Below are 121,896 nucleotides of genomic sequence, written 5' to 3'. Positions count from 1 at the left end.
CTTCGCACTATCCTTTCACTCCACCGAAAATTCACATGAGAAACTATCAATCTTTGCTAGAAGAGACAATTTTTGACGGTGCTAGGCTATTCAAATGCAATGACGTTTATATAAGGTCTGGGCCAAAGGGCTTATTGGTATTAGTGAAATGTGCAAATGTTTAGTGGTGTTCGTATTTTATTGCAATGTTTATCTTTCTTATTTATCTGTTCTCAGTATGTTGGCAGTGACGTATTTCTATCTGTTCTGAGATGTTCAGCAATGTTTACAACATTTTTGTTTCTAACACCAGCAAGCTGCCTGTTGGCCCAGACCTTATATAAATGTCATTGCTTCAAATGGACCTTCGCTTTTTGGGAATTTCGGACTAAGCACAACGTCCCATTTACATGAGTTATTGCCATTGTATTTCCGTTTGTTTAATACTCAAACATCTGCCTGACGACGGTTATGTAAACATTTCATAAACTATGTTACTGTGGTAATTATTTGTGTTCTTTTACCTCTTTCCTTGTGTCTGTGTACAGTATTTATCGCAAAAAAGAACCTACATCGCCTATATTTGGTTTGAATAACTGGTTTCACATACTTTCTAAAAGTCTTACAAGTTTCACAAACTGTCTATTAATGTAAACTACGGGTATTGTGTTGGTTGTTGTTTCATGTTTCTGTCGCTATATGTGGCAATTTTTTCTCATTTAATGGTATTTTTGTTGTATTTATTTGGTTTTTTGACTAGATTTATTTCTTGTACGCGTTTCCGAGCATGCGAGCCGGTACTAGGAATACATATTTACAGTCACGTAAATATGGCAAAGTGCTTTCACTTAGAGCTAGCGTATCTACGCGAGTACTTCAGTTTTGGTATCATTCGTCACTGGTTGTTGACATTACATCTAGCATCTATGCACCTGACTTTTTTGCTTAAAATTAGAACTTAATCAAATGATCTAAAATTTTACCATTAGAAGGAAAACAAATTTGGAAGCGTCCGAAAAAACATCACTACAAAACTTTATTTTGCTTTTTAGTTGGTAGACTTTCCGATAGATTCCATTCCTAATTGTTTAAACAACTAAGGTTATGGCCGAAATCAATGACTAGATTTGTTTGTTTGTTTGTTTCTTTCTTTGGTTCGCGTCTGTAGGATACTACATTGTGCGAGGCGACTAGTGTTATTCAGTGTAACGCAAAACGACCCAAGGCGGCGTACACTTCGGCGCGTTTCTCATCGATCGCTACGTGCATTGCTGGACTGTACGGATCGAACTGCAAGATTCGCTTTTTTCTCCGGTAGATTCCTTCCTTACGCATCAATGCACATGCTAGCAGCTCCTGGAATAGAATAAGAAATTAACAACATTGCTAACTGTTGCGTTACTCCCTCAACCATACATCATTGATGGGGAACTTGAGAAATTTAAGAATACTACGTAGCGTTCCTTCCACATTCTCCACTAGGTCATCGTAGAAGACTAGTTTTACTTCTCCGGTGAAGTTTTTCGCCCAGGACAGGTTAGTCTGCTCCCAGGCCCACAGCTTGTTCTTGACGAATTGCGTCCAATCTGGAGTGATAACGAAAATGACAAACACTTGAACAAATCCTTCCGACACACGAAAAAGTGTACTTACACCGCCCTTTGGTCCGACGGTATCGGTCTGGCGAGGCAAATCCGACGTGACCACCACTTTGGCGGTTGAACTCAGCTAGAATGGCTTTCTCAGGGTCTCGGATGAGCAAAATCACTTTACTATATGGGGCCCACGCTTGTGGACCCCATTCGTGCGTTTTCACTACCAGAACCTGCAATACGGTAAAGGTTATTGAGATGTCGTACATTCGATGAATACAAATACGGCAGACTAAGATGGGCTGAATATGTAGCCGAAGTTAAACTGCAAGAGATTGACATCCACCTGCGTTTATTGAAAGATAGTTCAAGGATGAATTTTCAAAACCACGAATCTGCTATTGTAAACAGAAATTCAATCGTCAATTTGTCAAAACTCCTAACTAACAGGTAAACTAACTCACCATCATTTTAGGGAAACCTTGGGTGAATATATCAAAATATTTTTTTTTTTAATTTCATTTTCTTGACTTACACACTTAAATCATGGTGACCAGAAAGTCCTGGTTTATAATTTCCCGATATTTTCCGGAATTTTGGAAATGTTCCGGTTGTGCGATATAGATTTTTTTTTTCCTTGATTTGTTTTCCGTCGATCTTGTTTTCCGTGCTGAGCACCAATGCTACCGAAGCCAGGGAGGCAGCTCCCACACCTGGACCCTACCTATCGATCCATCATCAACTCATGAACCGGGCACCAACGGCTTTACTTCCCATACGAAGGAAGGTGTGATCAGAGATGTGTTGGTTTTGAACCCAGGCCTGCTGGGTCGAGTGGTAATCACGCTTACCACTACAGCACCGGCGCCACTATGCGATATGCATTTAAATGAAACATAAAATCGAATGCGATTGAGCCGAAGAAATAGATTAAATGGGTCATTGCTAAGCCAGCAGCATTTTTCCTGGATCTTGAATTTGGTTTTGCGGTTCATTGTTTGTCTATGTTATATTAGTTTATTTGAAAATTCGCTCAAAACTCTGTACAGGAATATTCTCAAGCATTTCATTTACAATCATTTTCCATCACACAGTTCAGATTGGATTAAATTTGAATTTCTCTCTGGGAATCCCTCGAGAATTTCTTCATAACAGTCCAGAAATTCTCTGCAGAATATTGCAAAGAATTCATGAAATTCATCTTTAGATTCTCATCGAATTTTATAGTTATTTTCATCCAAATTCGACTGAAGTCGCCTTGAAATTCCCATGCAATCTACCTTATAATTGTCTTTACATTTTACTCAGAATAATTTTTGAGTTCTTCTCTTTATTCTTCCGGAAATCCTCGTGGAATTCTCTTAAAATTATCAAAAAACTCTTTTTGAGATGCCCTTGAAATTATCCTCGTCATCCCGTTAAAAATCTTCGGAATTATCCGAAACCTTGGTACCTGCCACCTATCCTGGAATCCTCTTCACAATTTTCAAGGAATTTTCCATTAAAATTTTACTTTGAACTCCCACAATTGACTTCGCGTTCTACTCAAAATTTTCGTAAAGTTCTTCCCAAAACTCACTTGGAAATTTTCTATTAAATACTTGTTAAATGATATCATTTGAATTCATTCTAAAATGCCGTCCAAGTGAAGTGCCCTCAAATATATTCTCGTTTTTTTTAGCTGAATCTCGACTAATTTTTCACTGATAGGGGAAATGAATGTAATGTCGGCCTAAATGCCTCCAATTTGGGTCCATACATAAATTCAGCAATCGACTAAATTTTCAATAGCGACCAAAAATATCCATTAGTACTGTCCCAATAACGCGTTCATCTAGATAAAATTGATAAATAGCAGATTTTTAGCGCTGGCCCAATAATAGATCCATAGGACAACATTAGAGTCATTTCCCGTTCCCCTACCCAGAAAAATAAAATGCCGAGCTGTGACAATCTTGGCAATACAAATTAAGTGTGTAGACTTAAAAACAAAAGTATCCGTATAACAAATATTGTTCCTTACAAAAGCGCTATCTTTTACATGTGTTAGATTTTGAAAATGCTCAAATATTTTCGTTAATATTTAGAAATATTTGATAATATTCTCAAATATATCTAAGTAGTCTTGCCTCTTGGGGGAAAATACGATTTTGGAAGGTATACACACTTAATCTAGCTCGGTAAAATCTTCAACAGCCGATTACCTCGGCATTTACTTTTACTGATATCTCTGCAAAATATCTGTTTGTTAGCTGATATCTCAGCAACATGTTATTTGTTAGTTGAGGCTCGACAATTGTTTTACTGAATCTCAGCAAAATAAATTGCAGAACTACTCGGCTGTTGGAGTCTCGGCGAATAAAAATTAAGTGCGTAGGTTAAGCCGGATCTCCACTTTGGGGGAAATAGGGCACCCGACCAACCATTTCGTTAAATTTCTTTAATTTTCGATATATCGATCTTCAAAGACATTCATATGAAAAATCGATAGCGATCGTCACCATTTAATGAATAAATGTAAAGATACTAAAAGCCTGATCGTGAATCATTTATAAACATCTTTATCAAAATGTTGCTACTAATCGTTACCAGCACGCTATTTCGAGGCTACTCAGTGACTGGGTAGATCGCACTCATTTGTGTATGCTGTATAGAGTTGTCAAAAACACAACTAACATTTTCAGCTTTGTAAGCCAACTTTTCCAGCGTTGTGCTGTAAAGTAGCTGAAAAGAAGCTGCAGATACAGCTACAAGCAAAAGCTAGCAAAATAGTTTTGGAGAGCGTTTACTCAACTTTCTCACAACCATTATTCAATTTGTCAGTCGCACTGAATAACATCAGCCAATAAACGCTAATGTCACTTCTATACACACACTACCCAACTTTCAACTTGTAGCTGCAAAACAAAGCTAACAAAGTGAATATATTACTCATTTGATGGCTTCTACACAACCAACCACTCTTGCTGAATAACATAAACATCAAAAGTGCTTTTTCAACAACTAAACAACCTGTACTCAGCTTATAAACTGTGTTAGAGCGAATTCGGAAGCATTTTCACAGTCAACTAGGTTTATTTTTAGACGTGTGCAGTATTACAGCTTTTACTCTGCTCTTTTATAAGAAGAAAATTGATTCATGTGTACTATTATAAAGCCTCTACTCAGCGATTTTGTTGTAGAAGAGAATGTTGATTTGTTTACATAAGTTCAAAGTGTTGGCGTAGCACAGTTGGTAGTATCAAGGTTTGCCAATGAGGTCGTCTCGAGTTCGATTCTAGGTTCCGGTGCAGGGTAAATAATTTGGTGATGATTTGTAACTAATTTCGATTAATTTGATTAACAGCAAAATAAACTCAATAAATTCCTTCATAAAAAGCGTAAACAGTATTTAACTCGGCTTCAAGAGAAAGCTTGCGTAGTGATTATTGGATAACCGAGAAAAGGTTGAATAAGCGCCTTTCAAGTTCACACACAACTAAACAGCAGGATAACAGCTGTATAGAAGCGTTAATGGATATGCAATAAGAGCTTCTCCCGACCGTTCCAACAGCCATAAGTAGCTGACTAAGTTCGCCAAATTTGCTTGTATAGAGGTTGAGTAAAGGTTTCCTCATATCGTATAACGTTTAAATACAGGCAGTCTGTGGTTTAATCGTTGTTGTGGCTGATTCTCCATATTTTGGTTTCATTTAATGATATCTAATTGAAAAAACTACTTGGTCACAATTTAGATCACCATTTGAGGACAACTATAATTTAAAAAATTAAATTAATAAATTAAAGGGTGTATTAAGACTGAGAAATCCATTAAACAAAGCAATTCAATTTTGCTTTCAGAGGGTCACAATTAGCTATTTTAGCTGTAATGAGTAATTGTCTTGAGTGAGTACTATTCCTTATAGCTAATCGCGTATTGTGCCACTCTGGAATCAAAATTTACAGGTTTTATGTGTCATACACAAACTTTACCTCTTCTTCTTGAATCTTACATATTAAAATTATTATTGTAATATCTGATAGTTTCATGATTTCGAAAAGCAGTATTTTAGCTGTAATGAGTATGTTCAGGCCTGGATGTTAGTTTATGGTTTTTTTTATTGTGTTGAGGAAAAATGCTATACAAGGAGCTAAACTGCGGTAGAAACTCCGAATCAAACCCAATTTTTAATATAAAAAAACATTATGCAATGGCATTCGTTAAAACCATTAATAAAAGTATTGATTGAAGCTTGATTGTCAAGTCCCATCCCGGGTTTACACCAGTGTCTGTTTTTATCAATTACCATCACCATAAGCAATGACTAGCGCTTCAACCCAGTGTAGATTAAAGCACTATTGAAAAAGTATGCACGACTGTCATCACAAAAATGAAAAAAAGTTGTTCCAATCTAGCAACATTTAACAATCGTCTATTGAAGAAACGACTTGTTGGCCATTTTATTCAACTGCATGCTTAATAGTACTTGTACTATTTTTAATAATAACTTCTGTTCAGGCTTTGTTCACACAAATCTGGAGAATTTATTCAACCACAACACTGAACTACTGGTGTTGTATAAGGTAAGTCGAGAAGCTTTTATTCGACTTATATGAGTTGTAACAGAGTTTATACGATAAAATTTTTGATTATTCAGCGTTTATTAGACATCACTGCTTCCTTAAAACAGTGATGCTCTGTTTACGCTTGATTCTCAAGTGAAGTAACGTTTAATTAGACATTATTATACATTTATTAAACGATTATAAAACTGTGGGAAAATTAACCCTAAAAATAAGAAGGACGGGAACAGGGGGGAAGGATGTGTTTCTTAAGTGTATTGCATTTCATTATTTCTGAAGTGGCTCGCACCACTCAGATATTAGAAAATGTATTATATAATTATACATGTCGTTGTATGGGATTCGAACCTTCCGATCACCAGCCGCTTGCCTTGTCATCTGAGCTATCCTAGAATTCATCATATGGGCAATTCAATAATCAATAAAAGCTTGCATGATAGTAAATATCTATCAGCACTCCCGATCGCAAATCTAGCTCCTTGAAGGCCCTGTGGGAATGATTAATTCATTCATCGTTGTTTTAAATGAGACCAATGTTGCCTCTTCATTATCGTGAGTCATGTGATCGATGATTACTATTTAAATTAATTATGTTCTACACAAATAAAAAAAGGGTTGAGCTTGGGACTGAACTCACGACCTTCTTATTGGAAAGCGGAAACGATAACCACTACTCTACTTATTTCGCTTTGTTGTAAGACTGAATCAGTGTTTTCGAATAATTAATCTAATACGTCGTTTATAAAGCATTTACAAATCATGTGATTACAACATGGACGCATAGTGGTATAAGAGCTATTATGCTAACTGTATTCACCTTTATTCAGCAATATTGTAAAGTAATGCAATGAAATCTAATAAAGGGGCTGGAGAACATTTATTAGACGTCTAATAAAGCATGTAATTAAATCAATTGAAAACAGTCCGCATCGTGCTCTCTTGCCGTGCGGATCTATTTGCTTTTTGCTGAAGGAAGTGTTACTACTACCTAAAGCTACAACAAATTTAAACAGCACTTTTCAGTGCTCAACCTGTAAAATTTCTACCTTGTTCAACTTTATTCCTCTTCGATCCTTGTTTGGACCCTACCCGAGGTAATCCTTCTTGGATATCGATTTGGAAAATTCCTCTTCGATCCTTCAGATTCTTATAGTAATCTGCTTGGAAGTCGATTTGGATAAAAATTTACTGCCGCCATGGCGCCTAAACGCAAAAGAAAGGGGCAAACTCTTGACCCCCCTTCTGATGAAATTAATTTGAGCAATCAATTTGATTTGCTCACGGATGATGAGAATGATCCATCATCCAAGAAAAATTCTAGTAAACTTTCCCGGCTTAATGCCAAGAAGGAAAAGATTCCCCCTATTGTGATAACCACTTCCGATTTCCATGCTCTTCGCATGGAACTTTTGAACTTCGTGAATGTTAAGTTTTCTCTACAAATTGGACGTCGGGGTGAATGCCGTGTATTGGCTGAAACCTTGGACGGATTTAAATGTCTTCTCAAGTATCTTACTGAGAAGAAGCACAATTTTTTTACTTACGACACCAAAACTGAACGTGTGTTCAAGGTTGTCATGAAAGGGGCCCAGTGGTGAATCCCTGGATCAGATCAAAGATGAACTGGCAAAATTACTTGGAGTTGTGCCACTCCAAGTAATCAAAATGAAAATGAAATTCCGTCCTGGCGATTCGCGCAACGGGATTTCTAATGATTTTTATTTAGTTCACTTCAAGTCTAGTGAGCTAAACAACCTTAAGGCCTTGGAAAAAGCTAGCCTTATGCTCCATGTCCGAGTGAAGTGGGAACACTTCAGGAAGACTGGAGGAAATTTCCAAAACCTCACTCAGTGCCGTAAGTGCCAGGGTTGGGGTCACGGAACTAAAAATTGCTACATGCCAGCTAAATGCATGAATTGTGGTGATTCCTCTCACGCAAAGGACGACTGTCCTGTGAAGGAAGATCCTAAGAAATTTAAATGTTCAAATTGTGGTGAAAACCACAAATCCAATTTTTGGGAATGTAAGACTCGCAAAGCGATCCTACAATCTCGTTCTAACCGTCAGGTAGGAAACGGTCCACGTTTCCGACCAGGTACAAATTCCTCTGCTGTTAACAACGGTCAGCGAGGAACAAATACTACATTCGTACCCGTAGGTACAAATATCACCCCTGCTTCAAATTTTTCATCTGTACCTACTCCCCTCGCTGCTAACAATGTTCAGCGAGTTAATGGAGCTACCTATGCTGCTATTGCACCGGGTAGAAATCAAAATACTAACCAAAGTAATTCTAACGGAAATTTTGACAATTTTGACTTAGGAAGCATTACTGCACCTAAAATGGAATTTTTACAGAAATCATTAATTGACATGATTTCTGATATGCTTAAATCTAACTCCATGTTTGATGCTATTCAAACTGGAGTAAAATTTGCAAATAATATTGTCATGACTTTAAAATTCAGTAATGGATTTTAAAGCATTAAATATTTTAAATTGGAATGCTCGATCTCTTAAAGATAATGAAGACGAGCTATTTAACTTTTTGAGAGTTCATAACGTGCATATTGCCGTTATAACTGAAACGTTCCTTAAACCTGACCATAAGGTTAAGAAGGACGCAAATTACTTGATTTATAGAAATGATCGTCTTGATGGACCCTGTGGTGGCGTTGCCATCATTATTCATAGACGAATCAAACATAAAATTCTTTCTTCATTTGAAACCAAAGTTTTTGAAACTTTGGGAGTTTCTGTTGAAACAAAATTTGGACAACTTACGTTTATAGCTGCCTATTTGCCATTCCAATGCGTAGGCCAGAAAAAGAATTTTCTCAAGGGTGACCTCCAGAAACTTACCCGTCATAGGTCTAAATTCTTCATTATTTGTGATTTTAATGCAAAACACCGCTCATGGAATAATGCTCAAAGCAATTCCAATGGTAATATTCTGTTTGATGATTGTTCTGCAGGTTATTACACTATTCAATATCCAAACAGCCCAACATGCTTTTCTTCAGCAAGAAATTCCTCAACTATTGATTTGGTCTTAACTGATTCATGTCAACTTTGTAGCCAATTGGTAACTCATGCTGACTTCGGTTCTGATCAACTTCCAGTAACTTTTGAAGTATCCCAAGAAATAATTTGTAATCCCAACAGCTCTACTTTCAATTACCATAGAGCTGATTGGGAGCAGTATCGAACATTTATGGAATATAACTTCGATCCAAACATTCCTTTGCAAACCAAAGAAGAAATTAATTATGCTCTTGAATCTCTGACTACTTCTATCGTTGCAGCAAGAGCTGCCTCAGTACCAAAATGTGAGGTTAAATTCGATTCAATTATAATAAACGACGATCTTCAGCTCTTGATCCGTCTTAAAAATGTCCGTAGGAGACAATATCAAAGAACACGCGATCCTGCCATGAAGGTTATCTGGCGGGATTTGCAAAAACAAATTAAAAAGCGATTCTCTGCCCTGAGGAACAAAACTTTTGAAAATAATATTTCTAAATTAGACCCGAGTTCCAAACCCTTTTGGAAACTCACAAAAATTTTGAAAAAACCTCAAAAGCCTATTCCAGCGCTTAAAGAAGGTGGTAAAATTTTGATCACAAATTTGGAAAAAGCTCAGAAACTTGCTAAGCAATTCGAGAGTTCCCATAATTTCAGTTTGGGTCTTACTAGTCCTATTGAGAATCAGGTTGCTGGGGATTTTCTGAATATTTTCTCTCGGGAAAATATTTTTGATGATTCCTGGGGGACTGATTTGGACGAAGTAAGGTGTATAACTAAAAAGTTTCAAAATATGAAAGCTCCAGGTGATGATGGAATTTTCTATATCCTCATCAAAAAACTCCCAGAGAGTACCTTGTCTTTCTTGGTAAAATTATTTAACAGATGTTTCCATTTGGCATACTTTCCTGATAAATGGAAAAATGCAAAAGTTGTTCCAATTTTGAAGCCGGATAAAAATCCAGCTGAAGCTTCTAGCTACCGTCCAATAAGTTTGCTTTCTTCAATAAGTAAACTTTTTGAAAAGATAATTTTGAATAGAATGATGCTTCACATCAATACGAACTCAATTTTTGCAGATGAGCAGTTTGGATTTCGCCATGGGCATTCAACTACTCATCAACTCTTAAGAGTTACCAATTTAATTCGTTCAAACAAATCGGAAGGCCACTCAACTGGAGTTGCTCTTCTAGACATAGAAAAAGCATTCGACAGTGTTTGGCATGAAGGTTTGATTGCTAAATTGAAAAAGTTTAATTTTCCACTTTATATTATGAAATTAGTTCAAAATTATTTAACTGACAGAACTCTGCAGGTAAATTATCAAAATTCCAAATCTAATCGACTACCTGTTAGAGCAGGAGTTCCTCAGGGTAGCATTCTTGGGCCTATTTTGTATAACATTTTCACTTCGGACCTCCCTGATTTGCGTCAGGGTTGCCACAAATCTTTGTTCGCTGATGACACAGGCATTTCAGCTAAAGGAAGAAGTCTTCGTGTTATTTGCAGCAGACTGCAGAAAAGTTTAGATATTTTCTCTTCTTATTTACAAAAATGGAAGATTTCTCCCAACGCTTCCAAAACTCAACTTATAATATTTCCACATAAGCCTAGAGCTTCGTTTTTGAAACCTAGTAGTAGTCACATAGTCACTATGAACGGAGTTCCAATTTCCTGGTCAAACCAAGTGAAATATCTTGGATTAATACTTGACCAAAAATTAACTTTTAAAGATCACATTGAGGGCATTCAAGCTAAATGTAACAAATAAATTAAATGTTTGTATCCTCTTATAACAGGAAATCCAAACTTTGCCTGACGAATAAACTTCTAATATTTAAACAAGTTTTTAGACCGGCCATGCTTTACGCTGTGCCAATATGGTCTTGTTGTTGCACTACCAGGAAAAAAGCACTTCAAAGGATTCAGAACAAAGTTCTGAAAATGATTTTGAAGTTGCCTCCCTGGTACAGTACTACCGAGGTACATAGAATTTCGAATGTTGAGACTTTAGAACAAATGTCTAACACAATAATGAATAATTTCAGGCAAAAATCGTTGCAATCCTCAATTGCAACGATTAATTCCCTTTATACATAGATAAGATTTAGTTTTAGTTTTTAGTTTTAAGATATCAATTGTTATACTGACATGCAGGTTAAAAAACCTGTTTAAAATACTTAATTGCCAAGACATGAACAATGTAAAAACACTTAGATATATATCATAACAATTAAGGCTGGTACGTTACTGCAGTAACTGGAGCACCTAGGTTAAAAATGAAATGTTATTTATTTTGAATTTGGAACAAATAAAGAGTTAAAAAAAAAATCAATTGAAAACAGTCGAATGAATGTGTCAATGTATGTACAAATTACACTTATTCAGTTTGTTATTAGATCGAACTTCTGGCGTTGAATTGGGAAGACATTTAACAGTTTTACAGCTTTTAATAAGTAAATTAATCAGATTAAATGTGCATCTATCGATCTCAATGAGCTTTTTTCAGCACATAATTTGACATCCTGTTTTATTCAGCATTGTACACTGTTATACAGCATTTATTCAATGTGTATGCTTATTTGTGACTTTGAATTGTTTGTTGGGACGTCCATACTCTTACTTGGCTGTGTTCCATTTGGTGAATTTTCACTTAAATTCGACAAATGGAAAATTTTCAAATAAACCTACTATTTCACCAGACTTATTTCTGACAGACAGGGAATCAATTTACAGCGGCGCCAGTGGTGTAGTGGTCAGCGTGATTACCTCTCACGCCAGCAGGCCTGGGTTCAATCCCATTCGGCGCCGTCGGGATGTTCTGAGGCATAACATCTCTGATCAAGGGAAGTAAAGGCGTTGGTCCCCGGTTCATGAGGTGATGGGTCGATAGGTAAGGTCCAGGTGTGAGAGCTGCCTCCCTGGCGTCGGTAGCATTGGTGCTCAGCACGGAAGACAAGATATAGAAGAGTCGGTAAAGTAGAAGTCGATAAAGTGGAATATTGTAGAATATTGAACTATGGTGGGCAAAGCTATTGATATCACCATATGAGACACATAGAATCCAAGTGTGTCACAATTCAAATCCATAGTGTTCAGGCATGGTTCATAGCATAAGATTCACACATGAAATGGATGTGTTTCACAATAAGCGCAAAATTAAGTGTGAGACACATGATGATGGCGTGTGGAATTTTTTGAGTGTACTTCGTGCCCTACCCTTTTTAGTTTGAGAAAACTCTTTTTTTTGCATAACAATGCTGTTTAAACTTACTAATACTTACCGATGAATTAGCAACATTTTCTGCCGGAAACCCACTCTTCAGTAGGCCGTAATCTTTGTACACGCTTCCGGTGAACATTCCTGCAAGTAATATATTATTAGAAAATTACTGTCGGATTTCAATGCATTGACCGACAACAAATTCGCTTACCCGTAGACTGCTGCAACAGGTACCGCAGCCACGTGTTTCCGCTTCCGGGAAACGACACCAGCGCCGTTAGTTCCCGTTTGTTGGAAGACTTCTGGTGCCCATCGTTGACTATCCTATCACTAGTTGCTATCTTATTGGTATTAAATTTGTTGCTGTTACTATTAGGCCATTGCGAAGACGAATGAAAGTCGGCCGCCGTGGCCGACCGTTTGGAGCTATGATCGATGACATCGTTGTGCCGTTGCGGTTGGTCATGCTGGATTTGCTGGAACTGTTTCACAAAATGGCCGGGAAAGGTCTGCAGCAGCTTGTAGACCTTTGGCGGCGGTGGAGGGCTGTCCATGTAGCGGAGCTCGGTGCACCATTGAAGGGGTGGTTTCTTGCCTAGCAGTCCGATGTCTCGGCTCCGGAGGGTTTCGAACTCGCCGTATCCTCGGCCATGGTTACGCTTCTGCTGCGGGCTCTGAAGGCTGACAAACGACAGGAACAGAATACCGCCGATGTACACCAGGATGGTACCGGCCAACCCAAAGAGTCGCCAACCTCGCAGTGCCATGGCAGGGCATTTTACAGAAGCTGAAATGAGGAAAATTGAAAAATGAATTTTTCATCCGATTCGATTTGACCTGCCCGCACATTTCATATTTGCATTTCTCCGAAGTGGCTTACATTTAATATTTCAATGGTCTAGCTATATTCTGCCTGCCTGCTCTAATCCCTTCGGGGTGATTAATTTTTTTCTACCGTTTCTACCGTCATCGTACGTCTGCAGACTAAATGGATTTATAACGCCAATCAAGACCAAACGGCTGGTAATTAGATTTGACTCTCATGTGCTAACGGAGACACGTATTTAGTGAGGTACGCAAGGAAACTAGATATTTTGGCGTGGTTTACCTATCGGGTGGATGACGATGAATCGACTGAGCGTCCAAGTCATGCCGGTGCTGGTTGTAGTGTTTGTTATTTGAATGGAATTGGACGATTCATTCGTGACGCAGCGATTGTAAACGGTTTATACTGATATGTACGGTATCGTTTTCAGTCATTCAAGTGCTGATCGTCCCATAAATGCTATTACTAGGTTTCTCTACACGCTAGCTTGAATGTACCTATTAATGGGTAAAAAAATATCCATTTTGAAGAAAAGTCGCTTAACTCTTTGATGAGTAAATGTTTTACCCATTAATGAGTATCTGTTTCCTATTAATGAGTAACTATTACCTCATTAATGAGTAGCAGTTACTTATGAAGGGTAAAAAAAAAGATTTATCAATGAGTTAAGCCACTTTTTATCTAAATGGGTATTTTTTACCTATTAATGGGTACTTTCAAGTTAGTGTGTATATGAAATCCACACAAAGATACTAATTGTAGGTAGCACTAAGGGGACGAGATAAGAACACACCTTTTAGATTTGACTGGCTCGTATTGGAAACCACAGTATTGCATCTTAAGTGAAATGAGCTTTTGGATAAAGTATTGTATATTTGTGGCCTAATACGACAGACACGTCAAGAAACGGGTTTTGTAGTCAAATTATTAACGAAGAGAAAGTCGAAGAAGTAGATCAATGTTATTTAGGACCTTATGCATTGTTTGGGTTGGATTGTCTAATTAATTATATGATTTGAGTAGTAGCTATACTGAAGATCCGAGAGATGTCGCCCCTTCAACGGTAGGAAAATCATTTTTGCAGTATGGAGAATATCAGAAAATCCACGATTTGTGACTAAACATGCTTTCACAGAAGGAAACAAATAAACGAGTGTTTACCTTATCACCATAGTAATGTACTCGTGCAATTTTTGAGCATCTAAAACTGCCCATAAAGACGATAATGAATAAAAACTGAAAATTTTCATGCATTTCCAAATGGTTTCCTACCATTCCCTTACATTCGAAGTGACTGGCCCTCTGGATGTGGATGATGTCAAAAACACCAAAACATTATTAATTCACAGAGAACAGACGTTCAAGTTCGGTCAGAAACTTGTGTAAAATAAGTGGGAACGTCACCGTTACGTGGTGTTAGCATCTCCTGATTTTCTCTATAAATTTTCAACTTTCGACCAATTTGGCGCTAGTATCGATAAATTTTCTGTTGAAAATTGCCACTTGGCGCTACTAGCACTTAGTGTCTAGTGTAATTTGTGCAACGCCAGCGCCATCATGTTGTCAAAGAGGGTTTTTAAGTGAAGAAGTCGCCGTTAGTGGCGCTTAAGTCGAATAGGAATCTTTACGCAAGTTTTTAGAGAAATCTTGTTCGAGCCTCCATGTCTGTTCTCTGTGGCGAAACTGCACCAGTGCATGCGACACCTAGGTTTGAAATCCAAAACCAGAAAAGTGATGATGTACTAAAAAAATTCCATACGATTTGACAGGTAGCAAAACGTCATTATCATTTTCACATCATTTCCATCTGCTGGTCGATCGTAATGTAAATTCACAGACAAACAGACATAACACATTGAATATTTCTCACTGTAAAACATCGTCGCTAAAACATTACCGCCATCTGTTGAGTACACTGTGGTGGGCACTACGCTGAACAGATGGCGGTAGTGTGTAAACGTCAAACGCAAGGGAATTGACTATGCGCGCCACAGCTGGCGGTACTACCAACTACGATACTTTTAAATTGTCCGTTAAATACTTGTTCGATGAACAACTTGCGAGAGTTATGTCTGTTTGTCTGTGGTAAATTCATCAATATTGATACCCGTTGGTTGGAATTGAACAATAAATAAATTCGCTATAAATAACCAGTGCGCAAAACAGTCAGATTCAATGAGTCATTTTCATATGAATAGGAATTGCCATCCGGCTTATCATTCACTGCCTCGTAAGGGTTGATGCATATATTATGTCACGCTCTAAGGGGGAGGGGGGAGGGTCTAAGATTTTGTGACAAGCAATGCATTAGGTATAGGAAAAACGTCACGATAGGGGGGGGGGGGGTAATTTTTTGCTCGATTTAGCGTGACATAATTAATGCATGGCCCCTAAGAGTCTAATGGTGGTAAGCTCCAACCGGTATTATCCTCGGATTAAATCCCGATCGAGAATGTCCGGCTGCTTTGATGTCGACATCATAGTGAATCAACGCGACTTTAAGCAAATATTTTGCAGATCATCCAAACAGGGACGGTATCAACAGTTAATCCGAGTTGGAGCTTACCGCCATAAATGATTGAAAAGTAAACGAATCACTGACAGCCGAGCACTCAGTCAGTAGTTCAGTCAGCATGTTTATTCTTCCGTGATGGTACCCAATTCTTGTTAAGAATGACTGAGCGCACATTTTACATTTTTCAGAGCAATGAATTGAATAGTGCAGTCAATAATTTTATGCTCTGTAATTAACATAGATGATCCTGGGCTCGGTCATCGCCATTACCCTTTTCCTGGTGCGGAGGAACGGGGTGTCGCGGAACTTACCGATCTCGTTCAGAATCATAAGAGCATATCTACAGTTAATGATTATTACAGTGCTGTAAAAGCAATAGCCACTGAGAAATGTTAATCTAGCCGAATGATTAACAAAAGAGTAAATCGATGAAGAGAATAGATCAGCGCAGATAGGCCCTTATGATTCTGAACGTTAGATATTTTCGTGTGCGTGGATAGCATCATCCTGGTAGTAGTCAGAAGCAGTGTGAAGGTCCTCCGAAGGAAGCTCAATGTGACCACGAACGCAATCCTATGTTGGACCAGCTCTGTAGGCTTCTAACGATCGATGGAAAAGTGTGCCTGTCCACCCAAGTTGCCTGGACCACCACCTCACCATTAGCGATCATTTAAACGAAATAAAAAAAAACAGAGCTGCAGGTCTTGTTCTCTCTACCCCAAGTATTTGAATTTTCGGGCAGGATTTCCCGGGATTCGCGAATCCTGGGAACATACATTTCGTTTCCTGGGATTCCGGAGTTTCCCGGGAACTTTTATATTTATTCAAAGATTACTTTAGATTCAGCTGAACTAAATTTTCTCTACTGAAATTTCTGATTACTGTGTGATGCCCAGCTAAGCCGTTTCATTTCGGCGTCCAACTTGTTGAATTAATTTTCCTTCAGATGTCACTTCTGTTCTCAATGATGACATCTATCAGAAATTACACATACATTTAGTCCCCTTAATTGTTAACAGAGGGCAGTGCGGTCGAAACATGTATGGTATCTCTATATCCGGAGTAATTTGAGATTTGGGCGTAATTGCTTTTGTTAACAAACAGGTCAATCGCCGATTTCTCGTGAACAAACCTCAATCTCGTAAACAAGCTATGCCAAATGAAAAAAAGAATAATTCATTCACCTCATAGTGTTATTAGTTTTCGAAATTGAGCTTTCATTCGCGAGAAATCGGCGATTGACGTGTTTGTTTACAAATGCAATTACGCCTAAATCGCAAATCACTCCGGATATACGGCCATTCCATAGCAAAACGATATTGACCAATGCATGGAATGAACAACACCATTGGGTAGGGTAAATTCTATACCCTTCTTGGTTTGCGTGGGTGTTCACCGGTTCGCGTGAAGAGGGCCTAACAAGTTGTTTGCAAAAGTTGATAGGCCCTTTTCTAAAGTTACGTGAGCATTATTCATGTGTTCAATTTTCGTAAGCACGGTACCGCTCAAACGTCAAACTTTATCGTGAGTTCACTCCGTGCATTGGTCAACAGTGGTTTCCAGAATTTCGTAAAATTTTGTAGTTTTGTTCCTCCTCGCAAAATATTAGACCCGTATTTTTTTTTTTCATTAGGGTGACCATTTCCATGTTAAGTTGATTCAAAAAACATTTTTCTTTAAATTTTTTCCAAAATGATTTTTTTTTTAATTCGTATCTTTTGAACCAATATTTTGTAGTCTGTGAGAGGGAAATCACATCATCAAAATACATGGCATGTTGAGGGATTGAGCTCGTGAGAGCGAATTTTCTCTCTCAAATTTGAAGTTCTTGGCTCTCTTGGGACTAGTAGTAAAGCGGGTAAACCTGTAGGGGGAAAAATATTTTTTTTTAATTGTAGCTTGTTTAACAATAATTTCGGGATATAACTGAACGACAATATCGATGAGTGATTTTTAAGCTGTCGTTCACTTTTCAATTCATATATGGAGACTTTTATTACATCCTACCAGCGGAAGAGAGCCATCTCTGTGAAAAATGACCTGACGATATGATTCATTGAACGTCTAGAAAATTGATCAGTATCTCACTTTTTTCTGTTTGCATACTAGTCAACTTCCAAATCGGAGGTGTATTAAATTCAATGTACTGAATCGTATTATGTCATGGAAACAGTGATTAAGAAAAACACTTACGATGAATGTTCGACTGGTCCGATTTCAGCCTAAATTTGACAGATCTTCTATACAAGGAAAGCCATTAAAATTAATCCGTATTAAAGCATCAATCCATAACACAATAGTTGACTCATCAACTGAACATTCAATTCTAATTCTACATTGCATTATACTATTCCTTTAACTTCTGCAAATACTACTGTATCCATTGGACCAAACCGAAGACAAAATATCAAGAAGAGTGGCAACTCTCCCAGTTTCAAATCTAAATGTTCCGAACGAATTTGATAGCATACCCAAGTAACGCAAAGTTCCGCCTTCAACGATTAAAATCACTTTCAAGTTCCATAAAGTTCAAATAAAGTTCCAACCAAACCTTCAAGTTCCATAAAGTTCAAATAAAGTTCCAACCAAACCTTCAAGTTCCATAAAGTTCAAAAAAAGTTCCGACAGAACTTTCAAGTTCCATAAAGTTCAAATAAAGTTCCGACAGAACTTTCAAGCTCAATAAAGTTCCGACAGAACTTTCAAGTTCCATAAAGTTCAAAAAAAATTGCGACAGAATTTTCAAGCCACATGAAGCAATCCACACAAGTCTTTATTAGTAACAAAATTTAATGTACGTAAATATGAAATGATCAGTGGCCCGAATAAATCATAATTTTTATATTCATGCAGTGCACCATCATTCTATCCAAACATAAAAAAATAAAGAGTGATTTCCTGGATTCGAACCCGTGTATTCGGCATGCGATCTACGATTGCTAATCACTTCGCCACAAGAGTGTTGGAATACCATGGGGACAAACACCAATTTAAAATTCATCAAGGTGTTGTGTTTCATATTCAAGTCAGTCAGCTGGCACTGAAAACTCCAACAGTAGGCGGGACAACAGCTCACTTTAATATATCTCAGATGACGTAGTGGTTTGGTGCTGGGGCTCTCACGCAAAAGGACTGGGCTTAATTCTTCAAACAGCTCCAATTCTACTACTAATACTGATAAATCAATACACATTAATATCTGTCTTTAGAAATAACATTCATAAAAGTGCGAACAAAATTTAGAATTGGTGTAGAGGACAAAAACCTTTTTTAATTTATTTTCTAAAAGTTCCGTTCAAGTTCCGCCAGAAGCTGCTTAGAATGCTCTTCAACTATGGTACCGGAACATTCAAGTTCTTATAACGACTTAAAAATGAGGCTGCTTAAAATTCTATAGACCACCTTCAACCAAGCTGCTTAAGCCACAAATATCCTTTTATCAGAACTTTTGGTTACTTGGGTAGATTTCAACCTCAGAAGCTGAGGTTGCAGAAAATGTAGCCAATCTCCATCAGGTTCCTAACATCTTTCCAGAAGAATCCTCATTGGGAAACCTGGGAAGGATCCTTCCTCTCCTTCAAGTTACCAACCCATCAGCCTTCTCTCAGGGTTATCCAAGCTGTTTGAAAGGACAGTCTATCATCGGCTACTAACATCTGCCGAAGATCTCAACTTGTTACTCTAGGAACAGTTTGGCTCCGGAAAGGTCGTTCGACCGTCCACCAGCTGACTCGAGTGACAAACATTCTCCGACGGAACAAGTCTGTTTCGAAAACTTCTGCCATGGCATTGTTAGACGTTGAAAAAGCATTCGACAATGTCTGGCACGATGCCCTGGTCTATAAATTGTACGGTCTTTCAATCTTCCTCGTGAAGACCATCCAAAGTTATCTAGCGGACAGGATGTTCTGAGTATATCTAAATGGAATTTCATCGGTTGCATTCAACTTTGGTGCCGAGGTTTCACATGGAAGCATCCTTGGCCCCATTGAATTCAACCTGATCACCTCCGACATGCCGGCTCTCCATGATGGTGGATCGCTGTCTCTGTTCGAGGATGACACATCTATCGTATACAAGGGTAGGGTGATCGGAGATCTGACTGCCAAACTTCAGAGAGGACTGGACGTCCGTATAAACGCGACAAAGACTCAGGTCGCTGTACCCGCTTATCAACAGGAGATCCACCCTATCCCTGAAAAACAAGCTTGCTGTCTACAAGTAAATAATCCTTCCCGTCATAGAGTACGGGTTGCCAATCTTGGAGAGTTGCGCAAAATCTCATCACGTCAAACTACAAAGGATCCAGGACAAGATCCTGAGGATTACTCTCAAAAGTTCACCGTGGACTAGAAATTCTGAGATCCACCTACTGGCTGGTCTTCAGACCTTGGCGCTACGGAGAACTGCTACCATTGAAAGTTTCAGAGATTGCTGCATGCGATCCGATTAACAGATCATTAGGCTTCTGGCACGTTAGGTTAAGCAACTTGGTTAAGTAGGTAGAATTACAAATTTTCTAATTAAAATCAACAATCATGCTTTCCTTAAAAGCAAAATGTAAACTATTACAATGTAAAACTAAAATCAAACAATAACTTGTTACAGACATAAGATGAGGAGCTTTCGGGCTAAATCAATTCAAATGTATGTAAAATAAATAAATAAAATATCGTTTGCTGTTTATCAGTAAAGCTTTTCTGTAGCTGATCATGATCCAGCAAACCGTTTTACTGATAAGGAAAACAAAAATTTGGTGTGTAGACAAAAAAAATCATATTGCTGGACCTCGCTGTATGAAATTGTGTTTACACTCCTGATGGTGGTAAGCTCCAACCGGTATTATCCTCGGATTAAATCCTGATCACGAATGTCAAACTGCTATGGTGTCGATGTTAATCAATACGACCGTTAACAAACATTTGGCACATCCTTCAATCAGGACCGGTATGAAATATTGATCCGAGTTGGAGCTTACCGCCATGAGAGGGAAAGCGAATTGGCGTTGACGGCGACTCTGTAGCTCTTTACTCCTATGAGAAAATCCATAAGCAAACGTCAGACTGTGCGTGAAACATGGCGGACTTTGTACTATCCTTTCACTCCACCGAAAATTTCCATAAGAAACTGTCTAAATTTGCTGCAAGAGCAAATTTTTCGACGGTGCCGTCAACGCCAATTACAGGTTATTTGCACTGCTGCCATCTTTCCCGTTAGTGTTTATTTCAATCTGTTGTGACTTTTTTAAATGGACCGGTAAAATGTTTAAAATGGTCATTTATGTTTTATTTAATCAGTTTTTGATATTTATATGGCAGTATCATAGAGGTAACTCTAAGACTAGAAGGTCCCGAAGAAACGTGCTCAACTTTTTGGCTCAGCTCTGGTACTGTCTTCGGTCTTAAGCTAATCGATGTACCCCTCAAAACATAGGAAAATCCATGGAGGGGTTCATGGATTTTCCTATGTTTTTTTATCTGTCAAACTTTCATAGCGAATCAAAACAAACATAGTGTAGTACTAGAATTTCGACTAAAATGGGGTAAGTTAAACGATTTTCTAGTCAAGTAGTGAGTCAATTTAAAATCGTTAGTTTCCATCGGTTGGTAGTATAGTATGTAGTACTACTAGGAACTATCCATCTTTCGGGGCCCTCCCCGAAGATATTTAATTCGCCTCCGGAACTCATCGGACTTGTCCATCCTCGAATTTAATCAGTATCTGTTTATTACTAGATCTTTTTACACTGATTGTCGTATCTTTTAACAATGGTTCACCGTCAAGAAAGTAGGTACCTACCAGGGACAGTTCAAATTAAATTTCCCGCAATCGCAAGAATCACTTACGAATTTCTAGATGGTTTCGGTTTCAATCCAGATCAAAATTTATATTAGCAAATTCCTCGTGAGCAATGGTTTACCACCATCAAGCACCAGTGGTGGAGAGTGTCCTCAAGCTTAGCATTCTACGGGGGCACCAAGATGGTAATAAAAACCAAATTTATTCTTATATTGATTGAGCCAACCAAGCCCGGGGCGTCTTCAATCGCAGTCGAGGGCCCTTAATTAAAGCATTCCTTGTATAATTCGTGGGTTACATCGCGAATCAAATTAGATTTCCTCCAGGGAAGGAGAAATTTGATGAAATTGACCTTCGTGTATGGGTGCGTGCTCTACCGCGGGGTGACTAGGGCAATATAAGTAAGCGTCTATAAAACACCAGAAAGGCCAATTAACAACGCACGAAAAATATTCAAAGCTCGAATTAATTATGCCAAGCACCAGCGGAAATTTACCTGCACTTGAGTACACAAGTTAAACGGCCTATGCTGGGATACATAAAAGAGTACTTAAATAGGATTTTTCGTATATTTTGCGGAAGAATATGTACTGCGAAAGAAAGTTGTATTTCCTTTTGGCTTAACTACTTGTACAAATAAAAATCTTAAGTTTTAATCCGTTCAAAGATAGTTTCGATGGGCTGAAAACCAATAACATGTTTGAAATCCATAGGGGACGACGGGGTAAGACGGCCACCCTTTAGATTAGATTTTTTTCTTTGGTTTGTTTTCCGTCGATCTTGTCTTCCGTGCTGAGCACCAATGCTACTGACGCCAGGGAGGCAGCTCCCAAACCTGGACCCTACCTATCGACCCATCTACTCATGAACGGGGGACCAACGGCGGAACCGACTGGGATTGAACACAGGCCTGCTGGGGTGAGAGGTAATCACGCTTACCACTACATCATTGGCGCCTGAGATTAGAATTAACTTTACTAATTAATGATGCAGAGTTCTTTGCTAAAGCAAAGTTGATGTTGTAAAAACATTCTACCTTGAAAACAAGAGAACCATCAACATAAACAACAAAAACAAACATTGTGTTTACGGCATTTATTGCTTTAGAACATTTATCATGTAAAAGTAACGCTACAATTAAGAAAACGCGAGTCTGTTCCATTTACTTACAGCACAAACGAAGTGACAGACGACTTACTGGCGAAGAAATCAATTAAAATAATGTGGTTCGCTGTAATAGAATTTTCTTAGAAGCTTGTGCCATCATCCACCAGATGGGATACTAATTTTGTTTTGGTTTTGCACGAAGTTGATTTTGTGTACAATGATTCTTTGACAGTGTGCAAAGAGTGTATATCATTTTGTCATTTTTTTATGCATTCCAGTTTTGAGTAGAGTGAAAGAGATAGAACCAAAACATTCTAGTACATTTGGTGAAAATGCTAGTCGCTACTTGATAGCAAACTACTCATAATGGGAGGAGTCTTTGTAGCTTTTATACCACTTGGTTGCACATCGTTCTGCTTTAACCTGAAAAGATATAAAAGAGCGTTGCTGTATGGCATTAGCTCATTTTCGCTTCGGACGGCGTGGTTAACAGCAATAGCAGCAGTAGGAAGGTGGTGGCTAGTCCACTCCTTCACACCCAACAAGCAACAATTGACTGGTCGTGGCAAAGGAGGAAAAGGTCTGGTTAATGAGGTACCAAGCGTCATCGCAAAGTTCTTCAAGATATCCACCATACCAACAATTAATACGAACCTAACGATTTTAAATTGGCTCACTACTTGACTAGCCTATTGGTCCCAAGCAAACGATTAACGTATCCCATTCCAGTCGAAATTCTAGTACTACTCAATGTTTGTTTTGATTAGCTATGAAAGTTTGATAGATAAAATGAGGGGTTAGTGGATTTTCCTATGTTTCGAGGAGTGAACCGATTAGCTTGGGACCAAAGAGAGTACCAGAGCTGAGCCAAAAAGTTGAGCACGTTATTTCGGGACCTTCTAGTCTTAGAGTTACCTCTATGACCATACGTCGTCTGGCTCGCCGTGGCGGTGTCAAACGTATCTCCGGTCTGATCTACGAGGTGTGCTGAAGGTGTTCCTGGAAAATGAGGTCCGTGATGCTGTCCCTACACTAAACTAGGGTTACCATGTGGTATCCTAAAGGAGGCCATGTCCTCCTTTTTCAATAATTTTTCTACATCCTCCTTTTGCCCGAAAATGTCCTCCTTTTTAATCCTTGCATTTTTTTTTCCAGTAACATATTCATAAAATTGTTTTCAAAGAGCGTTGTTTGCAGAGCTTATTTGTTTAACCTCATCTTATCTAGCAAATGCCATTCGATGGTGGAAATAGGAGTATACTACAGCTTTCAACCCCCCTACATTTAGGCTGCGATTCATTTGGTGAATTTTCACTTAAATTTGACAGATGGAAAATTTTCAAATAAACTTGCTTATTTCAGACAGACCAGGAATCAATTTTGACAAAAAAAATCTCGAAAGTCGGACGATCAACAACAGAGGGATCTTCAAACATTATAATTTAGTTTTCGAAGTATCAGTGAAAATTCATCAATTAACTAACTGGTGTATTTTTTCTCAAATACATATGTCATTTACTGCAAATATTCGTCACGCACCCTGTACATACTATGCATTATTTCAATTATGTTTTAGTCGGGTTTTAATCTGGGGGACTTGCTATCAAATCAGCCTACTGATCATTCTTGTATGAAATTGGTTTCAAACGTAAACAAACCCTGTAGGTTTGGAACCAGCTATGCGAGGTAGGCGACGATTGTTCGTTCCCCCCTTGGTTTTAATCTCTTCTTTTGACAAAGTGACAGCTAATGCCTTCACAGTGTATCGCGTCATTCGATTGAAGGGGCCATTTTTTGCGTAATTTGTTCTGTGTGGTTTTTCTGAGCATAATTTTCGTGTTCTTAGATACCGACAGGGTGTGTAGAAGTTTAATTGTGAAAGTATTTCTGATGATTCTATGCGATATGAAATAATGTCATTGATGAAGAAAAGCATTGCAAATTTGCGGCGTTCTTTGAGTGTTTGTAAGTTGATGAGCATGCAGCGTGCTTCATATGATGGAAGAGGAAATGCGGTCCAATTCAATTTGCGAAGGGCATATAAAAGGAATTGTTTTTGGACGGATTCTATGCGTTCCTCGTGTACGGCTATGTACGGATTCCATAGTAAGTTACAGTATTCCAGAATAGGTCTTACGTATGCAATATATAATAATTTAATAGTGTACGGGTCTTGAAAATTACAGCTGAACCTCTTAATGAAGCCCAAAATACTATTTGCTTTCGTTATGATTGTATTATAATGTTCTACAAAAGTGAGGATTACACCTAGGTCTCTTACAATTTTAAATTTTTCTATTTTTTGGTTGCCTAAAAATATTTCAAAAATAGGTGTTTCTATTTTTTTTTTGCTAAATACAATTGCGTTGCATTTTTTTTACATTGAGTTGGAGTAGACATTTACTCCAAGAGTTGAATAAGTTGGTTTCATTCTGGAATTTTTCTGTGTCGCTAGAATTACTTATTTCCATGACGTATGCATATATAAGTACTTTTATTTTTTAAAGTATGCAGGAAATTTCGTATACGTACAAAATAAAAAGAATTGGACCTAAATAAGAACCCTGGGGCACTACAGCAAGTGTTGCCGCAAGAAGAAGACGACGACGAAGCAACCGAGAAGCAACCAGCAGTCATCGAGACAAGAGGGAAGGAATGATAAAACGGTACATTCGATCAACTGGAGCGACGCTGGTAAGTTGTTAGGCTTAGATCAGGTAGACGATGCATGCGCGGTAGAACATAACAGAATTGTTGTAAATTCTTATAGAGTGAGTTCCAATACTGTGAGTGGTCGCTTTGAGGGATCCCGGCCATGGAGAAAGGTTTTCCGGATCAATGATGAGACTGTTCAGTTCAAGCTGGATACAGGTTCCGATGTAAATTATATTCCCGTTCAGATTGTTAAAAAACTTCGCCTTCCCATTGATGATTTCCATGATGCTCTGATTCTCGATTACAGTTCGAATAAAATAAAAATACATGGAAAGGTAGAGCTGGTCTGCGTTGATTCTTCCAGTAATCGTACGTATGGTGCTTCGTTCCTCGTCGTCGATCATACGTTTGAACCTTTGCTTGGTTTACAGTCTTGTATTGAGTTTGGGTTAATCAAGCGTCTTAGTGCGGTAGAAGGTCGTTCGGAGTTTCCTAATGAAAGTCAACCATTCGTAGAATGTTTTCGTGACATTTTTGAGGGATTGGGTAAATTTCCTGGAAAATCTTCAATCGTTTTGAAAGAGAACTCTGTTCCGTCGTTGCATTATCGAAAGTGTATCCCGTTGGCACTTCATGATCGATTGAAGTTGGAACTGAGCCGTTTGAAAGAGGAAGGTGTGATTTCTCCTGTTGATTACCCAACTGATTGGGTAAGTAATATGCAGTTGGTTGAAAAATCAAACGGTAAATTACGCATTTGCACCCAAAACCTCTAAACAAATGTATTAAACGTGAACATTTTCTCATTCCTACTCAAGAAGATTTGTTTAGTCGTTTATCCGGGAAACAAGTCTTTTCTGTTGTTGACTTGAGTAGTGGGTTCTGGCAAATGGAATTGGATCGCAAAAGTTTGGATTTGACAACATTCATGACGCCATTTGGGCGATACCGATGAAATCGTGTTCCATTTGGTTTGAATAATGCGCCTGAAATGTTTCAGCGAAGGATGGTGCAAATTTTTGGCGATATCCCAGGTGTTGTAGTTTATTTCGACGATGTGTTGATTGCAGGTAAGGATGAAAACGAGCATGACAGAGCCTTAGCTCAGGTCATTGAGCGAGCTCGTGGCCATAACATTAAGTTCAATGTTGATAAGTTACAATATCGTCAAAATAAGGTAACGTTTATGGGAAGTATTATTGGCTGTGGGGAAATGCATCCTGTAGATAAGGATATTAGGGCAATTACACTTATGCCTAAACCTTCGTGTATTGCAGATGGGCCTTTTCAAGTATCTTGCCAAATACATCCCTAACTTATCGAAACGAACAATCAACTTGCGTAAACTAACTCACCATGGTGCTAAATGGGAGTGGAATACCGAACATGAGATGGAGCTGAAAGATTTGCTCTCGTCCATCAGTTCTACACCAACGCTAGCAATCTATGATCCAAGTAAGCCTTGCATTGTTCAGACAGATAGTTCAAAGGATGGGCTTGGATGTGTTTTGTTGCAAGATCACGGGCCTGTAGCATATGCCTCACGAACTCTGATCAATTGTGAGCAAAAATGGGCCCAGATTGAAAAAGAGCTCCTTGCTGTCGTTTTCGCTTGTCAACGGTTCCACCATTTCTTGTATGGGCGAGAGTTTACAGTTCAGTCGGATCATAAACCTCTCGAAACGCTCATTAAGCGAGATATTGACGATGTTACTCCTCGATTGCAGCGTATGTTTTTGATTCTGCTGAAATATCCTGGACTGTCGATCTTGTATACCCCCGGGAAAAGCGTGCCTGTCGCTGATTGTCTTTCTCGAGCTCCATTACCCGAAGTCGATGAGTTAAATGCAGAACTTGAAAGTGTTGTACATTCTTTGACTAGGAATGCCTGTATGTCCAAGGAAAATTATGATCGATATTTGCAAACTCTTGCTTCAGATGAACGTTACATGCGTATTGTGAAGTATGTTGAACATGGTTGGCCTTCATTTCACAAGCTCGATGATCTTAGTCAGCTTTTTTACAAGTAAAGGGTGTCCACGATGAAATTGCCACACACAAAATTGATTCGCAAAATTCGAGTTTTCATCCGATTGCCATCAAATTTTCAGGGATTGAGAAATAACTATTAAACTTCATTTTACCATTTTACTCGTATTTTATAGTCCATACGCAAATGCCCGCACCTTGGCCTTAACCCCGGCCATAAGATTCTGCACAACCTGTGAATCAACCGTTTTTTGCATGTAAACCCATACTTTCTTCAGTTCCTCGACTGTCTTCACTACCTTAGGTCGTTTAAGAAGGTGCTGCTTCATAATCGCCCAGTACTTCTCGATGGAGCGGAGCTCCGGAGTGTTGAGAGGGTTGAACATTTTCGGCACGAAATTGACCTTATTGTCCGCATACCACTTCAGCACGTCCTTGGAGTAGTTGCATGAGGCCAAATCCGGCCAGAAGATTGTTGGGACGTTGTGGGCCTTCAGGAGAGGAAGCAGCCGCTTCTGGAGGCACTCTTTTATGTACACCTGTCCGTTCATCGTGTCCTGGGTCACGAAAGGTGCACTCCGCTTCCCGCACGTGCAGATGGCTTGCCAAACCAGGAATTTCTTCGCAAATTTGGACATCTTCTGAGTGCGGACATGCTCCGGAACGCTGAACTTATCCTTGGCCGTGAAAAACAGGTTGCCGGGGATCTGTTTGAAGTCGGCCTTCACATATGTTTCGTCGTCCATGATGCAGCATTCAACTTTCGTCAGCATGTTGAGGTACAACTTCCTGGCACGGGTTTTGGCGGACTTGTTCTGATTCTCGTCGCGATTAGGGGCCTTTTGTACCTTGAACGTTCGAAGCCCAGCCATAGTTTTGGCCTTCTGGACAAAACTTCGGCTTAGGTGCAGCTTCTTAGCCAAATCCCTAACGGAGGCGTTCGGATTTCGGTTGAAGGCCCCAACTACGCGGTTGTGATTTTTGGTGTTGTACGGAATACTTTTTCCTTCACTTCTGGGCTTCCGATCGGTGGTCAACCGTTCCTCGAACCGCTTAATCACTCGCGACACCGTGGAATTCGCGATTCCCAACGTTTTAGCGATGGAACGATGCGAGAGATCCTTGTTCTCGTGATGAATGCGCAAGATTTTATCACGCACGAGCTGTTCTTTCGACTCCATTTCCGCGAGTTTTGATCACAGGACTTTAAAACTGGCAGGATGTAAATAATGCACTATGAACTAAATCCACCAAAATTTTCATTAAATTCTACCCAACGGTTAAAAAGTTAGAGCAATTTCATAGTGTGGCAATTTTATCGTGGACACCCTTTATCGTGAGGAGCTTCATTACGAAAATCGTTTGTGATTCAAAAATCATCGTTTGGTTGTTTGAGCTGATTTGTAAATGGCTACACGCCCCACACCTGGGGATCGAAAAAACGCTCGCCAAGGCTAGAATTCACTTTTTCTGGCCTGGAATGACAAATGACTTGACGGAAATTGTTTCTTCGTGTACGACATGTGAAAAATTTCGGCGTAACAACTGCAAAGAGCCATTGACACAAGACAAATTCCCAGAATATCCTTTCCAAAGAGTTTCGACCGATATCTAAAGGGTGATGCGGTCAAAATTTGGTCAATATCAACTTGACGTATTTCTTTCAATTTTGCATTTAAAAAACCTGAACACCCTTCATTTTGAAGGTGTGTGTGTGTAGAATGTTGCTCCTATTTTGATTTTGGAATTCACTCTTCAGTTGTCAAAATGCCGTCCAAGCAAGAAGAGCAGCGTATCAAAATTTTGCTCGCGCATCGCGAAAATCCGGGCTACTCGCACGCAAAGTTGGCAAAATCGCTAAAAGTTGCCAAATCAACCGTTACAAATGTAATTAAAGTGTTTGGGGAACGTTTGTCGACAGCCAGGAAGTCTGGATAGGGGGGAAATCGAAAACCGGAAGCCGCTGAGACGACAAAGAGAGTTGCCGGTAGTTTCAAGCGAAACCCTAACCTCTCTCTCCGAGATGCCGCAAATAAGCTGGGTGTATCGTCTACAACCGTGCATCGAGCCAAAAAACGAGCCGGACTATCGACTTACAAGAAGGTAGTGACTCCAAATCGCGATGATAAACAAAATACGACGGCCAAAGCGCGATCCCGGAGGCTGTACACGACGATGCTGACGAAGTTTGACTGCGTGGTAATGGACGACGAAACCTACGTCAAAGCCGACTACAAGCAGCTTCCGGGACAGGAGTTTTATACGGCAAAAGGAAGGGGAAAGGTAGCAGATGTTTTCAAGCACATGAAACTGTCAAAGTTCGCAAAGAAATATCTGGTTTGGCAAGCTATCTGTACCTGTGGCTTGAAAAGCAGCATTTTCATAGCTTCCGGGACTGTCAACCAAGAAATTTACGTGAAAGAGTGTTTGAATAAACGTCTGCTGCCTTTCCTGAAGAAACACGGTTGTTCCGTACTGTTTTGGCCGGATTTGGCATCTTGCCATTACGGTAAAAAGGCCATGGAGTGGTACGCCGCCAACAACGTGCAGGTGGTTCCCAAGGACAAGAACCCTCCCAACACGCCAGAGCTCCGCCCAATTGAGAAATACTGGGCTATTGTCAAGCGGAACCTAAAGAAGACCAAAAAAACTGCTAAGGGCGAGCAGCAGTTCAAGGCAAACTGGCTTTCTGCGGCGAAGAAGGTGGACAAGGTGGCTGTACAAAATCTGATGGCAGGGGTCAAGCGTAAGGCCCGGCAATTCGGATTTGGAAAAGCGGAAGCCTAACTGAATATTTTTCCTGAATTTTATACTAATTGAACTTGAAAAAGAAATTTAATTTGATTTTTTAAATAAACGATTTCACCGATTTACACGCGTTTTCCCTTGACCAAATTTTGACCGTATCACCCTTTACGAGTATGGCGGCCATGACTGGTTGGTGGTAATAGATGCTTATTCTGGGTTTATTTGCTCTGATCGGTTGCAAGACAAGACCATGTCCAGTGTGTGTAAGTTGTTCGAAAAATTCTTTAACTGTTATGGATATCCGACCGTGGTTCGTAGTGACAATGTGCCGTTTAACTCCCTTGAATGCGAAATGTATGCCAACAGGAATAACATTAGATTTGAGTTCTCTAGTCCTCGTTATCCGCAAAGCAATGGTCTTGCTGAGAAGGCAGTCGCTATAGCTAAAAACTTACTGAAGAGATGTTATGAAGTTGGGGAAGTTGATCAGTTCCAGTATCGTCTGCTTGAGTATAACACCACACCCGTCGCTAGCATGAAACTTTCACCCAATCAGTTGTTTTTTGGAAGGCAGATCAAAACACGTTTGCCAATGGATGAATCGCTTCTTATTCGCGATTCACTTGATGAACGTATTGTTCGTGATAGAATAGATAAGAAGCGAAATTCTCAAAAGCAATATTATGATCGGTCCGCCAAGCAACTCCCACTAGTGAAAGTTGGTGATCGAGTTCTTTTTAAGAAAAGTTCCAACGAATGGCACTATGGACAGATTGTACGTGATGTTAATGGTGGATCTTGTGTGGTTAAAGATAACTTTAGAAACCACTTCCGTCGAAATCGTAGATTTAAGACCCAAACTACGAATAACGGATTCAATAGCAGTGATTTACTTGTAGAAGACGATTCACTGAAACATCAACATATCATTGTTCCGAGACCATCAGATCATCTCCAGACTCTCAGTTCAAAAGAAAGTTCCTCTCAAGGTTCTTCGGTTGAGGGAATGGATAGTTGTCATTCTTCTAATGGTTCCGGTATGATGAATGGAACGGCACTCGCACGTGAAGACTTAGATAGCTCATTGGACTCCCCTCAACAAGCTCTCCAAGATTCTCTACCTTGTCATCATTCTTCTCAAGATACTTCGTCCCCTGTTGTATGTCCTCGTGTAACGCGTAGTGGTCGTTCAGTGGTTCCTCCAAAACGTTATGGTGAATGGGTAGTTTAGTAGCTCACTAACCCCGAGTAGACCGCGGGTAAACGGTCCATAAATTCTAACAATAGGCTAAGACTCAACAAAACAAAAAGAAAGCGTGTAATAATATGATACTTTTATAAACCTATTCCATGATCTCACTTTTATATAAACCTTGACACTGCCATGCATTTGTCTTAGGGGCAGCATAATAAACATCAGATAGCTAGCATAGGTAGACAGCGTCATTCTCGTTCAGCCGCGCAGTTACTTTTATGTTGTACACCAATTCGGACGTTGAATAAATACATTCTCTTAACAGTCATAAGTATGAATTCGTGATATGGAGGCCCGGGGGATCGACCCGAGAATCCGGAACATCCATAAAAGCAGTCAGATTCATAAAACTAGGGTCTGCATTTCAAAGAAGCTCTTGTTTCCGGTATTATACGTAAGATAATCAAGGCATCCCAAATGGTGATGGTGCACAGGTAAATTTGGAATTCCCTTACTACACAGCGTTAGTGTACATATGAACTTCCTGTATCTATAAGCTATATCTTGAAATCCTCACCATCTACGAAGTCAGGACATCTACGTGAAGTCCACACACCAGATAATTATGAACTAATCAGCCCACAAGACATTGATCACCTGAACAACTTTCCAAAAGACGGAAACTTTCTAAATAGTTAAGATCTCATGATATATTTTATATAGCACATTAGCCCCGCTTAGTGAGAAAATTCTGTACTAGTGCTTTCTAACCAATCCACTTTGACCTACTGTGCAATTTTTCCCAATACAGTAACCTTTTATATGACCAGGATCATGTGAAATTCCATGTGACCGTCTTACCCCTAAGGATGGCCAACCTTACCCCGCATGATTTTTTCTTTCATTATTTAGTCTTTTTTGGTTCGTGAAATTATAATGAAATTTTCTGAAATTCAATATCAGATCAATATTCACTTAATTTATCGTGGAAATTTTATACAGTTTTGGTTAAATTTTACTTCAAGATTAGGGTTGCCGTCTTACCCCGTCGTCCGCTACAAGAATTATGCCAAGAGTCAAGGATGAAAGCAATTGAACACCACCGGCTTGGTTAGCTCTCTTTTGAGAACCGGTTTCTACCTCACTGTTAAATTCTTAGAAGGTGAGCGTAGCTCAAAACACTTCCAAATTGTTTTGCAAATTAGTTGCGAAATAGGGGAAATTGCTCTAATGTTGGCGTATGGATCTAAAAGTTGGGCCCATCGATAAAAATTTCCTGTTATTATTTTTTTTTCTTAGAACGATGCGTCATCCGGGCAATGCAAATGGAAATTTTTTATTGCTGTTGAAAAATTGCCAAAAACTGCTTTCCTTTGAAATTTTAATTCCACTATTAGGAACACCTAAACCGACATTAGGGACATTAACCCTACTTATTTCAAATTTCTCACCACCCATAGTTCGTGGAAACCATCAAAGATATCGAGCCGACGATGACGACGATGGTGATATACCTACAAAATCCCCCATTACCGCGGTTACGCTCCGTGAAGTTATGTGGCTGCCGAAAACAAGCTCGAAAAAAAAAAATCCTCCACGAATTTTGGCGCCTCTACCAAACAGGACAAACACCATGCAGACACCAGATCCGCCTTATAGCTGCTGCCAAAAGCCGACGAGACGGTGAAGAAAGCATGAAATGAATTATGAACTAACAAGAACCATTACATAAAAAACTATCATTTGTATTCGGCTGGAGATCTTTCCGACTGTCCGGTTGGCGTGAATGATTGTAATTTCGCGTGGGAAAATGGTTTCATATCCGGTAAACATACCCATAGGCCAACGCCAGAGAGCCTTCGGCGAAGCGATGATGCGATGATGATGGAAATGTTGCTTATATGTAGTGGGCGATGGGGTAAGACACTCTTTAGATTATTGAAACAATAAACTCTGGAAAAAAATGATGCAGAGCTCCTTGCATAGTTGGTGTTGTAAAATAGGGGAAACATCAAAATAAATAACAAAAACAAACATTATGTATAGCGGCGGCCTGCATGTGATAATTTGTGTTTACGGAGTTTAATGTTTTAAAGCTATTATCATTTATCATTTATCATATAAAACTATAAGATTATTTTACAGATTTCTGTAAAACAATTTTACAGTTTTCCTGTATTTTTTTACAGATATCTGTGAAAAATTCACAGATATTTGTGAAAAATTACAGGACATCTGCGAAACTGTTTACCGAACGTTCAGCTGTTTAGATTTCGGTAAAATTTAACAGATTTCTGTAAAAATTTCTAAGTCTGTAACTAACATCAATGTACTCACAGAAAAAAATAAAAAGTTTTCCTAAAATTTTGCGAGGGGGCGACTCTTTCTAAGCATTAGGAAATATTTCGCTTTCCTGTTGTGAGATGCGTAGATAGAAAGAAGATTGATGGAAATTTTGAAGATTTCTTGCAGAAAATTGGAGAGCGATGCAAGATGAAAAAATACTTCTCGTAGATTGATTCGATGACGTGAAATTTTCTGATCGTCTAAAATTGAGATTTGGATGTGTCGCACCCCCAGAAATTTGGGGTTATTACAGAAGCTGTTGCAGTTTGAATTGAATTGGGGTAAGACGGCCACCTTTGGTTGGGATGTGCTGTGCCACAAGGTTGGAACTGAATGCAGTAAATAACAATAGTTCGTTTCTGGAAAATTATCAGGCGTTTATCGAAATCATTTGTGAGCTGTTTGCAGAATTTTGTGGCAATAACGACATGGTAATCGGGGGCTCGCTCTTCCCCCATCGGCCAGTGCACAAAGTCACGTGGGTTTCCCGTGATGGACATACCGAAAATCAGATCGACCACATCTGCATCAGCCGAAAATGGAGACGGAACCTTCTTAATGTTCGGAATAAACGCAGCGCCGACATCGCGTCTGACCATCACCTTCTAATCGGTGAAATCCGCCTACGCATGGCGCAGATCCAGCGACGGGAGGAGAGACTCGGGCGGCGGTTCAACACACGCCGACTTGAAGATCCAGCGGTAAAAAGGTCCAGAAGGTGGCAGCGTAGAAGAACAATGGACGGCCATCAAGAATGCCTTTATAGAAACAAGCGAGAACAACTTGGGTGAGCTGCGCACCCAGAGGAAAGAGTGGATCACAGATGAAACCTGGCGGAAGATTGAGGAGTGTAGAGAAGCAAAAGCCGCGATAGAGCGGGCGAGAACCAGAGGAACCAAGAACGAAGCCCGTCAACGGTACTCGGCTCTAGAGAAGGAAGTCAAGCGCTCTTGCAGACGGGACAAGCGAGCGTGGGTGAACTCTCTGGTCGACGAAGGGGAGAAAGCCGCAAACACTGGCGATATACGCCTCCTCTACGATATCTCACGACGCCTGAGTGGAGTAAGGATGAACTCGAGGATGCCAGTGAAGGACACGACTGGACAATTGCTTACCGACCCCACTGACCAGCTGAAACGCTGGTTTGAGCACATCGAACAACTTCTTCAAGTTTCGACGGCCAACCAGCCATCAACATCTCGGCATGATCCGCCTAGGGTGCGGCGCATCACTCGCGTCAATTCCGAGGCCCCATCACTGCAGGAGATTGAAGCAGCTATCGGAAGCATGAAATCCAACAAGGCTCCAGGGGTCGATCGCATATCAGCAGAGATGCTCAAAGCTGACCCCATGCTATCCGCACAAATGTTGCATCAAATATTCTGTAATATCTGGGACACCGCGACTTTTCCGGCCGACTGGATGCAGGGCATCTTAGTAAAGGTCCCAAAGAAGGGGGATCTGACTGTGTGCGACAATTGGCGAGGCATCATGTTACTGTGTATTGTTCTCAAAGTTCTGTGCAAAGTTATCCTGAATCGGATACAGGAGAAGATCGATGCGACTCTCCGACGGCAACAGGCAGGATTCCGTGCCGGAAGATCTTGTGTGGACCATATTGTCACGCTCCGCATCATTCTGGAGCAGGTCAATGAATTCCAAGAGTCCCTTTATTTCATATTCATTGACTACGAACAAGCTTTCGACCGTCTCAATCACGAGAATCTGTGGGGCGCCCTGAGACGCAAGGGAGTCCCGGATAAAATCGTCAACCTCATCTAAGTGCAGTATGAGGCTTTCACGTGCAGAGTTCTGCATAACGGAGCCTTGTCCGACCCTATCCGAGTAGTTGCGGGTGTGACACAAGGATGTATACTATCACCGCTACTGTTTCTCATCGTAATCGACGAGATCATGGTAGGTGCAATTGGAGCATCTCAACGATTTCAATTTGGCTGATGATGTTGCTCCACTAGCACAACGGCGCTCTGATATGCAGAGTAAGCTCAAGGACCTAGCCGAACGCTCCTCTGCGGCAGGTCTCACCATCAACGTCAACAAGACCAAATCGTTGGATATCAACACGGGCAACCCTTCCAACTTTACGGTAGCGGGACAAGCAATGGAGAAGGCCGAAAGTTTCCAATATCTTGGCAGCCAACTAGCGTTGGACGGCGGGACCAAGAGCGACATAGGTGCACGAATCAAGAAGGCTAGGGCTGCCTTTGCGAGTTTACGAAACGTATGGTGATCCAACCAGATAAGTCAACGCACCAAAATCCGAATTTTCAACTCGAACGTGAAATCTGTGTTGTTATACGCCAGCGAGACGTGGTGTGTATCAGCGGAGAACACTCAAAAGTTGCAGGTCTTCATCAACCCATGCCTGCGGTATATAATTCGTGCCTGGTGGCCTCACAACTGGATCTCGCATGCCGAGCTACATCGTCGATGTCATCAAAAGCCGATAGCAACAGAAATTCGAGAGCGAAAGTGGAAGTGGGTCGGCCACACACTTCGAGGAGGCGGAAACGAAATCTGCAAGCAAGCGCTGGATTGGAATCTGGCAGGACATCGCAGCCAGGGCTGGCAAATGTCATTTTCAATGAAAGATCTCACGTGATATTTATAGAGATACTTCTGTCACTATCATTGGATAAGAAAACGATGATAGAGATTTTCTTCAAAATCTCATCGAATTTTTTGTCATGACAGAACGTGACAGTGTTGTGATCATCGTAATTACTAGCTCATTTAATGCTATTAAAGTTATTTGTACTGAGGAAATCTTAATAATATATTCACTCTACTGATTACATACGGTTGTTTGCTTAAACTCATCTAAATGAGTTAGAAATTTATATGTTAAAACCGCATAAGAATAATTCTCATGAGTGCTTGATCATTGAAAAATGACAAGAAAGCTAATGATAGGTAGTTTCCTCTCGTGATAGTGAGAGGACCTTTTTTCTCATCGTCACATGACGGCCGTGATATTTACCAGCTCTGATCGCAGCAGAGGCAGACCCAGGGGCTCATGGCGGTGGAGCCTCAATAAGGAAATTAAGCAAGTCGATAGAAATCCGACCTGGGCTCAGATGGTGCACAGGTAATTTTGAGATTCTCTCACTATGTGGTGCTTGTGTTTATGTGAACTTCCTGTATCTTTAAATTATATCTTAAAATCCTCACCATCTACGTGGTCAGGTCCAGGCTTGGAAATGCGTAAAGCTCGATTCAAAGTAAATTTGGACGCATTCAAGTGATCATAACTCAAGAATTAAACAACATACACGGTTGATCAAATCGTCAAACAAAAGCGTATTTATTCAGCTTTCAAACCATATATAACAAGCTATTACATTTCACCGTTTCGAACGAACTGTCGCACTTTACTTGTGATCGATGCCATCATGATCTGCACAGTCGCTGGTGACACTGTACCGGCGAACTTATTCCACTTTAAACGCATTTGTCACTTGTTTACCGCATCCTCAAATTTTTCGCTTGACAATTGCCGAATATTTTACGATCGGTCTGAACTCAGGGCAATTCGGAGGATTAATCTCTTTGGCGATGAAATTAACATTGTTTGCAGCATGCCATTCTAGTACCTCCTTAGAGTAGTGGCAGCTGGCTAGATCCGGCCAAAACATAACGTTGGTCTTGTGTTCCCGAATGAAGGGTAAAATCCGCTTTTTCAGACACTCTTTAATGTAAACCTTCGATGTCATTGTGTGAGATGTGATGAAAACCTTGGTTTTAAGGCCACAACTGAAGATTCCTTGCCAAATAATTAGTTTCCGAGCAAACTGATCAGCAAAAACAAATTTATACCTGAAAGAGACATCCCCACGACCAGTTGCCAGGTAAAATTTTCGTCCGGGGATTTGTTTATAATCCATTTTGACATATGTTTCGTCATCCATTAAAATACAGCCATCAAATTTCGTCAAAGCTCGTTCGTATAGTAATCGTGCTCGCTTTTTGGGCACTCAATTTTGTTTCAGGGAGCGATTCAGATGTTTACTGACACAAAAAAGACTTATATCCTTCTCTTGAAAGGATGTTACGCACGGTGGAAAAGTTGGAATCGTATTTCTTTGCCAAATCACGTATGGAGACACCTGGGTTGCTTTTCACGTACCTCAACACCTTTCTCCTCATCTCTTTGTTCCTAGTGCCACTTTTATGATAGATGCGCTGTGCTCTATCCACACTCAGAGTATCCTTGTAACGTTTGATTACAAGACTCACCGTTGACTTTGGGAATTTTAACACTTTAGCTATTTTTAGGCAGACCACGAAGGGTTATCTAGATGTTTGTGCACAATTAATTTTCTTTTCTCAAGTTCCATGATCCGTAATTTCGGGATGCGTCGATCAATCGAGAAAAACTATTCACCATTTTTTTTGTCAATTAAACATCAACAAATGCCTGTCAAACGTTTTTTGTTCCAACCACCAGGGGTACGGTGGTGTATTCAACCGTGCGTCCAGATTTACTTTGAATCGAGCTTTTATTACAGCTAAAATGGTACTTATCGAAATTATGTAACTATGAGATATTACATTTGCGCCGCTTAGTGAGAAAAGTATGTACTGTTGCTTTCTAACCAATCCGCTTTGACCTACTGTGCAATTTTCCCCAAGGCAGTAACCTTGTGGTAACCAGGATCATGTGATATTCCTTGTGGCCGTCTTATCCCTAGGAGTGGCTAACCTTACCCCGCATTATTGTTTTCTTTCATTATTTAGTCTTTTTAATTCGAGATAAAATTTCATCACATGATTTCCTAAAAATCAATTTAATTAGGGAAAGTACTCTAAAGATCAATATTCACTAAATTTATCGGAGAAATTTTATACAGTTTTGGATAAATTTAACTTCATGCTTAAGGTGGCCGTCTTACCCCGTCATCCTCTAGGTAGTTGGAAGTTATTTTCTGCCAACGCGTTACGGCATTGGCATTGGCTCAATCACACCTGGCGCCGCCTTGAAAGGAGTTTTCTTTTTCTCCGCCGGAAGTATCTTACAACCACAACGAAGAAGCAACGCAGGTATTATTTTGCATTTCAAGGACCCTCGGGCTATTCGAGGATGGTCGGTAGCATGCAAAAGAATATTTCACCTCGGTGGATTGTCCGTTTTATATACTTTTTGCCACATTACTTTGAGTGGTCTTTTTTTCTCTCTCAAGGAAAATATTCTAGGATTGCAATTAAAGGAATAAATGCATAGAGCAGCCATTTGTTTTAATTTAATTTTCCATGCCGTGTTGCACAGCGATTTATTTTAATAAGAAATATCAATGAATTTATTGTGACGGTACATTGATACTGATGGTTTAAAACACAAGTGAATTCTTCCAGAATTAAGTTGAGATAATTCTGTAAACAAATGTAATGTTGCATTGAAATACTTTAAATCATGTTAAATTTAAATGTTCCCTCATGTCTCACCGTTGAACCATTCTGAAATGCCATACCGTAGTGGTTATATCACATCATTGATAATAATGCCACTTTTTTTTCTATCCGGATAATTTTCCAATTTTAGATTGGATAATGGATAATGCATAGGGATAATTTTGATGCCTGAGCAGCTCAGTGCTGCACGACCTAATCAAAGTCTCCCTGCGATCAAAGACACCCCGTTCTACAGTAACTTTTTTTTTAACAACCGTTGAAAAATCAGAATCCTTCAGGTGATATTAATCAATGAAATCTAGACTAACATTTGAAAAGGGCGGAACTCCAAAATTACCATATCCAGAAAATCGCTTCCGAATTTTGATGACCTAAAAATTAATCCTATTTCACGACTTTCCATTTTCTGGATGATTTTATAAGCTTGACATATAGTTAATAGTGTAATCTATCATCATGCATCCTAAAAACTCAAAAAAAGTTTTCTTTGTCGTGAAATTGAGAAGAAAACATCATACGCCCTGATAATTTCTTACATGTTGTTACCCCCCAGATCTTCCATCCTTTGAACTGCCAACACTGGTGATACGCCGTGGAAGTACACCATCGGGATTTTTTGTTTGTTGTTGCGCCTTGGTTCTTCGTTCGCAAATTTTGTGAGAGTGGAATTACGCCCGGAGATTTTTTGGTCTTCTTTTTGTTCGTTGTTTACACGTGAAATATCAATCGGATGCATTTCAAATGAATCGGGCGTGACTAGATACTACAGAATCAATACGTTTGGCATATTAAAACAATATAATTCGTTGTTCTGGTGCAAGGCGTAACAACCAGTTGCATCATCGAGTTGAAAGTTGGAAATACGCCATGTAAGAAGAAACGTTTTTGATGATATGAAGTGATATTTTATTCTACTTTTTCGTGTTAATCGAGTAGTTTGTGAATTGTTCTCTCAATATGAGCCAAAATATGGTTTGTTTACATGTTGGCTCTTCCGCCCCTTTCAAATGTTAATCTAGAAATATACTTTTTCCGTCAGTTTCATCGTGGGAAGGCCACAAAAACTGTGCGCTAGAACCAGAGGCTACTACAGGAAAAATGAATGTCACGATTATGATCAATGATAGGTAAACGAATGTCAACAATACGGATTGATAGAAAAATTGCTGCTGAGATGACACTCACTATGAAGAAGAATGTAAACAGCACGACTGATTGAGTGGAGCGTTGTGAGTGACTAACTTTCATCGTCAACTGTCAAAAGCAACTAGCTACGTTGCTTGAGTAGAGGCTGGCGCACAATGGACGAGTGCACCGATGGATTTGAGTTCACTAACTCGAGAAAAAGTGACATAAGCTGCGGGCAATGTTAACTAATCATGAACACTAAATGTTCATTATTCATTATTCATGAACATTTAGTGTTCATGATTAGTAAACATTGCCCGCAGCTTGTGTCACTTTTTCTCGAGTGAGTGAACTCAAATTCATCGGTGCACTCGTCCATGTATAAGTTTCCGGGTTTTTTTTTGACAAATAATGCATGGGCTAACTGTCAAAAAACCTGAAAACTTATCCATTGTACGCCAGCCTTAAGCGTACGATTAGAGAGTGATAAAATAAAAAGGGTGACTATGATCAATCATTTCGTGACTTCTACAGTGACAGTTTTCAAGACTGCCTGCTGGAAACGAACCAACCCAGGGCTAAAAGACTAGCAGGTTCCGAAGAAACGTGCTCAACTTTTTGGCTCAGCTCTGGTACTATCTTCGGTCCCAAGCTAATCGATGCACCCCTCGAAACACAGCAAAATCCACGAGCCCCTCATTTTATCTGTCAAACTTTCATAGCGAATCAAAACAAACATTGTGTAGTACTAGAATTTTGACTAGAATGGGGTACGTTAATCGATTTGCTTGGGACCAATAGGCTAGTCAAGTAGTGAGCCAATTTAAAATCGTTAGTTTCCACCGGCTAATAGTCTCCTTAATAAAAATATTTAAAAAAATATTTAGCCTGGAACTGCTATGTTAGTTCTAACGCGCCTGAAAAACTGTGACGTAGGGAAAATGGATGTAATGTCGGCCTTTTTTTTAACTCTTTATTTGGTTCAAATTTAAAATAAATTACATTTCATTTTAGCCTAGGTACTCCAGTTACTACAGTAACTTACCCGCCTGAATTGTTATGATATATATCTAAGTGTTTTTACATTGTTCCTGCCTTGCCAATTCAGTATTTTAAACAGGTTAACCTGCATGTCAGTATAACAATTGAAATCTTAAAACTAACAACTAAAACTAATTCTTATCTAAGTATAAAGGGAATTGAAAATTGCAACGATTTTTGCCTGAAATTATTAATTATTTTGTTGGACATTTGTTCTAAAGCCTCAACATTCGTAATTCTATTTACCTCGGTAGTACCAACAATCAATACGAAACTAACGATTTTAAATTGGCTCACCACTTTAGTAGCCTATTGGTCCCAAGCAAACGATTAACGTACCCTATTCTAGTTGAAATTCTATTACTACACTATGTTTGTTTTGATTCGCTATGAAAGTTTGACAGATAACATCAGGGGTGTGTGGATTCATGCAGAACATGCAGGGGTGAGTGAAATAGCTTGGGACTGCTTGGGACCGTTGTTCTGGTACTGAGTGAGCCAAAAATAATAATGATTTTCTTCGGGACCCAGTGGCCTTAGAGTTACCTCTATGGTAGTACTGTACCAGGGAGGCAACTTCAAAATCATCTTCAGAACTTTGTTCTGAATCCTTTGAAGTGCTTTTTTCCTGGTAGTGCAACAACTAGACCATATTGGCACAGCGTAAAGCATGGCCGGTCTAAAAACTTGTTTAAATATTAGAAGTTTATTCGTCAGGCAAAGTTTCGATTTCCTGTTTATAAGAGGATACAAACATTTTATATATTTTTTACATTTGGCTTGAATGCCCTCAATGTGATCTTTAAAAGTTAATTTTTGGTCAAGTATTAATCCAAGATATTTCACTTGGTTTGACCAGGAAATTGGAACCCCGTTCATAGTGACTATGTGACTACTACTAGGTTTCAAAAAGGAAGCTCTAGGCGTATGTGGAAATATTATAAGTTGAGTTTTGGAAGCGTTGGGAGAAATCTTCCATTTTTGTAAATAAGAAGAGAAAATATCTAAACTTTTCTGCAGTCTGCTGCAAATATCACGAAGACTTCTTCCTTCAGCGGAAATGCCTGTGTCATCAACGAACAAAGATTTGTGGCAACCCTGAGGCAAATCAGGGAGGTCCGAAGTGAAAATATTATACAATATAGGCCCAAGAATGCTACCCTGAGGAACTCCTGCTCTAACAGGTAATCTATAAGATTTGGAATTTTGATAATTTACCTGCAGAGTTCTGTCACTTAAATAATTTTGAACTAATTTCATAATTTAGAGTGGAAAATTAAACTTAAGCAATCAAACCTTCATGTCAAACACTGTCGAATACTTTTTCTATGTCTAGAAGAGCAACTCCAGTTGAGCAACCTTTAGATTTATTTGGACGAATTAAATTGGTAACTCTTAAGAGTTGATGAGTAGTTGAATGCCCATGGCGAAATCCAAACTGCTTACCTGCAAAAATTGAGTTCGTATTGATGTGAAGCATCATTCTATTTAAAATGATCTTTTCAAAAAGTTTAATTATTGAAGAAAGCAAACTCATTGGACGGTAGCTAGAAGCTTCAGCTGGATTTTTATCCGGCTTCGAAATTGGAACAACTTTTGCATTGTTCCATTTATGCCATATGGAAACATCTGTTAAATAATTTTACCAAGAAAGACAAGGTACTCTCTGGAAGTTTTTTAATGAGGATATAGAAAATTCCATCATCACCTGGAGCTTTCATATTTTGAAACTTTTTAGTTATAGACCTTACTTCGTCCAAATCAGTCCCCCAGGAATCATCAAAAATATTTTCCCGAGAGAAAATATTCAGATAATCCCAAGCAGCCTGATTCTCAATAGGACTAGTAAGACCCAAACTGAAATTATGGGAACTCTCGAATTGCTTAGCAAGTTTCTGAGCTTTTTCCAAATTTGTGATCAAAATTTTACCACCTTCTTTAAGGGCTGGAATAGGCTTTTGAGGTTTTTTTTCAAAATTTTGTGAGTTTCCAAAAGGGTTTGGAACTCGGGTCTAATTTAGAAACATTATTTTCAAAAGTTTTGTTCCTCAGGGCAGAGAATCGCTTTTTAATTTGTTTTTGCAAATCCCGCCAGATAACTTTCATGGCAGGATCGCGTGTTCTTTGATATTGTCTCCTACGGACATTTTTAAGACGGATCAAGAGCTGAAGATCATCGTCTATTATAATTGAATCGAATTTAACCTCGCATTTTGGTACTGAGGCAGCTCTTGCTTCAACTATAGAAGTAGTCAGAAATTCAAGAGCATAATTAATTTTATCTTTGGTTTGCAAAGGAATGTTTGGATCGAAGTTATATTCCATAAATGTTCGATACTGCTCCCAATCAGCTCTATGGTAATTGAAAGTAGAGCTGTTGGGATTACAAATTATTTCTTGGGATATTTCAAAAGTTACTGGAAGGTGATCAGAACCGAATTCAGCATGGGTAAACAATTGGCTACAAAGTTGACATGAATCAGTTAAGACCAAATTTCTTGCTGAATAAAAAGCATGGTGGGCTGTTTGGATATTGAATAGTGTAATAACCTGCAGAACAATCATCAAACAGAATATTACCATTGGAATTGCTTTGAGCATTATTCCATGAGCGGTGTTTTGCATTAAAATCACCAATAATGAAGAATTTAGACCTATGACGGGTAAGTTTCTGGAGGTCACCCTTGAGAAAATTCTTTTGCTGGCCTACGCATTGGAATGGCAAATAGGCAGCTATAAACGTAAGTTGTCCAAATTTTGTTTCAACAGAAACACCCAAAGTTTCGAAAACTTTGGTTTCAAATGAAGAAAATTTTTTATGTTTGATTCGTCTATGAACAATGATGGCAACGCCACCACAGGGTCCATCAAGACTATCATTTCTATAAATTAAATAATATGAGTCCTTCTTAACCTTATGGTCAGGTTTAAGGAACGTTTCAGTTATAACGGCAATATGTACGTTATGAACTCTCAAAAAGTTAAATAGCTCGTCTTCATTATCTTTAAGAGATCGAGCATTCCAATTTAAAATGTTTAATGCTTTAAAATCCATTACTGAATTTTAAAGTCATGACAATATTATTAGAAAATTTAACTCCAGTTTGAATAGCATCAAACATGGAGTTAGATTTAAGCATATCAGAAATCATGTCAATTAATGAATTCTGTAAAAATTCCATTTTAGGGGCAGTAATGCTTCCTAAGTCAAAATTTTTCCAAATTTCCTTTAGAATTACGTTGGTTTGTATTTTGATTTCCACCCGCTGCAATAGCAGCATAGGTAGCTCCATTAACTCGTTGAACATTGTTAGCAGCGAGGGGAGTAGGTACAGATGAAACATTTGAAGCAGGGGTGATATTTGTACGTACGGGTACGAATGTAGAATTTGTTCCTCGCTGACCGTTGTTAACATCAGAGGAATTTGTACCTGGTCGGGAACGTGGAGCGTTTCCTACCTGTCACTTAGAACGAGATTGTAGGATCGCTTTGCGAGACTTACATTCCCAAAAATTGGATTTGTGGTTTTCACCACAATTTGAACATTTAAATTTCTTAGGATCTTCCTTCACAGGACAGTCGTCCTTTGCGTGAGAGGAATCACCACAATTCATGCATTTAGCTGACATGTAGCAATTTTTAGTTCCGTGACCCCATTCCTGGCACTTACGGCACTGAGTGAGGTTTTGGACATTTCCTCCAGTCTTCCTGAAGTGTTCCCCCTTCACTCGGACATGGAGCATAAGGCTAGCTTTTACCAAAGCCTTAAGGTTGTTTAGCTCACTAGACTTGAAGTGAAGTAAATAAAAATCATTAGAAATCCCGTTGCGCGAATCGCCAGGACGGGATTTCATTTTCATTTTGATTACTTGGAGTGGCACAACTCCAAGTAATTTTGCCAGTTCATCTTTGATCTGATCCAGGGATTCCCCACTGGGCAGTCCTTTCATGACAACCTTGAACACACGTTCAGTTTTGGTGTCGTAAGTAAAAAAAATTGTGCTGCTTCTCAGTAAGATACTTGAGAAGACGTTTGAATACGTCCAAGATTTCAGCCAATACACGGCATTCACCAATTTGTAGTGAAAACTTAACTTTCACGAAGTTCAAAAGTTCCATGCGTTATCATGGTTATCACAATAGGGAGAATATTTTCCTTCTTGGCATTAAGCCGGGAAATTTTACTAGAATTTTTCTTCGATGATGGATCATTCTCATCATCCGTGAGCAAATCAAGTTGAAGGGGGATCAAGAGTTTGCCCTTTTCTTTTGCACTTAGGCGCCATGGCGGCAGTAAATTTTTATCCAAAAAGACTTCCAAGCAGATTACTATAAGAATCTGAAGGATCGAAGAGGAATTTTCCAAATCGATATCCAAGATGGATTACCTCGGGTAGGGTCCAAACAAAGATCGAAGAGGAATAAGAGTTGAACAAGGTAAAAATTTTACAGGTTGAGCACTGAAAAGTGCTGTTTAAATTTGTTGTAGCTTTAGGTAGTAGTAACGTTTTCTTCAGCAAAAAGCAAATAGATCCGCACGGCAAGAGAGCACGATGCGGAATGTTGTGAAATCAATGTGATTTTGATTTACCTTTCCCAAAGCCTTTTTTGGGTGTTCATTGAGATGTATGCCCATGCTTCACCTATTTCGATTGTCCATCTCGAGTGGTACATTTCCATCTTGTTGGAAATACGCACATATGTTTCCTATCCACAAAAAGGGCAGCAAACGGGATGTGGACAATTATCGTGGAATTACGTCGTTGAGTGCAGTTTCGAAGTTATTCGAGTTAGTCATCATGGAGCCTCTACTCTCTCATTGTAAGCAGTATCTAAGTGGTGATCAACACGGCTTCACTTCCGGTCGTTCTACTTCCACAAATCTGCTGTGTTTGACATCGTATCTTACGGAAAGCATGGCAGAGAGGACTCAAACAGACGTCATATACACCGACTTGTCAGCTGCCTTCCATAAGCTAAACCATGCCATCGCGATTGCCAAGTTGCATAGACTTGGGGTCAGCGGCAACCTCTTGCGATGGTTTCGTTCATATCTCACTGATCGGCAACTGATGGTTGCCATTGGTGACAACCGGTCCAATATCTATCTAGCTACGTCAGGAATACCTCAAGGAAGTCACCTGGGACCTTTGATTTTCTTACTCTACTTCAATGACGTGAACTTGGTCATCGAAGGCCCACGACTATCGTATGCAGACGATCTTAAAATCTACACAGTTCGAAAAAGTAGTGTAAATTTCTGTTCAATATAATGCACATAAATGGAGCGTCACATATCATATACGTTTACATTATATATACATTATATAAACAATGTAAACAACATTGTTTGCAAAATGCTCGGTTATGTGAGATGAAATACAAGTTTACGTGAATGAATGTTTACATCACAATTAAAATTCAGAATTTTTATCTGTGTACCTACGAATCCGCTCGATTGATGACTGTCACTTCCTTCAACGTCAGTTCGAAGCCTTTGCCAGCTGGTGTAATTTGAACCGAATGGTGGTTAACCCCACTAAGCGTTCAGTGATCACTTTTACTCGGAAGAAAGAACCAATCACATTTGAATACAAACTTATCGGCACTGTAATCGACCGTGTGAACCATGTGAAAGATCTGGGTGTTATTCTGGATTCTCAACTTACGTACAAGCAGCACATCTCGTACGTTGTCGACAAGGCGTCTAGGACATTGGGATTTATCTTCAGGATAGCAAAGAATTTCTCCGATATCTACTGTTTGAAGTCACTGTACTGTTCCTTGGTGCGATCCATTCTGGAATATTGTTCTGTGGTCTGGAGTCCAAACTACAACAATGGTGCTGAGAGAGTTGAGTCCGTTCGAAACCGTTTTCTTCGATTCGCTCTCTGGAAGCTGCCTTAGAGAGACCCATTTCATCTGCCCAGCTATGAAAGTCGTTGCCAGCTGATTGATCTGGAGCCTCTCCGAACTAGAAGAGACACCTCTACGGCCCTGTTCATTGCGGACACTTTACAAGGTAGAATTGATTGCAGTGCAATCTTGGGGCAAGTCAACATTAACGTCCAACCCCGTGCGCTACGTAACAACGTTATGCTGAGATTGCCACTTCAGCGCACAAACTATGGCATGAACGGTGCAATAGGTGGGCTGCAACGAGTGTTCAATCGAGTCTCGGGCATCTTCGATTCCATATGCCTCGACAGCTGCTACGAAGATACTTCTCATCGTTCTTTTCTGGCACAGTTAACCGTGAATGATTGTGTGTTTTATTTATGTATTTTATTCTTAGTTTTTTTTTTTTTTATTTACCTATATAAGTTACTTAAATCATCATTGGGGCTTTATACAGCCTGTTGATGCAGACAAATAAATTAAATTATAGAACAAAAGCGGAACTTCGGTACAGAAAGTGTCATTTGCAAACACTAGCGCACCTAGCGGTAGAAGGCATCTTCTGCCTGCAGTTAAGATAGGCAGCATGCTATATTAGTGTGAGTGCACATAGAAAGCCCGTGTGGAACGCTACCACCATGCTTGGAATGCACAGCACTGCTTGTTGAGTAGAAAAACGAACCACTTTTTGATTCATCGATTTGTTTGCACTTCTCCTTCTGTTCTATGAATCTGGCCAAAATTCACCGAAACACTTTTCGCCAACACCTGGCACAATTGCATTGATTAACGTAGATAAAATGACGGTGAAAATTAATTGCGCTCCTTTGAGGTGCTTTACAGCGGGGGTTATTGTTTACCGAGTTGTTATTGTGGATAAGCGCACGATGTTACTTCGGTCTTTCCAGCACGTATTACCTAGGTTCACATAGAGTGAAATTTATTCCTGGAATACCGATATGAAACAAACAACCCAGGGCTCAGCCCGTAAGTTGAAAAGCGGCACCATTCTTGGAAACAATCAGATATTGAGATCAGACCATTCTGCAGTCAGGCCGTGTATATTGACTCTTGAACCTACCCTGAGCCTTGAACTTTTGTAAACTTACAGTGAAAGTACTTCGGTATCAAATATCTTATTTTTATTTCTTCCCGTTGGCAATAATGTTGGAATCCCAAGTAGATTAGGAACATCGTGAAGGGCCCTTGCCTTTATCCGGTCGACCGGTCGAACTACAGGGATATTGATTTTCGTTTAATGATGCTCGTCTTTTCGGTCAGCACTGCATGGCTTAGAAGGGCACGAGTATTATGAGCTTTGCGGGCAACTTTTGCTCCAAGTGATATCTATACTTCGGTACAAGTATTTTTTTTTTTAGCTTACTTATTTCTTTTCGTCAGTTTACGGGGGAAAAGTTTCACTTGCCTCCTCGTTCCAAAGTATTTACATAATCAAACTCCAGGGACAGGACCAAAATTGTGTCCGCATAAAAAGCAAACATTAGCTCCAATTATACTATCGTGACCATAAATCAGACTCTGCTTGCTTAATACAGCCGGGGCTTCCCGATCCGCCATTTGTACAGGGCGTGCCTCTGCAGCTGTATTTCCGATTTAGAAAAGGAAGGCGCTGCTTAACATTCCCGTCAAATTTATTGGTTATATTAAAGCGTTTTTGAATTGCAGGCTGCCGGAGGAAAAACGGTGGGGGTGGCGTATTTCAATGTAAGCGACACCTGGGAGAGGCAGTGCAATGGGACATATTTTATGGGACTAAGCTGCCCCATTGAATAAGTTCCGGCTCACTTCGGATGCTTCTGGTTGGTAGGTTTGCTTGTGAGGCAGTTTTTTTTTAAATAAAATTAATGCGCTCAGCAATAATGGGTTGGCGTGTAGGAACGTGCCTTTTTTAATTTTTCAATAAGAAGATTTTCAATTCGGAGAAAAGTGACCCCATTGGTTTGTTCCATTTAAAGGAAAATCATGGGGCGTATTTTGTTTGCTTGAATATTGGTCATCCGGGTCTTGTAGGAGGAATTTGTAATCACAGTTTCGTTGCTGTGCTTTATGCATTCTAGGACTTTGATCTCTACACTCGTTAGTAGATATGATTGGTATTCATTCGATACATTTGTTTTGTTGGTGGTTTGTGTTTGCTAATTGACTTTTCTGCTGCTTTTAATCACAGCCATAGCATTTATGCTATCTTGGATGAGGATTTTTTTTCTGATTGGACGGTTTCTGGGAAACACAATCAACAACACAAATCACAAAAGTAAGTAACTGTGGGCTGAAAGGCTATGCATAACTGTAGAAGCGCTCAAAAAACACTACAGTGATAGCAGGTATAAGTTCCAACTAGCATGAAGGAGCATATCAATAAGTTAAGGTTGTTATAGATCCGACTGTGATCGATCTTAATAAAATCAAAATTGTTATTTGGGTTCCCAAGCATCCATCAAGTCCGCTAATACAAAAAGTTTAATACAATACTGGTATAAGACTAATACTAAAATTAAGAGCCATACAACAACATTATATCAACAATCAATACGAAACTAACGATTTTAAATTGTCTCACTACTTGACTAGCCTATTGGTCCCAAGCAAATCGATTAACGTACCCCATTCTAGTCGAAATTCTACTACTACACAATGTTTGTTTTGATTCGCTATGGAAAATTGACAGATAAAATGAGGTATTAGTGGATTTTCGAGGGGTGAATCGATTAGCTTGGGACCGAAGAGAGTACCAGAGCTGAGCCAAAAAGTTGAGCACGTTATTTCGGGACCTTCTAGTCTTAGAGTTACCTCTATGATTAAATTGCATAAAGTGCCCTAATCGGGCTTGGTGGTTACTTGGGGAGTCAGTTAAGTCTGTGATTTTTTTCCTTGATTTGTTTTCCGTCGATCTGCACCAATGCTACCGACGCCAGGGAGGCAGCTCCCACACCTGGACCCTACCTATCGACCCATCAACTCATGAACCGGAGACCAACGGCTTTACTTCCCTTCCGAAGGAAGGCGTGATCAGAGTATTATGCCTCAGAATATCCCGGCGACGTCGACTGGGATTGAACCCGGGCCTGCTGGGGTGAGAGGTAATCACGCTTACCACTACACCACCGGCGCCGCTTGTTAACCCTGTAATGGTAACCTTAAATCATGCTTCAGTTTGGAAATCTGGTGATATCTTGAGCGAAGTTGATCAGAACGTCAAGGGCGGTTGGGTAGTAGACAGATAAATTCGGAATTCTGTCGCTAGGCAGCGCAACTGAGCATCTCATATGCACAGATTCTTAATTGCAGTATCTCAAGATCCTGATTACTTCGACAGAAGACGTCTTCGGTAAAGTTGATCAGGAGGCCAAAATCTGGGAGGTGGACAGATCAACCCAGAATTCTCCCAGTAGGAGGCACTATCCGAGCAAAGGAGGATTTCAAATTAAAATCAAAATTTGCTGTTATGATGTAACTTATTTTGAATACTTCAGTTAATATCATTTTCGCTGACTTAACGGTTAACACAGCAAAAATGAGAGCAAATCAAACGGAAAACCTAATCCTGCTTTCAAAGAAATCAATTGGATCACCCTGATTATTTAGACGGGTGATGTCTTGGGCAAAGTTAATCAGGAGGCCATAGACTACTGAGAGGTTCAAAGATCTATTCAGAATTTTACCATTAGGTGGTGCTAGTGAGCATGCAAATATTTGGTACTGTTGTATCGCCAGCTCCTGATTATATAGACGGGTGATATCTTCGGCAAAGTCGATCAGGTGGCCAAAGACTGCTGGGAGGTGGACTGATCCATCCGGAATTCTGAAACTACAGTCACCCTAGTATTATGGGCTAGCTGGTCAGTCTGCGTGTTAATCAAATGGAAGTAGCCCATAATTCAGGGTGGCCCATAATTCTGGGGTGACTGTATATAGCGCTAGTAAGTATGCAAATATTCAGAACTGAGTCGGTAAAGGCGCAGCTACAAAGCAAGACCATGTTGGAGGTGGCTGGGTTTGATTCCTGGTCCGGTTAAGGATTTTTTCGGGTTATAAAATTTCTTGACTTTCCTAGACATACAGTATGATTGTACTTGCCACACCTACTAGTGGTACAATTACACTAATGGTACAAGCATCGAAAGCTCTCAATTAATAACTATGGAAGTGCATCTAAAACGCTTAGTTGAGAGCATGCAATAAGCTTATATGCTATGTGCAATAAGATTGAAATCTGAATAAGAAGAAGAAGATTTTTTCGGCAAAGTTGATCAGGTGGTCAAGCATTGGCGTAGCTAGAAAATTTTACTGGAGGATTTAATTGATCTCAAACTTAAGAAAATTTAAATGCTGGATAATTCTCAGAGTTAGATAATTCCATGAATTTTGTACCTTAGATTAGATTTTCTATATTTAACCATTAATTAAATCTCAGACAAAGGTACCAAACAATGAATTTATAATTTTCAAAATTTCTGACTTTGAAATATGGCAATGGGCACATGGAATAAATTTCATACTTAGTCAACACATAGTGCAGTTCAACCACAAACGAAGTGACAGACGGAGCGGCTCGAAAACTTTGGTGACTAACCTGCTATTTCAATTTTTCAGTGTACCACATGGCAACACCACTACTACTAGATTGTACCACATGGCAACACTACTACTGGATTGTACTAGCATTTTCATCAAATGTATAAGAATGATGTTTTGGTTCTATCTCTTTCACTCTACTCAAAACTGAAATGCATAAAAAAATGACAAAATGATACGCACTCTTTGCACACTGTCAAAGAATCATTGTACACAAAATCAACTTTGTTCAAATCAAAACAAAAAAACTAACCCATCTAGTGGATGATGGCACAAGCTTCCAAGAAAATTCTATTACAGTGAACCACATTATTTCAATGGATTTCTTCGCCAGTTAGTCGTCTGTCACTTCGTTTGTGGTTCAACTCTCCTTTTTCTCTTTCTCTTACCAAAGATAAGAGACACGCTCCCGTATTTGAGAGCAGCACAAGTATGTTTTGCACCACTCTGAGTTAATAGCCTATCCCTGTACAAAACTCTCTTAAGTTTTACCAAATCTCCTCACGAATGTTCTCTGAATTTATTGCAAATTCCATATTTTTACCATCCCTTTTTTTTATTCTATGAAGATCTGGAAAGACCCCCACAATCTACACATATTCTTGAACATCTGCAAAGCTAGATAATTCTGGAGGGGGTCTGGCCCTCTTGGCACCCCCACTAGCTACGCCTATGTGGTCAAGGGCTGCTAGGAAGTAGACGTATCAATTCTGAATTTTCTCTGCGGTAGTGAGCATCCCACATGCAAATATTATGTACTTCTTCATCTAAATATCTTGATTATTTAGACGGGTGATGGTTTCGACAAAGTTGATCACAAGGTCTGGGTGGTGAACAGATTATTTTAGAAAATGAGTAAACAGAAATTTGTTGATAATATATTTGAAGTTTCTACTTTTTGCAAAGCTACCGGTTGATCTGATGGTCTTCCGGTAGGTTCGGAATAAAGCGTGGTGACCAGAGTGTAACATTATTGACTGCTTAGGCCGAGTGTAAAAGCATTGCACTATTCAATTACTTGCTCTATCACAACTGTTGGTACACAACAGTAGAAGAAGAGGCAATGAAAGAGCCAAAAAATCTATTCGGTCACTCACGAACATGTGGCTCACACCATTTTGCCTTTGTTCACACTCACACAAAGATTTGGGACCATCACGGAAGGATAAACGTGCTGACTGAGCTACCGACTGAGTGCTAAAGAAGAAAAAAAAATGCAATAGACAAAAATGATCACCAAAAATTCATTATAAGTCGGATATTTTGGAAACTCTCAGGGAATAAATAAACACATATAAGCTATGTTTTGGCAAAGTTCAATCTCCTCTCCTAGCCTAATGCCCGCACCTTGGACTTAACGCTACCCATCAAATCCTGTGCAACACTTGTGCCATCTTTCTTACACACTTTCATCCACTCTTTCTTCAAATCCTTGTTGTTTTTGAAGACCTTCCCTGTTTTCCTTGTTGCCCTTCATAATCGGTCAGAATTTTGCTATTGGGCGAAGTTCTGGCGAGTTTGGTGGATTTGCCTCCTTCGGCACAAAAACAACATCGTTGACTTCGTACCACTCCATCACCGGTTTCACGTAATGGCTCAATGCCAGATCTGACCAAAACAGAGTGTCATCTTCGTGGGACCGGAGGATGGACAGCAGGCGCTTCTGGGGGCATTCTTATTTATAAATTTGAGCGTTTATGGTGCCTGTCGTTATGTACGGTTTGCTGAATATGCCGCACCCACAGATCGCCTGCCATACTAATTACTTCTTGATAAATTTGTCGACCATCTTCTTCCGGAACATCCAGGCGGGACTTGCCGACGAAAAACTCCAGGCCGGGGATCTGCTTGGCGTCCGATTTAATGTACGTCTCGTCGTCCATTACGATGCATTTCTGTTGCACCAACCACTCGCGATACAGTTTCCTAACGCGGGATTTGGCCACCGTATTATCAACAATCAATACGAAACTAATGATTTTAAATTGGCTCACTACTTGACTAGCCTATTGGTCCCAAGCAAACGATTAACGTACCCCATTCTAGTCGAAATTCTACTACTACACAATGTTTGTTTTGATTCGCTATAGAGATTGCTGACGTTTATCGTTCGCACACTACGTCACGTATACGTATACGCAAAATGTTTTCATCGGGAAAAAAAACTTCATAGCGGAAAATTTTCCCGATGAAAACAAATCACTGACACAATCATACTTTAGCAATCTCTATGAAAGTTTGACAGATAAAATGAGGGGTTAGTGGATTTTCCCATGTTTCGAGGGGTGAATCGATTAGCTTGGGACCGAGGAGAGTACCAGAGCTAAGCCAAAATGTTGAGCACGTTATTTCGGGACCTTCTTGCCTTAGAGTAACCTCTATGGTATTATGTTTATCGGTTCGGTTAGGCGCTTTCCTTCAAGGTAAGGACATGAAGTGCGGACCCCTTTCTTCATCATTGGATGAACCAGACGGAAGATTTGACTTTCTTGGCCACGTCCCGAATCGAAAGGTTCGGATTGCACTTGAAGTAATCCCTCACCTTCCTTGCGTTCACGGGGTCGGTCGTCTTCGCTTTTATTCCGCTGCCCGTTCGCCGCTGGGTCGTCTGGGTCTCCTTGAACGATTTTACAACACGGGACATGGTCGAATTGTCGATTCCAAACTGTTTCGCGATGCACCTGTGGGACTGGTCTGGATTTTCCACGATCGCTCCCATATTGTTTGTCGTAGCACTTATTGCTTGGAAGCCATCTCGATAATCATATACCATTGACTTGCATGCTCACTATCTCTAACTGCTGGGAGAATTCCGCATTGATCTGATTATCTCCCAGCAGCTCTTGAACTCCTGATAAACTTTGTAGGAAACATCATCCTTTTAAATAATCTGGATCTTTAGATACAGCAGTACCTACAGAATATTTGTTTGCTCAATACAGCCATAGAGGTAACTCTAAGACCACTGGGTCCCGAAGAAAATCATTATTATTTTTGGCTCACTCAGTACCAGAACAACGGTCCCAAGCAGTCCCAAGCTATTTCACTCACCCCTGCATGTTCTGCATGAATCTACACACCCCTGATGTTATCTGTCAAAATTTCATAGCGAATCAAAACAAACATAGTGTAGTAATAGAATTTCAACTAGAATAGGGTACGTTAATCGTTTGCTTGGGACCAATAGGCTACTAAAGTGGTGAGCCAATTTAAAATCGTTAGTTTCGTATTGATTGTTGATACAGCCGCCTTGTGGCAGAATTCCGGATTGATCTGTCAACCACCCAATAGCCCTTCACCTCCTTATCGACTTTGTCGAATACATCTGCCTTCCATATAATCATAATCTGCAAGTGTAGCAGCACAGAATATTTGTATGCAAACTTGCGCCGTTTAGCAGCAGAATTCCGAATTGACATGTCCACTAGACTGATGCAAAATTTAAAATTTTCGCTCCACAGTGCTCAATCGGTTTCAAATCAGGTCCTTAAATATTAGCCTCCCTAAATATAAACTCATTTGGCAAGAAACTGACTTGGCACAAACTATTCAAAGTTTATATGGAAATTACTATGTGAAAACCAAACTTTTTGTTCATTGTCTGCTTCCCATTTTCCACATTGCTTTTTCGAAAATTGCTATAACTATTCTTACGGGAAATTTTCTAAGCTACAACTTTCCCCAATATCGTTTAGCCAAATGTCAAATTAAATTGTTATTAACTGTTTGAGAGATTGATAATCTTATGGCATGATCAAGCAGCTGTTCTGTTGGCAACACTGTATTGTGCAGTGGGACATAGTAGCCATGATATTTGTGCTCTATTCTTCGCACCAGAAACACCAATGTTGCCTGCTGAACAGTTGAATGAGCATAATCATAAGACATCAGTGACTTGAATCATTGATAACTTTTGTTCCTTACATTTGATTGAAAAGTGGTTTTCAACAAAGTTGTAGCTGAGAAAATTTGCTACAAACACTGCTATCATTTTTAAAAGCATAGTGATGTGGTGAATTGTTAGATAGATATGAACAAAAACATTATGTTTCCCATAGTAATTCCTATTTAAACTTGAAATGGTTTGTGCCAAGTCAGTTTCTTACTAAAGTAGTTCGAATTTTAGGAGGCTGAGCAGGACCCAGTTTGAAACCGTTTAAGCATTGTGGAGCGAAAATTTCAAATTTTGCATCAGTCTAATGTCCACCTCCCGGTAGTGTTTTTACTCTTGATCAACTTGCCGGAAACATCACCCGTCGAAATAATCAGGATCTTGAGATACCGCAGTACAGAATATGCGCGTGGGGGATGCTCACTAGCACTGCACCTAGAGGAATAATTTCAAAATATATGCCCATCACCAAGCAGTCCTTGACCTCTTGACCAACATTGCCGAAGACTTCATCCTTCTAAATAATCATGATCTTGACATATAGCATTTTATACTATTTGCATGGTGAGGGGTGCATACGCACTCCAGGTTTCCAGCTACGTAAAGTCCGACTTTAAGACTCAAAGTATGCCATGAATTGAATACCAATTCAGCTTATAAGGGAAATGGCTCTAATGTTGGCCTATGGATCTAAGATTGGGCCCATCGCTAAAAATCTGCTATGGATCAATTTTATCTAGATGAACGCGGAGGCGGAATTCTGAATTGTATAATATCAAATATCCCAAGCAACACACGTGTTATATAACAGTTTATATAACCTTTATATAACTGAATTTGGTTGTAAAGAAGTTTACTCAACATAATTGCATGAAAATGTGTTACTTGGGATATTATATTAGCAATATGATCCACTCTTTCGCTTAGCTGGCGAACCGAATTTTAAGCGATGAAAGCAACCCTGAAGATGATAGGTTAAGGTAATGCCGAAGCCAACATTTCCCCTATAAACATTTTCATCGACACGCTTCGTTTAGGAATAGCATATTAAAAAAGGGAATTTCCTGAAGTAAAAGAACCAAACACGAGTTCGCTTTTAGCTGTCGACACCAAGAGGGGGGGAGGTGGCTGACAAATACGAATAATCGTCGCCTACCTCGCATAACTGGTTCCAAACGTAAACAAGCCATAAGAAACCTACAGGGTTTGTTTACGTTTGGAACCAATTTCATCAGAGGCGTCGCGTGCCTCATTTGTTTACCTGTGCACCAAGCTTTGTTCGTTATAGTATTCCACCACGTATTAGTTTTTGTTTTATTTTTCAATGCTCCATGAATTCAAGGGACACATTCTCCACTACTATATTACCCAACTAACAATTTTGGTTTTATGAGGGTTCTGTAGACTACGATTTAGGTTTGTAGAATGCTATAAAACCTCTATAAAACTTGAAATTTTACTTGGGTAATCAATACCTAACGTAACATTTGAAGGGCCTATCATCTTGTATAAACAAAACTTGTATGGCCCTTTTCGCGCTAACCGAAGTAGGAGGAATTGCATAACTTAACTAATTCCAGCTGAACATTGTATTAGGTTCTAAGTAATATTGAACGATTCTCTTCGTCGACTTTCTATTTCGTTAATAACTTGAGCACATAACCATTTCTTGTTGTGTTTGTCGTATTAGATGCTAGATAAAATCTTCTTTTATCGATCGGTGTGCTGAACATACATGGGAATGTCTTTATATGGCCGTGGAGATACAAAGAGAAAGTCGACGGAGATAATCTGTCAGTGTTACTTAGGACCTAATGCAATGTTCAGCTTGAATTCTCGTTTTTATCACAAGGCTAACTCTCTCGACTGAAGTGTAATAAAGAATATCCGTCAAACAGTTCCGAAAACATTTTTTGAAACAAAACAGTGTCAAAATCTAGAAAAAATTCATAGTCATCAATTCATAGTTGAATTAATCATTAATTCATAGTTGAATTAATCAACTCTTTATTCATCAGAACAACACTATCAGACTAAACCAGGGGAAGCTCATAAGGTTCAATTTACTTTGATGCTTTTTGGAAAATTTCAAAAGCAGTTTTTTTTCCGACGCATTATTTCAGATTGCAAAAAGCTCGCACTATTCGATTCCTTTTGATATTTTACACAAAATGACGCGAGATTTTGCAATCTAAAATAATGCGTCGAAAAAAACTGCTTTTGAATTTTTAAAAAATGCATCAAAGTAAATTGAACCATAAGTTTTGATAGCCACACCGGCGCAACTATCGGTAATTGAGAGATTCACAACTGACAAGAGAGTGAGAGCGGCTTTTGCGCTCTCTTTCTCCATTACTCTCTTTGTCTGCAATCAGAAATCCAAGTGCACAGCGAGAAATGCACACTTTGGGCACCCATACATCACAAATGTTCTTATAATTTAAACTCACACATTCAAACCGGTCTGCAAGTATAGCTTTCAGTAGTCACGCTACAAACGGCAGCAACACGGAAACAGCAGTCTGGTACGCTTTGGACGTTATCATATATGATAACGTCCAAAGCGTACCAGACTGCTGTTTCCGTGTTGCTGCCGTTTGTAGCGTGACTACTGAAAGCTTCAATTACAACCAGTGGTGCAAACCGCCATGTATTGCGGAAATTTTTTGGTATGTTTCAAGAGGTGATAGAAGGTCTGCTTGGCTTACATCAAGCATTTGGCCATTCACAAACCTGCCACTCGCCACCCAAAAGAACTCGCTTTTAGGTGCACTATTTAACGAGTTTTGTCATGGTAGTGATATCGACATGCTTAGAAATCAATGCATTAGGGATTAGGCAGACCATCCCAACTGAATTTAACCCTTTTTGAAGCAACCCAAGGTCGAAGATTTAATTGAACCACACTATAAAATAGTGTATTCATACTCACTTGTGGTCTGGAGTAAAGAAGTACAGCTATAATGTGACCATAAAATCTATAAAAATCTAAACGCATTTTTTTAAATTATTTACATCTGTGTCGTGCACAGGTTGCACATGTGGACGCGACGCCACTGAATTTCATACAAGAATGATCAGTAGGCTGATTTGACAGCACGTCCCACCCCAGGTCGACACAAGTCTGTTTTTCGATAGCAACTCATAGACGAGTACACGGATGGATTTGAGTTCACTCACTCGACAAAAAGTGACACAACAGCGAGGCCCTGTTTACTAAAAATGAACACATGAATAAAACTTGCGAAACATTTGAAATGGGCCTATCAACTTTTGTACACCCAACCGGTGGATGTAAGATTCGCTTACAATTATGTGGGATTCATCATCAGAGGATGTAAGTGGAGACCGCATGAACCGAGGATGCGATATACCTAGCTGCGGTCCGATGTAAGAAAATTGGAGACCGAAAAATGTGGAGTGTATTAGTGAGTGAAATTAATTATGTCGAAAAAATAGAAAAAGGTTGCCGCCGCCTGGACTCGAACCACGGACGTTGCGACTATCAGACCTGTGCTTTCTCCACTGCACTCTTCATGCTTCTGAATATGGGCAGCCTAAAAGCAAACATGAAGCGCTCATTTTCTCGCATGCTCGACTTCGTATGCTTTTCCTGCTGGAGAGATTCAAGATAAGTGTGTGCGTCGTTCTACAATGTTCTACAATGTGCGTCGTTCTACAAGCTTACTGGTATAGTCGAAAGCGTAGATGCAACACGAAATAAAAATGCTCGACTTCGTATGCTTTTTCTGCTGGAGATATTCGAGATAAGTGTGTGCGTCGTTCTACAATGTGCGTCGTTCTACAAGCTTACTGGTACAGTCGAAAGCGTAGATGGAACACGAAATAAAAAAGACAAAAAACCATTACATCGCCTGCATGGTCAATTTCTAACATTCATTGCGATGTTCATGAACAGAGGATGATAGGAAACGGAACTAACATTCATTGTAATAGATTTTTGGTTTGCGTGTACATATATTATTATATTATTATCCACAACCCATACAAATTTAAACAGACATCTACGCAGGGGGACGGAGGGGGGTCAATAGCCCTCAAAAACTGTAATTCAATAACTGAATTCCACTAATTTCCAATTAATGTTGTACTAAGCATCTTTATAAAGGAAACCAAACCTTCTATTTGAGAAAAGTCACAGTATTCTATTTTGCATCATTCTACGAACACGCTGTAAAGTACATAATGATGATGCATGATAATTTTATGTTATGGTTGTCCTCCAAATTGAAGAACAAAGAGGTGCGATGGATGGATAACTACTACGCCGGGGCGACCCCGGCATAGTGGTTAGCATCCATACCTCTCACGCCAAAGTCACGAGTTCAAATCTCACCCCCGGACAAGTCACGAATGATCCAAGAGCTCAACGACTATAATAATAAAAAAAGAGGTGCTTAAACCCCGTATGATCGTTATACACCTTCCTCCACTACTTTGCTGACATATGAACCAACATTTTGTTCAATATTGTAAGTACCGTTTTCTGATAGGGAAAACAACTGCCTGTCGCGTTTTCATAAAAAGCAACCTTCATTCTCTTCTCTGCTTCTGAGATCTAATTTAAAATTAATGATCGAGCTGCTGAAAAAAATAACGTATTTTTTGGGAATTGTTTTATCCCACAACATGCATGGCGTTTTTGTATACTATACTGAGGTGCAAATCAACAAAAAATGTGTGACGAAATATTATCAGTTCCTATTGTAGTCGATGTCGACGTCGAATTTAGTGCACATTGATCACAGCAAACTAGCTCAACAATGATGAACTTAATGTAGTTATGTAGGTAAAATTCTGTCAATTCTTAACCATTACATTAAATTTAAATATCTCATGCGTAATATGAACGTTGGTCTGATTATGCTAACATGAATTGTCGCGAGTTTTGAACCATTGAAACATTGAAATACTTGAAAAATTTAAGATAAAGTATAATAGTCAAAAATGCATGACTTACATCATTTTTTCGTAGTTCTACGTCATACTGCGGTCGTGTCTAGGACACAACCCTTTATTTTATTTTTTTCAGTAGATGAACAAAAATTCACCCGTGCACTCGTCTATTGTTGCGGTGCTTGCTGATTGTTTGAAGTTCGTTTGCTTTTGTCGTTGCCCCGTTGGAAGAAAACAACTGGAGATGCCCGTTGAAATAAAGCTAACGATTAGGTTTCGCTTCGCACATGACTCGGCGAGACCATGTTTGGATGAAATTGTAAATTTTGTCAAAGCGCTAGATGCGAATCCCGTGCAGGTGATCGCTACATGTCGCATGGTGGAGGAAAAATCTATGTTAATCAAGTTCAAATCATAATTTTCAACGGTTCACGCTCTGCAACATAATCGTGAACAATTAATTTTCCATTATGCCGACGGTAAGTCAGTCGAGGTACGCATGTCGCCTGCTGGGGGCATCGTTCAGTACGTGAGAGTTTACGATCTCTCACCAGAAGTCCTAGATAGTGATCTAGCATTGGTGCTAGGGTTAATACAGTGATGTGAAGCGTGTTCTTCAGGAGAAATTTCCTGCCGCCTTGGGCTTCGGTATGCTTACAGGTGTGCGGGGTCTATATATGGATGTAAAACAGGAGATTTCCAAGTCAATCAAAAGGGGAACATATTCCATCAAGGGACCAACAATGTGTGTTTCCTTTGTAAGACGGTAGGGCATCAAGTGTATTCCTGCCCCAAGCTAAAGGATCGGAACCAGCCAGTCAAACAACGAACGGAAGATGAAAACCAAAAACGGAATTGGGAAGAGATTACGTACGCTGGTGTAGAAACGAGGAAGCAGTTGAGGTCTTGGAAAAAGAGGTGATGGATGTGACGTCCCTGGACGCCAAGAAGAACAGTGGAGAGCAAGCAACTGTTGCTAAGAAACATCAGCCGCTTATTTTCAAGTGTAAAAATGATGTGTATTACTTCAGTAGCTAAGTACAAATTCGGGATCGTGGACTATACCGAGAAGGAGCGGATAAGGATAAAGAGGAGGCCAAGCGCGGGCGCTGCTGAAGGAAAAACAATTTGAAGAAACAAGGCAGTTGAAGGCACGGATGAAAGCGGAAGATAACTGAAGTCACCTCCAAGGAAGAGTAAGAAGAGTTCATAATCAATGTTCCCCATTAATATTTTATAGTAATAATTAAATTATTTAATGGTTCTCGGCTTTTGGACTTCTGAACCAAACAAATAATCTAATTGAAAAAAAAACCTATTCACAGAACAAGATATTTCTTCAAAATTGTTACCGATCCACTTGAAATCGGAACAATAGATGTTCATCTGACTGAATTTCTAGATTTTATTAACATTATTTCCTAGTAAATAACTTTTGCTGGCTCTCATTGAAAACTGCGAATAGTTTATTAATTATAATACAAAAATCTAGCATTGTTAACTTGAATTTAAAAATAGTTTTACTATCGAGCCACCGCCTGAAAGCAAGTGGTATAAAAGCCTTTGTTGGAGTAAACGCTGTAAATGGGCAATTGGTACCGCCACATCAACACTGGATCCGGGAGGAAAAAGGAAAGGATGATGGGAGAAAAGGAAAAGGATGGAAGATGGAGGGCTTGGATAGCAGATTACCGTGGGAGCGATGGTCACTCAAGTCGGGACTAGGAAACAAACCAGAAGCTAATTAAAACCCTCGCATTAAAAGGTTAGGTCGATACGGTGTAGTGAAGCTCCGAGGAGCAACATAGTGAGTTGGTGATAAGATTACCCTAAGGAGTAATCAGGTGATTAAACCAATAGCCCGAACACAGAAAAGTTCGCGATTGTGAGGTCCGTTTTGTACCACGCTACACGGTACAAAGTCGAGTAAATTACCGTTTGACTCACTTCACCATTCTGTTGCACGCTACGCTGTTTCCCAGCGTGCCAGCAGGTGAATTTCATCCCGAGCACCTCAGCTTGCGATCTACCGCTAACGATCCGCAAGGCTGATTCGACCGACTCCACTGTACGTGGAACCCACGTGGCAGAGACCACTAGGATACGGCACACATCTCCACTGACGTTGCCGTCGTTCGTTCACCCCTCGAGATCGGCAGCACCATTCGGTAATTTCGACGAAACCACCACGAAGCAGAAAGGTACGTGTCATCCCTCCTTCCAATTTCCACCGTCAACGGGGCCCCAGCGCTACAGTGCAGCAAGAAATAGGCTTTAATATATGTAATTCAAACTAAAAAAAAACACTTTCCAATTACTTATCTTTTTGATCGAAAGAGCCAGCATGTTCGGCAGATGAGGGTTTATTGTCCGCTCGTTATTTCATTTCGGCACAGCAAGGTAAGTGATCGGTTGTTCTGAGTCCTCCCGAGGTCGGTGGCCTACCCTGAGAAATTTGAATTATAAGGTGAGCTAGTAACAAAAGAGGCGTGTGTTGCCCACCCCAGACGACCTCCGTGGCTTGACCAGAGGTTAGGGGATCTTGGACGTAGCCCTTCAGGCTCGTTACTTTCAAAATATCTGCAGGAAAATAAGGTCTTCACAGAATTTCATATGTCTTCAAAATGAAGACATACCCTCAAATCTGGCGTCCCTGGTACTGTCATACTTGTCACACCCTATAGTGAGAAAATTTGGTGTTACTCTCTTCGGTATTCAACTAATTAAATTATACCCAAAGTTTGTTGAACAAATTGAGCGTGCGAGGTGAGGTAACTCTCTGTCACTACTGAAAGTACAATATAGTCACCTCGTGTGACCAAACTTTAAATTTGTTTGCACGGATATTATACAACACACGCCATGAAAAATAGACATAAGATGCTCGAATTTCCATGAATATTTTCAAAATCAATGTTATAGATAATATAGTAATAGATAAAGATTAGCATTCGGGAAGCCTACGGCAGGCCAGGTTTTGTAGTACCAAAAATAACAGCCATAATGTTTTAAGCTGTATAGCTTTATATATTAAATACTTTGTAATACAAAGTGTTTGTTCTATTATTTTGTTCACCATGCATTGCTCATGCTTACTTAAAAAAAGACCATAAAATCCAAAACGGGCATAACAAATAGCATAGCTACTTAATAGGTATGCACACATCGTATAGGGTAGGTGTACCAGTTATGGCTATACGTTCCCATTATGCTGCGTTCCAATTATGGTCTATGGAATTCTCGTAGATGGACACAATTGGCACACTTCATAATAGGAACGCATAGCCATAACGGGTACATCTACCCTATATCCAGCTATCATGCATTCATATGTGTATCTCTAAACGCTCGAATGGATTCGCATTCCTTCACTCATGAATAAATACATCTCCATTAGAATGCATGCATGGTGCGGTTGGTGGAGGCGAACCAGCACAACTCCCGCACAGCAAACAAAATAAACAATAACAACATGAAACCCATTCCCCCTTCCCCTCCTCCTCATGGACTCCACATTTTCATTTTCCCGTCCGGCAAAAAATAAATCGTTCGCCCCATTTTGCGAATTCTGACAAGAGTACGACGACCACGGTTACTTCCATCTCCCGTGGGATACGTTTTCAACGTGCGTCGATTGTCGTGGCGCAGGTACCATCTGGCGTATAATCTACCGACTATTCGAGCTCGTGAAAATTTGTCATACCACTTTGGTATTCATAGCCGATGTTTCACGATGCCACCACACATTGCAGGTACTGTCACGCTGGGGGATCAGTGGGAATTGGTTAATCCGACATGGGAAGATCCCGTTTGGCTATGAAATGGTACAGATTTGAAGATACTTCCCGAGTAGAAGAAAATATCTCAGTAATTCAAAATAATGATATTGGTATCATAAACCGAAATTGACTAGCACGGCATAAGAGGTAAAATCACCGACGAACCAACGTGACAGCTCATACAAGCTACATTCTAAATCTTGCCCAAGACGCCAAATTTAAAATACGTTAAACACTACCGCCATCTACTCATTCGATCGCGTCGTATCATGAGCAAGGACACGAACACACATAGATTTTTTTTTTTTTTTTTTTTTTTTTTTATTATAGTCACTTTAACACTCTTGGGTCATTCGTGACTTGTCCGGGGGTGAGATTTGAACTCGTGACTTTGGCGTGAGAGGTATGGATGTTAACCACTACGCCGGGGGTCGCCACCAAACACACATAGAATTTATATTGCATTGGTTTGCGTCTCACCTCGTATGACAGATCTGAAAGTTCGAAATCGCTCGATTGACAAATCGAATTGTGGGCCAACGAAATGCTTCTGTGGTTTGTCGGTAGATGTCATGAAATAATATCAGAAATTCGTTCCAATACAAAATTAAACAATAACAGTATCAAATCAATAACAACATAAATTTAGATCTTTGTTTGGCATGCAAACGTCAGCATTTGTTTTTCGAAAGGTATTTGGAAAATAGCATGCCATGCATGGCATTATTTCTTGATATTTTACCACTTATGTCATGCTAATCCATATCATCTTTAGTATAGTTTTTACCCGGGTTTCTATACGTGTATAAATATGAGATTTTTTTTTGTCACCGGAAACGCATAATAAATGTGGCTTTAAAACAGCAATTTCGTTAATTGAATGCATTCTCGATATTGCTGATGCGGGATATGCCGTTGGGGAAAATTTTAGCTCCATTGAAGCTGAAATCATTATCGATTTCGATTGCCTGATTGAGCATCGACATTGAGATGGATAGGCACATGAACGAGGTTCACCATCAAGTATATCTACGGTTGGGTTAAAAAATCGTAGGTACAAGTTAGATACGCGTCATTTGGTGACACGATTGAGCAATTCAGCCGTGGCGAATAGAATTCAATGTTGGAAAGAAAAAAAATGTAACACTGGCCTGCAAATTTAATGATTATAAGACGATTCAATTTATGGAATTACCTTTGTTGAAATGAACCAAAAAGTTTCATAATAAATAGGCAGGGTAGATGTACCGGTCATGTATGGCTATAGTTGTTACAATATTTCGATGAATTCTTACTTAATCATAATCGTTTTCGTAGAGCAGTTTTTTTTAAACTTTAACTGCCAAGTAATTTTAATGCTGTACATACGATTATGCTTAAAATTGTTCATGTAGAATCCATCAAAATATTGTAACACTAATTTAAAAATAATACCCTTGAAAAAGGCAGTAGCCACTGTTGAAACGTCGGGAGCAGGCATGGAAAATCATTTGCATTCATTTCGTGCATTCATTCACATTCATTTGCTTCTAACTTTTTTTTTCAACAGCATTCCGCAAAATGATGTAAAGAACTTTTGTAGGTTTTGTTTTTAGCTACAACTTTTGTGAATAAGTCAAATCTGTATCTCTTGTGCATGACGAAGCGGAACGAACAGAAGCCACTACTGTTTTTCAGTGAATGTATTTTACATTCACTGAAAAACAGTAACAAGTTCTGCCCGCTCTAGTTCGTGATGCATAAGAGATATAGATTTGAGATATGAGCAAAACTTGTAGCAAATAACAAAATCTACAAAATCTCTATGCATCATTTTGTGGAATGCTGTTGATGAAAAAAGTTAGAGGCATATGAATGTAAATGAATGTATGAAATGAATGCAAATGATTTTCCATGCCTGGTCAGGAGACTACTCAAATCATTCGTTTGATTTCGAATCAAGTATGTATTTCCGGATAAAGACTCGTAATCTAATATGCGAACAAATTATTCAATAATTATACGCCAGAGACGAACCAGCCTAAGGCTGAAAATCTTATGAATTTGCGGGATTTAATAAAGAAAGGAAAGCCCTACCGTATCGGTAGTCATTATTTAAACATTCTAGATAGAGCTGGAATAAGGGCCAATGTTGTAATGGGCTTGAACTGTGAAAAAAGAATCTTAAATTTTGAACAAGAATAATCAAATATGAAATAATCAATAAACCCATTTCAAAAACTGGAATATTTTTGATTATTACATTATTGGTTAGCATTATTGTGAGATAAATAAAAATATTATTATTATTATTTACAGCTCGAAAAAAAAATTAAAATGTTGCATACAGCCTTTCTGATTTATAGCATCTTGTATCGCCAAGAGGCAATTCGCCCGGATGCGTTCACAGAAGCTATTTTGCTTCTTGTTTTTGACATAGTCTGTTTCACCCAATGTTTACGAACGATGGTTTGTTACTATTGACCTTTTGCAGTTTGTTGGATTCCAGATAAATTCATGTGTTGTGGTGCTTTCGCTTATTTTTCATGTATTTCGATCAGTTTAACAATGTTTCCTTTTGATCGCCAACGGCTAATTGCAAGGAATAGTAAAAAGTTTCAAATTATATCTTTCGCCTTATGTTGAGAAAATGTGTCTGTTTTGACCCATCTATGCATATAGGCAGAAGTGGGCGTAAGAGACAACTCAATTTGCAAAATTTTGTCGGTTTCGACCTGAACAAAGCGTGACGGAAAACTCTCGAATATGTAGCGTTATTAATCTAGGGGAAACAGTCCTATTGTTGCGGTACATTAGAAGCGTTAGAAGCATAGAGGTAACTCTAAGACTAGAAGGTCCAGAAATAACGTGCTCAACTTTTTGGCACAGCTCTGGTACTCTCTTCGGTCCCAAGCTAATCGATTCACCCCTCGAAACATAGGAAAAACCAATAACCCCTCATTTTATTTGTCAAACTTTCATAGCGAATCAAAACAAACATTGCATAGTACTAGAATTTCGACTAGAATGGGGTACGTTAATCGTTTGCTTGGGACCAATAGGCTAGTCAAGTAGTGAGCCAATTTAAAATCGTTAGTTTCGTATTGATTGTTGTTAGAAGCCTATTGTTGTGTATGGAGGTTTTCATACACGTTAATTGGCTCATAACGCATATAACGCATCGCAACAATACGACTGTTTCCTTTACCATATTGTTAATTGGACTGTCGTTTAGATGAAAGTCGATTTCAAACTGATTTTTTTATATTTCAGCTACATCAAGGGGTGGTCACTCTACACACTTATTTCGTGCCCACTTTTTTCTCAGTGTGCGTCACGTGTGCCAGCAGTGCCGAGAAAGCCAGTCATCGGACTGACTTTGTTTGTATGTGTCAAATTACAGTTCGAATGTTTTGTGCAAGACAGCACGCAGTGGAATCCGAACGGAGCCAAGACGATGGTTCAGAAGCACCCCAGCTGGACAAGCCGATACTGGACAAACTGGCCCTCGATAAGGCGACCAAGTTCCTCCAACCGCTCGACATCAAAACGCATCTGATGACATTATTAATATTTAGCCGCTGGGGAAAGAAACCGCGAAGATTGTTGGCAATGATATTGACGAAAGCGTGAAGCTGGTCATCGATCAGGCAAGGAAAATGCTCTTCCGGGGATCTAAATCGGCGCCGAGATCTACGATAGGTACCTGGCAGCGAACCGGGGCAACGCGGTTCGTGATGGCCAAGGACAGAAGAAACGTGACGAAGCTTGTTATCTACCAATGTCAGTTGCTTACATTGGCGGATTTGCTAAAAGCTAGTTGCTTCAGCGGTGTCACCGAGAAGCAGTTAGATGCTTTCAAAATGTTCTACCAAAAACGAATCCCGGTGCTGTTGTGTTCGCCGATGTTGCTGTTGCTACTTTCGTCATCTCCCTCACGAAGCGTACTGATATATCTATAAAAACATCGGTAAAATCTCCAACAGCCGTTTACCTCGGCATTTACTTTTGCTGATATCTCAGCAAAATGTTATTTGTAAGCTGAGTCTCGGCAATTGTTTTACTGAATCTCAGCAAAATAAATTGCAGAATCACTCGGCTGTTGGAATCTTGGCGAAAAAAATTAAGTGTGTATGTATATAGTTAAGAAGAAAGCATCAAAGCTAAAACTATTGTAACGTTTTTGTTTTAAATATATAAATAACAAGCATCAAGAACCCCGCTAGAGGTTTGCTTGTCAAAACCCGACAGGATAATACCAACAATCAATACGAAACTAACGATTTTAAATTGGCTCACTACTTGACTAGCCTATCGGTCCCAAGCAAATCGATTAACGTATCCCATTCTAGTATAAATTCCAGTACTACACTATGTTTGTTTTGATTCGCTATGAAAGTTTGACAGATAAAAAGAGGGGTTCGTGGATTTTCCCGAAATCTCAATTCTAGATGCTCGAAAAATTTCACATTAGCGCATCAATCTTCTAAAAGTCTTATTTCATTTCTCGCATCTACTTAGGGTAAACGCTCCTATAGTTGCGGTACGTTAGAAGCGTTAGGTTCCTATAGTTGTGTATTGAGACTTCGTACACAACTATAGGAACCTAACGCTTCTAACGTACCGCAACTATAGGAGCGTTTCCCCTACATCGCGTATCATCTTTTTGCAGGAAAGCTTCAGAATCGTCATCAATCCTCTTTCTATCTACTCAGCATACGCGCAGCTAGCCACAGCAAACCACAATCTTTCCTGCATCGTAGATAGAGTCGTCCCCCTCGGATTTTCCTATGTTTCGAGGGGTGCACCGATTGGCTTGGGACCGAAGATAGTACCAGAGCTGAGCCAAAAAGTTGAGCTCTTTTCTTAGGGACCTTCTAGTCTGAGAGTTACCTCTATGATAATACCGATACTAGCAGTACAGCACCGAGATGAATTTGTCAAGATCGTAATTGCAACTGGAATGGCTATCCTGACGATGAAATGTCCAGTGTATAATCAGGCAAAAAAATACTGCTCGGTTTCCCGACGATCGTAGCTCGAAAGTTTTGAACTTTTTTATTTGACGTTCCGAACGTTAGTCCGTCAGCTGTACTCTCAGCGCAGTACCGATTGCTCTGGTTTTGATGAATTCTAGATAGAGCTGGAATTAGGGCCTAACAGCTTTTGTAAACAATGACTTCTCTTAATGATTTCAAGGCTCGCCCACGCAAACCAACATCCTCATCGGGTAGGGAAAGACTTTCCCTATGCGACTTAGAGATGAACTAGCCTAAGGCTAAAAATCTCTTAAATAAAGAATTAAAAAAAAAAAAAACTTTCCCTATGCGATGGTTATGTTGGTCTGCGTGGGCGTGCCTTGAATTCCTATAAATCATCGATAGAAGTCATTGTTTACAAAAGCTGTTACGCCATAATTCCAGCTCTATCTAAAATTTACAGCAACTGATGGAGTATGGGAAACAGTCCTATCATTGCGGTACGTTAGGAGCGTTAGGAGCCTATTGTTGTGTATGGATGTCTCCTTATTCAACAATAGGCTCCTAACGCTTCTAACGTACCGCAATGACAGGACTGTTTCTCCTACTGCCTCGGACAGGCATTTGGATGTGCGCTACAGGAAAATCCAACTAGGTTTTGGGGAATCTATGGCGGGTCTTGGACGAATATTCATGGTTGAGTTTATCCGCATCCTAAAATTGCAATATGTCAACAACAATGATTTGACACATGCGCTGTGCAGGCGCATAAATAGTACAGTGTTGCCAGTTACTTCAAAGATCATGACAATATATATCCATGAGTGCCATACAGTGCCAATGAGTGTGCCCAGGTGTGCCCAGCTGTGTTGATGACACACTGTGTGGAGTGACCAACCCCTTGAGCCGAGGGGGAAGACAGTGAGAAATTAAAAGCAATCCAGAGTAACTCCAACAATCAATACGAAACTAACGATTTTAAATTGGCTCACCACTTTAGTAGCCTATTGGTCCCAAGCAAACGATTAACGTACCCTATTCTAGTTGAAATTCTATTACTACACTATGTTTGTTTTGATTCGCTATGAAAGTTTGACAGATAAAATGAGGGGCTCGTGGATTTTGCTATGTTTCGAGGGGTGCATCGATTAGCTTTGGACCGAAGATAGTACCAGAGCCCATATCGTCACATATTAGATCAGATCCCAGAGTAAACCAGAGTAACTCTGAGCAACTCTGAGTAAAAGAGGTACTCAAATGAAAGCCGTCTTCCCTCTCGCCTTGAGCTACATTTCAATTACGCTTTTGATTTATAGTGGAAAACTATTAGCAGCTTCGGGCGCAGTTTCCGTTTTTGAAATTGTTGTGGATTTGATCGAGGGATCAGATAATGAAATTTATGATGATATGAAAGATTACAATAGGCATGACTGGATTGATGATTTATACTTTTCATACGCAATAATATTGCAATAATACGCAATAATAATATTATTATTTATAATTATTTAAATCTCAAAATTTAGATTTCAACCTCAATCTCACTACTACGCACGCTGTTGCTCGCGAAGCTTCTGCTTCTTCGTCGCAAATCGCTTACCGCTTATTAGCTTATTGCGTGCTCTCAACTTAGTGTTCTTGATGCATTTCCACAGTTATTAATTGGGAGCTTTCAATGCCTGTACCATTTTTGCATTAGTTTAATTGTGTGGCAAGCAGTGCTGATGAAGTTCATTTCTTCTACATTTTAGCTGAAAATGAAGACAACCTTAACAGATAGACCAACTACCTGCATGAATTTTAATTTTGACATAACAGCATCATCTTGATCAAGGCAACCTCTGAGTATCGAAGTCAACATTAAATTTTGTTTTTCTTCATTCGTGGCTGGATGTTCATTATCGTCTCTGTTTTGTAAATATTAATATTCGTCTTAATCTTAGTGGGGATGATTTTGAGGATCGAATTGCAAAATGATTATTTTCATTTTACACTAATATAGCGCTGAAGAACGTGTCTTGTAGGTTTTTACACACAGATAGATGGCAAATTATTGCCTCATGCAAAATTATTGCCTCATGCAAAATTATTGCCGCGACCAACAGTATTCAAAATAATCATGTTGCCCAAAACTGAGTTTGATTATTTTACTTTTGAGGATCGCTTCTGATTTTGACAGTTTTGTGTTTGATAATCAAGCAGTGGAGAATATCAACAAACGCGTATTCGTTGATGTATAATGAACTCATTTGTTCGTTTCGCTCGTACGTAACAGCAAGGATTTTCAAAACAAACGCAATTCATTGACACTGAGTTGAAGCAACAATCTATACGAAACTAACGATTTTAAATTGGCTCACCACTTTAGTAGCCTATTGGTCCCAAGCAAACGATTAACGTACCCTATTCTAGTTGAAATTCTATTACTACACTATGTTTGTTTTGATTCGCTATGAAAGTTTGACAGATAACATCAGGGGTGTGTGGATTCATGCAGAACATGCAGGGGTGAGTGAAATAGCTTGGGACTGCTTGGGACCGTTGTTCTGGTACTGAGTGAGTCAAAAATAATAATGATTTTCTTCGGGACCCAGTAATCTTAGAGTTACCTCTATGGTTGAAGCGCTACTCCTTGCTTGTGATGGTAAATGATAAAAAAAAGACACTGGTGGCAAGTACAATTAAACCTATAAGACTAGAAGGTCCCGAAATAACGTGATCAACTTTTTGGCTCAGCTCTGGTACTCTCTTCGGTCCCAAGCTAATCGATTCACCCCTCGAAATATAGGAAAATCTATTAACCCCTCATTTTATCTGTCAAACTTTCATAGCTAATCAAAACAAACATTGTGTAGTAGTAGAATTTCGACTAGAATAGGGTACGTTAATCGTTTGCTTGGGACCAATAGGCTAGTCAAGTACTGAGCCAATTTAAAATCGTGAGTTTCGTATTGATTGTTGATTAAACTCTATGCCCAGGAAAGTAGAGAAAATTTTCAACCTGAAAAAAATCCTACACCGGACTGGGAATCGAACCCAGTTACCTCCAGCATGCTCTTGTTTTGTAGCTGCACCTTTACCGACTGAGCTAAGGAAGGCCCTCTAGAAGCGCTCGTCTTTATTTACATTGCTCGATTGGAACTGCGTTTGACGGTTCGATTAAAGCTTTTGGTTTCAGTCTTCGCGCGTCTCTTATCTAACTTCGTTTCTGGATTTAGCCACGGGTTCTAACTGTTCAATCCAAAATCAGATTTATAATTTGTGTACGTCACTGTAGTCCCCCTTCTGGAGCGCATGAAATCTGACGTGACTTTGATTGCTGAAAGTGTCACGTTCTTCCAAGTTATTGATGTTGGTATAGGTGGAAGACGTACATATTAAAAGCATCACGGCACAATTAGTGCTCAATGCTATCCGTCGATGGTGAAGTTTGAGAAATTCGCTAATGGCTTCACGTTTCCCGGAAAAAAAAAAAAATGTGATTAAACAGACCGACTTTTTCCTTGCTAAATTAAACGAGTTGCCACCATTCCAGTGCTGGATTCTGCATCATTAGTGAAACTTCTGATTTGCTTTTGATGATGTATGTTTTACTTCCTAAGCTGCTTTATGTCTTGACTCCTGATTTTTGGAGACTGCTTCCTACGTTTGGGATTTGAAAAAGTAACAGGTACACGGTAAGTTCACTTTTACCTACTTTGTCTCCTTTTCTCCTTCTTATGTTGTCAAAAAAGGAGGAGCAAAACCATCCAACAGGAGTAGTAAATTGTGGTACGCAACGTTGAATATAATCATAGTTACCTACTTTTGAGTACAACTAAATTACTTTTGGATAGAAAACTAGTGGAAATTCCATACGAATTGCACACAAGTAAATGAAAACTACTTTGACCCACTTTACCTGCTTTTGGGTTCCTGCACTATATTCCTGAGATGAGTGAAAAGAACTTACTTTTGGATACTTTTTCTTATCGTGTATATTCAGTGCGTTGAATTCATACTCAATTATTAGTTGCGTAGGTGATCGATTTCCGACCCTGTGATCGAACATGTTTTCGGGTTTGAAACTTTAACAGCTTCCCTGGATATGCCAAACAATATACGTAAGGAAAAATATAAAGCATTTTTTGTGCCATTCAGATTAATTTAAATACGTTAAGGTCCACGCACAATAGTGACAGCCATATCTATTGTCTAACTGCCAGATTTATCGCCAACCAAAGGGTGCAATGTGCGTGGGCCTTTACAATGCCCAGCGTTACACACTTAGAAAAATTGATGTGAATTTAGGTGCTCTGAGACTGACATATTCGAACGTCAATTTTGACATAAAATTGAGTGATAATAGACGTGAAATTCCGCTCAAAAAAACGTACTTTTGAACTTTTCAGTCTCGGAGCACTTAATTTTACATGACGTTTGTTTACATCTCATCCTTTATGTCAAAGATGGATTCCGTCACGTGTAAGATTAGGTATTTCTAAGTGTGTACATAAATCGAGTTATTAACGGAAAGTACATAAAACTTTAGTGTCTTCCACATCCCACCTCCCCCCCCTCCAAGCACCAAAGTTATACAATTTGAGACTGCTTCACCTACTCGGTCAAAAGCTGTTTCCTTGTCAGATGCATTCTGGTCCACGTCCGAATTCACGACCGCTGGCGAATAATATCCAGTGGTCAGAAGATACACTGAACCATGCACCATCATCATCACTAGAGCAAATCAACAGCAATAGCTGTAGGGCAATTCGCTTCGTACACCCGGACGAGAGTCATGCTGTTGCGTCGCAACATCCGAGATAGAAATCATGTCATGTCAGACTATATAGCAGATACGACTGACGCAGAAGTACGAGCATGAAGGGCATGAACAACGCGACAATCTGAGTGGAAATGTGTTCCGGACAACGACGACGACGATGGTCAGATTTGTTGTTGTGTTTGTTGCGTTGCGAATCACTGTGCAGTGTACCGAGCGGGCGGGTTACGGAGTCATTCCAGCAAAAAGGGGTTACGACCACTCGAGTCGCAAATGATAAAGTGTGAATCGTCGGGAAACGGTCAGACCTGCCAGTGGGTGTAAGTATGTGCAATTATAGGAATTTTCTCATTTTCAATGAATGGCTAGGATGCCCTACTAGATGTAGGAAGTGGTGAAGATGCTGTGGGAAAATCACAGTCATGTAGGATGGTAAGGTCACGGACGTGGAACGTGGCATATTTTACGATTGAATTGAATGTTCACAATCCGCTGCATTGGGCTTAGTTCGAGGGCTTGTGAGTCCTAAATACGATTCGAGGCTCAAATCTGACTTCGGATACAGATTAATCGGTTTTACTGCAATAAGTGCCGACTCGGTAGGACGTGCGTGTTGATAACACGCCGGGATCAAAACCGGAATATGTGTCTAATCCGAAAATGATGCCCTGTTTTGCATATCATTATCCAATCCGGAGGTGATGCACTGGGATTTACCGACTGCTCTGCTGCACTGTGATAAGCCTTCCGTGTTGAATGCAAGCCGCACTGCAGATGCAATGACGATGGATCTATAGCTTAAATACACGGGCGAGTTTAATTGGGAGCCCTGAAGGGTGCTGCATGGTTTGGATGGAGTTTATAATGAATGAGGTGAGACGTGTGTGTGTGTGTGTGTTTGTGTGAATGCCGGAAGCTTAACCCGTAGAGGATGCATATTTAGCACTCACGTCGTTGAAAATGTTATTGCTGATGCGTTAAGCAGTGGAAGTCAAGAGAGTTAATCGGGAAATGTTGACACTTTGATGAAAGTTTTAATTGACGTTTCCTATGACAACTTTTGGGTGGGCCGGGCTAGCGAAGAACCAGAATGTACTCCAAGGTATCTTAAGTTATTAAAATATGATCTGAGCACAGATAAACAGACTTAACACATTGAATATTTTTCAATATAAAACATCGTCGCCAAAATACAACCGCCATCTGTTGAGTATACTGTGATCGGCAGTATGCTCAACAGATGGCAGTAGTGTGTAAACGTCAAACGTAAGGGAATTGACTATGCACGCCACAGGTGGCGGTACTACCAACTAAAATACATTTAAATTGAAATTGAAACTTCTGTCAAACTGCATAAGTATTTTTCAAGTCTGCATCAGCAAATTCCGATTAGAAATTAAATATATTAGCTGGTGGCTTTAATATTAACTGGCGTGATAACTATAATTCGAATCGTTTGAAGCGTTAAACCGATTTTTTCCAATTTAAAACAAACGGTACATGAATAGGCGAGTCTTGCCAGGTGCAGTTGATCTTTAATTGACCACGTTTATTTCAATTTTGATTCAATTTGTTCAATTACGGATATAGATTTGAAAATGAGACCTTAGTGATTAATGTATTAGATAATATTAATAATAACGAGGATTTTGAGGAAATATTCGAAACAGGCTATTTCGAATCTTGTTGCGAGAAGTGTGGATTTTCAATTTGCGGCCCGTAAATAAGATGTACCTCCTACAGCTGTTCAAACTACCGTTTTCAAAACGTGTTCTTATCAGTTAGTTCAGCAAACGTATGGTACAATTTGGATCTATTCCGTCTTAAGCGGAAAAGGCACAAATGGTACAGCAAGTTTTGTAGATCAATAGTGACAATCATTGGAATAGGTACACAATCGCGCGAAATAAATATTCACAATCGATAAAAAAAAAACTCCTTGTGAATATGTCCAAGGAAGGATTGATCAGCATCAACACAACAGCAAAGAGTTATGGAAAATGTTGAAATCTTTATTTAAACCTAGTAATTGCAAACCGCAGTGCTGTAACAAGTGTAAGTGTTGCGTCCAAGAGTGGTGAGATTAATCGCGTGTAATTTTCGAATATTTTGTTTTTAAAAATCCAAGAAAAGGTTAACATGTTTGTAAAAGGTAAAACGTCCCAGAATGCCCACGAACGCAGCCAGTAGGAGACACTTCCATATAAAATGTAGGACAATGCCATTAGCCACTGCCAGATGACGCTGTATGCACTCATGAATGGACGGCCATAGGTGTGGCGTAATGGGGACCATTGCGTGGAGAATTCGTGGCACCAAGAGGCACAATGATTAGCCTGGTGATCTTTGCAGACGATAGCCACAAGAAAGCTAGGCATAATAATCAAGTGAAAGTAGACTATAAACAGAGTCAATTGAGAGTAATCTTCGGAGTGGAGTTAAACAGAGTAAAGGAAGTTGCCACGTACTGTTACATCCAGGACCACAAAGTTTACGGTAGGCCGTTCATCGTACGTATAATCAACCACGCCAAACGCCGGTAGTGTTGAATCGACGATCGTAAACCTGTTCCCCGAGTTAACCGTGTTCACCACGATACCAGGCAGGCCAACTGTTCCACGGGACAGGTGTAAGGGTCCACTGAAGGCTGCAGTCGAAACAAGCGAAGCGAGAAGAAGGAAGCAAAGGAGAACGGCCACCCCTGGCCAACGAGGAGAAGCAGGACCAGCGGAAGAAGAGAAGCGTCGGCGAAGGCAGTGGCATGTGAAGGCGCCCCGAAGACAACGAAGCAAACAGTACTAACGCACGGTAGAAGTTGAACAGTGAGGAAGTGGGAGACGTTAGGTTCGAGACCGTCCGTGAAGTGCAATACGAATAAAAACGAATAAAGTGGGAGTTTTATCCGTAGTGAACGTAAGTGTTTTCTTGGTTCGCGGAATTGTTACGAGCGTGTGCCGACCCTGAGGATTGGAGACGGGAGTCTCATCAGTGCTGGGAGTAATACCGCACTGGCACGTTACACTGCATAGCTAGAACAAGACTTACTTAGTAATTACATCTAAATTTAATGATTACTTTGTCGGCAGTGTTTCATTGATCCATTGAATTGGCCGATGAACCTGTCGAAATAAAGTAACCGGTTAATAGTTGTTGTAGATTTGAAGGTTTCACCCAATTATATTAGATGAACTTAGAGTTATTGCTTTTCATTAGGAAAATCAGCTGAAGTACCGTATGCGTGATAATGTTTGCACCATCGTACAAATAAGGTTCCCGTTTCACCTGTGCATACAATGCCTTGGTTTTCTTTGCATGCACGTAACCTATAGCTCATACCGTAGTAGGCTGTGTATAAAAGAAAACGATTTACTTAGTTTGACAGTTGCACTATGATGAAGTGGCAGCGTATTCGTGATTTGTCCCACGCGCAAATGTCGCAAAAAGACATTTTAATCGCCGTGGGAGTGTCCCGGTGGACCGTCAAAAGGGTTTTAGACCGAGAAAAGAAAGGACAACTATCCGCAAAGGTGGTCACAAGTCGTCCGAGGTCATCTCGGGTTCCGAGGGTTATCGCTGCTATCGAAAGGAAAATTCGGGTGAATCCAGTGCGTTCAATAAGGAAAATGGCAAAGGAACACGGGATCAGTGACTTTACGGCACGGAAGATCGTAAAGGAAGATTGCGGGGCGAAGTCGAGGGGACGGGCACGACACAAACTATTGCTCTTCTATCATTGTATGTGATACAAAAATACCCATCCAAAATAACTTTCATTTATTTAAGATAATCATAGGTCAAAAATGAGCAATGTACAGTTTGAAATGATGGGTATATGATTGTGACTTCTAAACTTGGTAAGTTCGTTCCATTTTGTAAATTTTAATCTTTTCAAACCAGTAACGTTGGGGGATCACCTTTTTGTACACACTACGAAAACAGTCATGTAAATTTCAGTGCCCTGAAACCGACACATGCAAGCGGCCCTTTTGACATAAGAATCAGTGGAAAAGGACGAGAAAATCAATTCAATCAAACGCACTTTTCGTCGAGTTGCATATGTTTCAGTTTCAGGACACTTAATGACATGTTTGTTTAAGTTCCATGATTTACGTCAAAGCTGATTTACGTCTCGTGTAAAAATAGTAATTTCTAAGTGTGTGGTGCGTTACTGGAATAGGATCTACCATCGAACCCTAGTCGTGACAACTTCAAACGGGAGAATCAGGATTTTCCAGTAATCAAAGGATCACATTTTAGTTCTTGTTACTTTTTATGACTTGATAATAGTGACAAGACTCCGGTAGTGACCACCGCCGTTATGCATTTCTATATTGTATATTTCAAATCAAAAATATTGTTTATGTTCATAGAGTTTACATAATCCCTTTCCCTCTTCTCTTTTCAGAAAGGGAGTAATGGCGCTATAACCATAAGTCATGAAAGGCTAGGACAAGAGTTAGTGCTCATGTCTCAACCGTCAGAAGAAAATGGAGCATCACTTAACCTTTCTAGCTTTGATGCTTCCAACGACCAACCAATCATATAGTTACCAAAATCGGAACGTACGGTACGAGGTGTCCACATTTCATTCATTTATTGGATTCTGAAGTATCGTGTTTAAATCTTCGATTTAAACAGGCCCGATATTTTCTGAATCATCTTGCCCCTTAAATGCTGTTTTGATATGGGTGACGCATCTTCGATGCGAAACATATATCAAATAGACAAGAAAAATGATGGAAGTATATCCATCATTTTCCAGGATGCTTTCAAGATCTGGCTGTGTTTGTGTTGGATTAGATTAGATTAGATTAGATGGGTATATGATTGTTACTTCGGTCATTTGGACTGCCTAACATGATTGGTGCTCAGTTTCTAAAGGCGGGTTCAATCTAAAGTTAGGTACTCTACTCTGAAATCTTTGAAAGGGAATCTAGTATCATGAAGACAAAACGTCCAATGTAACACTTATTGATTATGTCATTGAGAAAAATCATCCAATGTAACATGTCCGATGTACAACTTGACTAGTCAAAACGTCATATGTGGTTTTTTCGATTTTGTATATTTTGTCAAATCCGAAACCCGGCAAAAAAAAAATCATTGAACGCTCGTCATCTGCGCATCTGTCTTTCAGACACTAGAATCCCCCAAACACGGCTGGACTGGCTCAATTATATATCATACGGATACCTATAAATGATGCCAATCAAAACAACCATCGATCAAGATATATTATCTTCGGTGTCAAAACAGGCCGCATGTGTCTATGCTGGAAAACCAACCCTCATCGAGCTCAAGTTCTCATTTCGAGGCACCCGGCTCATCAGTTTCACACCAAGCATGGTACCAGCACCGCGAGCCTTCTCTTCCGTCGTGGGCATTGATTAAGGACTCGCGGCTTAAAGGTATCCATCGCACCGGCACCGGGAAGATATACGATCCAACAAAACACACATATCCGATCTGATAAATATGCGTGTCAGAAACTGTAACGATATCATTCGATAATGGTAATTGAAAACGTAAATATGCAAACAGTGCCACAGATATGTAAATACATACATTCACACAAACATATTCCTAGGGAAATGTATCATATTACACGTAGCGATGCAAATGTGTCTGAGGGGGTGGGGGGAGGGGGGGGTGAGGCGTAGGCTCACAAATAACAATCAGCAATGGCGTGCGATATGAAAAAGCCCTCTAGCTAGGATGATCCTGCTGTATAGCCGGTATGGCCGCGTTGCATGCCACACGATACAATCCGGAGTGTGGGTGTCTATATTTTAGGACATTGAAAAAACTGAACTTCCCATGCAATGTATGCCGTTTCACTAACGATGTGATGGGAACGTTATAGGTGCGGGAAACAGGCGACAGGCGACAAGATGATATGTTACCTATGTTTTGAGCGACGCAGGCAGGAGATTGAAAAGTAGGTAGTTATATGACTATCGGAATCAGAAAAGCTCTCTGCGGGAGAGGGTGGAGGAGTGTTATGCAACACGTTTTGCACACGGGAAAATGGAAAACTGACAATGGGGTGAGAGCGTGAAGATCGAGTGTGAATTTGCAGTAGGATGTGAAGTGTAAATATCACATGCCAGTTATCCTGCTGTGAGTAGTTCATATGATATGTTCGCATGCCGATTGGGTGCTGAGCGAGATGATTTCAATATTTTGACACGGAACTTGTCTTAAGGGAGTGTGCATTTGCAATGCTGGATGGGTGTAGGAAGCTGATTTATGTGTTGATGGTAGCCTACAGTAGTTATTCAACACGAATGGCGTCGATGGATTTGTATTTGAATATTAATTGCATTTGACTTGACAACATATCGTTCAAAGTCATAAGGGACTATTGCAACCTGAGGCGTGGAATATCATCAAAGCTTTTAATTAACACCTGTGGGAGAGCTCAAAGGCGTAACGTTTTTGTTGGATCTTAATTACCATGAAGAAATGAGTATTTCGGATACTCCGAATTTATACCCGAGGCATTTGATAATAAAGATATTGCTTTTAAAACATAAAAAGCGAATGTTTGTCATATTTATTGTGCTACTATGTTGCTTGACTCAACGAGAGGTGTTGTTTGGTTGGCTCAGCCAACAAAGTAAAACATATCCTAAATCTCCAAGAACAATACGTGCAATCATAGATGGTAGTCTCTTGCGGAATAAATAGTCCATTATCATCACAACACTCTGCAATGAATCACAAAATTTATCAAAGTGCCAAATGTCTCCAGCACACCCAAGGAAAAAATGGCTTGCAATAAACTGCTGATCTCATTTAGCAGGGTTAGTCCAATGTTATTCTTTTATCCCCGCCTGAGGACGCAATCAGCAACGAAAAAATCAATCTGTAAACCATGGACCGGAATGTCATCCGCACGTAATCCCACAAACAATCCCGTCCATCTATCGGCCCCCGCAGCAAGAGGTTGGCATTCCGCAATTTACATCCTTCTCTCTCGAATCATCAATAACCCATTGTCGATCGTTGCCTCACATGGGACCCATCTGCGTTCGACATCCAATGTGTCCGTTGCGAAATCAAATGAAACCGTGCTTTCCATTCATCAAGAATGCTGCAATTTATTGTTCATTTTCCAGCGCATATCAGCAAGTTTCATTGTCAGCGGCAACCTATCCCGAGGTTCAGCCGGCTCTGTTGGTTATGGCGCCGTTACAAATGTACCTATTCGTCAATATTGCGGTTTCACGTTTGAAATCAATTTCCAGACCATTAGTTAGATCATGCAATCTCCGGAACGGCATTGAAAAACAGACCCAGAACAAAATTAAGAAAACAAAATTAATTCCAGTTTTGACCTATTCCGATTTCCATGAAACTTTGCAAAATTCTTTGTTGTGGTCAATCATAAACCGTTTTTGCTAAAATTCGGCCATTTTAAATCTCACAAAAGCTCCAAAATGACGTATTCTAGATTTTTCAATAAATCATAATTCAAAAATGTCACTTCCAATCGAAATGAAGTCTGAACTGTTGGAAAAACTAATTCCTTTTCAGCAAAAATATACACGGAAGAAAATCTCTAGTAATATTGGGTGAAATACAAAAAAAGTAAGAGGTTGTATCCATGACTCGACCGTAGATTTGACGTAGGATTACGTGCTGGGTATCAATATTTGGCGACTATGTTAGGGAAACCACTTTTTGCAGGTAATCGGTGATAATATTGATAACCATTGCAACAGTTGGACATTTGTGTTATTTTCAATAGTGACATATTTTTTCAACTTAGCAGCTTTGTAGAAAAATTACCAATCGATTGGCTTGTTTAGAATTAAAATTAATCCGCTATTGACAGAGTTATAAGTGGTCAAAACCTGACCACTTTTGGTAACGCGGTCGATTTTGTTTTTTTTTTAATTACATCCCCAATATGTTGCCGAGAGACGTAATCCTATGTCAAAATGTAAACTTTGCGGGGGACGATGTCATAAGACTAGAAAGCAATTTTGTGAAATATGAATTAAAACAAATCCTAGCTAGCTCTGCATGATGATTTTGTTTCATTGTATTTATTTGTTAAGTCGCCGGGAAATACCAGTTGGCGAATTGTTTTTTTTTTTATGATAACTCCTTACTTGAAAACAGGCAAAATCTCACAAACAGGCTGCTTTTTCATGGTATACAGAGTGCTAATTCAATAATCAATTAATTATCTCAACATTTACTGGCCCATAATTCATAAATGTTGGTAACATAGGGGAAAGGGATGTAATGTCGGCCTAAATGCCCCTAATTTGGGCTCATACATAAGTTCAGCAATCGACTAAATTGTCAATAGCAACCAAAAATATCCATTAGTACCGTCCCAATGACGCGTTCATCTGGATAAAATTGATAAATAGCAGATTTTTAGCGATGGGCCCAATTTTAGATCCATAGGCCAACATTAGAGCCATTGCCCCTACAAAAAAAAAAATCAATAATCCATATTAAATTTCCTATGTAAGCGCCGATCGAAACAAACTTTTTGACGTCACTACAAGGGTGATTGAGTAAACGAAAGAAACGAATCGTGCAAAGCGGAATAAAAGCCGAGGGAAAAACGGATTAATCATTTTGTCAAGCTTCTGCATTCATGTTCCATCAGATGTCACTGCTGTTGTTGGCGGTGACATCTATCGGAAACTACACATAATTTGTTTTCCAATAATTGTTCACAGAGGACAGTGCAGTGCAAAACATGTCTGGTACCTCTATATATGCATTTAGATTAACAACCGAAGTCCCTCCTTCTTTACACATTCTGCACTCAAAATAGCTCACCCTTCACAGGATTTCCTTCCGAATTATATGAGTGGGGCGGGGCAGAAAGTATCGTTTGTGCAGAATATGCAAAAAAGTAGGGACTTCGAATGTTAATCTAAATGCATATATAGAGGTACCAGACATGTTTTGTAGTGTATGAAAGGGAAATCACATATTTGGTGTTATAAAAAAACATGACATGTTGAGAGATTGAGCTCGTCGTCTCAGCGCCATCTCTGGAAAATGACCGGACGATATGATTGATTTCACCAATACATTCGAGCCTACAATTCCACACCTTCTATAGACCAGGTTGAGCCTTGATAGCTAGCTGCTTGCGAGAACTGATGACCTTGACAAATGTACAAATAAAACTCTTTAAAAAAAAAAAAAATAGTGGTCCTGAAAAGGACTATTTTGTCGTAATGGTTGAGTAATGTTAAGCTGACCACGACGAGTTACTGATTCCGATCCTAGCCTAGCGGTGGGACTTCTTCCTCCTTCTCTATGGTTGCTCATGTGAGCTCTGCGCTCGCTGCTTGCAGGCAGCCTTTCGTTGTTACTGGAGAACAATTTTCAACCACACGCCGAAAGCACTGTTACTGCTGCTACTGCAGCTACTACTGCTACTGCTGCTACTGCTACTAATTTTGACGACCGGACACCACCACACACGGTGATTGAATGAACACCGTTCAGTGAGACAATATCGAATTCGATTTTTAAATCTGTGTTAGGGAATGCGCTGTTTGCAGACAACCGGTGATAATTTTGATCACTATTGGACATTTGTGTAATTTTCAATAGTAACCTATTGAAAATTAATAAAGTGTTCATTTTGGTAGATTGGTAGATACATTTTTAATCGTTTGGCTTGTTTAGAATTAAAATCCATCTGCTATTAACAGAGTTATATGTGGTCAAAACCTGACCTCTTTTCGTAATGCTGTCGATTTTGGTTTTTTGAAATTGCACCCCCAATATGTTGCCGAAAGACGTAATCCTACGTCAAAAAGCATGCATGAGCATGAGCACCACCCACGGTTGCTACTGTGTTATTGCCAGATCAGCTGTAATCATTAACATTCAGAGAACCAATAGATGCTTGGGGCTAGTAATCATACTCAATGTGTAAAAACTGGCCGCGCCCAAACGCAGGTCACGAAAGGAATGGGTAGGAATGTGTTGACGTGACACTCGCTTTAATGAAAGCCGTGAACACTTCTGCACTTCGACGAGGAATCACTGGGATATTGGGTAAGAGGGTTGGGATTTCAGCAGGGTTCATTTTGGTAAACGACTTTCTGCTCAGTAAGCCACTACGCAAACGAGCACTTTTTTATCATCTAGTTGTTGTTATTGGCGTTGACTGCATCGTTGAAAAATCGTCTCTTTTAGTAAAAATTATGGGTATTTTCGGTAGAGTGAGGAGATAGTACAAAGGCCGCCATGTTTCACGCACAGTCTGACGTTTGCTTGCGGGATTTTCTATAGGAGTAAAGAGCTACAGAGTCGCCCTCAATACAATATTTGCTACATTGCATGAAATGTCTCAGAACTTTACATGATACGATGATATGTGACGATCCATTTATGTGCATCATACTAAACAGAAATTTACACTACTCTTTCGAACTGTGTATAGCCTTGAAAAGGTTCATTAACATTCATTTGAGTGAGAAAATATTATGATCAGTTGTGTATAATTATTGGAGAACAGCAAAGTTGAATCCCAAACCAGAGTGACCCCAACTTACTTACTTACTTCAGGGTCCTGTGCACCACCAGCAGTGCAAAGGGCCAACGTGAAAGACTTCCATCCTGGGCGGCTGCTCGCTTTTGCCTTGACCTGGGCCCAGGTCAGATTCCTATCGACTTGCTTAATTTCCTTGTTGAGGCTCCGCCGCCATGAGCCCCTGGGTCTGCCTCTGCTGTGATGTCCTGCCGGATTCCAATCCAGCGCTTGCTTGCAGATTTCGTTTCCGCCCCGTCAAAGTGCCGACCCACCTCCACTTTCGCTCTCGAATTTCTGTTGCTATCGGCTTCTGATGTCATCGACGATGGAGCTCGGCATTCGAGATCTAGTTGTGAGGCCACCAGGCACGAATTATATACCGCAGGCATCTGTTGATGAAGACCTGCAGCTTTTGAGTGTTCTCCGCTGATACACACCACGTCTCGCTGGCGTATAACAACACAGATTTCACGTTCGAGTTGAAAATTCGGATTTTGGTGCGTTGACTTATCTGGTTGGATCTCCATACGCTCCATAAACTCGCAAAGGCAGCCCTAGCCTTCTTGATTCGTGCACCTATTTCGCTTTTGGTCCCGCCGTCCGACGCTATTTGGCTGCCAAGATATTGGAAACTTTCGACCTTCTCCACTGCTTGCCCCGCTACCGTAAAGTTGGAAGGGTTGCCCGTGTTGATATCCAACGATTTGGTCTTGTTGACGTTGATGGTGAGACCCGCCGCAGACGAGCGTTCGGCTAGGTCATTGAGCTTACTCTGCATATCAGAGCGCCGTTGTGCTAGTAGAGCAACATCATCAGCCAAATCGAAGTCGTTGAGATGCTCCATGGTGATAGGGTGCCAAAGCAGCCCACGGTTCGGTACACGGTCTATTGCACCTACCACGATCTCGTCTATTACGATGATAAACAGTAGCGGTGATAGTATACATCCTTGTCTCACACCAGTGACTACCCGGATAGGGTCGGACAAGGCTCCATTATGCAGAACTCTGCACGTGAAAGCCTCATACTGCGCTTCGATGAGGTTGACGATTTTATCCGGGACTCCCTTGCGTCTCAGGGCGCCCCACATATTTTCGTGATTGAGACGGTCGAAAGTTTTTTCGTAGTCAATGAATACCAAATAAAGGGACTCTTGGAATTCATTGACCTGCTCCAGAATGATAATATGGTCCACACAAGATCTTCCGGCACGGAATCCTGCCTGCTGCCGTCGGAGAGTCACGTCGATCTTCTCCTGTATCCGATTCAGGATAACTTTGCACAGAACTTTGAGAACAATACACAGTAACATGATGCCTCGCCAATTGTCGCACACAGTCAGATCCCCCTTCTTTGAGACCTTCACTTAGATGTCCTGCATCCAGTCGACCGGAAAAGTTGCGGTGTCCCAGATATTACAGAATAGTTGATACAACATTTGTGCGGATAGCATGGGGTCAGCTTTGAGCATCTCTGCTGATATGCGATCGACCCCTGGAGCCTTGTTGGATTTCATGCTTTGGATAGCTGCTTCTCCTGAATCTCCTGCAGTGATGGGGCCTCGGAATTGACGCGAGTAATGCCCCGCACCCTAGGCGGATCATGTTGATGGCTGGTTGGCCGTCGAAACTTGAAGAAGTTGTTCGAAGTGCTCAAACCAGCATTTCAGCTGGTCAGTGGGGCAATTGTCCAGTCGTGTCCTTCACTTGCATCCTCGGGTTCATCCTTGCTCCACTCAGGCGTCGTGAGATATAGTAGAGGAGGCGTATATCGCCAGTGTTTGCGGCTTTCTCCCCTTCGTCGGCCAGGGAGTTCACCCACGCTCACTTGTCCCGTCTGCAAGAGCGCATGACTTCCTTCTCTAGAGCCGAGTACCGTTGACGGGCTTCGTTCTTGGCTCCTCTGGTTCTCGCCCGCTCTATCGCGGCTTTTGCTTCTCTACGCTCCTCAATCTTCCGCCAGGTTTCATCTGTCATCCACTCTTTCCTCTGGGTGCGCAGCTCACCCAAGTTGTTCTCGCTTGTTTCTATAAAGGCATTCTTGATGGCCGTCCATTGTTCTTCTACGCTGCCACCTTCTGGAACGCCCGCAGATCGAGTCTCAAGTTCTTCAACAAAAGACCTTTTTACCGCTGGATCTTCAAGTCGGCGTGTGTTGAACCGCCGCCCGAGTCTCTCCTCCCGTCGCTGGATCTGCGCCATGCGTAGGCGGATTTCACCGATTAGAAGGTGATGGTCAGACGCGATGTCGGCGCTGCGTTTATTCCGAACATTAAGAAGGTTCCGTCTCCATTTTCGGCTGATGCAGATGTGGTCGATCTGATTTTCGGTATGTCCATCACGGGAAACCCACGTGACTTTGTGCACTGGCCGATGGGGGAAGAGCGAGCCCCCGATTACCATGTCGTTATTGCCACAAAATTCTGCAAACAGCTCACCGTTCTCGCTCATTTCGCCGAGACCATGGCGTCCCATGACACGCTCATAGTCCGTGTTGTCGGAGCCAATCTTCGCATTGAAGTCGCCAGTGTAGATCTTGATGTCACCCTTTGGAAACTTATCCACGACGGCATTCAGTTGGCTGTAAAAATTCTCCTTGTCCTGTAGCTCGGCAGCATCGGTTGGCGCATAACATTGGATTATGGTAAGGTTACGAACCCGTGTTCTAAATCTGGCAACGATTATCCTCTCATTAACAGGCTCCCACTTGATGAGCGCAGCACTTGCCTGGACGCTAAGTAGGAGACCAACTCCACGATGGCGGGGAGCGTTTTCACCTCGAATACCAGAGTATAGTAGTACCTGTCCCGACGGCAGTTTGTGTTCTCCAAAGTTTGGCCAACGAACTTCACTCAGTCCCAGGATTTCTAGCTTCATGCGTCGCGCCTCGTTGGCGAGTTGTGCCAGTTTACCCTGCTGGGCTAACGTCAATACATTCCATGATCCAATTCGTGTCCGTTGTTTTGCGCTAAAAGTCGTTGCTGTTAAATCAGTTCGATGTCTTTCTCTGTAGGTTTCTGTAACAATTGTAAAGGTTTCAGAGACAGTAGAAGGTTGGCCTAAGGTCTCCTATCCGCCGTGATGGGGCTGCCATCTTAGGTGTAGCTTCCGGGGAAGAGCATTTCTTATTCAGCCGCTCGATGCTAGTCAGACGCTGTTTGAGCCGCACCTCCATAGTGAACAGACGCTCGGGTTGGCGAAGCATTTCCTCCGCGTCGCACTTCCTCACTCTGCTATTGTCGGATTGACAACATTGCCCAGGCTACGCCAACCAGCTGTGTCCATGTTTCAGCTGGCAGTCTTTTGTAATCATATGACTCGTGGAGGCGTGAGGTAGGAACTTGTAAGGACCGGAGCTAGGTATATCGCTCCTTCCAGATTGTCACTCACCATTTTGTAGCCCAGTAACCCCAACGGAAACCAGAATAACTCCGGAACCATGTATTGATCCATATTTTTTCAGACAAATTCATAAATTTGATTAGATTTCCAACAATATGCTACTTGTTGGGCAACAAAAGATTGAGAAGTTATGTTTTTTAGAGCAAATTGAATTTTCAAATCTACGCAAATTTATTTAGACGTTAGGCACATAAAGGTTAATAATGTTCCGTTAACCTTTTTTTATTATTATAGTCACTTTAACGCTCTTGGGTCATTCGTGACTTGTCCGGGGGTGAGATTTATTTAGGCATATTAGCTGACGTTTAAAGGCATTATGTAAACTTCTTGAATTATCTGATCTGTTCAAGAACCTTAAGCAAATTGGAGAACTCAAAGTATTCGATCAGGATTCATTGGGGTGTTTGCTGCCAATGCAATTTTCAAGAAACCCCGCAGGTACCGGTGGAGCTTAAGTAAGTTAGAACTCTTAAGTCTGGTACAAAACATTGGTTAATGTAATAAAAAAAAAAGTCGGTTTGCAAATGTCCCTGCTTCAAAAACAAAGAAAATCTAGGGTAAAATCTAAATAAGCGTCTAGACAAGGGAAAGAGGATATTCAGTCTTCATTCAAGTCTTAGGGGCTATCTACAAATTCTGTAGCCCCATTGTAAGCTTTTGTTTGTATGAAATTACCTCCATTTGAATAGCACAAAAGAAAATCTCGAACTTCCCTCCCCTTTCAATGCTTACCTAATCTGTTGATGGCCCTTTACATTAGTTTCTCAATTTATGACAAGTTTATCAAACATTTGATTAATGTAGTTAGAGCAATCGGCCCCAAATTTGAAACCATAGAATATGTTGCAAGTTAACCCACATGTGGGGTAACTTGCCACAAGGATTTTTTTTGTTATTTAGGGAAACCAAGTTTCGTTAAAATGAGTAGTAAGTTGTATTCTACATACTGCCAATAGCGTACAAGATTAATTACATTCGTTCTTATGTTGTATTATTTTATGTTGCATAGCTTGGAAGATGAAAAGTGTCGCAAGTTTCCCCCCTTTACGGTATTATTTTGTGCAATAGTTGGCGAGAAACACGTCTAACAAAGTATAAAAATCTAAAAAAAAAATGAATTCGTTGAGCGCCGAGTCATAGATCGTTAACTTCATGCATGAAGTAATAAAAACATGATTAGAAACCCCACAAAGACGTAGTCCTACTTCAAAAACAAATCAGCAATAGGCTGTTTCTATGCACCACCAATGTAGAGTGCGCTAGGTTATTATGAGAGGAAACGTCAACCAAACCGTTTGTTTACATCAAAATTACAATTTTTACATCTCAAATTAACGCATATTGTTATGCGTATCTTGCATATTTCCATCGGTAGGGGTCTTATTTTAGTATTTTTCACATATTTGAACGGATTTATAGCTCAAATAACAACACATTAAAAATCCGGAAAATCATAACCGCTAGGGTAGTTTTATAAATCTTCATTTTTCTTAACAAAAATATGTGGAAGCACCAGCAGGTCCACTCCAAAATCGATACAGGAAACAAAATATTCCATGTGGATGATGATAACAAACACCTGCGATGGATAAATTAATCAGAAAAGGTGAAAACATTTTCCTCTTCGTATGCTTCACGGCGAAAATTTCAGCCCTCATCACTCTTTTGATGGTTCCATTATTCACCACCAAACGATCGCTTAATTTCTATTGGATACGCCTATTGGAGCTGGTTACTCATGGCCTGGTTAAATGTGACGTATAAGAACTATTCGAAGACGTCATTTTACTTGAATAGCTTTACTAATGGGGTGAAAAGTAACCTCTTTGACTACTGCAAAAAAGGTTATAGCATGGTGATACAATTTTGTCACTATATGGGCGGAGAGATCGCGGGGGAAGTGCGGTTTTAGAGTCAATTGTAAACAAACTCGGTCGCTATCCCATACAAAAATCCAACAAGGCTGAATCATGAATTTGACACATTGGAACACCTATATGTATAGTCACGTTGGGTTATAGTGCCTTGTAGTCCGTTCACATTTAGGCAGACATGCCAAATTGAGTATGGATAAAAACGATTTTCGTTCTCTCATAATACATTATTTTTTGGGAGGCAAAACGGCGAAGGAAACAAAAGAAAAGTTGGATAAATATTATGGGCACAGACAAACAGACATAACACATTGAATATTTCTCACTGTAAAACATCGTCGCTAAAACATTACCGCCATCTGTTGAGTACACTGTGGTGGGTAGTACGCTGAACAGATGGCGGTAGTGTGTAAACGTCAAACGCAAGGGTATTGACTATGCGCGCCACAGGTGGCGGTACTACCAACTACGATACTTTTAAATTGACCGTTAAATGCTTGTTCGATGAACAACTTGTGAGTGTTATGTCTGTTTGTCTGTGTCATGGGGCTAATGCTCCGTCAGATTACACCGTCAAATATTGTTTTCGAGAGTTTCGTGGTGGCCGCAACTCCACTACCGATCAAATCCGCAGCGGTTACAGAGGACAACGTCAAAAAAAAAAACATGAAATTGGTGTTGGCTGACCGGAAAGTGAAGGTGCGCGAACTAGCAGATACCGCAAAGATTAGTACTGAGCACACACGCCATATTTTGGGCGAGATTCTGCATATGAAAAAGTTATCCTGCCGCTTTGTGCCACGCAAGCTCACTCCTGACCAAAAACACGAATGCGAGAGCACTTCGAAAGAATGTTTGGACTTGCTGATGCGGTATCGGGCGGACTTTTGGCGTCGATTGGTAACTGTTGATGAAACCTGGATCCACTATTACACATCAGAAAACAGAATGAATGCCTGGCAAATGGACTGAAACCGGCACGAGTGATCCGAAGCGGCCGAGGGAGGCTCGATGGGTCGGAAAGGTTATGGCGTTGGTTTTCTGGGATTTGCATGCAAAAATGGTACAGGCATCGAAAGCTCTCAATTAATAACCGTGGAAGTGCTAACACTAAGTGCAATAAGCTAATATGCGATATGCAATAAGCTTGAAATGCGAAGAAGAAGAAGATGAAGGCCGAAATCGATGCAAAACGGCCTCACATGAAGTGAAAAAAAAAATGTTTTTGCAAGACAATGCGCGCACAAGAGCATCGCAACCACGGCTAAAATCAATGACTTACGGCTCCAATTGCTTCCGCATCCACCGTATTCGTATTCGAGTATTTTGTAGACTTTCCGGAAAATTACTTTTCGGATGGGATCATGAAGTTGGAAAATTGCTGGAATCGATACACTTAGCTAAAAGGGGACTATATTGAATAAAATAAAATAAAACATTTAAAAAAAATTCATTCCCAAAGAGGTTACCTTTCACCCCACCAAGTTTGTCGAGTTTAAAGGATCCTCGGTTGCACTGATCTTTTTTGGATGCAGGGGCTCGGTGGCCTAGTGGAAACGGTTTTGCTTGCTAAGCAGAGGATCGTGCACACTTAAAAATAACTACTTTTACACGAGATGTAATCCATATTGAACGTAAAACATGGAACGTAAACAAACATTTCATGTAAAATATAGTGTTCTAAAACCGAAACATAAGCAACTCGGTAAAGATGAAGAGGATTAGTCGGTCACCGTAATCGATCTTGAAAGCACTGATACATCTTAGTTTGCTCACTGAGAATGGATTATGTTGCCCAAGCCCCATTCATTTGGCTATTTGTGCAAATTTTCCTGAGTCTGGTCAATCACGGAGTACAGTCACAATTGCTCAAATGTTCGTGGTCATGCTCAATAAACTTCAAAAGACATGTGTAGTATCAGGTTGCACCCAAATAAGCTTCAATTTTGGGAGAATAGTCAAGACATTATTTGGAGTCGAGCAAAATAGATAATTTGAACCATCCTAGTGCGTATGGCTTACGTTTTAATGTCTAACGGGACGTTCGGCCAAAAATGCAGCCTCTGTGAAAGGGAGAGGGAAAGACAAGCGATCTATGTCTTCCAAAAGAACCTGAAAATATTCGAGTTAGATTATTTTAAATAATTCTTACTTCTTCTTATTCTTATTATTGGCTACTACCCAAGCAACAATGTTTTTTTTTTATAGTCTCATGATTGCATGGACATGGACTTGCAGAATACTTTAAAGCCTCGATATAACTCGAAAAGTTACTTGGGTACGTTCCAACTACGCCTATAAGTCAAGCAACTGAAGACCAAAGAGCTAAATGCTCAACAGATAAACAAAATCGTTAAAATGTATCCACTACGCCGCTTTCGGTTTAAAGACCGTACCGCTGATCGAGGGCAGTGAGGAGACAGGGAGCAAGTGACGTAAACTTAGCATGACACTATGTCACCCAACATTATGGTTCTGCTCTACACATCTTGCATTCGGTCGTAACAATTTACATCCCAGGCCACCCGACCAGTACAATACAACATTTCGTTCCAGTCCAATGGTTTAATCTCGATATTGTTTGCATACCCTACAATGTAAATTCAGATCTAACGCTATTTTTTCCATCGGAAATTGCTCTGAGAGGCAGATTACCCTGCATCGTGCGCCGTGTCCTCTCGTACTGGATCTCCACGGTACATGAGCTAAGCTGCTGCAGTGCTTGGTTTTAGCAAATCGTACCGAAGCGAAGCGGTGATTTTATCTTAATTATATTTTATCTTCAAGTTTGCCTTCCGTTTTCTCCTGTGAGCCACCAGGCAATTCCCGAGTCCTTGTGCCAATATTATGCAATTCAGTGTAATTAAATGTTTTCCACTTCAGAGAGTCGACACTTACCGACCTGATGGCACTCCTTGCTCTGGCTTGTGTCATCGCTTGCACATTGCGAAAAGTTGTTCCATCAGTCGTGTCGTGTCGGTCGTGTCCCTTTTATGACCCTCCCCCCCTCCCCCCTCCTTTCAACATCCCGACCATTATGCCTAGCAACCGCAAATGCCTACTCACCATTATATCCTTATTACAGCCTTTGAGTAGTTTTGAAGAAACTTCTTCCGATAAGCACACCTCCGGATCTATGTATTCACAGCATACCGGTGGGCGGTTCAGCTACATAACTTAGTAGGTTTCCTTCTATCGCAGGTCAATTACCATCTGAAAAGGAGAAAAGAAATGAATCTTTTGTTAAATATTCATTGATTCTTTGTTTTCTCCGTTTTATTTAATTCTCACATAACAACCCCCATTGAATACAAAAAGCGTCCACAAAGCTGATGATGGAAAGATGGGCGAAAGCAACGAGCACCACCGTAAACAATACGACAACGCTTATTCGTAGTTCCACTTTGTGCGCTCTTCCTAATGTCCTCCGTGTTGTTCTCTCGCATGTTTTTCTTTCAACAACAATCGCTTGCAATTTTCCACCAACACTTTTCCGCCGACAACAACCGTCGTCATAGCCATAGTCGTCTACATGCCACCACCACCGCTATCGCTATCAACCCAACAACCAAATCGCAACGGGAGAGAGGGAGAGTAAGAGCGAGCAGATTTCCACTCTCTTCCACTAATACAAGGGCGCACGTGTCAGCCTGTAGCAGCAGCGTTTGTGGCAGATCTCGTGTTGGATGGATTTCCCTGACACCACCCGATTGGTGGCATAAATGACGAAGGTGATTGAGGTGTTGGTTGGTTGGTGGAAAATATCTACGCATCTGGGATGATGAGATCATGCGGGATGTCGGTGTTTTTTCAATGAATATATAAACAATCCGAAAATGTGCACAGGAAATGCTGAATGTTTTCACAGACAATTGTGAATACCAACGGATAGATTGAGCCGTTCCATTGCCAATGAGTAATGAACCAGATTGAATGCATTTGTCATGAATGGGCTCGATCAGCGTTGAAATTACATGAGAAATCAAGCTGAACAACGCATTAGGTCCTAAGTAACATTGATTGATTCTTTTCATTGACATTGACATTTGACGTTTCTTGCCGTGTTTGTCGTATTAAATGCTACACAGATACAAATTCTGAATTTTAATAGTGATGTAAACATTCATTCACGTAAACTTGTATTTCATTTCACGGAACCGAGCAACTTGTAAACAATGTTGTTTACAACAATGGGATTTTGTATACAATATTTGCTACATTGCATGAAATGTCTCAGAACTTTACGTGATACAGGTAAACTTCGATATAACATAATTGATTAGCATTCTATTTTCCTTCGAAAATATATATTTAGTAACATTCAACTTGTTAAGAATTCAATGGAATTTATCATATCGTGTAGTTTTTCGAGTTAAAAAAATCAGTTCAGGAAATTATATAACCATTCATGTTTACATAACAACCAATGCATCAAATAAGATATTCACTCTTGAGATTTATCAAGTCTTTCTAGTTACTATGTTGTTCAAGATGTCTTGTCTCATTTTACGCAAAGAAAACTGGGTGTTAAGCGACCAACCTTGCTCTTCCGCGTACCTAAGCAGAACGTCAACTCCATTCAAAGCAGCTTCATCAGAAACGTTAACATTTTCATCTTCAGGATCAACCGATGTAGAAAGATGTTGGCTATCCTCGTGATCTTGGTTCGTTGTGTAAGAGAAGTCATCAACTGATGGGTTGAGTATTTTCTCAACGATTTCATCGTCCTTCAGGATCTCGAACTCTGCGTTTTCCTCGTCAATTGTTTCCAGCTGGTTAATATTATTCATTATGTTCCTCAGCCTTTCTTGCAATACGGACAATGGCAAGTCGTCCTCATCATCACCCGGTGTCTCCGTATACAATATTTTCCAGGACTTCTGAATGGCAGATTCCGGAACAGCTTCCCATGCTTGGGCAATCCAAAACATGGCATCTTTGATGTTGATGCGTTTGACGTTATCGTGAAAATCATCACCTCTTCCAAGAATCTCGTTTGTCATGATCTTCTTGTAACGAGCCTTCACCATCTGAATAACATGCTGATCCATCGGTTGGATTACAGCGGTGGTATTGGGTGGCAAAAATTTGCAAAATATGGCTCCGTCATCTGTTCGCAATTCCTCTGTACTATAATGAGCCGAACAGTTATCCAATACGAGAACAGCTTTCACAGGATGGCTTAGTCCTTTTAAAAAATCAGTAACTAGCGGGACGAATTGCTCAAAAAACCAATTTTTGAACAACTCCCTCGTCATCCACGCATTTTTGGATGATCTGTAGTAGACAGGAAGATCCTTTAGGTTCTTCAGTGGTCGAGGATTTTTGTATTTTCCAATTAACATGAGTGGAAGCTTCAAAGAACCGTCCATATTTGAACAGGGCATAAAAGTTATGCGCTCCTTATTGACTTTTCTACCAGGAGCACTGGCAGAATTCCGGTCGACGTATGTTGTCGATGAGATTGCTTTGAAATATAAGCCACTTTCATCAGCGTTGAAAATTTGATATGGTTGCAAGTTACGACAACGCATTTCTTGCGAGAAATCTACAACATATTGGTCGATAACCGCAAGGTTGCTGGACAATTTTTCCCCAGTTATCTTAAGAAGGCGAATATCATGCCTTTTGATAAATTTGTCAACATACCCACGGCTACCATATTCACCTTCCCCAATCATCTGTGAATAGAACTTCTGAGCCTGTACTTGAAGCATTTCGTGGCTTACAGGAACGTTTAGCTGCCAAACGTATAACGCCTCGTCTACCGCTGGATATCGAGGCTTCTTGAAGCGCTTTCGGTTAGCTGTGAACCGATTGACACATGAGAAATTGTTTAGAGTTTGACATGAATGCACTTACCAATATTTCCTTGAACTTCCGCAATATTCGACATTATTTTCTGCTTCGCACGAATGATGCCACTAACTGTCGCTCGCGATTTTATGTTGTATTTATGCATTATTGATTTTATGGACATCCCTTGTTCTGCATCCTGAATTATTTTTACTTTGTCGGTTAAAACAACAACGGAACGTTTCCTTGTTTTGTTACAAGTTAATTCTTTAGGAATTTTCGGAGCCATTTTTGTGAATTTGTTTCGATTTGATTTAAACTTTGAATGAATGTGTCTAAGCCACTGGTCCTATATCAATAACTAAGAGGAAGAGGATACAATTGCCTTCTTACTCTTTTATCTCTATCTCTATCTCTATCTCTATCTTACGCACTTCAAATCGACCAATCACGAGCTGGTTCGCGTTTGACAGAAAAGTGGTTCGTTTTCGCCCCCTTATTGTCTCCTCTTCTCTTACACTGTACCAAAACATCATGCTCTGTTCGAATGAAACCTCAGACCATTCGAATCGAAACATCGAAATTGCTTTTTCAAATGATAGCTGCAACCGGACGACGATTGTTTTGTACTCAGATGATGCTCCTCTCGAATACAGGATGAACATTGATACGAGAAGCGAACGGACCTCAGTTGAAATACGTAATGCTCTCTGTAGAATGATTGTCATCCCAAATCGAAATGCATATTGTACTGATTCAGCCCCATAAAGAAAATCCTCCAAAACGATGATGTAAATCATTCTATCGAACGTCTTTTGCTGATCTGAGCTGAGAAACGAGCTGAAAACATATTCATCGCTATCAGAGGTGGTCCGAGCATTGATAAAGCGTAGGAACCGAAGATTGTCTATTTCGTGGTGGAAGAAGTTTCGTCTACCAACAAAAGATTTTTGTATCCATGATGGAATGGCTGTTCCTGGCTATTCAATATAAAAATATAAACAATCGAACTATCAATCCAATTTTAAGCATTTGCAAGCCATCCTATTATTAAACTGATATCCTCTAAGCACTGTATGTTGTACAGCCAATTTTCAAATAATTATCATCCTTTATTTAGAGGACAGTCATATGGATGCTCGTCAGCTGATGACGAATTCAACCATAAGGCAATCATCCAAAATTCGAAAGCATATTGCTAAAGGGCTCGACCAATGCAATAATCATCCGAAGTATTGCGGATATTTTCGTTCAGTGTAGATCAATAACAGTGTTTGACAGAAGCTTTCATACAAGGTGTATATAAAACTTAGTAGAGGTGGGAATATTGTACGCTGATCTGACTATGTTTTAAAATCAGTGTCAACTTCAACTGCTAATTTCTCGTGAGTAAAAGCTCATACACATGTTATTTAAATGAACAGATAATGTGTTTGATTTAAAAACTCAATTGAGGGACATCAAAATACGAACACTCTTGCTTTCCTATATGCTCCCACCTTTCCTATGTCACGATGAGAAATGTAGTCAACATGAGAATGACATTCATAGGATGGATGTACCGTATGCTCGGTAATGGCGGTCTTCGTGTATATGAAAAGCGTTCTTTACAATGTTTGACAGCTGCTGGTTAAAAAGCTTTTCTCCCCTCTTCGCCTCTCAGTAGAACATATGGAAAAGGACCACATTTCACCAGCGTGTTACATCCAGCAGCTGTCAAAAACCAATAAAGAACCGAGTGTGGAAAGCTAAATACCTCATTCCATCCCCTATAAACCAGTGTTTGAAGACGTTAATATCAATTCAATTCCATCAAAATGCTGAATTTTATGAGTCTCTTGAAGTGAAAATCAGTTTGCCAGTGTCAAACTAAATATCGCTGACATGAATATCACAGCGGCTCTGCTCATAGTTTTGATTATGGGTGTGCATTAATTTTAAATTAGTTGGAGCTGGAAAATCACTAAAATGTCTTACACAATTAGTGCACAGCCCCTGCAGACTTTCAATACCTGCACCTGGGATGCTGCCCCCCCCCCCAATGCGAGGTCTCTGGACGGTCCATTTGGACTTATAATCTATTGTTCTTGAATCTTGAAACACTAATTCTGATGATAATGAGAAATAAAAAAAAATATTTTGAAAGGTGTATCTTATATCGAGGTAAAATGTATCTTATATCGAGTGACACTATATCGAGGGTACGTTATATCGAGGGTATGTTATATCGAAGTTCATCTGTATATCGACAGTAAGCATGCATAAGGGCCTATACGCGATGATCGATTCTCTTCGTCGATTTTCTCTTTTGTTAATAACTCGCTAGATTTAACGTTTCTCGGTGCGTTTGCTGTTGCTTTTGATAGCCAATACAACCTGTTACTACTCTGCATTGAACAAATTCTAGAAAATTGTTTCGCCTAGCTGTAGCAATGCAAAGAGAAAATCGATGAAGAGAATCGATCATCGCGTATTCGCCCTTATGAATGCTCACTGTCGATATAATGTAAACTTATATGATATGTAACGCTCCATTTATGTGCATCAAACTGAACAGAAATTTACACTACTTTTTCGAACTGTGTAGATAATAGCTTCTTTCAGCGATTTGTGTGCAGAAAATAGCTGCACAGTTCGAAAAAGTAGTGTAAATTTCTGTTCAATATGATGCCATAAATGGAGCGTCACATATCATATACGTTTACATTATATATCATGTAAAGTTCTGACACATTTCATGCAATGTAGCAAATATTGTATACAAAAGCCCATCTTTGTAAACAACACTGTTTGCAAGTTGCTCGGTTGCGTGAAATGAAATACAAGTCTACGTGAATGAATGTTAACATCACTATTAAAATTCAGAATTTGTATCTGTGTAGCGTTCAAAACGTCAAATACAACAGGGAAAGGTTTAGCAGCTGAGCTATTTACGAAAGAGAAAGTCTATGGAGATAATCGATCAATGCAGATAATCGATCAATGCAGATAGGACCTTTTGAAATGTTTATCTAGAATTGCATTTTAACCTCATTCTAAAACGTATTCGTTGTACCAATGAAGCGAACATTCGAAATGCCATGCAAACCCATCCTTAAAGTACGTTAATTGAGCTGTAAATTTCGCTAAAACAACTATCATACTGAGCGGCACTGGTGGTGTAGTGGTAAGCGTGATTACCTCTCACCCCAGCAGGCCTGAGTTCAATCCCAGTCTGCGCCGTCGGGGTGTTCTGAGGCGTAACATCTCGGATCACGCCTTCCTTCGGAAGGGAAGTAAAGCCATTGGTCCCCGGTTCATGAGTTGTGATGGGTCAATATGTAGGGTCCATGTATGGGAGCTGCCTCCCTGGCGTCGGTAGTATTGGTGCTCAGCACGGAAAACAAATCAAGGACAAAAAAATTGTCATACTGATTCCGTTAGTTATTTTTAAAGCTGTTTTTGAGCCTTTGGATCACCATATATTGAAACACATGGGTTTTACAAGTCTAAGAGTAATCTAGAGCGAGTTTGCCACCCTTGCCCCTCCGCTTTCGAATGTTCTATGACAAATTTGATGAGCCCAACAGGGGGCTGTTCGTTAACTACGTAGACAGTTTTTTTTGGATTCTTGAAACCCCCGCTCTCCCCCTGCGTAGACAATTGTACATACAAATTTTTTTAAATTTGTATGGGCCGTAGATGCTTGCCAAAAGCTGTCTACGTAGTTTATAAACAGCCTCTGGTACAAATTGTTTGTTTTTGATTTGGTCGCCTCATGAACAGTGCTGCGTGCTGTCAACAATGTCAATTGAGGTAAGATATTGGTCTGGCACTGAATTTCACTTCCGACACTGACATTCTTAGTAAAGGTCCATTTAGACTATCTGATTTCTTGATCTGATTTTGTCCGCCACCATAATGAAAAATCTGCTCGATTTTACTTTCAACACACTTTGTCGAACCCAGCAAGTACACACTGCTTGCACATGTCGAAAGAACTGTCAATTTAGATTTCAAAACAAAATTGTATCAGGAATCAAAAGTAAATGATGAATTACCGGAAAATTGCTCTAGCTTCGGCAGGCGCATTTGCTTTTATTATTTAAATAAAATGAGACGGAGAAGGCAAACTTTGTGGTGTAGGAAATGGCTGCTCAGGAGGAACACCGGCAGGGATCTGGCTAATCTTGTCCTTCAAGAACTGCGATCATAAGACGAAAAAGAATTTCAAAACTTCGCCAGGATTCGATACCAACTTTCGACAAGCTAGTGAGAAAGTTCTCTATAGATCTACATGATTCCTTGAGTTCTGAAAATTTCTGTTAAGATCTCAATTCTGCATATTTCTCTGAAGACCTTCGGACGTCCCTGAAGTTTTATTTCTGTTCTGTGGTAACATATCTTTGGAGATAAACAAATTTTCCTGGAGATCTGCAAATTTCTTGGTAGTGCTGCAGATTTCTTAGAAGTCATGTGTGTTCGTTAGAAGTTCTGCAAATTTCTCTAAAAATTTACAAAGCTTTTGAATCCATGCAGATTTAAGATCCTTAAATATCAACAATTATCTCTAATGTTCACTAAATTTTTAATAATCTACGAACTTCTCGAAAGTTCTAAAATTTTCTCTGAAGATTTTCATAATTGAATCCATACAGTCAAGATTCGTTAATTTGAAGCGATAACTTCCTGATGTCTTCTGAGAAGTTGTTAAACAGAAAGTTGGCCACCTTTTGGGACGATTCAGTTTCCAGTAGGACACAAGTCTGGTCCTGTGGAAGATCCGGAATATCCGTGAAAGTGGCCAATTCCTGAAACTGATCCTAGAGCTCCGCGGATTTTTCGAAACCACTCGTAAAAGTCTTATCAGAATGAATTCGGACTTGTGTTCGGAATATGGACTCTGGGGAATAATAAACCACGGGATGGTTCACCAGAAGATCCGGAATATCCGTAAAAGTGATCAATTCATGAAATTGACCCTAGAGCCCCGTGGTTTTTTCGAAACCACGTCTTATCAGAATGTATTCGGAGTTGTGTTCGGAATATGGACTCTGGAGACCACGGGATGGTTCACCGGAAGATCCGGAATATCCGTAAAAGTGGTCAATTCATGAAACTGATCCTAGAGCTCCACCGTTTTTTTTTCGAAACTAGTCATAAATGTCTTATCAGAATGAATTTTGAGTTGTGACTGCAATATGGGCTCTAAGGACTACGGAATGGTCCACTATAATATCCGGAACATCCGTAAAAGTGGTCAATTCATGAAACTGATCCTATAGCTCCGCGGATTTTTTGAAACAACTAATAGACGTCTTATCACAATAAATTCGAAGTTGTGTTCGGAATATGGACTCTGAGATCACGGGATGGTTCGCCGGATGATCCGGAACATCCTGAAAAGTGGTCAATTCATGAAACTGATCCTAGAGCTCCGCGGTTTTTTTGAAACCACTCACGTCACCACACCACCACCACCACGTCTTATCAGAATGAATTCGGTGTTGTGACTGGAATATGGGCCCTAGGGACTACGGAATGGTCCACTACAATATCCGCAACATCCGTAAAAGTGGTCAATTCATGAAACTGATCCTTTAGCTCCGCGGATTTTTTGAAACAACTCATAGACGTCTTCAGAGTTGTGTTCGGAAAATGTACTCTGGGGACCACGGGATGGTCCACCGGAAGACCCGGAACATCCGTAAAAGTGGTCAATTCATGATACTGATCCTAGAGCTCCGTGACTTTTCCGAAAACACTCATATACGTCTTATCAGAATGAATTCGGAGTTGGGACCAGAATATTGACCCTGTGGACCACAGTATGGTTCAATAGAAGATCCGGAACATCCTTAAAAGTGGTCAATTCATGAAACTGATCCTAGAGCTCCGTGTTTTTTTTTTCGAAACCGTTCATAGACGTTTTATTACAATTAATTCGGAGTTTTGACGGAGTTTTCGGTTTTGCGAAACCACTCATAAACGTTTTATCAGAATGAATTTGGAGTTGTGACCGAAATATGAACGCTTAGACGGAAAATGAAACCACTTTGGGACCACGAGATGGTTCACCAGGAAGATCCTAAACATCCATAAAAAAAATTCAGTTCTTGAAACTGAGCTTGGAGGTCCGTTTTTTTTCGAAACCACTCATTGGCGTCTTATTAGAATTAATTTGGAGTTATGACCAGAAAATAGACCCTGGGGACCAATGCACAATGGTCCCAAAGCCGTATTTATGAAGATAGTTGATTAGTTGTAGAACAATCAATTTGAACTAACTTTGCTGATGGCATCAAAAACGCTCTCACAGTTATTTCCACCAATAATGAAAAAACACAATCTTTTAAATGATATCAAAAGTTTAAAAATCGGTTTGCTCCATTTAGAGACATTGTTATTTTAATAGAACCATTTTTTTGAAGAAAATCTCCATTAATTTTGTAATAAAAAAAATAGCAGCCTGGTATAAGTCATCATCAGTTCTAAATGTAACCAAAACAAGGTTTTTACGAGAAATTAACTTATGAAAAGATATTCGAAGAAATCTGTTTTCATGGGCCATCCCAATTTGCTTGTTTCAAAAATTATAACTCATGAACCATAAGAGATAGAAATTTGGTGTCTTGAACAAAATTGCATTGGTCTATCTCAAATAATAAAAAAAAAATTGTTTTTTTCAAATCTCCAATTTTGTGGACCACCCTAATTTCAGTAACATAAAAAGATCGGCTCAACAAAATGAAAAAACTTTCCCGAAGACACTAAATACCCAAAACTGACGGTTTGGGCGCAAACAATATTGTCTTCCTAAATACGGCTTTGGGACCATTGTGCAGTGGATGGTCCTCCGAAAGATCCGACACATCCGTAAAAAGGCTCAATTCATGGAACTGATCCAAGAACTCCGTTTTTTTCGTAAACTCTCATAGACGTCTTATAATTATGAATTCGGAGTTATGATCGGAAAATAGACCCTGGAGATCATGAACGCTCCTCTGGAAAATAATAGACAACTCATCAGAATGAACTCGGAGTTGTGACTGGAAAATGGACCACAGAGTCCATTGGATGGTCCTCCGGAATATCCGGAACATCCGTTAAAGTGGATAGGTCAAGAAAACTGATCTAAGCACTCTGTGGTTTTTTAGAACTGCTCATAGACATATTTGTTTTATTTATTATCATGGATCATTTCTAGGTGGTATTTAAGTATTTAATAACTTCTAGACACTTTTAACGGAATTTTTTAACGTTATTCCTTGGATTTCATGGACTTATTTCCGCGGACTTCTTGGAGATGTTTCTTTGGCGTTACAAGTTAACGAGGGACTAGCTTCAATGTTTATATTTTTAATTCATCGCATCAAAATTTAATCAATAAGCCATTTGAAAACATCGTATGATTTTGAAAAAAAAACAACCGTGGAGCTCTAGGATCAGTTTCATGAATTAATCACTTTCAAGGACCTTCCGGATCTTTTAATGGACCATCCCGTGGTTCCCAGTATAAACTGTCTGGTCAAAACTCCGATTTGATTGTGATAAGATTTCAATGAGTGCTTTCTAAAAAATCGTGGAGCTCAAGGATCAATTTCATGAATTGAGCACTTTAAGGGATGCTACAGATCTTCCAGTGGACCATCCCGTAGTCTCCAGAGTCCATATTCTGAACTCAACTCCGAATTCATTCTGATAAGACGTTTATGACTGGTTTCGAAAAATCCGTGGAGCTCTAGGATCTGTTTCATGAATTGACCACTTTTACGGATGTTCCGGATATTTTAGTGGACCATTCCGTAGTCCCCAGGGTCAATTTTTCGGTCACAACTCCGAATTCATTCTGATAAGACGTTTATGAGTGGTTCAGAAAAATCCATAGAGCTCTAGAATCAGTTTCATGAATGGACCACTTTTAAGGATGTTCCGGATCTTCCGGTGGATCATCCTGTAGTTCCCAGAGTTCAAATTAAGGTCATAACTCCGAATACATTCTGATAAGACGTCTATAAGTGGTTTGAAATCCACGGAGCTTTAGGATCAGTTTCATGAATTGACCACTTTTTCTGATGTTCCGGATCTTCTGGTGAACCATCTCGTGGTCCGCAGGGTCCATTTTCCAGTCACAACTCCGAATTCATCTTGGTGAGACGTTTATGAGTGGTTTTGAAAAAAACCGCGGAGCTCTAGTATCTGTTTCATGAATTGACCACTTTTACGGATGTTCCGGATATTATAGTGGACCATTCCATAGTCCTCAGGGTCAATTTTTCGGTCACAACTCCGAATTCATTCTGACAAAACGTTTATGAGTGGTTTCGAAAAAACTGCGTAACTCTAGGATCAGCTTCAGGAATTGACCACTTTTACGGATACTCCGGATCTTCCACAGGACCAAAAGGTGGCCAACTTTCTGCTTAATAACTTCTCAGAAGACATCAGGAAGTTATCTCTTCAAATTGCCGTACAAACAGTGTTTGGTCCCAATTAGCTCTAATCCCATGTGCTGCGTGTATTCGTAAATGCCGGTTCCCATAGTGCGGTCCCTATTAACCGTACTATAGGAATCTTGACTGTATCTGCAAATATCTCTGAACATCTACACGGTTTCCTAAAGTATAAAAAATTATCTAGAACTTTTTTAGCTTCCCGGAAGCTTAAGGAAGTTCTCTAAAGATCTACTAATTTTTTCTGAAGTTATTCAAATATCTATAAAGATCAGCGAACTTCCCTGAAGTACTGTAAATTTTTCTTAAAATCCAAGAAAATCAATAAAATTCTGTAGATTTTTCAGTAGATCTTCTCTAAAGTTCTGTAAATTTATTCGTGGATTCTCTGACATCCATAAAGTTCCGCTGATTTATCTACAATTCTTTGAAATTCCTTAGAGCTCTAAAAGTTATCTGAACATATTTGAATTTCTCTGAAGTTGTGTAAATACTTCTAATGATCGACGAACTGTCCCGAAGTTCAGTAAGTTTTGCATTTTTTTTTTAAATTTACAAACTTCCTGAAGATCTACGGACTTCTCTGAAGTTCTTCAGATCTATCTATTTCCAACTTCCATGGAGTTCTGCAAAATCTTGAACATTCGTTCTTAGCTGAGATTTGTTTTTGGAATTGAAGTACTGTTCTGAAATTTTACGAATTTTTCTGAAGATCTTACATTTTTCTGAACCTGTGAAGCTTTCTGAACCACTGAATGTCTCTAAAGATTTGCAAAATTCCTTGCAGTTCTACAGATTTCTCTTAATATCTACTCTCCTGAAGTTCTGCAAATACCTTTAAAGTTCTGTAAAGCTGTCTGAAACTCCGTAGTTTTATCATAGAGGTAACTCTAAGACCAGAAGATCCCGAAGAAAAATGCTCAACTTTTTGGCTCAGCTCTGGTACTCTCTTCGGTCCCGAGCTAATCCATGCACCCCTCGAAACATAGGAAAATCCGTGAACCCCTCATTTTATCGGTCAAACTTTCATAGGGAATCAAAACAAACATAGTGTAGTACTAGAATTTCGACTAGAATGGGATACGTTAATCGGTTTTCTTGGGACCAATAGGCTAGTCAAGAAGTGAGCCAATTAAAAATCGCTAGTTCACTTCCAACACACCAGAACTTCGCGCAATCGAAAAATATTGGGCCATTTTCAAGTGGAACCTGAAGAAGATCAAAAAAAACCGTTGCTAACGAGAAGCAGCTTAAGGAAAACTGGCGTTCTGCGACGAACAAAGTGGACGAGGTTTACATAATCTGATGGCAGGAGTTAAACGAAAGGCCCGGCAATTCGGATTCGGTCTACCGGAAGCTTAGCTATATTTTTTTTCTGTATTTTATACTAATTGAACTGAGGAGGCAAAATAATTTTAATAAAACATTTAATCAATTTACACGCATTCTTGTTTGATCAAATTTTGATCGTAACACCCTTTAATTACAAAGCAGTTTAATTAAAAAAAATCCGAACATTAGGGAAGCTCCGACAAAATCTGGAATATTTTGAAAACCTCAGGGTAGCTTAAAGAACTTCTAAGCGGTTCCATCTGCTTCAGGAAAACTGCAGAAAGTTTTAAGAAGTTCTGAGAACTTGTAACTAGTACGCTTTCCATTTATGTAGTTCGTTATTTATTTGTACAGAATTCATAATCACCTCATTTTATCAAATGGCATGAAGTTTCGTTTTTCACTGTTGCGACAGATTTTCTCGGAGTTCTTTTAGCAATAAACCACTCAGCAATAAGTGTGTATCAGCTTCAAGCTAGAAATTAGTTATATTTTAGGATAGGTTTTCTAATAAATTTTAGGCGTTCTACTTACAATTCAGTCTCCGTTTATGGTTTTTTTTAACTAGTCACAACATCTCTCTGAGATGATCACGTTGGTCATGACGAGAGGAGCAACGCAATAGATGGGTAAAGAAGAATTGCATTATAACACACCATCGACTGGAAATGCTCTCGCAACGTGGGGCTTTAGGTAGTGATGAAAACGTCGCTAGAACTATTCCATAGCCGCAGTCAGTTTATGAGCAAAAGAGGGACGCACATTTTTTGCCTGTAGACTTGGAGACATACTTCAAGTCTCCGCGTACATCGTACGGGTTAGGCAAAAGATGTGCGTCTAACTTTAAAAACTGTCGCATTAATGGCCCTTCGCTCATTTTCAATTTCTATTCAATTTTCATACTGACGTAATCTAACGGAACTATCCACCTACCCTCTTCTAAAGATCATTCTCTAGCTAATAAATTATCACACTTAAGCTTCATGTTAGCATTTACAACCAACTCAGAGTACTTTTAATTATAATATCGATCCTCATAAATTCAAATTATTTCACTGTAATTTTACGATATAAATCCAAAGTTTTTCAAACAACACTATCATTAGTCATCCAATCAGTTTTGTTTATGTTCTCCTTAATCTCGTATCGCATATCAATGATTCTCATTGTCCCTCTCTCTATATTCCTCATCTCATCGCATTTGCTTCCCGCATCGACCGTTTGATGTGATGTGGCGTGTTAGCTACCATTACTGGTGATGATGATGATGATGGTCCCACCTCTTACCCCTACAAAGGTTTGAGCTGGACGAGTTATCTTTAAGATAATTAAATATAAACATTTTAACCAGGTTTGCAAACAAAATCGAGCTGGTTACAATTACAGATATAAATGTCCTGTTAAATATGCTATAGGCATCAACCAAAAACATTCAAAGGTGTAACTAGTTATCAAAAGTCCAAGTATAGTCCTCGACAATACTTCCATTTACACGTGACCTGGGATTTACACGTTTAAGCTTCCGCAGTGCCAGGACTATATCCAAGGAAACGACTTCCAGCCAACCCTTTACTAATTCAAGGCTTTTGCCACAATTTCCACGTATTAGTCATTTATACCTGTATTCCGCGCGCGAGGCTCAAACCATCGTAGACTACTCAAAGCTATTTTTACTATTACTACTACAAAATCAAAAAACTAAAAATGCATCATCACCATCGAGGCAAACAATGTAGTTTTTTGTATATGCTACACCAATTACTAAAATGTCTATATGACAGTCTCCATACAAAATAATCCGTTAGAGATAACTTTGTCAAGATACATGATTTATCCATTCATAAAAATTTAACTGCTCAATAAACAGCTTTTACATGTGAAATGCAGCGTCTCTTGAATTCTGTAAGTGTAGTTGCACGCTTGATGTGTCTAGGCATCGAATTGAAAACATTTATACCTTTGAAAAATAATGAATTTTGTGAAGCATTATTCAAAAGATGTGGTGTTCTTACTTCATCCGCGTTTCTAGTGTTATATCTATGAAAATCACTTCCTCTTTCAATCCGATCACACAAATATCGAGGCAGCAAACCGTTAACTACTTTAAAAATGAACACCATAGTCAAAAACACAATTCTTTGCTTCACTGACAGCCATTGCAAAGCGTCCAGCATAAAAGTTGAGGAAGTGAATCTATTACATCTTAAAATCAAACGCATTACTTTATTCTGCAAACGCTGTAATCTCGATATTTGTGTTTCATTGGCCAAAAATAAAATGGAAGGGCAAAAGTCTAGATGATGGGAGATGATTGATTTGTATAACTGTATTTTACTACCAATAGTTAAATCGTTTTTCAAGCGACATAGGATTCCATACTTCTTGGCAATTTTCTTGATGACATTGTCAATATGAGAATTGAACTTGAGTTTGTCATCAATAATCACGCCAAGATATTTAATTTCCTGAACGCGATCAAGTGTCTCATCATCAATAACAACAGAGACATCAACATCTACACGATTCCGCGAAATTACCATGAATTTAGTTTTACTTATATTCAATTTCAATTGTTTATACTTCAACCATCTACTTAGAGAACGCAAATCTTCATTCAAGTGTGAAACGGCTTCTTGTAAATCTTTAGCTGCAATGAATAACACAGTATCGTCAGCAAAAAGATTAATATCACAAAACCGTAAAACTCGTCGCATGTCATTAATATACATAATAAATAAAAGGGGCCCTAATACACTTCCCTGAGGCACTCCAAGGTCATTGTCAACGGGACAAGATACAAAATCATTAAAAACAGTCCTTTGTGTTCTGTCAGATAAATAGCTTTCAAACCATTTGTATGCAGAACCCGAAATTCCAAAGCGCTTGATTGTTCTCAACAATAAGGGCCTAGAAATTGTCTCAAAAGCGCGTTTTAGATCCAAAAACACAGCAACAATCGTATCTTTATGCTCCAAATTTTCTTTCCATTTAGCTAACACTAAGTTTAACGCGGTTTCACAAGAATGGCCTTCCCGGTATCCCGATTGTTCCGGTATCAACAAACAGTTACTATTTAAATATTCTAACAGCTGGCCTTTTACAACAAGTTCCAAAATTTTCTCTAATGTGTGCAACATGTTGATGGGACGAAACTCTTCGGCTTTAATCGTCCCAGCAACTTTTTGTATAGGAACAACTAAAGATTCTTTCCAAATATGCGGCACGTGCCCAGATTGCAATGATTGATTAATAAGATCCCGCAGAGTGTGTCGAATGACATGAAAGCAATCTTGAATAACTCTAGCATTAACATTATCTACTCCAGCCGTTTTTCCTAATGAAAAGCAAATATTTTTAAGTTCATCTAATGTAATTGGGTGAAAACCATTAAATCTACAATTACTATTAATCGGCTGTTTTATTTCGTCCGGTTCATTGATCAGTTCAATAGATTGATTGATCAGTGAAACGCTCTCGACGAAATAGTCATTAAACTTAGAAGCAATTACTTGTTCTGACTGTTCTAATATGCCATCAAAAGTTATGGTCCGCGATTTACAATTACTAGGCTTCATCAAAGATTTCAAAATTTTCCATAACTCTTTGCTGTTGTTTTGATGCTGATCAATTTTCCTCTGAATATATTCACATCGAGTTTTCTTAATCGATTGTGAATATTTATTACGCACGACCGTGTACCTATTCCAATGATTATCACTATTAGATCTACAAAACTTTTTGTACCATTTGTCCCTCTTACGTTTAAGACGCAAAAGATCCAAATTGTACCAGCTGTTCGAGTTTTTCAAAGAAACAAACTTTTGTTCAACTAATTTATTGGTACAAGTTTTCAAAACGTTAGTAAGAACAGCTGCATCTTCATCTAAAGTTCCGGTAACTAATGGAAAATCCACACTTCTCTCAACAAGATTCGAAACAGCTTGCTTCGAATATTTCCTCCAGCACTTCAATTTTACAAAATTATCGTTATCGTTAACACTGTCTAAGAAATTAATTACTAAAGTTTCATGATCGGTTATTTTCAAATCAGCTTGAGTAACTGAACTGACAGAATCAAAATTAGAATAAACATGGTCAATCAAAGTTCTACTGTGCCGGGAAATACGCGTACATTCACTTACTAATTGTTTTAAATTAAAGAAATCAGCTAATTGCTTCAGATGGATCGAATTGCTAGTATCATGCCAATTAATGTTAAAATCACCCGCAAGTATATTTAATTTACTAGAATCTAAAAATGTCTCGAACCAGTTCTCTAAAATTTCAATAAAACGCTGATTACTTGAACTGGGAGAATGATACAAAACACCATAATTACCCATCTTCATGCCACGTTCAACTGTAATGCCTAAGAACCAATTGCCATCAATAACTTCGTTTTGGCGAATATTGAATTGAACTGATTCTTTGACATAAATAGCAACACCGCCAGTGTGCCTCGAATGTGACAAACAAGCAGCAGCTTTATATCCCGGAATGCTATACTGATCAAAAGATTCAATTTCTACAATATGTGTTTCTGCTAACAAAACCAAAAGTGGACGATTTTCTTCTACAATCTGACGTAGTGTTACGTAGTTTGTAGATAACCCCGCAATATTCAAATATAAAATCTCTAATTTACTCACATTACTACTGGAACTTGGTTGCTATTTATTGAAATGTAAGCTGCTTTTTTTCTGATCATATAGTTTTTTATACACAAAACAATTAGAACTAAATGCTGCGTGGTTGACGTCCAGATTTAATTTACGCTCCTTATTAGTTTTTAAACAATTAACGCATTTCAATACAGTTGACGTACACTTAGAGGTGCTATGTTGTTTGCTGCATCTAGAGCATCGTTCGCAATTTTTGCAATCCGTGCTTTTGTGCCCAAATTCTCCACATCTGAAGCATCGCAAAACATTAATCGCGGGAACTATCGAGCACCGATCAAACCCTACATTTACTTTTTTCGCACATAACAAACATTTATACGTCTCGATATCGACTTCAATCACAACACTAAACTTGTTGTAAGTGAAGCGTGGATTTTCAAACATGTTAACTACTTTTACATCATTAATTGCGATGTCTTCATTTTGACTTTTTAAGAAGTCAATGAAGACATCGGAGGAATACTGATCGCTCATGCCCACCACTTTTAACATTGGCACCGATGTGGGAACAACAGCGTTGTAGTTTTCACCCAAATTGCTTTCAATGCCCTTTTTCACCTCATTTATATTGTATCCTGTTGCACACTCAACAATAATGGAGCCATCTTTCCCGTTTCTAAAGTTACTGATTTTGTGTGTTTTTGGATCCAGGTTTGTTTTCAAAAACTTGCGAGTTTCCTCGCAGTCTTGTTTGGACTCTTTAGGTTTAATCACAATGACCGGGCGAGCCTTACGGTTGTTCAGTTTTTTACTTTCAAACTTACTTTTATCATTTTCAACTTTATTTTTACTGATATCCTTACTTTTACTGTCCCCTTGTCCGTTTTTCAAAGCATCAGCGAAACTACATTTAACTTTATCATTAGTAGAATTCTCTTCGTCATGACTATTACTATTACCATCGGGGATTTGACCCGCTTCAGAGGGAATCGGCCCAGATCCACTGCTATTATTCATTGCAACTAAATTTTTGTCCGCAATAATTCTCGAAAATGAACTAGTCATATTTTCCAATTTTTCATTTAATAATATTTCAAGTCCGCCAACGGCTTCCTTCAGGGTACCATTTACATTTAAACGGATAGCTTCCATACCGGTCTTCAACGCGTTATCAATTTGAGCAGCAATCTGATCTCGCATGTTTGTGATCGAGGCCGAAATAGAAGATATTCTTTTCACTTCTTCCTCAATATTTCTAACATGCGAGATCGAATCACTCGGCTCGTCACAACTAGACAGACAATCGTCACACTTGTATAGGAGATTAACATTCTCCATGACAACCTTTGCCGTACTCCTAGTAAGTGTAGTGCATCTCATGTGGAACACACGAGAACACTTACCACTACAGGTTAACGGCAGATCGCTTGCCATTACCCCCGACTCGCATTTTGGACATTCCATTTCTACCTAAACACAGTCAACAGACGCTGCATGCAACAATACACAGGGTACAGAAGAGACAATTAAATATCGATTTCACCGCCGCAGCTACTATAGGAAAGCAATTGCTTCCTTTCAGTGCGCCGGGGGGATCGAAGAATAGCAAAAAAAAAAAAAAAAAAAAAAAAAAAAAAAAAAAAAAAAAAAAAAAAAAAAAAAAAAAAAAAATTTTACGAGAACGGCTACTTTTGTAACCTGTTCTCCTACTTATCCTGTTATCAAATACAATTGGGCACGCGTTGTAATTAATCAATCGCGGCACACCAGTCCGCATCGTGCTCTCTTGCCGTGCGGATCTATTTGCTTTTTGCTGAAGGAAGTGTTACTACTACCTAAAGCTACAACAAATTTAAACAGCACTTTTCAGTGCTCAACCTGTAAAAATTTTCTACCTTGTTCAACTCTTATTCCTCTTCGATCCTTGTTTGGACCCTACCCGAGGTAATCCTTCTTGGATATCGATTTGGAAAATTCCTCTTCGATCCTTCAGATTCTTATAGTAATCTGCTTGGAAGTCGATTTGGATAAAAAATTTACTGCCGCCATGGCGCCTAAACGCAAAAGAAAGGGGCAAACTCTTGACCCCCCTTCTGATGAAATTAATTTGAGTAATCAATTTGATTTGCTCACGGATGATGAGAATGATCCATCATCCAAGAAAAATTCTAGTAAACTTTCCCGGCTTAATGCCAAGAAGGAAAAGATTCCCCCTATTGTGATAACCACTACCGATTTCCATGCTCTTCGCATGGAACTTTTGAATTTCGTGAAAGTTAAGTTTTCACTACAAATTGGACGTCGGGGTGAATGCCGTGTATTGGCTGAAACCTTGGACGGATTTAAATGTCTTCTCAAGTATCTTACTGAGAAGAAGCACAAATTTTTTACTTACGACACCAAAACTGAACGTGTGTTCAAGGTTGTCATGAAAGGACTGCCCAGTGGTGAATCCCTGGATCAGATCAAAGATGAACTGGCAAAATTACTTGGAGTTGTGCCACTCCAAGTAATCAAAATGAAAATGAAATCCCGTCCTGGCGATTCACGCAACGGGATTTCTAATGATTTTTATTTAGTTCACTTCAAGTCTAGTGAACTGAACAACCTTAAGGCCTTAGAAAAAGCTAGCCTTATGCTCCATGTCCGAGTGAAGTGGGAACACTTCAGGAAGACTGGAGGAAATTTCCAAAACCTCACCCAGTGCCGTAAGTGCCAGGGATGGGGTCACGGAACTAAAAATTGCTACATGCCAGCTAAATGCATGAATTGTGGTGATTCCTCTCACGCAAAGGACGACTGTCCTGTGAAGGAAGATCCTAAGAAATTTAAATGTTCAAATTGTGGTGAAAACCACAAATCCAATTTTTGGGAATGTAAGACTCGCAAAGCGATCCTACAATCTCGTTCTAACCGTCAGGTAGGAAACGCTCCACGTTTCCGAACAGGTACAAATTCCTCTGCTGTTAACAACGGTCAGCGAGGAACAAATTCTACATTCGTACCCGTAGGTACAAATATCTCCCCTGCTTCAAATGTTTCATCTGTACCTACTCCCCTCGCTGCTAACAATGTTCAGCGAGTTAATGGAGCTACCTATGCTGCTATTGCAGCGGGTAGAAATCAAAATACTAACCAACGTTCTAACGGAAATTTTGACAATTTTGACTTAGGAAGCATTACTGCCCCCAAAATGGAATTTTTACAGAATTCATTAATTGACATGATTTCTGATATGCTTAAATCTAACTCCATGTTTGATGCTATTCAAACTGGAGTAAAATTTGCAAATAATATTGTCATGACTTTAAAATTCAGTAATGGATTTTAAAGCATTAAATATTGTAAATTGGAATGCTCGATCTCTTAAAGATAATGAAGACGAGCTATTTAACTTTTTGAGAGTTCATAACGTGCATATTGCCGTTATAACTGAAACGTTCCTTAAACCTGCCCATAAGGTTAAGAAGGACGCAAATTACTTGATTTATAGAAATGATCGTCTTGATGGACCCTGTGGTGGCGTTGCCATCATTATTCATAGACGAATCAAACATAAAATTCTTTCTTCATTTGAAACCAAAGTTTTTGAAACTTTGGGAGTTTCTGTTGAAACAAAATTTGGACAACTTACGTTTATAGCTGCCTATTTGCCATTCCAATGCGTAGGCCAGCAAAAGAATTTTCTCAAGGGTGACCTCCAGAAACTTACCCGTCATAGGTCTAAATTCTTCATTATTGGTGATTTTAATGCAAAACACCGCTCATGGAATAATGCTCAAAGCAATTCCAATGGTAATATTCTGTTTGATGATTGTTCTGCAGGTTATTACACTATTCAATATCCAAACAGCCCAACATGCTTTTCTTCTGCAAGAAATCCCTCCACTATTGATTTGGTCTTAACTGATTCATGTCAACTTTGTAGCCAATTGGTTACCCATGCTGACTTCGGTTCTGATCACCTTCCAGTAACTTTTGAAATATCCCAAGAAATAATTTGTAATCCCAACAGCTCTACTTTCAATTACCATAGAGCTGATTGGGAGCAGTATCGAACATTTATGGAATATAACTTCGATCCAAACATTCCTTTGCAAACCAAAGATGAAATTAATTATGCTCTTGAATCTCTGACTACTTCTATAGTTGAAGCAAGAGCTGCCTCAGTACCAAAATGCGAGGTTAAATTCGATTCAATTATAATAGACGATGATCTTCAGCTCTTGATCCGTCTTAAAAATGTCCGCAGGAGACAATATCAAAGAACACGCGATCCTGCCATGAAAGTTATCTGGCGGGATTTGCAAAAACAAATTAAAAAGCGATTCTCGACCCTGAGGAACAAAACTTTTGAAAATAATATTTCTAAATTAGACCCGAGTTCCAAACCCTTTTGGAAACTCACAAAAATTCTGAAAAAACCTCAAAAGCCTATTCCAGCGCTTAAAGAAGGTGGTAAAATTTTGATCACAAATTTGGAAAAAGCTCAGAAACTTGCTAAGCAATTCGAGAGTTCCCATAATTTCAGTTTGGGTCTTACTAGTCCTATTGAGAATCAGGTTGCTCGGGATTTTCTGAATATTTTCTCTCGGGAAAATATTTTTGATGATTCCTGGGGGACTGATTTGGACGAAGTAAGGTCTATAACTAAAAATTTTCAAAATATGAAAGCTCCAGGTGATGATGGAATTTTCTATATCCTCATCAAAAAACTCCCAGAGAGTACCTTGTCTTTCTTGGTAAAATTATTTAACAGATGTTTCCATTTGGCATACTTTCCTGATAAATGGAAAAATGCAAAAGTTGTTCCAATTTTGAAGCCGGATAAAAATCCAGCTGAAGCTTCTAGCTACCGTCCAATAAGTTTGCTTTCTTCAATAAGTAAACTTTTTGAAAAGATAATTTTGAATAGAATGATGCTTCACATCAATACGAACTCAATTTTTGCAGATGAGCAGTTTGGATTTCGCCATGGGCATTCAACTACTCATCAACTCTTAAGAGTTAACAATTTAATTCGTTCAAACAAATCTGAAGGCCACTCAACTGGAGTTGCTCTTCTAGACATAGAAAAAGCATTCGACAGTGTTTGGCATGAAGGTTTGATTGCTAAATTGAAAAAGTTTAATTTTCCACTTTATATTATGAAATTAGTTCAAAATTATTTAACTGACAGAACTCTTCAAGTAAATTATCAAAATTCCAAATCTAATCGACTACCTGTTAGGGCAGGAGTTCCTCAGGGTAGCATTCTTGGGCCTATATTGTATAACATTTTCACTTCGGACCTCCCTGATTTGCCTCAGGGTTGCCACAAATCTTTGTTCGCTGATGACACAGGCATTTCCGCTAAAGGAAGAAGTCTTCGTGTTATTTGCAGCAGACTGCAGAAAAGTTTAGATATTTTCTCTTCTTATTTACAAAAATGGAAGATTTCTCCCAACGCTTCCAAAACTCAACTTATAATATTTCCACATAAGCCTAGAGCTTCGTTTTTGAAACCTAGTAGTAGTCACATAGTCACTATGAACGGAGTTCCAATTTCCTGGTCAAACCAAGTGAAATATCTTGGATTAATACTTGACCAAAAATTAACTTTTAAAGATCACATTGAGGGCATTCAAGCCAAATGTAACAAATATATAAAATGTTTGTATCCTCTTATAAACAGGAAATCCAAACTTTGCCTGACGAATAAACTTCTAATATTTAAACAAGTTTTTAGACCGGCCATGCTTTACGCTGTGCCAATATGGTCTAGTTGCTGCACTACCAGGAAAAAAGCACTTCAAAGGATTCAGAACAAAATTCTCAAAATGATTTTGAAGTTGCCTCCCTGGTACAGTACTACCGAGGTACATAGAATTTCGAATGTTGAGACTTTAGCACAAATGTCCAACAAAATAATTAATAATTTCAGGCAAAAATCGTTGCAATCCTCAATTGCAACGATTAATTCCCTTTATACTTAGATAAGATTTAGTTTTAGTTTTTAGTTTTAAGATATAATTGTTATACTGACATGCAGGTTAAAAAACCTGTTTAAAATACTGAATTGCCAAGACATGAACAATGTAAAAACACTTAGATATATATCATAACAATTAAGGCTGGTACGTTACTGCAGTAACTGGAGCACCTAGGTTAAAATGAAATGTAATTTATTTTGAATTTGGAACAAATAAAGAGTTAAAAAAAAAAAAAAAAAAAAAAAAAAAAAAAAAATCGCGGCACACAACACAATTTCACACGTAATTAAAAATATTTTTTTCACTGCACAACAAATTGAACTACACTGTTTGCCATCACACAGAGCAATGAACCGGTAACCGGTACAAGGGGCTGTTGTGGCGAACATCCTCCCCCGCGTGTCGCCATAGCTTCCGGTTTGGCGTCAACAGAATTCTCCACGTACAGCACAGCCAGTTTCGCTGCAGGTCTTTTCAGAATCCCTCTTGATGTCAATACTTCTGCCCGGCGAACCACTCCATCTTTGCCTGGGATCACCCGAACTACTCGTCCTCTCATCCAACGGTTCCTTCCCGAAACCACTTTGTTCGCAGAGTGATGGTTGGCAGGTACTCCACTATCCAACGACGCCAAAAGTTATCCAGCGTATGTTGCACCAGATTCCAGCTATTCCGCAAGGCCATTCCATCGTCCGTCGGGGTTTTCTCAGGTTCACGAACTCCGTTGGAGCTTAACATCAAAAAATGATTTAGGGTCAAGGATTCGTGATCAGCCGTTTCCAAGGGGATGTAGGTAAGCGGTCACGAGTTCACCATACTCTTCGCTTCTGCTAACACGGTTGCTAGTGACTCCTAGCGCAGATTTTACGGCAAAACCATCCTTTACCAGTAACCACCCAGATCCCGATTCGCTCCGACGAAGTTAGTTCCGTTGTCGAAGTAGATTTCTTGGGGAGAGCCGCGCCGGGCAATGAATCTTCTTATCGCTTTTTTACAGTGATCCGTGGATAGACTGGCGACAACCTCGAGATGAATAGCCCGAATGGTGAGACATGTAAATAGGCAAACCCATCGCTTCACTGCACTCCGTCCAATCCTGATTAAATATGGGCCGAAAATGTCCACTCCACGTAGGTGAAGGGGCGTACGAATGGTTCTAATCGTACCGCCGGTAGCGGTCCCATTTTCGGAATGACAGGCATCGCTTTGTACACGTGGCACCACATGCAACGTTTCCTGATTAGTCGCAGCTGAACCCTCAATTTCGGAACATGGAACTTTTGGCGCACCTCGTTGACTACCGTTTCATCATTTGCGTGTCGATATTTGCGATGGCAATAGTCTAACCACAAATCCGTAATGCGATGGTTCCTGGGTAGAATTATAGGAAACTTCGCAGAACTCCGAACTCCTCTGGTATTTCCCCCACTTGGTTGCTTCGTCTGCTACGTTGACCTTGGTTGAAATCCATCTCATCGACGCTCGATAAACTGAGTATTTCGTCGACTCTGAAGGCCACGAATTGCTATACCGGCAAGACGAAGAAGATGCAAAAAGTGTACACAGATTGCGAAGTAGCCAGGGGTGATTGGGTGAAACAGACTAAGGCAGAGTTCCGGTAAATCGTCGTTAGACAGACGCCTGTGCCAACATCTGTAGATGACAATCAACGTCAAAAGGCATCCGGCGTTGCGCAGGGAGTGCACTGCTTATCGACACCGAATAAGGTTTCGGAATCTGCTCTTCCTAAAACGTTTGGCGATGAATTAGAGGTGGAATCAATCCCAAGAACTGAAAGAAGCGTCACGATTGGCGAGGATTCGGAGGATTCTATCGAAGGTGCTCTTGGATTGGCCGTGGCAAACCTTGATAGAAAAGATCGAACCAATATGCCATTCGTCGATCTGAAGCCCTTCATCGAACTTCTCGAAGAAAATGACAGTATAGCGGCTATTTACTTCGAAGACCGGCGCAGTTCCGAAAGCGAAACGTATTGGCATACCATCATACGAAAAATTGAGCTCCGAAACCGGGAAACTTCGAAACCAGCATGCAGTCTAGTTGCTACGAAGCGTGGAGTATATCCAAGAGCTGAAGACGAAGTACGAGTTGGAGATGGAGGCAAGAGGTAAGCGAGAGCTGGAGCTGGTTAACCGGATAAAGGTTTGGCAAGCGCAGTTCGACGAGGAAACGAAGCAGATGCAGGGATCGGAAGAAGGTCAGCGTACTCAGCTCGAAAGTCGCGGTCGTCAGCTATCGGCGCTTCAGGACACCATCAAATACTTGGAAAACCAACACGTTGAAGAACTGCAACGGATTCGTCAATCGGAAGCGGATTTGCGGATTAAACTCGAGCATCGGAATCGGGAACAGGCAGCAATTGATCATTTTGTCAAGCTTCTGCATTCATGTTCCATCAGATGTCACAGCTGTTGTTTGCGGTGACATCTATCGGAAACTAGACACAATCTGTTTTCCTATAATTGTTCACAGAGGACACTGCAGTGCAAAACATGTCTGGTACCTCTATGCATGCATTTAGATTATTATTCGAAGTCCCTCCTTTTTTACACATTCTGCACACAAAATAGCTCACCCCTCACAGAATTTCCCGCCGAATTTTATGTAAGGGGCCGGGCATAAAGTATCTTTTGCGCAGAATATGTAAAAAAGGAGGGATTTCAAATGTTAAAGTAAATGCATATATAGAGGCACCAGACAAGTTTTGTAGTGTCAGGTACTATATTTTATAATCTGTGAAAGAGAAATCACAAATCGAGTGTCAACAAAATACATGGCATGTTGAGAGATTGAGGTTGTGAGAGCAAATTTTCTCTCCTAAATTTGAATTTTTGGCTCTCTGGGAACTGGTAGTAAAGCAGGTAAAACTGTATGGGGAAAAATCATTTTTATTTAATTGTAGCTTGTTTAACAATAATTTCCGGGAAAAAACTGAACGACAAAGTCCCTGATTATTTTCTTTAGGTTGTCGTTCACTTTTTTTTACCTGTATATGCACCGAAAGCGAATTATTCCCACTTCTCTCAATTTCTATATCGGGAACAGCGCCATCTCTGTAGAAAATGGTCGAACAAAATGATTAATTCAGAGGCATAATGCAGAGCTAGAGAGTGAGATCCAGCGTCTGCGGGCTACGGAACAACAGTTGCAGTCCCAACTTGTAGTCACTTGTCAACGGGAGGAAAAAGCGATTCGTCTGCGAAGTAAAGCGGAGAAGGACTACTGGGCGTTACGTGACGAAGTTCAGCAGTTGGAAGATGTCGCTCAATCACGTAACGAAGGTCAATCGTCGGTAAGTGGCAACAATAGTCCATCATTAGCTTACCCAAACATAAGTTGTGGAATACCTAGGGTAGATAGTTCAGGGAACAGCATCATACTCCATAAATGTGTTAACCGCCAAGGAAACTCCACTTATGTAGAGTTACACTTGTCATACAAAAATCAATAAGTTCCCAGTACCGTTCTCTCTTATACAAGAGTAACCGAAATTAGAGTCGAGCAAGATAGTATATTGAAATTGCATGATCAGACATTGTGCATTGAATGTTTTTCAGAGGTAATTTGACGTACTTCCGGCCACGATGACCATTGAAGTCACACCTATCTGAGGATTTCTGGAAATTCTACTCGTTCACTTTGACTTGAACCGTGGAAAAGGCGGAAGTGCGAGTATTTTGTACTTAAGTGTACTTAGTGTCGCGGTGTGTTTGTCGTGTATGTCCGTGAAGACTGAGTTTAATGTTGCATTTCTCGTTCCTCTAAAAATCTCTTAAATAAAGCTTTAAAAAAATCTCGTTCCTCTCCGTTAGCCAGTCAGGGGTGGGTGGTATAGCTAGGGATAAATTGATAAATTGGAACAAATTGCTTACTAGATTACACCTCCCCTCAATCTGATAATCCTATAGATATCCTGTTCCTAAAAAAATAGACCGCCTGTTTTAGGTGCCAAAATTATGAATAAGTTTTTAAATTTGAGGTATGATCCGTATACTGATTCAGCATCCAAAATCAAATTATAAAATTTTGTGGAAATCATTGCCTATTGAATGCTTCGCATTACTCAATTGAACACATGTCACTACGCTTTATGTGGGAGTTGTTATAATCCTGACGATCAATTAAGCATTAGCATAAGAATTTTGAAATTAAAACAGTTATACACGGAAACAGATGGCAGAATTTATAAATTTTATCTGCAAGCTCGTATCAGCAGGAAACCTAAATGTACATCCATTTCAACATACCATTTCCGTCACTTATGCAAACACGCCTCTGTAACCCTCACACTCCCGGTTCGACACCCAAAAAACAAAGACCAAAATCAGCAAAGCACTCCCATCTATCATAGGCATTAGGCAACGCAGCCAAGTTCGCCTTTCTTGAAAATCCAGCCATCGCCAATCGGCTGGTAATTTATTCTCATCTCACATCGTCGTTTCCAAAAAAAAATCATTCATGTGTTACCTGACGCGGTAGGTGTTGTTCTTTTACGCACCTGGCCGAATTCGCGGAACTCCGGAACCACCAATTACACACACACAGCTATCAATCCAGACAAAGCGACGCTTGCTACACGTATTTACGGGAAATTAATTACACTACAATAGATCACAATTACTACTGGGGCGTCCACCGCTACCCCCCACTGATGCTTGACCGTGACAAAATTAACACTCTCCTCCAACTGCTATCCCTTTTTTCATTTGTTCTTTTCCCGCACCGACCACTGATCGAAAAGAAAAATCTTACGAAACACACCACACACTGACTGGAAAATATAATGCCTATGACGAGCAGAAAACTCAACTCTGTGTGACCGCCCGACACACACGACGCAGAGAGACGAGATATGGCTTAAAGGAACTTCTTTTTGCCACTTTTTTTTTTCGCGTTCTTCAATGGCTGTTGTGCGGTCTGCTCTCAGTAGTGTGAAACGAATTTTCCTCGACGCGCGCGCGACGCCAAACGCTTTGTGCTGTAGTTTTTCCGCGTGTTGCCACCGAGACCGGAGAGAGAAGACTAAACATACAGTCGGTTTGCGAAATTCTGCCTCGTCCATGGCAGGGAAGTCCTTCGTTCGCTCTATACCTACCTACATACCGACAACACAACATGCTACACAAATCCCATAACAAAAACAGTACCAAGGGTGAAGCGGTTTATGTGTTTTTATGCGAGAGTTTTCCTCTCTCTCTCTCTTTGAGTCTAATGCTTTGCTCTCATACCTGGCTGGCAGTGAGTTTTCCACGGACGGTCGGTGGGATGCACGCATACATTGAAACCGGTGGGTGGTGGCGATAGGGTGGACCGTGAACAACAAATAGTGTAGAACACGCTATGCTAAGACACATTTTCGGGGTTTGAGCTATAGCACAGAACAGAAGTGGAAGTGTTCTTCTTACTTTGTTCATCACGCGATGCTTGTGGATGCTCTTCACACTGGTTTTATTTGGACACTTAGGGGGATTAGGGGCATAATGAACACACGGGGCGAAATGGACACCCAAATCTTTTAAATTTAAACGGAAATGTAAGTTGTTAATCATTTTAATCACTATCAAACATATAATTTTTCAATAGAACAGTTGATATCCTCTTTTAACCACCGAAATATATGAAAAATTTGAAATCATAACCCAAGGGTTTGAAATATTATAATTTCTAACCAGAGCAAAATAAGGTTTTACGAACGTTTCAGAATATTTATTATCAATTACCTATTTGTCCCAAACACGTTCTTTGTATCGCTGCTGAAAGTTGACATTAATCACAATATTGTTTTTTGCAATAATTTATCGGATCAATACTGACAAGTGCACTTTCCGTACACACTTAGAAAATATCTCCGACTTCGGTAATTTTTTTTACTGAAACTATTCGGTAACAGCAAAAATAACAATTCTTTCGGTAGTTTTATCAAATTTTACCGAAAAACCTTAAAAAATAGGCATAATG

The 121,896-nt window shown here is 39.8% G+C and overlaps 1 protein-coding gene across 2 annotated transcripts; it reads right to left on the bottom strand.

Moving 5' to 3' along the window:
- Positions 1-384: 384 nt before the first annotated feature.
- On the bottom strand, positions 385-120,937 carry LOC135696831 (WSCD family member AGAP003962). 2 transcript variants are annotated; one of them, XM_065216350.1, is made up of 7 exons: positions 120,406-120,937; positions 92,830-92,976; positions 12,593-13,168; positions 12,443-12,522; positions 1,633-1,804; positions 1,396-1,565; positions 385-1,335 (listed from the first exon to the last, which is right to left on the bottom strand). In XM_065216350.1, exons 3-7 carry the CDS (start codon positions 13,146-13,148, stop codon positions 1,180-1,182), a joined length of 1,134 nt encoding a protein of 377 aa, XP_065072422.1. In that variant the 5' UTR covers positions 13,149-13,168; positions 92,830-92,976; positions 120,406-120,937; the 3' UTR covers positions 385-1,179. The 2 variants fall into 2 exon arrangements, with proteins under 2 accessions (XP_065072422.1, XP_065072431.1); XM_065216359.1 differs by having other exon boundaries at positions 120,437-120,937.
- Between the last annotated feature and the right edge of the window lie 959 nt (positions 120,938-121,896).

Source organism: Ochlerotatus camptorhynchus, unplaced genomic scaffold (genome assembly GCF_037179485.1).
Source record: "Ochlerotatus camptorhynchus isolate MF236.1 unplaced genomic scaffold, CSIRO-AGI_Acam_v1.1 ptg000006l, whole genome shotgun sequence".
Taxonomy (NCBI): Eukaryota; Metazoa; Arthropoda; class Insecta; order Diptera; family Culicidae; genus Ochlerotatus; species Ochlerotatus camptorhynchus.
This window is presented reverse-complemented; position numbering and strand designations above follow the sequence as displayed.

Excerpts from the sequence above, each read along its gene's own strand:
- LOC135696831 (XM_065216350.1), bottom strand. The coding sequence starts at position 13,148 with ATGGCACTGCGAGGTTGGCGACTCTTTGGGTTGGCCGGTACCATCCTG. Across the intron at positions 1,805-12,442 it reads AAAATGTTGCTAATTCATCG|GTTCTGGTAGTGAAAACGCA; the intron begins GTAAGTATTAGT and ends ACCGTATTGCAG. Across the intron at positions 1,566-1,632 it reads CCGTCGGACCAAAGGGCGGT|ATTGGACGCAATTCGTCAAG; the intron begins GTAAGTACACTT and ends TTATCACTCCAG.